The 144,179-nt window shown below is 39.9% G+C and overlaps 2 protein-coding genes across 3 annotated transcripts; one reads left to right on the forward strand and one right to left on the reverse strand.

The window, feature by feature from the left end:
* The first annotated feature begins 294 nt into the window (after positions 1-294).
* Positions 295-33,057, forward strand: tyms (thymidylate synthetase). Its single transcript, XM_073043594.1, has 7 exons — positions 295-501; positions 12,362-12,435; positions 18,843-19,017; positions 19,125-19,226; positions 21,459-21,634; positions 27,726-27,797; positions 32,224-33,057. Exons 1-7 carry the CDS (start codon positions 366-368, stop codon positions 32,359-32,361), a joined length of 873 nt encoding a protein of 290 aa, XP_072899695.1. The 5' UTR covers positions 295-365; the 3' UTR covers positions 32,362-33,057.
* A 13,272-nt stretch (positions 33,058-46,329) lies between these two features.
* Positions 46,330-117,952, reverse strand: yes1 (YES proto-oncogene 1, Src family tyrosine kinase). 2 transcript variants are annotated; one of them, XM_073043608.1, is made up of 13 exons: positions 117,617-117,952; positions 116,251-116,330; positions 89,543-89,815; positions 80,498-80,597; positions 78,564-78,662; positions 77,247-77,350; positions 71,438-71,587; positions 70,907-71,062; positions 67,598-67,777; positions 62,410-62,486; positions 61,629-61,782; positions 60,684-60,815; positions 46,330-49,921 (listed from the first exon to the last, which is right to left on the reverse strand). In XM_073043608.1, the coding sequence occupies exons 3-13, from the start codon at positions 89,805-89,807 to the stop codon at positions 49,713-49,715; spliced, it is 1,626 nt and encodes a 541-aa protein (XP_072899709.1). In that variant the 5' UTR covers positions 89,808-89,815; positions 116,251-116,330; positions 117,617-117,952; the 3' UTR covers positions 46,330-49,712. The 2 variants fall into 2 exon arrangements, with proteins under 2 accessions (XP_072899709.1, XP_072899700.1); XM_073043599.1 differs by lacking the exon at positions 116,251-116,330 and having other exon boundaries at positions 117,617-117,951.
* Between the last annotated feature and the right edge of the window lie 26,227 nt (positions 117,953-144,179).

Genomic DNA, 144,179 nt, shown 5'->3' on the forward strand with positions numbered 1-144,179 from the left:
CGCGAAGTTGCCAGACAGAACTCGCCGATTGGAAAACTAACCCAGTCAGAGGGAGGGCGGTGTAATCGGATTGGAGCGGTAACCGGGCTGGGGGCGGGAAGGGGCGGGCGGTGGCAGCGGATTGGAGCAGTAACCGGGCTGGGGGCGGGAAGGGGCGGGCGGTGGCAGCGGATTGGAGCAGTAACCGGGCTGGGGGCGCGCGGTGGCAGCGGATTGGAGCAATAACCGGGCTGGGGGCGGGCGGTGGCAGCGGATTGGATCCCGCCGGAAACAAGGAGAAAGGCGCGAGTTTCATTTCTGAAAGAGAGGGACCGAGGAAAAGTTGTGGTGTTAAGAGTTTGGAGTGAGACAGCATTGGTATAGAAATGCAGGATTTGAATGATGAGCGCCAGTACTTGCAGCATGTCAAATATATTCTAGAAAGAGGTATACACAAAGAAGACCGGACTGGCACTGGCACTCTCTCAGTCTTTGGGCTGCAGGCGAGGTACAGTCTGAGGGGTAAGTGGTCTGGGATGTATTAGCTTCGTCAATCGTGCTTTTTATATTCTGGGGAACCAATATCCTGACCGCGAGGTTTGCTAATGCTATTAGGGAGTTTAAACTAGTTTTGCAGGAAGCTGGGATCGGGAGACCCAGTTCAAAGATCGGGCCAGAAGGTAGATGTCAGGGAAGGCTTTGAAAAGCAAAATCGAATTAACAGGTATGATGGATTGGATACAAAACACAAAGTACTCCGCAGATACTGTGGTTAAATCAACACGTACAACACGCTGGTGTCAACGTTTCGGGGTGAGACCCTTCGTCAGGACTGAAGAGGGAGGGGGCAGGGGGCCTATAAAGAAGGTGGGGGAGGGTGGGAAGGAGAAGGCTGGTGGGTGCCAGGTTAAGAACCAATCAGAGGAAAGATCAAGGGGTGGGGGAGGGGAAAGGCAGGAAAGGTGAAGAAGGAATGTAAGGGGAAAGCACTATGGGTTGTAGAAGAAGGCAGAATCATGAGTGAGGTGATAGGCAGCTGGAAGAGGAGGCAGTGAAAGTGGGATGGGGGTAGGGAGATGGAGGGAATTACCAGAAGTTGGAGAATTCAATGTTCATACCAAGGGGCTTGAGACTACCCAGACAGTATATGAAGTGTTGTTCCTCCAACCTGAGTTTGGCCTCATCATGGCAGTAGAGGAGGCCACATATGGACATATCTGAATGGGAATGTGAAGCAGAGTTGAAGTGGGTGGCAACCAGGAGATTCTGTCTGTTGTGACAGACAGAGCGGAGGTGCTGACCTCAGTGGTTGGGAGGATGTTGGAGTCAATTGTTAAGGATGAACTCACAGGAAGTAGAGACACTCGTATGCATATTTCATTATTGTATCAGTTGGTTGCGCTCCAAGATGCTGATTTCTAGAACCTGCTTACTTTTTCCACTGTTAACCCTGCAATGAGTAAACACAAAGTACACTGCAGATGCTGTGGTCAAATCAACACGTACAAACAAGCTGGAGGAACTCAGCAGGTCGGGCAGCATCCGTTGAAACGAGCAGTCAACGTTTCAGGCCGAGACCCTTCGTCAGGACTGAAGGAGGGGGCAGGGGCCCTATAAAGAAGGTGGGGGGAGGGTGGAAAACCAATCAGAGGAAAGATCAAGGGGTGGTGGAGGGGAAGCAGGGTGGGGATAGGCAGGAAAGGTGAAGAAGGAATGTAAGGGGAAAGCACTATGGGTAGTAGAAGAAGGCAAAATCATGAGAGAGGTGATAGGCAGCTGGAGGAGGAGGCAGAGTGAAACTGGGATGGGTGAAGGGAGAGGGAGGGAATTACCAGAAGTTCATGTCAAGGGACTGGTAGATGAGGTGTTGATCCTCCAATCTGAGTTTGGCCTCATCATGGCAATAGAGGAGGCCATGTATGGACATATCTGAATAGGAATGTGAAGCAGAGTTGAAGTGGGTGGCAACTGGGAGATCCTGTCTGTTGTGGCGGACGGAGTGGAGGTGCTCGACGAAGCAGTCTCCCAATCTGCATCGGGTCTCGCCGATGTAGAGGAGTCCTACCTGGACTCCATTTTGTCACCCATAGTTCAGTCCCTCCCCACCTGCATCCAGGATACATCCTATGCCTTCCACCTCTTCAATATCTTCCAATTCCCCAGTCCCGACCACTTCATTTTCACTGTGGATGTCCAATCCTTATACACTTCAATTACCCATCAAGAAGGCCTCAAAGCCTTCTGCGACTTTCTTGAAAATAGACCTCACCAGTTCCCCAACATCACCACAATCCTTCAGTTGGCGGAACTGGTACTCACACTTAATAACTTCTCTTTTGGCTCTTCCCACTTTCTTCAGACCAAGGGTGTAGCTATGGGCACTCACATGGGCCCCTGCTATGCCTACCTCTTCGTTGGTTATGTGGAACAGTCTATTCTCCAAATCTAAACGGGTACTGCTCCCCAACTTTTCCTTCGCTACATTGACGACTACATTGGTGCTGCTTCCTGCACCCATGTTGAGCTCGTCAATTTCATCGACTTTGCCTCTAACTTCCACCCAGCCCTCAAATTTACTTGGTCCATCTCGGACACTTCTCTCCCCTTTCTCGATCTCTCGGTCTCCATCTCTGGAGACAGACTGTCCACTGACATCATCTATAAACCCTCTGACTCTCATAACTACCTCGACTATACCTCTTCCCACCCTGCCAAATACAAAAATGCTATTCCCTATTCCCAGTTCTTCCGTCTCCGCCGAATCTGCTCTCAGGATGAGGCTTTCAGTTCAAGGACATCTCAAATGTCCTCTTTCTTTAAGGACCGTGGTTTTCCTTCTGCCATCATCAATGATGCCCTCACCCGCATCTCCTCCACCACCCGCACTTCGGCCCTCACCCCATCCTCCCGTCACCACAACAGCGACCGTGTTCCCCTTGTCCTCACCTATCACCCCACCAGCCTCTGGATCCAGCATATTATCCTCCACAACTTCCAACACCTTCAACAGAACCCCACTGCTAAGCACATCTTTCCCTCTCTATCCCTCTCCACTTTCCGCAGCGATCGTTCCCTCTGCGACTCCCTGGTCCACACGTCCCTCCCCACAGATCTCCCACCTGGCACTTATCCTTGCAAGTGTAATTGCTACACCTCCTCTTACCACCATTCAGGGCCCCAAACAGTCCTTCCAGGTGAGGCAACACTTCACTGGTGAGTCTGTTGGGGTCATCTATTGCATCCGGTGCTCCCAGTGCGGCCTCCTCTATATCAGTGAGACCCGACGCAGATTGGGGAACTGCTTCGTCGAGCACCTCCGCTCCATCCGCCACAACAGACAGGATCTCCTGGTTGCCACCCACTTCAACTCTGCTTCACATTCCCATTTGGATATGTCCATACATGGCCTCCTCTACTGCGATGATGAGGCCAAACTCAGGCTGGAGGATCGACACCTCATATACTGTCTGGGTAGTCTCCAGCCCCTTGGCATGAACATTGAATTCTCCAACTTCTGGTAATTCCCTCCCTCTCCCTTCACCCATCCCAGTTTCACTCTGCCTCCTCCTCCAGCTGCCCAACACCTCTCTCATGATTCTGCCTCTTCCTACTACACAGTGCTTTCCCCTTACATTACTTCTTCACCTTTCCTGCCTTTCCCCTCCCCCGCCCCCACCCCTTGATCTTTCCTCTGATTGGTTCTTAACCTGGCACCCACCAGCCTTCTTCCCACCCGCCCCCCCACCTTCTTTATAGGGCCCCTGCCCCCTCCCTCTTCAGTCCTGACGAAGGTTGACTGAAAAGTTGATTGTTGGTTTCCACGGATGCTGCCCGACCTGCTGAGTTCCTCCAGCGTGTTGTAAATGATGATGGGTTGGATAGTTTGAAGTGTGTATATTTTAATGCTAGGAGTATTATGGGTAAGGGTGATGAATTTGGAGCGTGGATCAGTACATAAAACTACGATGTTGTAGCCTTTACTGAAACTTGGTTGTAAAAGGGCATGAATAGCATGAACGGCAGCGATGCTTCACTAGCAGATGAACTCAACGCTTCCTATGCCTACTTTGAAAAGGAGAACATTACTACAGCTGTGAAGATCCTGATGTCCCTGTGATCTTTGTCCCAGAGGCCAATGTTAGGCTGCCTTTAAAGAGAGTGAGCCTTCGTAAGGCGAAAGGTCCCAATGGAGTACCTGGTAAGGCTCTCAAAACCTGTGCCAACCAACTGGTGGGAGTATTCAAGGACATTTTCAACCTCTGACTGCTACAGGTGGAAATTCCCACTTGCTTCAAAAAGGCAACAATTATACCAGGGCCTAAGAAGAATAACGTGGGCTGCCTTAATGACTATTGCCCGGTAGCACTCACATTGACAATGATGAAATGCTTTGAGAGGTTGATCATGACTAGACTGAACTCCTGCCTCAGCAAGGACCTGGACCCACTGCAGTTTGCCTATCAGCACAATAGGACAATCTCAATGGCTCTCCACATGGCTTTAGACCACTTGGACAACACAGACACCTACATCAGGATGCTGTTCATAGATGCTAGCTCAACATTTGAAACCAGCAGTCCTACAATCCTGATTGAGAAGTTGCAGAACCTAGGCCTCTGTACCACCTTCTGCAATTGGATCCTCGACTTCCTAACCAGAAGACCAGAATCTGTGTGGATTGGTGATAACATATCCTTCTCACTGACGATCAATACTGGCGCACCTCGGGTGTGTGCTTAGCCCACTGTTCTACTCTCTGTATACACGTGACTGTGTGGCTAGGCATAGCTCAAATATCATCTATAAATTTGCTGATGATACAACCATTGTTGGTAGGATCTCAGATGGTGACAAGAGGGCATAGAAGAGTGAGATATGCCAACTGGTGGAGTGGTGTCGCAGTAACAAACTGGCAGTCAGTGTAAGCATGATGAAAGAGCTGATTGCAGACTTCCGGAAGGGTAAGACGAAGGAACACATACCAATCCTCATAGAGGGATCAGAAGTGGAGAGAGTGAGCAGTTTCAAGTTCCTGGGTGTCAAGATCTCCAAGGATTTAACCTGGTCCCAACATATCGATGTAGTCATAAAGAAGGCAAGACTACGGCTATACTTTATCCCTGGATCACTAGTCACATCAAAGGCCTCCTAAACCAGAAGAAGAGGGCCTTTAAAGATGGTGATCGGTTGGAGCTTAAAAGAGTTCAGAAGGAACTCAGTACAGATAAGGGGGGCAAAGGAGCAGTATAGGAGAAAGTTAGAACAAAAGCTGCAAAAAAAAAGCATGAAGGAGGTGTGGGATGGGATGAAGATCATCACCGGATGTGGTGCAAAGCGGGGGGCAAACATAAGTGGAGATGTGGAGAAAGCGAACCAGCTGAACAACTTCTTCAATAGGTTCGACAGCACAATCTCACCCTCACTGCAGAACTCCACACCAGGCTTACTTCCCTCACAGGAAAATAGCCACTCACAGGAGACCTGGCCCACGCCCAGGTTTACGGCTGCACAGGTGGAAGGTCAACTGAGGAAGATCTGTACCAGCAAGGCGGCTGGACCGGATGGAGTTTCCCCACGATTACTGAGGGCCTGTGCGACTGAACTGGGAGAACCACTACAGCGCATCTTCAACATGAGTCTAGATCAGAGAAGAGTACCCAGACAGTGGAAAACATCCTGTATTGTCCCGGTACCGAAGAAACCACAACCAAAGGAGTTGAATGACTTCAGACCTGTTGCCTTGACGTCGCACGTGATGAAGACCATGGAGCGGCTGATAATACAGAATCTGAGGCCACAAACCAGGCACGCCCGGGATCCGCTTCAGTTTGCGTATAAGGAGAAGGTGGGAGTGGAGGATGCTATCACGTATTTGCTGCACAAATCACTCTCTCACCTAGATGGGGTCAGTTGTGCTGTGAGGATTACATTCCTTGACTTCTCTAGTGCCTTTAACACCATCCAGCCCAAGATCTTAAAGCACAAACTAACGGAGATGGGAGTAGACTCTCACATGGTGGATTGGATAGTGGACTACTTGACAGATAGACCTCAGTATGTGCGGTTGGGAGACTGTAGGTCTGACACGGTGGTCAGCAGCACAGGAGCGCCACAGGGAACCGTACAGCAGGTTAAGACCTACAAGTATCTGGGAGTACAGTTGGACGAGAAGCTAGACTGGACTGCCAACACAGATGCCTTGTGCAGGAAGGCAGAGTCGACTGTACTTCCTTAGAAGGTTGGCGTCATTCAATGTCTGCAGTGAGATGCTGAAGATGTTCTATAGGTCAGTTGTTGAGAGCGCCCTCTTCTTTGTGGTGGCGTGTTGGGGAGGAAGCATTAAGAAGAAGGACGCCTCACGTCTTAATAAGCTGATAAGGAAGGCGGGCTCTGTCGTGGGCAAAGTACTGGAGAGTTTAACATCGGTAGCTGAGCGAAGGGCGCTGAGTAGGCTACGGTCAATTATGGAAAACCCTGAACATCCTCTACATAGCACCATCCAGAGACAGAGAAGCAGTTTCAGCGACAGGTTACTGTCGATGCAATGCTCCTCAGACAGGATGAAGAGGTCAATACTCCCCAATGCCATTAGGCTTTACAATTCAACTGCCAGGACTTAAGAACTTTTTTTTTTAAAAGCTATTATTAATGCTTTTTGAGTTAGTGATTTAGATGCATATTATATTATTACTGAGTTAAGTATTGTATGTAATGAGTTTTTGCTACAACAAGTGTATGGGACATTGGAAAAAATGTTGAATTTCCCCATGGGGATGAATAAAGTATCTATCTATCTATTAGGAGTTTGAGGAGATTTGGAATGTCACCAAATACACTCCAAAACTTCTATAGATATACCACAGAGAGCATTTTGACAGGTTGCATCAGCGTCTGGTAGGGAGGGGCTACTGCACAGGACTGAAAGAAGCTGCAGAAGGTTGTAAATCTCGTCAGCTCCATCTTGGGTACTAGCCTACAAAGCACTCAGGACATCTTTAGGAAGCGGTGTCTCAGAAAGGCAGTGTCCATTACTAATGACCTCCAGCACCCAGGGCATGCCCTTTTCTCACTGTTATCATCAGGTAGGAGATACAGAAGCCTGAAGGCACACACTCAGTGGTTCAGGAACAGTTTTTTCCCCTCTGCCATCCAATTTCTAAATGGACATTGAACCCTTGGACACTACCTCACTTTTTCAATATATAGTATTTCTGCTTTTTGTACTTCTTAAAATCTATTCAATATACATATACTGTAATTGATTTACTTATTGTTTTTTTCTCTTCTATATTATGTATTGCATTGAACTGCTGTTAATAAGTTAACAAATTTCACGTCACATGCTGGAGATAATAAACTTGATTCTGAAGAGGGGCAAGAATGGGTGATTAATGTAGCAGGTTTTCAAAGATTGAGAAATGATGGAGGAGATAAAAGAGGGAGTGGAGTTGCACTACTAGTCAGGGACAAAATCATAGCTGTCCTCAGAGGAAGAAGACATAATGGAGGGACCAGGCTCTGAGTCCATTTGGGTGGAACTCAGGAATAGAAAGAGTGCAGTCCCATTGATGGGATTGTATTACAGAACGCCCCCCCCCCCCCCCCCCATAGCCACTGGGAAATTGAGGAACAGATATGTAATCAGATTAAGGAAATGTGTAAGAAGGGTTGTTTTTATGGGGGATTTCAACTTTCCTAATATAAACTGGTGTAGGGGCAGAAATTGCTAAGTGTATCCAGGAAGGTTTCTTAAATCAATACGTGGACAGTCCCGTGTGAGAAGAAGCCACCTGGCCAGGTGACTGACCTTTCAGTGGATGAACAGTCAGGGAACAGTGACCACAACTCCTTCACTTTCAGGATAGCTCATGGTATGGATAGGTATAGCCCTTGTGGAGAGTTTTAAATGGGAGTAGGGCAAATTAGGAGGGTGTTAGGCAAGAATTAAGAAGCATTAATTTGGATAACTTTTACTCTGGCTAGTCTACATCAGACATGTGGAGGGTGTTTAAAGATCAATTGCACATAGTGCAGGAAAGGTATGTTCCCGTTAGAATAAAGGGCTGGCATGGAAAGATAGGAGAACCTTGGATGTCCAGAGAGGTAATGAATTTAGTCAAGAAGGAAAAGTATGTAAGATTTCCGAAGTTGGGATCAAACGAAGCTTGTGAAGAGTATAAAAAAAGCCAGAAAAGAACTGAAGAAGGGAATTAGGAAAGCCAGACGGGACCATGAAAAATCCTTGACAAATAGGATTAAGGTGAATCCCAAGGCATTCTATACATACAATAAGAGGATAACTAGGATGAGGGTGGGACTACTCAAGGGATAAAGTGGGTAACATTTGCTTGGATGCAGAGAATGTGAATGTTTGCTTCAGTATTTACCAAAGAAAATGATGAGGAGGACCAGGAGATCAGTGCTGCGTGTATAACTGTTGGGGCATTTAGAAGTCAAGGAGGAGGAAGTGTGCTTCCTAATGAGTATCAAGGTGGACAAGACCCTAGGGCCTGATGGGACTTACCCCAGGTTGTTGAAAGAGACAAGAGCTGAGATTGCTGGGTCCTTGACCAGTATCCTCTTCAGGTGCAGAGACTTGAAGTGATGAGAGAGATCGATGAGGAGTGGGCAGTGGATATTGTCAACATGGATTTCAGTAAGGCGCCGGACAAAGTCTCTCATGGGAGGCTAATCCAGAAGATTAAGGTGCATGGGATCCACAGTGAATTGCCTGTTTGGATTCAGAACTGGCTTGCACATAGCAGACAGAGTAGTGGCTGAAAGGACATATTCAAGCTGGATGTCTGTAATTAGTGGAGATCTACAGTGGTGTGTTGGGACCTCTGCTGCTTGTAATGTATATAAATGACATGGATGAAAATGTAGATGGGAGGGTTGTTAAGTTTGTGGATGATACTAAGATTGGTGGAGTTGTGGATAATGTGGAAGACTGGCAAAGAATACGGCACAACATAGATCGGTTGCAGATGTGGGCTGGGAAATTGCAGGTGGAGTTTAACCCAGATAAATGTGAGGTGTTGCAGCTCAGTAAGGCAAATGCAAGGAAACAGTACACTGTTAAAAGCAAGGTCCTTAACAGTGTTGCTGAGCAGAGAGATCTTGGGATCCAAGTTGATACTCCTTGAAAGTGGCTACACCGATCAAAAGGGGGTTAATGAACTTATGGAATGCTTGCTTCTATTAGTTGAGGCATTGAGTTCAAAAGTCAGGAGGTTATGTTACAGTTTATAAAATTCTAGTCAGGCCACATTTGGGGTATTTTGTACAGCTCTGGTCGCTCCACTATAGGAAGGATGTTGAGGCTTTGGAGAGGTGCAGAAGAGTTTTACCAGCATGCTGCCTGGTTTAGAGGGCTGGACAAACTTGGGCTGTTTTCTCTGGAGCATTGGAGGCTGAGGGGGGATCTGTTAGAGGTTTGCAAGATTATGAGAGGCATAGCTAGAGAAGATAGAGAGATTCTGTTTTCCAGAGTAGAAATGTCTAATACCAGAGGGCATACATTGAAGGTGAGAAGGGGTAGTAAGTTGTTTTTTTTTACTCGGAGTGTTTGAGTGTTTTTGATTTGTTTAGCTGGTTTGGCACAACATTGTGGGCCAAATGGCCTGCTTGTGTGCTGTGCTGTTCTATGATCTATGTTTTAACTATTTAAATAACAAAAAATAGACTATAAAGAAATACACCGATTTGGGCCGTGATACTCCGTGGAAGGTGCGTACATCAGGATCCTCCTTATTGACAACAACTCAACATTCAATATTGTCACCCTCTCAAAAATAATCATTAGACTTTAAGCCCTTGGCCTGAATACCTCCTTGTGCAACTGAATCCTCTATTTCCTCACTTGTCAGTTTGGACTGGCAACAAAATCTCATCCACAATCTCCATGAGCACAAGTGCTCTACAAGACTCTGTGCTTAGTCCCCTGCTCTACTCACTTTACACTTATGACTGTGAAGCCAGGCACAGCTCCAATGTGAAATTCAAGTTTGCAGATGACACCACTGTTGTTGGCCAAATCGTCAGCATGTATGAGAGAGATTGAAAATCTGGCTGAGTGGTGCCACAACAGCAACCTCTTATTCAATATCTGCAGGACCAAGGAGCTAATTATTGACTTTAGGAGGAGGAAACGAGGTCTATGAGCTAGCCCTTATTGGAGGACCTGTCCTGGGCCCAGTACATAAGTACAATTATGAAGAAAGCACAGCAGTGCCTCTATTTCTTTAGGAGTTTAAAAAGATTGACATCTAAAGTATGACATCTAAAATTTTGATAGTCTTCTATAGATGTGTATATTGACCGGCTGCATCATTGCCTGGTATGGAAGCACTAATGCCCTTGAACAGAAAATCCTACAAAAAGTACCCCTGTCCATTAGGGGTAAAGCCCTCCTTACCATTGAATACACTTATGTGAAGCGTTGTTGTAGGAAGGCAGAATCCACTACCCAGGTCATGCTCTCATCTAACTGCTGCCATCAGGAAGAAGGTACAGGAGTCTCAGGACTCACGCTAGCAAGTTCAGGAATGGTTGCTATCCCTCAACCATCAGGCTCTTGAATCAAAGGGATAACTACACTTGCCCCATTAATGAAATGTTCCCACACCTATGGACTCAGTTTCAAGGACTCATCTCATGTTCTTGATATTTATTATTATTATTATTATTTCTTTTTGTATTTGCAGTTTGTTTTCTTTGCACACTGGTTGAATGCCGAAGCTCGTGCAGTCAAGAATGGTGTTCTTTGAGAAATATTAATTACAAATTTTCCTCTTACTCCAGCCACTGAATTGTATTAGACTGTGGTTCCACAAGAAACAGCCGTTTATTACTACCGTAGATTCCGGATTATAAGCCGCTACTTTTTTCCCACATTTTGAACAGCTTTGAACTCTGCGGCCTTTAATCCAGAGCGGCTAATACATGGTTTTTTTTCATGCCGCCTCGTAAACATTTTGCCTCGTAACAGTAGACCAATAAAATTGATGAGTAGTTCACAGAGGTCCAATGAAATTGTACGATAAATCAAGCGCACTTTCACAATTAAATTATTGTAAATCAGTCATTTGTACTCACCCTCATCAACATGGAAAACACTCGAAGAAAAGCAAGACCCGAGCGCGTCAGACCCGATTAGACCCGATCGCGTTACGCGAGCGCGTCAGACCCGATTAGACCCGATCGCGTTACGCGAGCGCGTCAGACCCGAGCGAAAACGCTGCTTTTAAGTTAAAGGCGATCAATAACTTTTCCTGGTAGGCTGCAGTATATATATTTTTACCAGTCGCTAGGAGATATTGGAATGTTGTTCGTGCTGTTCAGTAAAAAAGTATATGCAACGTAATTTGTGTTACCGATACGTATGTATATTTAAAAGTAGCGGTGCGGCCTAAAATCCGGTGCAGCCTTTACAATTAAAAAATTTATTTTATTTCTAAAATTAGAGCCAGCGGCTTTTAATCAGGTGCGCTCTGTAGTCCGGAATCTACGGTATATACAAGTGAAATTTATTTGCGACTGAGTTCTTGTGGTGTGTCTCTAGGCTGTTCTGAGAGCAGAATTTGGTGAATCCTGACCCTGTTAATCTGCAAGTAATAAGTTTGGAGTTTTGGGTAAATTTATTTTTGTCCTTTCCTTGTTTCTGGGGCAGAAGACCCAATGTAAAGGTGATGGCCTATTTTGGTGCCAATTGGAGATAAAATTTTAAGAAAATAAAAGAAGAGCAGGACCTCCTCTGCTATCCAATAAGATTGTGCCTGATCAGAGTTTGGATAAAGCTCTACTTTTCTGCTTGTAATGTGTTTCAAAAGCAAACACGAGGAAATCTGCAGATGCTGGAAATTAAAGCAACACACACAAAATGCTGGTGGAACACAGCAGGCCAGGCAGCATCTATAGGGAGAACCTCTGTTGACGCTTTGGGCCGAGACCCTTCGTCTCACAAAGTCCTGACGAAGGGTCTCCGCCCGAAACGTCGACAGTGCTTCTTCCTTTCAATGCTGCCTGGCCTGCTGCGTTCCACCAGCATTTTGTGTGTGTTACAAAAATTGTGTGCTGTTTGTAATTCTGCCTATACTGATATGAATGCTCTGAGTAATTAGCTCTTTATCACACTTTGCTAGAAGTTATGATGAAATGAATCATGTATGTTTAGGCTCAAGCAGATAAAGTACAATGGTCTGCCCTTGCTGCTGGATTATTGTTTTTTCTTTCCTTTTTGAAAAATAGAACATTTGTCTTTCGGGGCTTTTACTAATTAGGTGATTATGGAAATGTATTTGCTATTTCATTCTAAGTCAATGAAATTCACTCACATGATCCTCAGTGCTCCTCCTAAAGTTATAAATATTTTGTCTTCCAGATTCTTTTCCCCTCCTTACTACTAAACGAGTATTCTGGAAAGGAGTTCTGCAAGAGCTGTTGTGGTTCATCAAAGTAAGTGTTATGGTTTCGTCTAAGGATCTTAGAAGTTTTGTGATCATTTTAGTAGAATAATTTTCTTGTAATAGTCTTTAATCGGTTAGGTTTATCAAAACAGTGTGTGTTCAAGGCCATCTTCAATCTGCACTGCTGCAACCTGTGGTTCCCACCTGCTTCAAAATGGTGATAATTATAGCCCAAGGAGAGCAGGCTGAGCTGTGTTAACAAATATCATCTACTTGCATTCATATCTGCTGTGATGGATTGCATTGAGAGGTTGGTCAAGGCCAGAATCAACTCCTGGCTAACCAAGGACCTGGACCCGCTATGGTTTGCATATCTCCGCAATAGCTGTATAGTGCATGCAATCTCACTGGTTCTCCACTCATCCTTGGATCACTTCGACAATAGCAATATATATGTCAGGCTGCTTTCTGATGATTACAGCTCAACACCATCATATCTTTAGTACTAATCAACAAGCTCCAAAACATGAGCCTCTGCACCTCCCTCTGCAACTGGATCCTTGACTTTGTCATCAGGAGACCAAAGCCAGTGCACATTGGAAATAACATCTGCTCCTCTCTGACCATCAACACTGGCGCACCTCAAGGATGCATGCTTAGCCCGCTGCTTTACTCTCTTTACACCTATGACTATGTGGCCAGGCACAGTTCGAACACCATCTATAAATTTATTGATGACACAGCTATTGTTGGGAGAATTTCAGATGGTGATATTTAGTGAGATAGATTAATTGACTGAATGATGTCAGAACAACAACCTTGCACTCAAACACCATTTGGTCCAAAGTTTGATTGTGGACTTCAGAAAAGGGAAGTCAAATGAACACACACAGTCTTCATGGAGGAATTAGCAGTGGAAAGGGTGAACAGTTTTAAGTTCTTGGATGTCAACATCTCAAGAGCTATCCTGGGCCAATATATTGATGCAATTACGAAGAAGGCGTGACTGGGTATATTTCATAAGGAGTCACCAAAGACGAGCACATTTTTACAGATGGGCCGTGGAGAGCATTCTAACTGGCTGCATCATCATCTGGTATGGAGGGGGCCGCTGCACAGGATCGGAAAAAGCCGCAGAAGGTTGTGAACTCAGCCAGCTCCATAATGGGCACCAGCCTCCCCACCATCCAGGACATCTTCAAAAGGCTTTGCCTCAAAAAGGTGGCATCATCATTAAGGACCCTCACCACCCACAACGTGCCCTGTTCTCAATGCCACTGTCAAAGAAAAGGTGCAGGAGCCTGAATATACACATAGCTTTTAGAAACAGTTACTTCCCCTCTGCCAATAGATTTCTGAACGGACAATGAATCCAATGAAATCTCACTATTACTTTTTATATATATATATATATATATATATATATATTTATTTATTTATTATTGTAATTTGTTTTTAGTATGTATTGCTTTAGTACTGTTGGAGAACTACAAATTTCACACTATATGCCTGTGATATTCCAATTTATGAAATGGACTGGTATTTCTGAATATTTCGTATGTAATAAAATAATGGATTGTATTTCATAATCATATAGATAGATAGATAGATACTTTATTCATCCCCATGGGGAAATTCAACTTTTTTTCCAATGTCCCATACACTTGTTGTAGCAAAACTAATTACGTACAATACTTAACTCAGTAAAAAATATGATAAGCATCTAAATCACTATCTCAAAAAGCATTAATAATAGCTTTTAAAAAGTTCTTAAGTCCTGGCGGTAGAATTGTAAAGCCTAATGGCATTGGGGAGTATTGACCTCTTCATCCTGTCTGAGGAGCATTGCATCTCAGTATCGATGCATCGATAGTAACCTGTCGCTGAAACTGCTTCTCTGTCTCTGGATGGTGCTATGTAGAGGATGTTCAGAGTTATCCATAATTGACCGTAGCCTACTCAGCGCCCTTCGCTCAGCTACCGATGTTAAACACTCCAGTACTTTGCCCACGACAGAGCCCGCCTTCCTTACCAGCTTATTAAGACGTGAGGCGTCCCTCTTCTTAATGCTTCCTCCCCAACATGCCACCACAAAGAAGAGGGCGCTCTCCACAACTGACCTATAGAACATCTTCAGCATCTCACTACAGACATTGAATGACGCCAACCTTCTTAGGAAGTACAGTCGACTCTGTGCCTTCCTGCACAAGGCATCTGTGTTGGCAGTCCAGTCTAGCTTCTCGTCTAACTGTACTCCCAGATACTTGTAGGTCTTAACCTGCTCCACACATTCTCCATTAATGATCACTGGCTCCATATGAGGCCTAGATCTCCTAAAGTCCACCACCATCTCCTTGGTCTTGGTGATATTGAGACGCAGGTAGTTAGAGTTGCACCATATCACAAAGTCCTGTATCAGTTTCCTATACTCCTCCTCCTGTCCATTCCTGACACACCCCACTATGGCCGTGTCATCAGCGAACTTCTGCACATGGCAGGACTCCGAGTTATATTGGAAGTCTGATGTGTACAGGGTGAACAGGACCGGAGAGAGTACGGTTCCCTGTGGCGCTCCTGTGCTGCTGACCACCGTGTCAGACCTACAGTCTTAATTGTGTAAGTAGAAATTATTTTTTTAAAACAACACTAAATGATGAATTGGAACAAAACGTATATTTTTGTGCGAGGCACTTTATGAACATAATCAAATACAAGCTGATGCCAGCTCACAAGGTGGTATTGGGACAATGGTTAAGTTTGGGTAGACAGTTAGGTTTGAAGGTGTAGGTTGGGGGAGGGAATTTCAAAGCCAAGGATCATAGATTGGTGAGGATGTTGCTGACAGAGACCAGAATTGGAAGAATATGTGGATCCTGGAAACTGAGGCCTGGAAGAGGATGCAGCCAGATATATAATCAGAGAGAGACAGCGCAAAAACAGGCCCAGCTGGTCCATGCTGACCAGTAATTCATTTTACACTAACCCCCACATCGATCACATTGTATCAATCCACTACACCCACTCCCACCCACCAATTCTACTGATCGTCTATAAATTAGGAGCTATTTGCCAAATAACATGTTGTTTGGATGTGGGAAGGAACTGGAGTACCTGCGGGATACCAAGGTTGGAATGAAGCCTGGACTTCTGATGCGGTCAGACAGTGTCACTGTGAAGGTTAAAATCTCAGTTTTATTTCTGAAGCCAATGCAGACCAGAAAGAGTGGATGATAGGTGAATAGAACTTGATGCAAGCTAGTAAAATTGGAAACAAGAGAAAATCTGCAGATGCTGGAAATCCGAGCAACACACACAAAATACTGGAGGAACTCAGCGGGCCGGGCAGCATCTATGCGGAAAAAAAAGAGTACAGTTGATGTTTCGGGTACTTTTTTCCATAGATGCTGCCTGGCCTGCTGAGTTCCTCCAACATTTTGTGGGTGTTGCTTAGAAAAATTGGAATAGGTATATGTAAAGTGAAGGGGACAATGTTGGCAAGGAGATTTTTGGAACTGCCCAGAGTACATGTAACAAAGGGATTAATGTGGATTTTACAACAGATGTGTAGAGGCAGGGGAAGGGTTGAACATTGTTGCAGGAATCGTGGTAAGGGAGTAGATTTATGGTCAGTATTTCATCTCCCACTGTTAAGCCAAAAAAATCTGATTCATTTTTGCCACAACTCCCACAGAGAGGGATTCAAGCAATGATTAGGGAATGGAGTTTGTGGTAAGACTTCAGTCCTTTTAATATTCATTTCAATATGTTTCTGCTCAGCCATTCCTGAATCAGACTAGAAAGTGGTTAAATCAGTGGCACTCGGAGCCAATGAAGGAAATAGTACTGGGAAGTGGTAAAAGAGGTGCCTTTGGAGTATGTGTATGTATTTTCTTTACTGATTACGTTGTCAAGGAGCATTGTGTAGCTGAGAAATGGGAGGGGTAAAACAGATCTTTGGGAAAACTCCAGAGGTTACTGGAGGAGTGAGAAAGTAAAACTGTTATTGTGGTCCCCTGTTGGTTGAGGTGAGCCATGGATGTTGCATCCTAGGTATCTATGTTGTTGGTGCAGTGCTGTCTGTAGTTGAGGAGACCAATGCAAGAGTGGCAGTTTCTTTTGCAAAGGTTGCATCTGTAAGTGGTTGCATCAGTAAGTGGTCTCAGCCCTGCTGGAGTTGCTGTGTTCCTTTCGATGGGCCTGTTTGTCTTCAGCTGCTTTCAGGAATTTTTCTTTGCCTGACCTAAGGTGTTGCTTCAGGATGTTTCTCTGCCTGGTGCAGTGGCTCCCAGGACTCAAGTGTAGATGTCCATCGCTTTCATGTTCCATTTGCAGACATTCAGTTGTCTTACCTGAAGCCAACTCACCATAGAGGATCGTGTGGACGTGACAGATGTGGTCCAGCCAGCACAGCCTACACTGTCTGAGCGTGGTCTACACAAGAGGGATGCTGGCATGAGAGGGAACCTCAGCATTAGGTGCTCTGACCCTCCAGGAGTTGCCCAAGGTGTGACGAAGGCACCTTAAGTGGAAGATATAGAGACTTTTCTCCTGCTTAGAATAGTCTGTCCAGGTCTTGCTGCAGCAAATCAGTGTGCTAGTGACACCAGCATTGTGCACTGCCATCTTTGTTTTGACTGAGAGTTTAGAGTTCTCCCAGACTTGCCTGGTGAGACAGGCAGCCTTATTTGCAGCCTTCCCAGTGTGCTTGTCGACTCAGAGCCCTTTGACATAAGCTTTTTAACCTTGTCCACCCAAGAGCCAAAACCAAGCTGTGCGAGGCTATGATCAGATGCATGCTACTTGCTGATGATGCAGCAGTCGCAACCCACACACTGCAGGACCTCCAGAGCTAGATGCACTGCTCCTCTCAGGCCTGCAAGGAAATTAGTCTATCAGTCTGAAAAAGACAAATGTCTTGGGACCACCCAGTCATTACTGTTGAAAACTTAGACGAGTTATTAAAGTGGATAGCAGTTGAAATCAAACATCTGGATGGTTTTGAAGGAGGTCAGTATGATCAATTAGAGAAAGGAGAGGATGGGAATGTTGAGAAGTGGTTATTGTTATTTATGATCTCATTTGTGAATTGACATGGGCTATTTCAGTCCTGTAGCAGAATCCAGACTGGAGAAATTCTGTATGAATTTGAGAAAGAGTACCATAGATTTATGTGGTAGCATGTTCAAAGACTTTAGATGCTCGATAAGGGGTGGTAGTGTTTTTGAAGACATGGGATGGCAATTTTGATGAATAGGTGCACAGGACCTAATTTGGTAGTATAGTTAATATTGTTAACATTACGAACTGTAAGGACAGCTATATCATTGGTAATTTGGCAGGACTAAAGTGGAGGAAATGGGAAGTAACTTCATAGATGAGGTCTAATACTAGAAATGCACGAGAGTTCAGGGCTATAGCAAGGAGTACGTTTTTAAATTAAAAAAACTATCTGTTGTTTAGTGCAAGACAGTTGGGGAGTTTGAAAATGTAATTGCAAATTACTTGTGCAAGTGTTTTCCTCCTGACAGCAAAGTTTCAAATGGGTTTGGGAAGGACATACAAGAAAATGATCAGAAATTGACTTTGCGTTGTTATTTTTTATTGCATAATTCACAGAAATGTCAGAAGGTTTGGCTAATAGGATGATTCAGAAATTTATTTTTGAATTTTATATAGTAAAAGAAGAAAATAAGTTCAGATTAATGAAATTCAGTGCAGAAAAGTCGCATTGTAGAGGGAGAAGACAACAAAAGGCCAGCTGAGTGGAGAGTGGGAAATGAGACATTTTGATAGATATCGTACCTTCTTGTTTGTATGCAAGGGAAATATAAAGTGCTTCATTCACTGGCTAAGTCGAGAGCACAGGTGGTTGGTAAGGTTATCATCTAGGAGTGTCCTAAAGTATGATGAATTGCGAACCAAGGGTGGCAGGGAAATAAGCCCAGGAGATGGCCCTCATCTAAGATATAAAGACTTCTAGTGCCCCTTTGAGTGCTTGTTTATCCTTGGTCCCTCGGGTGTTCATTGCTCATATATGAGCCAAAATTCTGGCATCTGACCATCAAGAACATTAAGGCAAGTCACATGCTCATTAAGCCAGAATCTTAAGATTGAGAAATAAACATGGGATCTTCCTATCCGTCTAGTGCATTCACTACTATACTATTTCAGATCATTGCAACAGTATTCTAAGGAACACTGGAACAGAAAGGAAAGACTTGGAAATACTGAGGGAGGAGGACCCTGCTGATTAGCTACCAGTAATCCCCTTTGGAAAAAAATGTGTTTGTATTGTTTGGTCAAATCAAAACATGACCTAGAGTGGTTTAATAGTTCTAACTTTTAAATATTGTGTATGATTTGGTCATTTAGAGGGTTAAAATTGCAGAATGGCCACTTGGAAAAATGTGAGAAGATAATGTATGTAATCCCTTCATACTTTATTGCCTTTTTTAGGGTTCTACCAATTCCAGCGAGTTGTCCTCAAAAGGAGTTAAAATATGGGATGCCAATGGATCTCGGGAATTTTTAGACAAACAAGGATTCACATCCCGAGAGGAATGTGATTTGGGTCCAGTTTATGGCTTCCAGTGGAGGCACTTTGGGGCTAAATATAAGAACATGCATACAGGTAAGGAAGTAATATCCTTATAACTGAGATTTTGTAGTGACATTATTTGTTATTCACTTAACATTCTTGATTTTCTTTTTGTTCTCCTACCAACCTGATAATTGTAGATTACACTGGACAAGGAGTTGATCAGCTTCAGAATGTAATTGATACTATCAAAAATAATCCAGAGGATCGTAGGATCATAATCTGTGCATGGAACCCTCAAGGTAAGCAGAAATTATGTTAGCAAGCAGAGCCTCTAACGGATCAATCAATGATGTCTGTATTTGGGGCAATCCAGATATGAGTGTGGTTCCTTTCAAGTCAGCCTGCCTCTCTCTTTAACCACTGATGAAGTTCCCAAAGACAGCAAGGCCTCCAATGTTGTTCTGTTGTTTAAGAAACAAGGGCAGTCAGGAACACAGGATCGTCAACCTGACATCAGGAGTAGAGAAGCTACTGCAAGGAATTCTGAGGGACTGGATCTACCAGCAATTGGATAGGCCGAATCTGATTAGGAGGAATTGGTCACAAAATGCTGGAGGAACCCAGCAGGCCAGGCAGCATCTATGGAAAAGAATCAACAGTCGACTGTTGACTCTTTTCCCATAGATGCTGCCTGGCCTGCTGAGTTCCTCCAGCATTTTGTGCGTGTGTGTTGCTTGGATTTCCAGCATCTGCAGATTTTCTCTTGTTTGTACGAGGAATCGGTGTGGCTTTGTGTATAGGAAATCATGGTTGATGAACTTTTTAAAGAGTTCTTTGAAGAAGTAGCCAAAAAGGAATATGAGGGTAGGACAGTGGATATTGGCTTTTTGGACTATAGTAAGGCCTTCTCCAAGTCCTACATGATAGGTAGGTATGAAAAGTTAGGTCTTGTGGAATTCAGGGGGAATTAGTTTGGTGGATTCAAGTTGGCTCGAAGATGGGAAGCAGAGGGTAGTAGCTGAAGGTTATTTCTCAGAATGGAGGCCAGTAACTAGTGGTGTGCCAGTGTTAGGATCTTTGTGATTTACATGAATGATTTGGATGCAAATGCACAAGGCTTGATCAGTAAGTTTGCTGATGACATGAGATTTGGAGGTGTGTTTGATAGGTTATCTCAGATTACAGGGAGATCTTGATCAGTTTGATAAGTAGGCCAAGCAGTGGCAAACGGGTTTCACTACAGACAAGTGTGAGGTGATGTATTTTGTAAAGTCATGGGATTTATCATATGAACGGTGGGGCACTAGGGATTGTAGTGGAACAGAGGAACTTAGGAGCACAACTGTATAATTCATTGAAAGTGACGTTGCAAGTAGACAATTGTTTTTTTAAAAAACGGACATTTAGCACACTGGTTTTCATTTGTGAGGACACTAACTATAGGAGCTGGGGCATTATGTTGCAGTTGTACACTTGGAGTACTGTGTTCAGATTTGGTCACCTAGTTATAGAAAGTCATGTTAAACTGGAAATGGTATAGAAAAAAAATTAAGAGGTTACCAGGACTAGAGAGCCTGAGTTGTAGGGAGAGTTTGGCCAGGCTAGGTACTTATTCCTTGCAATGGGGGAGAATAAAGGATGACTTCATAGAAATGTTTAAAATTATGACTGGCATAGAAATGGAGGGGCAGGGCTTAAGAAGTATATGGCTGAACACAGGAAATTGAGACCAGCTGGGTGGTCATTGTTGGTAGTTTGAACTTGTCGGGCCGAAGGGCCTGTACCGTCTATATTGCTCTATGACTCACCACTTCCTTTCTTGCCATCACTTGTTCATGGTCACTCCTGAAGAACGAGCACTCTGGTTAGTTTGCCCAAGGATACCATCAGCAGCAGACAATCTTTTCAGTGAGGAAAAATTGGAAAACATTGGGGAACCAGTTAAGGCTCATAGAAATAGTAAAATATGATGTCTCTCTTAGTTTTGATTTAATCAGAGGCTTTTCCATGTTTCTCGGGGAGGTGGCAAAATGCATATAAAATTTGATCAGTTGTTAAGAATTTTAAAATAATGGAATAACTAAAAACCTGCTTTTAACTATTTAAATGAAATGGCAACTTGTAGCTTTCACAACAGTGGATACTAGCTTGGATGTACGTAAGAGACCTTTGAGCAACTGCAGAATTTAAAGAGATACTGGCAAATACTCAAAGAAACATTCGCAAATGTTCATAGATCTATGGGACCCCTGGAGAGCCCATAGAAATGTAGTTCTGCTTACTAGCTGTCTTTTGTGCTTAACCAGCTTCTCTGGAGCTGCCAAATGCAATGAAGGTAGAGGTGAGGTGGTGCAGTATTGAAACATGGCATCTAACTACTGTAAATGAGCTTCATTGGAAATGAGCACTGAAAATAAGACTCTAATATGAATTTAATGGTATACTTTAGTTTTAAACCAGTTTATACATCTCAGATGAGTTTTTAAAGTAAATTTTGCATATCTCCTAATGGTTGACTTTTCTTAATGCAGACCTTCCACAAATGGCGCTACCTCCTTGCCATGCTCTTTGCCAGTTCTATGTGGCCAATGGAGAGCTATCCAGTCAGCTGTATCAGAGATCAGGGGATATGGGTCTTGGTGTTCCATTCAATATTGCCAGCTATGCATTACTTACATATATGATTGCGCACATCACTGGATTAAAGGTACTTGAAAATCATATCTTCAACACTAAATATCTTGGTGCTGAATATTGCCTTTGAAGTGCCATCAGTTGCATAGACAGACGTGTATCAAGGTGCTTTAAACAGCAAGTAAGATATATGATCACTGATTATGTTATGCCCAACAGAATTTCTTTTTGATATCTCAGCCAAATTTTAAGCAAGCGGATGATGGAGCACTCCAAATGATTACCTGCTTTATCCATTCCTTTTGACTTTATCAAAGTGATACTTGGTGGCAGTGGGTCTTTGAGTAAATACGATGATGGTAACAAAGTTGAAATTTTTTTCCTGTGGTGTCATAATGGGCATGTCCTATCATGGCTGGGTTTGGCTTTAAGCGCCATCTAGACCATTGTTCGTGCACTTTTTTGAACATGTCAAATCAGTGGCAGCTATGATCAGGGAACTCTTCACTATTAATCCTGCAAGAGAAAATTCTGTTCTAATAATGAAGGATTTGATTTAATAACACAACTCTTTAAAAAGCATAAAAGGATTTTGTAGAGTCAACATGAGATTATTAAATAGAAATTGTACAACTAATCTGTCAACTCTTTGAGGAATTTTCTGACTAGAAAAGGTGGAACTATGGATACGGTGTACGTGGGTTTCTGGAAGGTTGACAATAAGATGCCACACAGGAGGTTGTTTAAGAAGGGTACAGTGCATTGATTTGGAAGCACGGTACTGATATGGAGTGAGAAATGGTAATTGGACAGAAGCAATGGATCAGAATAAATAGATTGTCAAGCTATGATTGGTGGGATGTGGCAGGAAAAGGTATTTGAGTTCCAGCTATTCACAATCTGAGAAGAGGAAATGTCGTATTTCCAAGTTTGCTGATGATACTAAACTTAGTAATTATGAGTACAGAGGAGAATGTAAAGAAACTTACAGGGATGCGGACAAGCTGAGTGAGTAGACGAGGGGATGTACAAAGCAGAATGGGAGCTGGGGAAAAATGAGATCTCCACTTTTGTGCATATAACAAGGGAAGTCAGAAACAGCATAAAAGTAAAAGAGAGGGCATATAATATGGCAAAGAATTAGTGGGAAGTTAGAGCATCAGGGAGCTCTCAAAAACTAATAGAGGGCAACTAAGAATGCTGTAAAGAAATAAAAGATGAAATGTGAAGGTAAGTTAGCCTAAAATATCTAAGAAGATGCCAGAAGTTTTTTTTTCAGATATAAAGAGTAAAAGAGAGAAGAGAGTGGATTTGGGATCATTGGAAAATGACACTAGAGAGGTACTAATGAGGGAACAAAGAAATGGTGGACGAACTTAAGTATTTTGCATCAGTCTTCACTGTGGAAGACGCGAGCAGTATGCTGGAAGTTCAAGAGCATCAGGGGGCAGAAGTGCGTGAAGTTGCCATTATGAGGGAGAAAGTGCTTGAGAAGCTGAAAGGTCTGTAGGTAGCTATGTCACCTGGACCCGATGGGTTACATCTCTAGGTTCTGAAAGAGGTAGCTGAAGAGATTGTGGAGGCATTAAGAATGACCTTTCAAGGATCACCAAATTCTGGAATGGTTCAGGAGGACTGGAAAATTGCAAATGTCTGACCATGTCACTCTGCTCTTTAAGGAGTGAGTGAGGCAGAAGAAAGGAAATTATAGGCCAGTTAGTCTGACCATGGTTGGGAAGATGTTGGAGTCGATTGTTAAAGATGTGGTTTCAGGGTATTTGGAGATGCATGATAAAATAGGCCAAAGTCAGCACAGGTTTTTTTTAAAGGGGAAATCCTGCCTGACAAATCTGTTGGGATCCTTTTTAGGAAATAACGAGCAGGATAGACAACAGAGATGTTGTTTATTTGGATTTTCAGAAGGCCTTTGACAAGGTGACACACATGACGCTGCTTAATAAGAGCCTAAGGTTTTGCAGGGGTTAATAGCAAGCATAGAAAATTGGCTGATAGGTAAAAGGCAAAGTGTTGGAATAAAGCTGGCCTATTCTGGATGGATGTCAGTGACTAGTGGTGTCCCATAGGTGTCAGCATTGGGACCACTTTTCATGTTAAAGGCCAATGATTTGGATGATGGATTTGATGACTTTGTGGCCAAGTTAGCAGATGGTACAAAGCTAGGTGGAGGGGCAGATAGGAGGTTGAAGAAGCAGGGAATCTGCAGAAAGACTCAGACAGATTGTCAGAATGGGCAAAAAAGTGGTAGGTGTAATATAATGTCAGAAAGTGCATGATGATGCACTTTGGTAGAAGGAATAAAGGTGTAGACTATTTTCTAAATGGGGAGAAAATTCAAAAATCTCAGGTGCAAAAGGACTTGTGTGTCCTTGTGCAGGATTCCCTAAAGGTTAATTTGCAGGTTGAGTCAGTGGTGAGGAAGGCGAATCGAACGTTAACATTAATTTAAAGAGGACTAGAGTTTGCTGAGGCCTTTGTAACAATTTTCAGTCAAAAGTGCAGAGTAGATGATCTAGCTCGGCCTCCTCCAGAAGTCCTCAGCATCCCAGAAGGCAGTATGCAGCCAATCTGATTCACTCCACATGATATCAAGAAATGGCTGAAAGCCATATATTGCGATGGCTATGGGCCCAGACAAAAACCCGGCAACAGTCCTGAAGACTTGGGCTCCAGAATGTGCCGTGCCACTAGCCAAGCTGTTCCAGTACAGCTACCACACCGGCATCTACCCAGCAATGTGGAAAATTGTTCAGATATGTCCTGTACGCAAGAAACAGGAAATCCAACCCAGCCAATTACTACCCTGTCAGCCTACTCTCAATCATCAGTAAAGTAACGGAAGAGATTATCAACAGTGCTATCTTGCAGCACTTACTCAGCAATAACTTGCTTATGGATGCTCAGTTTGGGTTTGTTATGAGTGATGGACAGACCTGACGGACAATGGGGTGCAGAGTTAACCATTCCCAACCCCCCTCCTGAGAACTACGAACTATTGCTGTTGCTATGCTGCTCATGAGAGAGAGAGAGAGAGAGAGAGAGATAAAGCCCAGGCAAGAACATTTGCTACAGATAAGAGGGGGAGAGAGACTGTTGACTTACTGTATTATGACTCTTCCTGGATTATTCATCTTCCACTACAAGGACTTTACTTTGCTCGTTAACATTCCTCAGGAGATAGCAGGAGTGGCCTGATTTGATGGACACGGTCATTCAGAGTTGATGGATAGCTGAGACCCCATGAGGGGGGATAAAAGACAGGTCTGGAGAGACACCCTTCAGAAACACCAGTGGACACTGACTGAGTGTTGGAACCCACAGAAAGGTGGGGGCTTCGGAGACCGAACCAGGAGATCGGTCAGTAAAACTCAGTGTTACAGCAGGGCCTGTGGGGACTTATGTGTGTGTCCACTCATGCCAGAGTGATGAGTCCACCACAGAAGAACGGTCTAGCTGAAGAAGAGGGGTCATAACTGAATGGCCACAACAACATGACGGATTAAGAAAGCCAAAAAAGGTTTGCCTGCTGCAGCTGTTGCTGTTACATCTCGCTTGCTCTGTCTCTCCAACGATTACAACACAACAACCATAACCACCTCAGCATTTATGAACTGAACTCTATACTTTCCTATGACAATTCATTTACCCCTAGACATCGATAGAGCTTGTTTATTATTGATTATTATTATTATTATTCCTACACTTTTAGGCTTATTACTGCTAACTTGTTTTATATGTATATTTGCATTTTTGATATTGTATTGTGTAGTTTACTAATAAACACCTTTAGTTTGGTACCACCAGACTCCAACGGATTCTTCTTTCTCTGCTGGTCAGACACCCAGTTACGCGGTACGTAACAGGTTCCATCAAGGCCACTCAGCTCCTGACCTCATTACCTCCTTGGTCCAAACAAGGACCAAAGAGCTAAATACCAGAGGTGAGGTGAGAGTGATAGCCCTCCACATCAAGGCAACATTTGACTGAGTATGGCATCAAGGTGTCCTAGCTAAAATGGAGTCAATGGGAATTAGGGGGAAACCCCTCTGCTGACTGGAATCATACCTGACACAAAGGAAGATGGTTGTGGTGGTTTGGTGGTCAATCATCTCATTCTTAGGACATCACTGTAGGAGTTCCTCAGGGAAATGTCCTAAGATCAACCATTTTCAGCTGCTTCCCCGATGACCTTCCTTCTGGCATAATGTCAGAAGTGAGGATGTTCGCAGATGATTACACAATGTTCTACACAATTCGTGACTCCTTAGATAGTGAAGCAGTTCAAACCTAATTGCAGCAGGACCTGGACAATATCCAGGCTTGGACTGACAAGTGGCAAGCAACATTCGAGTCCCACAAGTGCCAGGCAATGACCATCTCCAACAAGAGAGGTTCTAACCATCATTCTCTGATATTCAGTAGCATCACTATCACTGAATCCCCTACTATCAAATCTTAGGGGTTACTATTGACAGGAAACTGAACTGGTCTAGCCATATAAACACCATGGCTACCAGAGCAGGTCAAAAGGCTAGGAATCTTGCAGTGTGTAACTCACCTCCAGCCTCCCCAAAGCCTGTCCACCATCTATGAGCCTCAGGTCAAGAGTGTAATGGAATACTCACCACTTGCCTGGATGAGTGCAGCTCTATCAACACTCAAGAAGCTTGACACCATCCAGTACAAGGCAGCCCATTTGATTGGTACCCCTTCCACAAGTATCCAATCATTGATGAACAGTTGCAGCAGTGTGTACCATCTACAAGATGCACTGCAACAACACACCAAAATTCCTAAGGCAACACCTTACAGACCCATGACCACTACCATCTGCAGTGGTTCAAGAAGGCAGCTTATCACCACCTTCTCAAGGGCAACTAGGGATGGGTAATAAATGCTGGCTTAGTTGGTGATGCCCACATCCTGTAAATGAATAATAAAAAATATATATAGAAGTAAGGCTGCATAAGGCATTGTTGAAGTCTCACTTGGAGTATTGTGAGCAGTTTTGTGCTCCTTATCGAAGAAAAAATGCTGGCATTGGAAAGGGTCAACAGGAGGTTCATGAGAATGATTCTGGGAATGAAAGGGTTAATGTATGAGAAGCATTTGATGGCTCTGGGCCTGTACTGTGTTTAGAAGAATGATGGGAGATCCTATCAAAATCTATCAAATATTGTAAGTCCAAGATAGAGAGGATGTTTCCTATACTGGGTGAGTCTCGGGCCAGAGGGCACAGCCTCAGAATAGAGGGATGTTCATATAGAACAGATGAGAAGAAATTTCTATAGCCAGCAGGTGGTGAATCAATGGAATTCATTGTCAGGGATGGCTGTGGAGGCCAAGTCGTTGAGAATATTTAAAGTAGAGGTTGATTGCTTCTTGGTTAGTCAGGATGTCAAAGGCTATGGGGAGAAGGCAGGAGAATGGTTGAGAGGGATATCAGCCATGCAGGAATGGTGCAGCAGACTTGATGGGCCTATTAGCCTAATTCTGCTCCTATGTCTTGTGGTCTTAGAACAAACTGTGTGTTAGTAAAATGGTGAGTGAGTGGGTAATGTTGATGTTCAAAAGGATTGAGGTGTACTGGTACACAAGTTAGTGAACAGCAATGTGTAGGTACAGCAAGTGATGGAAGGCAATTGTTAACTTTTATCTACAGATTTAGCTACCAGAATAAGGAAGTATCATTGCAGTTCTCTCAGATTTTGACCCCACAAATGCAGTATGGTGTATAGTTTTGGTGTCTAACTGAAGTGGTGTACTTGTCATGGAGGGAGTGGAGTGGGATTTAATAGATTGGTTTCAAGAATGTGGATTGAGTGAGTAAACTAATAAAGGTTATTCAGAATTCACAGAAGGTAAGCAGATGTCACTGAAATTTATAACATTTTTACAGGGTGTGGCAGGCTAGATTGAGGGAGGATACTCCCCTTGACTGGGGAGTCTAGGATCTTATTTCTTATGTTTGTTTCTCACCTTGCTCATTTTCTGACAACTGAGGAAAGGATGAAGTAAAAGTTTTAGTTGTTTTTAGATCTCAATTTCCCATTGTATTTATCAAACACACTACAATTCCATCACTAGATAATTTGCAGTGACAAATGCTGGATGTTCTCTTAATAATATTTTTGTTATCTCTTCAGCCTGGTGATTTTGTACATACATTAGGTGATGCTCATGTTTACAAGAACCACATTGAGGCATTAAAGATTCAGGTAAATGTTGAATTTTCAACCACAAAGTAAATGTATTTTTGTTAACTGTGATAAGAATGCATTTGGAGATGAGGAAATGTTTTATCTGTTACACGCAAAGGTATACGTTTGTACAAAATGTGATAGAAAGTAATATGGATTTTTGCATCCATTTTCACACGCAACCTAACAAGGTAAATGATTATTCCAGCAATTGCAAATGTTTTATCAACAGACTGGATTGTGTAGATCTAGCATTAAAAATTTAAAAGTTACAAATATTTAACCTCTAACTTGGATCCCTGGAGCTTTAGAATCTTGTAAGTAATTGTTCTCTTGCAGTCAGTGTATTTCTGATTAACAAAATAAAAGGAAACTTTTTTTACTTTCCAGGCAGATAAGATGTACTGTTTCAGTTCACTATTCAAGACAAGAATTCAACCAATCAAATACAAAATATTCTGAGTTGTGCAATCTTGTAATTATGAATTCAACCAAAAGCAGGTTTATTGAAAAAAATAAGCATTTTTAATAATACTGCCCTCTTAATAGTAGCCAGGTTGTGGGGTATAAATTACAATAGGAGATTAAAAAGACCATGTAAAAAGGGCAATGTTATGAAGCCATGGGGGATTTCAGATTGCAGGTAAATTGGGAAAATCAGGTTGGTGCTGGATTCCAAGAGAAGGGATTTGTAGAGTTCTTGTGAGATGACTTTTTCCAGCAGCTTGTGGTCAAGCACAATATGGAAAAGGCAATTTTGGATTGGGTGTTGTGTAATGAACCAGATTTGATTAGGGAGCGTAATGTAAATGAATCCTTGGGAGGCAGTGATCATATGATAGAATTCATCTTGCAGTTTGAGATGGAGAAGCTAAAATCGGACATATCAGTATAACTGTTGACTAAAGGCAACTCCAGAGGCACGAATGAGGTGCTGGCCAAAGTTGATTGGAAGGGGACACTAGCAGCAGGAATGACAATCGAGCAGCAATGGCTGGAGTTTCTGGGAGTTGCAGGATTGGTTTATCCCAAAGAAGAAGTCTAAAGTGTGGATGAGATAATCATTGCTGATAAAGGAAGTCAAGGACAGCATAAAAGCAAAAGAGATGGCATACAATATAACATGAATTACCGGGAAGCTTTTATTTTAAAAAAAATCAACAAATTAACTAAAAAAGCAATGAGAGAAATTATTAAATATGAAGGTAAGCTAGACAATCATATAAAAGAGGATATCAGAAGGTTTTTTTTGATATATACAGAGTTAAGAGTGGAGATCAGACCACTGGAAAATGATGCTGAAGAGGTAATAATGGGAAACAAAGAAATGGCAGATGAACTGAATAAATAGCTTGTGCCATCTTCCACTGTGAAAGGCACTAGCAGCATACTAGAAATTTGTGAGTGTCGGGACAGAAGTGAGTGCAGTCATTATAACTAAGGAGAAGGCTGCTTGGAAAACCGAAAGGTCTGAAGGTAGGTAAGTCACCTGGACCAGATAAACTACATCCCGGGTTCTGAAAGAGTCCTGGGTTCTAAAGAGTTTGTGGAGGCATTAGTAGTTACTTTTTAAGAATCACTAGATTCTAGAAAGCTTCCAGACGACTGGAAAGTCACAAAGGTCACTCCACATTTTAAGAAGGGAATGAGGAAAAAGGTCAGTTATAGGACAGTTAGCCTGAATTTAGTGGTTAGCTATACGTTGCAGTCTTTTTATTAAGGATGAGGCTATGGGATACTCAGAGGCACATGATAAAATAGGTCAAAGACAGCATAGTTTCCTGGGAAGGGGAGAATCTTGTCTGACAAACTGTTGGAATTCTTTGAAGAAATAACAAGCAGGATAGACAAAGGAGAGTTAGTGGATGTTGTTTATTTGGGTTTTCAAAAGGCCTTTAACAACGTGTGGTACATGAGGCTGTTAAACAAGGTAAGAGCCCATAATATTAGAGGAAAGATACTAACATGGACGGAAGATTGAATGGCAGCAGGCGAAATGTGGAAATAAAGGGGGCCTTTTCTAGTTTGCCAGTGACTAGTGGTATCCACAGAGGACAGTGTTGTGTCTGTAACTTTTAATGTTATATGTTAATGACCTGGATGATAGATTGATGGCTTGGTGGCCAGGTTTGCAGATGCTACAAAGATTGGTTTGAAGAACAGGTAGTACTGAGGAAGGTAGGGAGTCTGCGGAAGGACTTGGACAGATTAAGAGAATGGGCAACAAAATGGCAGATGGAATATAGTGTTGGGAGGTATATGGTCATGAACTTTGGTGAAGGAATAAAGGCTTAGACTATTCTCTTATTTGGTGCAAATTCAGAATCAGGTGCAAAAGGACTTGAGAATCCTAGAACAGGATTCCCTAAAAGTAACTTGCAGGTTGAGTTGGCAGTAAGGAAATGCAATGTTAGCATTTATTTTGAGAGGACTAGAATATAAAAGCAAAAATGTAATGCTGGGCTTTATAAGGTGTTGATCAGACTACATTTGGAGTATTGTGAGTAGTTTTTGTTCCTTATCTAAGAAAGTATGTGCTGGCATTGGAGAGAGAACTTACAAGTATGATCCTGGGAATGAAGGGGTTAACATATAGGAACATTTGATGGCTCTAGGCCTGTACTTGCTGGAGTTTAGAAGACTGAGAGGGGTCTTATTGAAACCTACCAACTATTGAAAGGCCTAGGTAAAGTGGACATGGAGAGGATGTTTCCAATTGTGGGAGAACCTAAGGCCAGAGAGCACAGCCTCAAAATAGAAAAATGTCCCTTTAGAACAGATAAGGAGGAATTTCTTTATCCAGACAGTGGAGAGTCTGTGGAATTCATTGCCACAGAGGCCAGTGGAGGCCAGGCTATTGGGTATACTTAATGTGGGGCGGGGTTTGATAAATTATTGATGTTTAATGTGCAATGTTTAAAAAAAGCCAGGAGATGATGTTGGAGTCCATTATTAAGGATGAGGTTTATGGGCAGGTGATAAAATGGGCCAAAGTCAGCATGGTTTCCTTGAAAGGAAATCTTGCTTGACAAATTTGCTATTTTTTGAGGAAATACCAAGCAGGATAGACAAAGGAGAGTCAGTGGATGTAATTCACTTCAATTTTCAAAAGGTCTTTGACAAGATGTTGCACTTGAGGCTGCTAACAAGGGCCTTTGGTATTACAGGAAAGATACTAGCATGGATAGAAGATTGGCTGAATGCCAGGAGGCAAAGAGTGGGAATAAAGGGGGACTATTCTGGTTGGTTGGTTGCAAGTGACTAGTGGTGCTCCACAGGGTTCTGTGTTTATGTCAATGATGGATTTGATGGCTTTGTGGCCATATTTGCAGATGGTACAAAGATAGGTGTAGGAGCATGTAGTGTTCAGAAAGCAAGGAGTCTAGAAAGACTTGGATTGAGAGAATGGGCAAAGAAGCAATAGATGTAATATAGTGTAGGGAGGTGTATGGACATGAACTTTGGTAGAAGGAAAGGGACTTGCGAGTCATTGTGCAGGGTTCCATGAAGGTTAACTTGCAGGTTGTCAGTGGGAAGGAAGGCAAACGCAATGTTAGCATTTATGTCAAGAGGACTAGAATATAAGAACAAGAATGTGATGCTGAGACTTTATAAGGCATTGGTCAGACCGCACTTGGAGTATTGTGAGCAGTTTCGGGCTCTTTATCCAAGAAAAGCTGTGCTAGCATTGGAGACGGTCCAGAACAGGTTCAATAGAATAATTCTGCGGATGAAAGGATTAACATATCAAGTGATTGATGGCTCTGAGTCTGTACTCGCTGGAGTTTAGAAAAATGAGGGGGAGTTTTCATTGAAGCCTATTGAATATTAAAAGGTCTAGATAGGGTGGATGTGGAGAGGATGTTTCATATAGTAGGGGAGTCTAGGACCAGAGGCCACAGCCTCAAAATAGGTGGACTTCCATTTAGACCAGAGATGAGGAGGAATTTCTTTAGCCAGAAGGTAGTGAATCTGTGGAATTCATTGCCATGGATGGCTGTGGAGGCCAAAGCATTGAGCATATTTAAAAGAGGTTGATAGGTTCTTGATTAGTCAGGGCATCAGAACTGGAGAACGACGGAAGCAAAATTTCAGAGAAATTTGTTATTAATATTACTTCTGTTTTTCCCAGTTCTGGTGAAGGTTTGAAATATTGACACCATTTCACTTTACATGGAGGAGCCTGACCACTCAGTACTTCCAGCACTTTCTGTTTTTATTTCCAGAATTCCTTTTGATAATGACATTCATATGAAATACAGAAGCCAGCATTAACCTTATTTGAATGTGTGCAAAACTAATTTCTTCCCCAATTACTTTTTAAAATGCTACCTTATTTTTTATAATAGGATTTGGTTGAGGATGCCAAGTATATAGTATGAATAGTTCAGAGATATTGCAAGTATATTACAAAATACTGATACATTTGTTTATTTTGCTACAGCTTTCGCGTGAACCCAGACCTTTCCCAAAATTGAAGATATTACGCAAGGTGGAAAATATTGATGACTTCCATGCAGAAGATTTTAAATTAGAGGATTACAACCCACATCCTGCTATCAAAATGGAGATGTCTTTGTAATACAAAAGATCGTTGGTGATGGAGGACAGTGGGGAAGAGAACATTATACTGTTAGTTCTTACTAATAAATTATAATAAAAGAGCTTGTTCCTTTGATCTTGTGAGGAGAGCTGCAAATCTGTAGAATAATGGCATTTGGCCTGTTCTGCTTTTGCCAATTCCATTCCTCTTTCATTGCTTAACAGCTCCCACATACCCTTCTCCACACATCTAATCTGCTAATGGAAAATTCACTTGCTTCAACTAATACATTTCTCATTCTAATCATGAAAGTTTATTTTTGGTGTTGTCTTTTTTTTGCCAGTCACCTTTTAAATATATCAATCTTGATTTGTAGTGTCGTGAACAGTTTCTCTTCATTTGCTCTTGCATTACTCTGAATCTTCCTTTCTTCATATGTCTGCTTTTTGAGCAACTCCAGCTTTTCCCTATAAGGCAAAGCATTTCAAACTGGATTAATAGTGTCTGAATCCTTTAAGTGTTCACATTCTTCCAAAAGGCTGAGTAGAAATAGTGTTTAAGGACTGGTTGTGAACTAGTGTGTGTAGTACAAAAAGTTCATTAAACTTGTATGCACCTCTTCAAATATTTATATTTTAAAATCATATATACACCTAGGTTTTTTTCATTACTCTTTTGGAAATGTATATTCTATCCTTAGAAACCCTAATACAAATGTTTGTACGTAAAAATCCATTTGCTGTGTATGCCTATCATTTTTCTGTTTTTCGATACAGGTGTCCCCTGATTTTCAAATGTTCACTTTCCAACACCTCATTGTTACGAAAGACCTACATTAGTTACCTGTTTTTGCTAACAGAAGGTGTTTTCACTGTTAACAAAAAAGGCAGCGCGTGCCCTGAGCAGCCAAGCTCCCCCCTCCCCAGAAATGCATTTAGCCACCATTGCTTAAACACGTGCCTGTGAGCATCTGTGCTTTATCTCGATTTACTTTGTGCATCCATTAGCAAGATGAGTTCTAAGGTACCTGTATCAGAAAAGCGTAAAAGAGCTTGTATAGGTGTTACACTTAGCATAAAACTAGACATAATTAAGCGTTTCAATCGTGGTGAACGAAGTAAGGACATTGTCCGTGTGTTGAACTTGCCTATGTCCACCATTTGCACTATTTATACGCAGAGAGGAAGAATTTTGAAAGCTGCCGATGTTACTGTTGGTTCTGCTCGTAGCAAAGTGGTCTCTCTTAGTTGGCATCCAATTATTACTTGAGTGGATTGATGGGTGTACAAAGCGTGGTGTTCCATTCAGTTATCTTATACTTAAGGAGAAATCAGTCAGTCTTTCTAATAAGCTGAAACAGAAAGCACTGGACGATGGTGATGAAAGTGTTGTGAAAGTGGAATTTAAAGGTAGTTATGGGTGGTTTGATCAGTTTCTGAGGTGAGGGCAGCTTCATAGTTTAACATTTACTGGAGAGAGTGCTTCGGCTGATACTGATGCTGCCGAAAAGTTCCCGGCAGAACTGAAGGAAATAATTACAGAAGGTGGTTATTCATATAAGCAAGTGTTTAACTGTGACAAAACTGCAATTTATTGGAAAAATTGCTGAACAAGATTTGTTTTGATATAAGAAAAGCAGGCTAAGGGGCACAAGGCATTGAAGGACAGGTTTACCCTAATTCCTATTATTAATGCCACTGGTGATGCTGTCCTTAAGCCTCTACTAGTGTACCATTCAGAAAATCTGAGAGCACTTAAAGGCATTGATAAGAAAACACTTCCCGTTGTGTTCCGTTCACATCCAAGTGGTTGGAATAGCCAAGTGCTTTTTTCTGAGTACATGAGTGGATACATTAGTCCTTTTGCTGAAAAATAGTGTAGAGAAAATAACCTTGATAATAGGTGCCTTGTGATTGTCGATAATTGTGCTGCTCATCCACCTGGCATTACCAAGTATGGCGGTAACAGTCGTGTTGTGTTCTTACCACCGAATACGACATCGTTGCTGCAGCCGTGTGACCAAGGCCTAATAGCCACAATTACGGCTTACTATACGCAAAATGTGATGCGTTTTATTGTAAGTTCCATTGACAGAGAGGGCAACTCGGAAACATCTTTGCGAGAGATCTGGAAAGAGTACAAATAAAACTGGCAATCGCCAACATTGGAGATGCTCTCGATAGACTAACAGTCTCGATGAGAAATGGCGTTTGGAGGAAACTATGTCCTGAAACAGTGAACAACTTTAAAGGCTTCGAGCCATCAACAATAAATACAGCAATAGTGAGTTTGGCTAAGGAGGATGGGTTTGTAGAAATTGACAAAGATGATGTTGAGATTTTGGCATTCCATGACCAAGAACTGACAGATGAAAAGCTGATACAATTGCAAGAGGAAAGGATAACAATCGAAACCGAACGCAGTAGCAAACGGCCCAAAATTGCCCTGATGGAAACAGACGACGAGATGACACCCCAGTCTCCCACCACCCCAACCTCCTAACTCAGCCTAACACACCATCAGTGTGCTTGCTGTTTTCCCGATTCCTGTAAGTGAAACTACACAACATACATTATTTCTACTTTATATAGGCTGTGTATTTTTATGTGTTATTTGGTTTGATTTGGCAGCTTCATAGCTTAAAGGTTACTGGCGAGAGTGTTTCTGCCGAGAGTGCTTGCGTGAGATTTTCGCTTCAGTGGACAGTGCTGCAATGATTGCAGAAAAGTATTTCTACATTATATAGGCTGTGTATTTATCATATCATTCCTGCTTTTAATATATGTTACTGTTATTATAGGTTTTATGTGTTATTTGGCATGATTTGGTAGGTTATTTTTTGGATGTGCGAATGCTCACAAATTTTTCCCATATAAATAAATGATAATTGCTTCTTCACTTTATGACATTCCAGCATACGAAACATTTCACAGGAATGCTCTAACTTTGGATAGCGGGGGAGACCTGTATTAAAATTGTCCTCTGCACATCCAGTCAAAAAAATCAATATTTTCAGCACCTATTCTGGGGGAAACATTAGTTTTCTCTCAAGATTTGCTAATGACCTCCAGATATTTGGTATATACAGTGTGGCTGACTATTGGAGCATGAAGTTAAATCGTATATAGAAAATTCATTAACCACTCACAGTGAACCATGTTTCTACAGCATTCCATTCATCCTGGTTGTGGCTTCAGAGCAGGTTGGAGCCTGCTGCACAATCACCGACTCTGGTTAAGGTGCACTGTTGCTTGCCTCATTCTTATCCCTTCACAATGGGATTTTCTGTGCTGTAAGATGAGCAGAAACAAAGACTCACCAGCATCTTGAAGGGCAAGGATAGCTTGTCTGCAGACAGCCAGAGTATGCAGTATTGTGGAGATTAAATTTCTAACTTGTTTGGGTTGTTGAACTTTGATTACAAGTATCTGATTTTGTTAATATCAACACATTGCTGTTACGTCAACACGCATGTGGTTATTATTTCTATAGTTATGTGTCTTGATCACTGTTGAAAATGGAGACCTCAGGAAATGACTAAAATCAAATCTATTCCCATTACTTTCAAGAATCATGACAGCAGAAATTAGACAGTTGCTGCACTTAAATAATTATGCAAACAAGAAACCATTTTAGTGATTTTTCACATTAAAAGCATTCCAGTTTAACTCATGTCTTGCAGCTGCATTTATCTCTTCTGAAATAAAGTTTTTCTGAAATTGTTTAAATCTGAAAAGAATTGTGATGTTTGATAATGTGTGTTACCATATATAGAACATAGAACAATACAGCACAGTGCAGGCCCTTCAGCCCACAATGTTGTGCTGACCCTTAAACCCTGCCTCCCATATAACACTCCACCTTAAATTCCTCCATATACCTGTCTAGTAGTCTCTTAAATTTTACGGGTATATCTGCCTCCACCACTGACTCAGGCAGTGCATTCCACGCACCAACCACTCTGAGTAAAAAACCTTCCTTTAATATCCCCCTTGAACTTTCCACCCCTTACCTTAAAGCCATGTCCTCTTGTATTGAGCAGTGATGCCCTGGGGAAGAGGTGCTGGCTGTCCACTCTTTTAAAATTTCTTTTAATATTGTATACCTTCCTCTTGTATACCTCCATCATGTCTCCTCTCATCCTCCTCCTCTCCAGAGAGTAAATCCCTAGCTCCCTTAATCTCTGATCATAATGCATACTCTCTAAACCAGGCAGCATCCTAGTAAATCTCCTCTGTACCCTTTCCAATGCTTCCACATCCTTCCTATGGTGAGGCGACCAGAATGGGACACAGTACTCCAAGTGTGGCCAAACCAGAGTTTTATAGAGCTGCATCATTACCTCACGACTCTTAAACTCTATCCCTTGACTTATGAAAGCTAACACCCCATAAGCTTTCTTAACTACCCTATCTACCTGTGAGGCAACTTTCAGGGATCTGTGGACATGTACCCCCAGATCCCTCTGCTCCTCCACACTCCCAAATATCCTGTCATTTACTTTGTACTCCGTCTTGGAGTATGCCCTTCCAAAGTGTACCACCTGACTGTTCTCTGGGTTGAACTCCATCTGCCACTTCTCAGCCCACTTCTGCATCCTATAATGTCTCTCTGCAATCAGACAGTCCTCTACACTATCTACAACACCACCAACCTTTGTGTCGTCTGCAAACTTGCCAACCCACCCTTCTACCTCACATCCAGGTCGTTAATAAAAATCACGAAAAGTAGAGGTCCCAGAACCGATCCTTGTGGGACACCGCTAGTCACAACCCTCCAATCTGAATGTACTCCCTCCACCACCACCCTCTGCTTTCTGCAAGCAAGCCAATTCTGAATCCTGGCCAAACTTCCCTGGATCCCATGCCTTCTGACTTTCTGAATAAGCCTACCGCGTGGTACCTTGTCAAATGCCTTACTAAAATCCATGTAGATCACATCCACTGCACTACCTTCATCTATATGCTTGGTCACCTCCTCAAAGAACTCTTATTAGGCTTGTTAGACACAATCTGCCGTTCAAAGCCATGCTGACTGTCCCTGATCAGACCATGATTCTCTAAATGCCCATAGATTCTATCTTTAAGAATCTTTTCCAACAGCTTTCCCACCACAGATGTAAGGCTCACTGGTCTATAAGGTCAATCATATACGAAATATGATTGGCGTGAAGTGTTGTCAGTCTTTGCCTACTGCATGCCAGTAATTCAGAACCACTTAGTAACGGGGTAAATCTGAGATAACTCACATTTTTGTATATATACCAATTATGGCCAATTCCATCAATCTGCAGATGATAAATATGAAAAGTAACATTTTTGAGCCATTTTCTAACTTCACATTTACAATGGGCAGTTTCAGTAATTAAAGCTACTTTGGATTCTTGGTAATGCTTTTCAATTCCTAATTAAGGGTTGCAGTTGTCAAAGTTTCCAGTTGGTACTATGGGTAGTTGAGGCACAACCAAAAGCACACTAAGACCAATTAGTATTGTGTTATTCCATTTCCATCTCACAAGTTTTACAACTCATTCAACCCATAATGTTTATCTAGTTTCCCTATTACTTTACGTTGTAATTAATGGCTTACAGATCAAATAGAATAATCCCAGTGCAAACGAAGGCCACTCCTCTGATTGGTCCCTTTTCAAGCGTACTTTTTAACCGGGAATGCATCACTTCAGTGACAACTGCTGATGAAAAAATAAATGCCAGTAAAACTGTTTTGAATTTGTGCTGCTTTATGTGTAACTAACATCTGCTTTAAATTAGAATATTATTATTGTTACAAGCTGGTGTGGACAGAATGCTGGAGGGTACACAATGTTTTTCAAAATTACCTAAATTCATTGAAGAAAGACTATCCACTAGTAACAACACATGAATCCTTGCTGCTATTTTACTTTTCGTATTTTGTCATAGAAGGCCCTTGGGGCGAGCAAACTTATACCAGCTTATACACATAAATATGTGACTGGAAACTACAGCTGTCAAGTATCTGTAAAATACTCAAATGCGATGTTAATAGTTATATAGGATGTTAACTGTAATCTGATTACAGTTTGTCTAATGCATTTGAAAGCAGTCACAGATGTCATTGTGTACCATTTTGATTTTGAAACGAACTCTGAACAATTAAGAGACTGGATTTCCAAATATGGCTTGGAGCATTAGGGACAAAACAGATACAATTTAACTACCAGTGAGTTCAGTTTTACCATTAATGTCAGAAATAGATAGCTAAACGAGGCTCCTATACTATATGTTTTGAAATGCATTTATAGTCATATTACAGTACAGCAGCATAATCATTGTTTATCACTTAATAAATGTAATAAAGAGTTGTATTTCTACAAAGCTTCATATCCTTGGATTGCCCCAATGCACTGCCATAACGTCACTGTCATAATATGTCCTCAAACAGCAAAATCCCAGGAAGAGTAAAATGATAAATCAGTAGTTTGTATTTATGACAATGATTGAAGGATAAATGCTGACCAATGTAATGGGGACAACTTTGTTCTTCAAAACAGTGCCATGATTTCTTCTACAAGCCCACCTAAGAGAGAGAAAGCCATAAGTCTAATAACTCCTTTTGCACTGCAGCACTTCTGTGTCAGCTGAGATTGTGTTCAAATCTCTGGTGTGGGTGAGATTTGATCTCGGATCCTTTTGACGCATCGGCAAGAAGTAACCAACATTTTATCTTTCACTCAATTATCCCAAAGCTTATTATGTCATTCACTGCAGCAATCATATTTTAAAACATTTAATTCACTGAGAATGTTTTGGAATACAAATACTATCAACAGTTTAAGGTTTAACTGTTCAGAGGCTAAAGACATGTATCAATATTAGAAGCTAAAATCAGATGCATCAATATTACAGCGGAGTAAAGGGAATTACAGAGGCATGACAGAGGAGTTGGCCAGAATTGATTGGAAAAGAATACTGGCAGAGATGATGTCAGAACAGCAATGGCTGAAATTTCTGGAAGCAATTTGGAAGGCACAGGATATATACGTATCTAAGACGAAGAAGTATTCTAAAGGCAAGCTGACACTTACCGTGGCTAATGAGAAGTCAAAGCCAACATAAAAGCCAAAGGGCATATAATAGAGCAAAAATTTGTGGCAAACTTTTAAAAACCAACAGAAGGCAACAAGAAAAAGTAATTAAGGAAGAGATGGGATACAAAGGTAATCTAGCTAATAATATTGAGGATACTAAAAGTTTCTTCAGATACATAGTGTAAGTGAGATATTGGATCTCTGGAAAATGATGGAGAGGTAGTAAAGTGGGACAAGGAAATGGTGGACGAACTGAACAAGTATTTAGCATCAGTCTTCACTGTGGAAGACACTATGATTGAAGTTCCAGTGTCAAGGGTCATGAAGTGTATGAAGTTATCACTACCAGGGAGAAGGTTCTTGGGAAACTGAAAGGTCTGAAGGTAGGTAAATCACCTGGACCAGATTATGTCCACTCCAAGAGGTGGTTGAAATGATTGTTGAGGCATTAGTAATGATCTTTCAAGAATCATTAGATTCTGGAATGGTTCAGAAAGACTGAAAAATTGCAAATGTCACTCCACTCATCGAGAGAGAGAGGTAAAAGAAAGGAAATACTTGGGAGTATTATGCTTAGGCCAGTTAGTCTGACCTCAGTGGTTGGGAACATGGAGCCGATTGTTAAAGATGTCATTTCAGGGTACTTGGAGGCATATGATAAAATAAGCCATAGTCAGCATTGTTTCCTCAAAGTAAAATCTTGCCTGACAATTCTTTGAAGAAATTACAAGCAGGATAAACAAAGAACAATCTGTTGATGTTGTGTACTTGGATTTTCAGAAGGTCTTTGACAAGGTGCCACATGAGGCTGCTAAACAAGCTACGAGCCCATGTTATTACGGGAATGATTCTAGCATGGATAAAGTAGTGGCTGATTGGCAGGAAACAAAGAGTGGGAATAACAGGAGTCTTTTCTGGTTGGCTGCCGGAGACCAGTGATTTTCCACAGGGTCTGTGTTGGGACCGATTCTTTTTATATGTTAATAATTTGGATGATGGAATTTCACCATCTCTGCTTTATTCAACTGAAATGATGACATTGTATCAGAAGCACATCAAGAACTTGACCAAGCCACAACTCAGGAATTTACGCCAAATATTACACATAAAGTAGCAAGAGAGGGTTCCAGATGTGGACGTGCTCAAACGTGCTGGGACAGCCAGCGCAGAATCGCTCATTACAGCTTCTCAGCTGTGTTGAACTGGTCATGTCACAAAAATGAGTGATGATCATTTATCCAAAGTTGTTTCTGTGGCGAGCTACATGAAGGAAAGAGGAAGCTTGGTGGTCAGAAGCTGCACTACAAAGTTGTGTTCAAGTGCCATATGAAGAACACTGACATGATTGTCAACACCTGGGAGAAAGACGCTTTGGACAGAAGTTGGCGCTGCATTGTCAAGTCAATCCCAGCTATCGAGGAGAAAAGGCAGAAGAAATATGAAGCGGGTCATGAACGCAGACATTCGGTGCTAGACCAGTCAAATCACAAATGTGGGAGACAGTGCCAATCCAGTGCTGGTCCTCTGGCCCATAAATGTGCCTGCAGAGTCTAAACTCTCAGCACAGTCAACATCAAGATTGATGGACAGCCGAAGAAGAAGAAGAAGAAAGATGATGGAATTGATGGCTTTGCAAAGTTTGTAGACAATACAAAGACAGGTGTAAAACCAGGTAGTTTTGAGGAAGTAGAGTGGCTACATAAGTATTTAGACAGATTAGGAGAATGGGCAAAGAAGCGGCAGATGGAATACAATGTTGGGAAGTGTATGGTCATGCACTTTGGTAGAAGAAATGAGAGGGTTGACTATTTTCTCAATGGAGAGAAACTACAAAATATGAAGCATAAAGAGACTTGGGAGTCCTTGTGCAGGATTCCTTAGAGGTTACCTTGCGGGTTGAGTCTGTGGTGAGTAAGGCAAATGAAATGTTTGCATTAATTTCAAGAGCAGTAGAATATAAGGGCAAGGATGTAAAAGCAAAAATATAAAGAGCATGAATATAATGCTGAGACTTTATAAAGTTCTGGTGAGAACTCACTTGGAGTATTGTGAATAGTTTTGGGTCTCTTAGAAAGGATGTGCTGAAACTGGAGAAGGTTGGACCTGAACCTGAGAGGGGCCAATATCCTTGCAGAGAAGTTGTTAGAGCTGTTGGGAAGGGTTTAAAACAAATTTGGCAGCAGGGTGGGAACTGGAATGAAGGGACTCAGGATAAGATGGATGGTTGAAAAAATAATGTGCAGTCAGACTGTCAGAAAGGGCAGCCAAGATGATAGGACAAAATTGCGGCCAGCAGGGTAAGTATCAGTGCATTAGGGATGTAAAATCAAAAAGGGTAGCTCATATGGCACTCCAAAGTGTTATATCTCAAGGCATGGAGTATAAGGTGGGTGATCTTCTTGCACTATTACAGATTGTCAGGTATGATGATGTGGCCATCACCGAATCATGGCTGAAGGATGGTTGTAGCTGGAAGCTGAATGTCCAAGGTTACAAGATGTATTGGAGGGATAGGTAGGGGGGCAGACGGATTGGCGTGGCTCTGCTGGTAAAGAATGGCATCAAGTCAGTAGAAAAATGTAACATAGGATCAGAAGATGTTGAATCCTTGTGGATTGAGTTAAGAAACTATAGAGGCAAAAGGACCCTGATGGCAGTTATATACAGGTTTCTCAATGGTAGCTGAAACGTGGGCCACAGATTACAACAGGAAATAGAAAAGGTGTGCCAAAAGGACACTGTTATGATGGTCATGAGAGATTTTAACATGTAGGTCGATTGAGAAAATCAGGTTGGTAATGGATCTTATGAGTGAGTCTGTTGACCTGTGAGATGGCTTTTTAGAGCAGTTTGTCATTGAGCCTACTAGACTCACTAGTAGATTGGGTGTTATGTAATGGACCAATGAATTAGGGAGCTTTAGGTAAAAGAGCCCTTAGGAGCTAGTGATCACAATATATTTGAGTTCAAATTGAAATTTGATAGAGAGAAAGTCTGCTGTAGAAGTATTTCAGTGTTTCACGACACATGTCGGTGATAAATCTGATTGAGTAAAGGAAATTACAGTGTTATGAGGAGGAATTGGCCAAAGTAAACTGGAAGGAAATGTTGGCAGGGATGACAGCAGAGGAACAATGGTGTGAGTTTCTGGGAAAAATAAGGAAGGTGCAGGACAGATGTATTCCAAAGACAAAGAAATACTCAAATGGCAAAATAGTACAACCGTGGCTTACAAGGCAAGTCAAAGCTAATGTAAAAACAAAAGAGCGGGCATACAATAAAGCAAAAATTAGCAGGAAGATAGAGGATTGGGAAGTTTTTAAAAATCTGCAGAGCAATTAAAAGAACCATTAGAAGGGAAATGATGAAATATGAAACCAAGCTAACACACAATATCAAAGTGGATAGTAAAAGCTTTTTCAAGTATGTAAAAAATAAAATGGGAGATGAGTAGATATTGGACTGCTAGAAAATGAGGCCAGAGAAATAATAATGGGGGATAAGGAGATAGCAGATGAACTAAATGAGTATTTTGCATCAGCCTTCACTGTGGAATAGCAGTGTGCCAAATGTTGTAGTGTGTGAAGGAAGAGAAGTGGGTGCAGTTACTATTACAAGGGAGAAGGTGCTCAAAAGCTAGAAGAACTAAGGGTACACAAATCACCCGGACCAGATGAATTGCACCCTAACGAGATGGTGTTAGGAATTGTGGAGGCATTAGCAATGATCTTTCAAAAATCATTGGATTCTGGCATGGTGAGAGATGACTGGAAAATTGCAAATGTCACTCCTCCCTCTAAGAAGGGAGGAAGGCAGCAGAAATTATAGACCGGTTATCCTGACCTCAGTGGTTGGGAAGATGTTGGGTCAATTATTAAGGATGAGGTTATGGAGTACTTAGTGACACAGGACAAGATAGTACAAAGTCAGCATGGTTTCCTTAAGGAAAAATCTTGCCTGACGAATCTGTTGGAATTCTTTTGAGAAAATTATATGTAATATAGATAAAGGGCATGCAGTGGATGTTGTATCAGACTGCACTACCCTTCTCTCAAAGGGTGCCCCAACGGGTCACCCCATTGTCTAGTGGCTTTATAAATTTGTCAGAGTATCAGACATCTATTAAGCTGCTTAGAAAATATCAACTAAAGTTATAAGGAATAATTAGAAACATCAAAACAAGATATTAAATGACATACCTTTTTCTGTCTTATTTCTGTGCTAACTCTGGTTGCCAATTCCAATGATGTTTGTTGAATCTCAGCCTGTTAGTCACCTGGCCTCTTTCTGGAGAACAGGGTGTGGCAATTAGTGAGGGCTATGTACCTAAATGATTTCAAAAACACTTAACTGAGTAGAATTTTTTTTTCAGTGGATAGATCAGGTGGCTTTGGTGAGTCATCTTAATCAATTTGAAAGTGTGGCCTACAGTGATATTCAACCAGGAAACATTAGTATGCACTTTATGAATTAGATATCACCAAACTGGTCAACAGCAAGCGGAAAAAAAAACTCTGGGCAAGATTCTGGCAAAAGTTAAGGCAGCGCAGATTAGTTTCAGAATGTGATCACTCGTGCTTACCTTCTTTGAAAATGATGATGGCTGTATCTCTAAATAAATAAATAACAACCAATCACCATGCATGATTAATTTCTCTTTAAGTGTAGTAATTGGGATTTTCCAGGCACTTAGGGTTCACAGCTTAATTAATTTTTCAGCACCCTGCATATGCAAATTCAGGTCTTGCTCACAACTTTATAACCCTTATGCAACCAACAAAATTGGTAGTGCATGGACTAATTTCCCTGCGATCTGTTTGATGTACTACGTTACTGAACCCCTGTGAAGTGTTTCTACATTCTTTTCCCAGCTCATACTGCCACCTGGCTTTGCAGGAAATTAAGGTTCTTGAGTTACATGAGTAAGTTTTTCAATGGTTGGCACACTTTGACTTACAAATAACGCATAGAAGACCTTAATTTCATAACTTGTCATCTTATAATTTGAATCTCTGGGATTTATCATCAACAACTATTCATGTTTAGTGGGTATCCTTATTAGTTGTAATATGATCCATTATTATCCTGGACAATGGTATAGGTACTATCACTTGGATATCAATATGAAAAATGTTCATATTGAACATTCATCAACAGGGCTAGGTGAGGAAATTTACTACACAACTCTTAATTAAAGCTTGTATTTCATTGTCTGCATAGAAACAACAATGTACTATGTTGACCCCAGGCCAACAACTTAAAACATTTATTCTACTGTTCCCTTTGTACCAATACTTACTCAGACCACTTTTCCAATTTATACCGAAATAGAGAAACTCCTGTTGGCCTGACGATCATTTTTTTTCTTCTCCTGGTATGGCAGTTCTTTCTCGCGATGGTGAATCTCTGAAGATATCGCTACCTTGTATTCAGAACATGTTTTTATATTCATTCCTTACCAGTTCAAAATGTTGCATTTCAGTGTTATTGGCTTTGGGTCAGTGGATGAGTCCAAGGGCTATACAACTTCATGCCTTAGGTGACTTTTTTTGTTCCCTTCGATTCTGCTTCAAACCAGTCAAACAAGGTCACTCAGACAATGGGCCAACAGAACAAGATTACTTTTGCGAACCTGCCATTGTACACAGCTTATCTGAGAATGATCTAAGGTTTAGCAGGTCCATTACAAACTCCTTGTGTCCATGTTCAATTGTTCTTATTAAATTATCACAGAGCAAGAAGCAGTGGTTCAAACAGTTCTTAAAAGGAGGTTACAGAACAGCTTAAAAAAAAAATGGCAGGCGCCATCTCCTTCAAGCACGTTAAGAACAAAGACAATTAGTTTGTCTACTCCCACTGACCTTGAACCATTCGAGTTTGACGTTTTCTTCCATATTTTAATTGCTCTATGGCCAACAAAACAACTAATATTTACTTAGCTACATCAGAGTAAAATACCTGCCCTTATTAAAAAGGCACAAGGGTATTCAATCAGGTCCATACCAATTGCCATGCCAGCAATCCTATCAGTCCCTTTACACCTCGCACCAACTTATCCTCTCTGACACACCCATCAACGCCCTTTATTTTCTCCACTTACTGATACTAAGGGACAACTTTGTGATCAATTAACATGCAAGCATCTTTAGAATGTGGGAGCAAATCAGAGTACACTGTTACAGAGAGAAACAACACATAAACTCCATCTGGACTGCACCCGAGTGCAGGATCAAACCGAAGTGCTGAGGAGGCAACGCTCCCTATTATGTCAAAATTCCCATGACGTATTTTAGAAAGATGAATGAAAAGAGTAAAGACCATTTGCTGCCCTGTAAAATTTAGGATATGGATTGTCAAAGATTAGCACAGAATTACAGAAATGGGGATTGTGGCCATGCAGACTTTTAAAGATACCAGTTACCCCTAAGTTATTATGGGGCAAGGAGCGGGATTAAATTACTAACTGCCGATAGCAATTTTTCATAACGTAAACCCCTGTTTTAAGTTGAGATGTGTTTCTACTAGATTTTCCCTCCTGAATTTTGAAACTGGGAAACTTGCTACCAGCTCAGAGGCAAGTTTAACCAAATGAATGGGAAGCTTATATTTCTGTCCTGATGGAGGGTCTCAGCCCAAAATACTGACTGTACTATTTTCCATAGATACTGCCTGGCCTGTTAAGTTCCTCCAGCATTTTGTGTGTGTTGCTTGGATTTCCAGTATCTGCTGATTATCTCCTGCTTAGATTTCAATGTATATTTTAAACAAAGTAGCAGTTTGTCTGATTGAAGTAATCTCCAGCCAGGGAATCAACTGAATTGTTTCAATTTACAGTATTAAAATTTATTTTTTTCTGCAAAATACATCCTACTCCCTTGGCAAGTTCTAAGAGAAAATGTGGGAGATTATTGAAACCAAGAATAAGAGAAAGATCCAAATTTCTGATTGGATGTTTATAACAAGCTGACTGGAATGATGTTCTTTAAACACAAGACTTACCTAGATACATAAACCAAAACACAACAGTTCTTAAAATCAGATCTGTTGAATTAAAAATTGCAGACAATTGAGTGATACTGGTTTAAAACACACTAATTAGGGTTCACATCTTCATTTGCAAGCAATTACCAAAAGCCCTTTAAAATTTCCTCCACAATTGAAATCAGTATTCTTCACAATTCTCAATATCTTCAATCTATCTTTTCATGAAAGCTAAAAAGATGCAACCTTATCCAATAGTCAAGCTAAGCAGTTTGAACAGTTCACCGCGAAACCAAATCAAATGCAAGCAGAAGGGTTGTTTTAGTTAATAGGAAAGATTGTTTTGTCAGTTTCTGAATCAAGTCTCTTAAATGGCTCTCTGGGTGAACGGGTAGCTGTGATATTTAGACAATAGCTGGGAGGTTACAAGTATACAATTTGTGTTTATGTTTCCCCTACATGAATTCCATAATAGTGAATTTCTATTCCATATCTCAGATAATTTGTGAATTCCATGAGGGTGTATCTCCATTACCCAAATTGTCGTAACCCAATGGTGGGGTGGTTTGTGTGCATGTGTGGGGGTGCAGAGTAGTGCAGGTCAATGAGAAAGAGCCATGGTGGTGCTACAGCATTGAAAGTCAATGTTTGCTGTGAGAGACTATTTTGGCTTTAGGATCAAATTGAAAACAAAACTGCACACATGTAGCTCAAATTGAATATAAGTAACAAGATAATGTCAATGCAACAGTATTGTAGTTTTTTTTTGGTAAGTCCCTACTTTAGAGCTTCAGAAATTTAAGAAACATCATAGATTAAATATTGGCACCATCGTGTGTGGTATTCTCCAAGATTGAGACATAGGATTATATTGTTACTCCTTTCATTACTGGGCTGAAATCCTGTAACACTTTACATGTGGGTGCTTCTTCAACAGAAGGTCAGCAGCAATCCAAGGCACTGGCTTGCCACCATCACCACCTCGTGAGAAGTAATAGCTGATCCAGCAATAGAAGAATAATCTGTGCCAAGCACAGACTCCTGGTTACATTTATACATTATAACCATTTATATCTTGAAATCAAGTACTAGGATTGAGTAACATGCAGTTCAATCTGGCAGTAAAATTGGTTATTGCAATCCCATGTCATCTCTTTGTTACATATTGAAACTAAAGAAAATTAATGTAATGCTTGGCAAAGAAAACATCGACTATCACTTTAAGATCAATTACTAGATTCAGATTGTTTCATTGTTTTTAACATGCTTTATCTTTCAACTCTCTGGAGCATACATTGTCTGTGTGACAGTATTTCACAAACTATCATTTTCCTTTGTGGTTAGTTAGAGATAACTGTGCCATACAGCCACTCTTACTAAGGTATCTTTCACCTGAACAGTCTAACATGAGGAGCTAATACCCAAACTACCATCAACACACAATCATGTTGAATGTTAGCAAAAGTCTACATTTTTACAAAAGCTTCAACTCAAGTCTACCCTGTAAAAAAAACCCAGAACTGATTAATTTGCGAGGACAAATTTCAAAACAAAAACATGGTTTTCTTAAATATTGCAAAAAGGTGGATTTACATGATTTTAAGCAATGCATGAAAATATACCTTTTACATTATACCAGAGTGGTTATGGAATTGATTTTATGATTCCATTTTGTTTTCCCTCTTCACAATATTTTGTTTTATGAATATTATGATTCCATTTTGTTTTCCCAGCTGCACAACTCCCATCATTTGATGGCAATACTTCAAAACCTAGTAAGTACCGGTAATATGTATTCATGCACAGAAAATTATGAGTATGGCAGTTTCAGAGAAATCCTTTGAGCATATTTTCCCCACAAATTTGGAAATTGCTTTAAGAGATGGAAAATCAATTAAGCAGATTTTACAAGTGCACACTATAAATGAAACAGAACAGAAAATCATGTATTGCATTATATTTTGTTTGAGGGTACAGGAAGTCAAAAAGATAAAGTGAAAACAAGCCATTTTTCCTCTTTTAGCAAAGTGGTAACACAAATTTGTGTTTATTTACTGAACAATTGTTGTTACAGGAATGATTCTGTCCATTAATGAAAATAATCACTAGAAAGCTTTCTGGCAAAGGAGATCTGAAATTAGTACAGAAAACAAACACCCAGGCTTGGCTATTTTCAAAAAGGTTATGAACAAAAATTAGAGATTCTATGATTTCATACAGATTTAAAACTATCACAAAATATATTGAAGGAAAAAATGTACTATTGATGGCACTAATTAAGAAGATATGCTCTGTAGAAAAAAACTTCCATGGATGGAACAAGTTCTGTAAACATTTGGAAATTAGACTACGCAGAAAATGCTATTGCCCACCTTGAGGGAATTGTGCTTCAGTGCTGATAAGGTCATGACTAAATTTCAGCATTCCTCCCACAGTATATATTAACCTTACTGAAATGCTATGTAGTTCTAGCATTTTTTAATTTATCCTTAATAAACTTAGTGTTGCTGTTCACACATGATAGACATTTCTACCTTGGTCAATATCACATTGCAGCAATAACACTGCGTCAATTATTGCTCGATATGTTTGAATGTCTGAAGCTTCAAGTTACGCTTATTTTCTTTGCTTATGCTTTCTAATTTTCTTTAGCAAAATAGCGATATCATAAATACCAAGCCTTTTACAGTCACTAAAGGAAATTTGTTCCTTAGAAACCAACTTTTGCCAAAAATCAAAAAGCACCCCAAACCTATTTCGAAGCTAATATTACATGATTTCAAGTTTAAAAGATTGTAGTTTAGTTCATAAAGTACAAAATGTGTTCATTATTTTCCTGCATTTCTGAATTAAACTCAAACTATGTATAAAATTTAAAATCTCATGCTGTATTTCCAGTTACATCAGTAGAAGTATTGAACACAGTGCAATACTCATGCTTACAGTCATCTGATTACTGAGGTCTGCCAAACTAGATCAACTCCTGCACGCACCCTATATTTAAAAAAAATCCTGGGCAAACTTAACCCAAAGAGGCTTATCAGACATTGAAAATTTACTCCTTTTCAAAAATAGTGGATTTTAGTTAATATTTAGATTAGTGTTTTACATGATTATATCTCTTCACATTTAAAAACATGGGCTAAAAACAACTAGTGTTCATAAAAAACTCCTTAGTACCCTGAAGTGAAATGGCAAATGATGATACATGTTCAAGAAACAAAAAGTGGTTCTGTGCAACTGCATAGTGGCATTCCAAATGGGCTATAGTGTTGATTGTGTCAAGAAGCAAGACACCTACAATCTTGGCAGACCAACAGCCTACTGCAGTTGACTTGGCTTATAGATTATCTCCAGGTTGATACTGGGGCTCTGTAGCAGTAAAGTAATCTTCTAGGAAGGATTGTATGTATTCAAACGTTGGTCTTTCATCAGGATCTTTCTTCCAACACTGTTTCATGAGCTCGTGCAGAGACTCTGGACATCCCTGAGGACAAGGCATTCTGTAGCCCCGTTCCACCTGCTCCAAAACTTCCCTGTTCACCATACCTGAAAATGAGAAGAGTAATAATTCAATCAGATCTATTTATTGAATTAAAAGCATTTACAATCTGTTACTCAGATTAGAAATAGGCAAATAGCTCTGAGTGTCCCGTAACCATCACAAACCTGTACATTGAAACTGAACAGAAACTAAAAGCAGGCTGTACAGATTTTAGTAGTACATTCAAAAGATTTCAGAAATCGATTTTGAATATATAGATTGCATTTTAAATTCTGAAAACTACTTTTCATTATCATGAAAGTTTATGCAAGACTAAAGTGATTGTAATTTCAATCAGTGGAACTGAATTATTTTTCCTCACATATTTCCAGTCTACATTTTGGTGCCAAGTTGCAAAACAGTACTTTTAGCCAATTGCCTCAACTAGTTTCTGAAAACACTTAATGATCATTTCCATAACAGTGAACACAAAATATTCAATTCCTAAAAATGTGAAACTAGTGCACATTTCACTACATAACTCTGCTGAGACCTATGAATTTCCCTTGTAGTTCTGAAGTAGTACCACACTACTATAAGTGTAACTTTTTGAATATTTCTCTGAAGCTCCAGAGGGAAATACCAAAATTGAAAGCAATTGTCTAATAGCAGTCTGTACAATTTAGTTTTTTTAAATAATATTTTCATTTTTTTTATTGATTTGTGGGATGTAGGTTCAGTTATTAGGGCAACTATTTATTTGTACTGTTAGGGACATGTCTATGAGTTGCCCACCTAACCTCTGCAAGTTTTGTGGCAATGAAATTGTAACACCAAGTTAGGTTTGTGAATTTGGTAATGATGTCAAAATAGTCTTGGTGATTTGCTGCAGTGCCACTTATAGAGCATGCACACACGCTGGAGACATGATGCACTGCTAGTATAAACAGAAAACACTTAAGTTATGGAAGAACTGTCAATTAAGTAGGTTGCTTTGTCCTGGGTGACCATGAAGTTCAATCATTGCTGAAACTGCATTCAAACAGACAAGTGCAGGGTCTTCCATTACATTCCAGCCATGCCTTACAGATGCCGTTGTTCCGTTGTTTAAAAACGGCTCTAGAAGTAATCCAAGAAATTATAGGCCGGTAAATTACTGGAAGGAGTACTAAGAGATAGGATCTACAAGTATTTAGATAGACAGGGACTTATTAGGGACAGTCAACACAGCTATGTGTGTGGTAGGTCATGTTTAACAAATCTATTAGAGTTTTTCGAGGAGGTTACAAGGAAAGTGGATGAAGGGAAGGCAGTGGATGTTGTCTACGTGGACTTCAGTAAGGCCTTTGACAAGGTCCTGCCTGGGAGGTTAGTTAGGAAGATTCAGTCACTAAGTATACATGATGAGACAGTAAATTGGATTAGACATTGGCTCAATGGGAGAAGCCAGAGAGTGGAAGTGGAGGATTGCTACTCTGATTGGAGGCCTGTGACTAGTGGTGTGCCACAGGGATCAGTGCTGGGTCCATTGTTATTTGCCATCTATATCAATGATCTGGATGATAATGTGGTAAATTGGATCAGCAAATTTGCTGATGATACAAAGATTGGAAGTATAGTGGACAGTGAGGAAAGGTTTTCAAAGCTTGCAGAGGGATCTGGACCAGCTGGAAATATGGGCCGAGAAATGGCAGATGGAGTTTAATACAGACAAGTGTGAGGTATTGCACTTTGGAAGGAAAAACCAAGGTAGAACATACAAGGTAAATGGTAGGGCACTGAGGAGTGCAGTAGAACAGAGGGATCTAGGAATACAGATACAAAATTCCTTAAAGGTGGCGTCACAGGTAGATAGGGTAGTAAAGAGAGCTTTTGGCACGTAGCCCTTTATAAATCAAAGTATTGAGTATAAGAGTTGCAATGTTATGGTGAGGTTGTATAAGGCACTGGTGAGGCTGAATTTGGAGTATTGTATTGAGTTTTGGACACCGAATTACAGGAAGGGTATTAGTAAGGTTGAAAGCGTGCACAGAAGGTTTACAAGAATGTTGCTGGGACTTGAGAAACTGAGTTACAGAGAAAGGTTGAATAGGTTAGGACTTTATTCGGGGGAGTCTCAAGATGGCGCTCATGGAGTAAACCGCATCTAGGCTTTGCTCCAAACCTTTTACGTTTTTTTAACCTACAAACACCCCTTAAACTTATTCTAAAGGGGTCTAAACATATAGAATTTTTCTTTTTAAACTATTTGAATTATTCTCAACTTGCTGAAATGTCTAAAGCAAAAGAACCGAAACAGACGAAAGAACCGATAACTTTAGAAGTAGTTGTGAAGTTTATAGAAGCTAAATTTGAAGATCTGGAGAAAAAATTATTCGCAAGATTTTCACAGTATGACGAACGTTTGAAATCACTCGAAGAAAAGTTCCTGACCCTTTCACTGGAATCACAAAAACAACAAGCAAGCATTTTGGTTCTTGAAGAAGCCGCTCGTAAGAAGGATCGTATAATCGAAAAAATACAAGAAGAGCAAACTTCGACGTTCCAACAGATGGATCGTTATAAAGTTAAAATTACTGATTTGGAAAATCGCTCTCGAAGACAAAATCTTCGGTTAATTGGGATCCCGGAAAAATTTGAAAGCGGTGATCTGACCGTTTTCTTCTCTAAATTTCTAGTGGATGTCCTGGGCGCAGAGGTCCTGGATAACCCCCCGATAATCGATCGGGCACATCGGGTATCACGATTTCAGGCAGATTCAAGTCTGAAATCACGACACGTAATCCTCAGAATCCATTATCCTCATATCAAAGAACGTCTGATTCGTGCGGCTCGTAAAAAAGGCATGATAACCTATCAAAACTTCAATTTTCGCATTCTGGAGGACTATAGCCCGGAGGTATTACGGGCTAGGCTGGCTTTTAGATCGGTTATGTTGAATTTTCACCAGAAAGGCTACAAGCAAGCGTTGCTATTTCCAGCACACCTGAAAGTCACCCTCCAAGATGGAACTATTCGGCTGTTTAAATCGCCAGCGGATGCTCAAGGTTTCCTGGAACAATGACATTTTATCGGGCTGACCAATGTAATTTAGCCTATAGATTCGGATCTGTTATAGATTGACGTTTGGGTTTTTTTTTTGATACGGTTTACATGTATTTCTTACATACGGTTAAAGCTCTCTCTTTTTTTGCTGGGCTTATTCTGACTTTATATTTTTTCATATTATTAATCTATTAGCGTTGAAAATGACCTATTAGGGTTTTTTTCTTCTTTTTTGTTTTTCTTTTTTTTTAAATCGATATACGCTCTTTTTTACACTTTTAACATTTGAATATTAAGATTGGGAAAAAATAAAATGGCGTTTCTTCTTCCCGACAGACTCCAGTGTTTGCAGCGTCATAACTGTTTTGATGTGTTTGAAAGTTTTAAACTTTCATTTATTGTTTTAATTTTTTTAACCCTTTTGTTTATATACATTTATAACACTAATTTTATATTTTAACTTTTGTTATATCAACCCTTTTTTATAATGTGGGTTGTTTGTATTTTTTTTAACTTTGTTACGTTCGAGTTGCCGTCTTGAGACAAGGGGGTAATTTTAGTATTAGATCGCTCGCTTGCCTCTTTTTGGCTTTTTTCCTGGGGTTTTGAGGGTGGTGGGAGGGGGATTTTTCTTTTTTCTCTTTTTTTCGCTTGCTTTTTGCTTAGTTTTATTTCATGGGCTTATATGAAACTACAAAAATGGCTGCAGTGCTGTGACTTCCGGTTTCCCCTTGAACTTCCTTCCTTCTTCCGGGTTCATGAGTTCACTTTTCTTTCAAACTTATGTGTTAACTGTAATATATATTGTCAATATGGATAAGACTATTAACTTTGTTTCTTGGAATACTAATGGTTTAAATCATCTGATCAAACGGAAAAAAGTATTCAAAGTATTCCACAGAATGAATGCTAATGTTATTTTTGTACAAGAGACTCATGTAAGGAAGGTGGATAGTCAGCGGTTGTTTAGGTTTTGGAAGGGCCAACAGTATCACTCAAATTCGCAAGCCAAAGTGAGAGGTGTTTCTATTTTTATAGATTCATCAACTGCTTTTATACATCATGAAACAATTTCAGATCCGCAAGGTAGATTTTTGCTTATTACTGGTTTACTTTTTAATCAAAAAGTTGTTTTAGTTAATGTTTATGCTCCAAATACTGACTGTCCTGAATTTTTTAAATGCTTATTTACATCCTTTCCTAATCTGAATCAATATAGATTGATAATGGGCGGGGATTTTAATTGTTGTCTAAACCCTTTGATGGATAGATCCAAGCCCACTCAAACTTTTCCGAACAAATCGGCTTCTCTTATTAATTCTTTTATGATTGATTCAGCTATTTGTGAAATTTGGCGTTTTCTACACCCTAATGACAAAGAGTTCTCATACTTTTCCCATGTGCATCATAATTACTCAAGAATTGATTACTTTTTCATTGATCAGCATTTACTTATTGATGTTATGGATTGCAAATATGACAATTGCTATATCTGATCATGCACCTTTGAAGTTATCTATTAAGGTGACGGATTCATATATTAGTACTAAAGGTTGGAGGTTTAATCCTGTTTTACTGCAGGACTCTGACTTTGTTAACTTTATTAAACAGCAAATTGATTTGTTTTTCTCAATAAATTCTACAGCAGAGATCTCTAGTGGAATTTTGTGGGATACTTTTAAGGCATATATTCGTGGACAGATTATTTCATATTCTGCCGGAGTTAGGAAACAAACTAATTCTAAAATATTAACATTAGTTGATAAAATTAAGGCAATTGACAAGATCTACTCATTGACCCCTAGTAAAGAACTTTATAAAGAAAGGGTGGAACTTCAAATGGAGCATAGTTTATTATTAACCTCCTCGATTGAAAGTCAGTTAATTAAATCGAAAGCTCAATTCTATACATATGGAGATAAGTCTGGTAAACTACTAGCTAACCAATTGAAAATTGTTTCGGATAAGCGACAAATGACTAAGATTCGTAAACAAGATGGTACTTTGACGATTGATCATAAAGAGATAAATAAAGCCTTCCAAGATTTTTATAATTCTTTATATCAATCAGAAAGTACTAAGGACTCTTCTATAATGAATGAATTCTTAAGGAAATTGAATATTCCAAAAGTAACTGTTGAGGATAGTGTATTTTTGGACACACCTATTACGGAGTCTGAAATAGAAAAGGCTATTTTCTCAATGAACTCGGGTAAAGCTTCGGGTCCAGATGGTTTTTCTGCAGAATTTTTTAAATCCTTTTCTTCTATACTTTCTCCTTGGCTTTGTAAAATTTTTAAAGATGCATTAAGTATAGGTAAACTACCACAATCTTTTTATGAAGCTTCTATTTCCTTAATTCTTAAAAAAGATAGAAAGACCCCACTGAATGTGCATCCTATCGGCCTATATCTTTGCTGAATACGGATTTTAAGATTTTTAGTAAAATTTTGGCTATTAGATTAGAAAATATATTGCCTCGGATTATTTCTGAGGATCAGACTGGATTTATTAAAAATCGCTATTCATCTTTTAACATTAGAAAATTAATTAATATTGTTTATACCTCTTCATCTAAAATCCCAGAATGTGTCATTTCTTTAGATGCCGAAAAAGCATTTGATAGAGTCGAATGGTCATATTTATTTAATACTTTGCAACATTTTAATTTTAGTTCAAAATTTATATCATGGATTAAATTAATATATCAGAAACCTTTAGCTTCGGTCTTCACCAATAATCAAAGATCCCCTTTTTTTCAGTTATTTCGGGGCACAAGGCAAGGTTGTCCTTTAAGCCCTTTATTATTTGATATTGCTTTAGAACCCTTGGCTATAGCTATTCGTGAATCACCCAATATTTTGGGTATTACCCGTGGGGAGACGATGTATAAGGTATCATTATATGCGGATGATTTGTTATTATATATATCTGACCCTGAAAGATCTATTCCTGCTATTTCTTCTTTGCTTGCTCAATTTAGTAATTTTTCTGGATATAAATTGAATTTTAATAAGAATGAACTTTTTCCATTAAATATGCATACTTCAATTTATAATCAGGTACCATATAGAATTGTTACAGACTATTTTACTTATTTAGGTATTAAAATTACTAAAAAACATAAAGATTTATTTAAAACTAATTTTTTGCCTTTAATAGATCAAATTAAGCAACTTGCTAATAGGTGGTCCCCACTATCTTTGTCTTTGGTAGGTAGAATTAATGCCATTAAGATGATGATACTACCTAAATTTCTATATCTATTTCAAGCATTACCAATTTTTATTCCTAAATCTTTTTTTGATATAGTTGACTCTAAAATATCTTCGTATTTGTGGCAGAACAAAAATCCTAGGCTAGGTAAAAAATATTTACAGAAGCCTAAGAAGGAGGGCGGCTTGGCTCTACCAAATTTAAGATTTTACTATTGGGCAGTTAATATACGGTATTTGATATTTTGGACACAAGAATCGACTACAGTTGCTGGCCCACAATGGGTAAATTTGGAATGTAAATCTGTGCAAGATTTCTCATTGATCTCAATCTTAGGATCTTCACTTCCTTTTTCGTTATTCAAAACGAATAAACAGATAACTAATCCTATAGTCAAGTATACATTACGAATCTGGTTTCAATTTCGTAAATTTTTTGGTTTGAATAAGTTTATGCTGTCAAGTCCTATAATATCTAACTACTTTTTCCGACCATCATCTATAGATCAAGCTTTTCTTTTATGGAAAACAAAAGGTATAACATGTTTTCGTGATCTGTTTTTGGATGATAACATTATGTCCTTTGAACAGTTATCTAATAAATATAATTTATCTAAAACCCATTTTTTTAGATATTTACAAGTTAGAAATTTTTTATATAATGAACTAAAGTCTTTTTCGAAAGAATGTCTATTGGACATTACAGAAAGAATTTTAGCTCTTAATCCTTGTCAAAAGGGCTTAGTAGCTATCATTTATAATATGATTATGAATGTACAACCAGATATATCAGAAAAAATTAAGAAGGAATGGCAGGAAGAATTGCATTGCCCTATATCTACTGAGCAATGGGAAAAAATTTTATCATTGGTAAACTCATCCTCTATCTGTGCTAAACATGCTCTAATACAATTTAAGGTTGTACATAGAGCTCACATGTCTAAAGATAAACTTGCTCGATTTTATTCTTATGTTAATCCAACCTGTGATAGATGTCATTCTGATATTGCTTCGTTGACCCATATGTTTTGGTCTTGTCCTTGTTTACAAAACTATTGGAAAGATATTTTTAATATTATTTCAAGAGTCTTAAATATTAATCTCCAACTACATCCTTTTACCGCAATTTTTGGTCTACCAATGATAGATAAGAAGCGTTTATCCGCTTCATCTCAACGAATGATTGCATTTGTTACACTAATGGCTAGAAGATCTATTTTACTGAATTGGAAAGAAATTAACCCTCCAACTGTATTTCAGTGGTTTTCTCAAACTATTTCCTGTTTGAGTTTAGAAAAAATTAGAAGTGTGGTTTTTGATTCTTCAGTTAAATTTGAGGAAACTTGGAGACCATTTATTCAACATTTTCATATGAATTAAATGGTCTGATCCTGAACCTTATTGTTACTATCCTGAATTGTGTGGATGGAGGTTGGGAGTCATTGGCACTACTGTATGTATTTAACATTATGCAATTGCCCATGTTGGTTAGTTTTTTTTTTAGTTTTTGTTTAGTTGTTTTTTTTTCTTGGGGGGGGGTTTCTTTTCTTTTTTTTCTTAATTCCTTTACATTATACTATGAGTTTGGGAGACTTTATGTAGTGATTAATACATATTTGATTGTTAATTAATCTATTATGTACTCTCAAATGTTTTGTACTTATATTTTTCTTATGTTTTTCTTAAAAATTAATAAAAAGATTTGAAAAGAAAGAAAAGAAAGGACTTTATACCCTGGAGTGTAGAAGAATGAGGGGAGATTTGATAGAGGTATATAAAATTATGATGAGTATAGATAGAGTGAATGCAAGCAGGCTTTTTCCACTGAGGCTAGGGGAGAAAAAAAAAGAGGACATGGGTTAAGGGCGAAGGGGGAGAAGTTTAAAGGAAACATTGGGGGAGTTTCTTAACTCAGAGGGTGGTGGGAGTGTAGAATGAGCTGCCAGATGAAGTGGTAAATGTGGGCTCACTTTTAACATTTAAGAAAATCTTGGACAGGTACATGGATGAGAGGTGTATGGAGGGATATGGGCCAGGTTGCGGTCAGTGGGCCTAGGCAGAGAAATGGTTTGGCACAGCCAAGAAGAGCCAAAAGGCCTGTTTCTGTGCTGTAATGTTCTATGGTTCTATGCCAGGATGGTTTGTTACACCGGGAAATGAGTCACTTGCTGCAAACCACTTGTTCCCTGCCAGTTCTTAAAGTCAAAGTATTTTGTACAGTTTCTCCAATAAAATAGCAATTACAGGATTTTGGTAGTGGAAGATTTAATTATGTCAATTACACTGAACATCAAGGGAAGGTGATCAGACTTCCCTTGGAGTTTCTATTGCCTCATATGTTGATATCTATGTATGACCTTGAGAATAAATGTTGCCCAGGCTTTGCCACAGAAGGGCAATGACTGCTTGTAATCTGATGAGTTGCCAATTTAAACGTGCACTCAGTCAACAGCACACTTTCAATTTTGTGACAGCAAGCGGCTCAGTGATGAAGTAAATGAAAAACTGAAAGCAGATGTGCATAAGAAATGCCACTGATGAGCACACGTAATGATATCTTGGCTATTCCCTCAACAACCATAACCACATTTATGCTAGGTATGATTCCAGCTAGAAGATTTTACTTGGTCCATTGATTTAAATGAAGATTCTTTAAACTATTTACAGTGACCAAACCAAGATACTTTATCTGTGAAGAAACAGGTGATTCAAAGGCTTTGCAAGGTGGTACATGAACTCATTTTTTTCTACCATTTAAATTTTATTTGTGGGTCTAGTCTGAGTGAGTGGCAATGAATATTACTGGACCATCAATCACACTTATACTATAAATCAATCTGTTAAGTCAAATAATACTCTTTCATCAAATAGAAAACTACATGTTCTGATTGTGCCTTTAATGGCACATTTATAGAATCATTATAGAACAGGAAAGTGTATGAGTCTATATTAGTTTTCTGTGTAGCAGCCCCAATTATTCTACCCCCTTGTTCTTCCTCTAAAAACTTGCACTTTTAGTTCAAGTGTTCATCAAGCCCCTTTAGAAAATCCTTACTGACTTTTTCCACCAACCTAATAGGCACTGAATTGTAGATCATAACTATCTCTGACATAGGGTTTTCTAAAAACTCTACTATTGTATTTCAAATTCATGTCCCTTCACCATAGATAACCGTTGATGGAAACAACTTATATTTTATCTAAACCCACTATGGCCTTTCATGTTTCTATGAACTTTCCTCTCAATATTTTTTTTAATCCAAGGAGAACATCATCATTTTTTCCACTCTAATCTTCCACTTGAAAACCCTCATCCTTGGAACCAGAAACTTTTACTGCATGCACCCTTTCTGGGATCTAGGCAACCTTCTCAGTAGTAGTTGGAATTGTTCAAAATACTCCTCTTGTCGACTGACCAACATTTAACTAATTCTGACAGGTACTAATTCAGTAGCTGGATTTAAAATTGAATCAATCAGTTAGAACAGTGATTCCCACATATCAGAAAGATTTTGGGATCTTCTCTTGATCCAAATTCCAGAATGGGTAATAAATCCATTTCTGAACACTCGTAACAAGGAACTAACAAGAAAGCTGGAAGAACTGCTCTCACTACAAAATAAGTTTGAGCTGAAGCCAAGGTTAAAAAAAAATCGTAACAAGACCTTTGTTTGCAGAAAGAAATCTCTGAACGATATCCTGCACTGTGGAAAAAGGTCGATATGTTATTAGCTTTCTAACATTATACTTAGTGGAGTACGGTTTCAGTGCAGTCACATAACTTCTTTCAAAGCAACAAAACAGTCTGCAAATTACTGAATACCAGGATCTGAGCAACCTGAGTAACATTCAGCCTGATGTAGAGAAGCTTTTATCACTGCACTAAGCCCATCCATCTCACTGAAAGGTGAAAAAGCAATGAGGTAGTGAATAGTTGGACTATTAATGTACACTCTAAAATAGTTTTTTACTGAAATTAAATGAAATGATTTTATTTGTAGCTTTAAATAGATTGTATATTTTTTGCAATGATTTGTCACTGCTTTGAATTTGCAGCTCCTATTTTCTTTCACTGTGCATTGTAAATCAAAATTCTTTATAGTGTTTATGTAATGGCTGGAAAGGGGGGGCTGCTAGGGATGTGGACTGGGAGGCAAGGTAAAGGTAACCCCAAAAATTTGGGAACCACTGAATTAGAATGAGTTAATCTAAGGCAATTGTTTCTGCAGATGTAGGAGATGGTATTGAGTTTTCTGAGTATGGCACCTATTTTCACAGTCAGAAGTGCTTGCAATTGCATCATTTTAGAAACTTTCTAATATTCATTCACTCTTATCTATAGCTTTCTGGTGACACCTTTGGGACTGTAAAAAGCCTAGGGTATAAAGTAGCAAGCACTTCTGGTCCTTAAATGAAGTCTAGAAAGAAAAAGGTGTGGCATTAAAGAGTCTGCAAATGCATTCTTCCAGAATGAACATTCCTTTATAAAAATTAAATATTAATCGAATTGTTTACTCAGCACTTTTGTTTACAAAAAGCAGTGATCAAGAATGTTGCCTTTATTTACCTGGATATGGTACTCTTCCCTTTGTAACCAGCTCTATCAGCAGAATTCCAAACGACCACACATCAGATTTGATAGTAAACCGTCCATATAAAGCAGCCTCTGGAGCTGTCCATTTGATAGGAAATTTAGCTCCTATACAAGAAGCACATTAGTTTTTATTGGAGCAGTGTGACCAGACAAATTGTACTTATTTCTAATATAAGTAATTGACTTAAGTTAATCTCCAAACCAAGGTAAAGGCCTGTAACCTTTGCGTTTTCTACAGGACCAACATTCACTTCATTAGTTCTTTAAATATTCATAGAACTCCCTTTCTGCTTTTACACTTAGTGTCACAGGGTTATACATGCCCTTGGGCTCAACTCATCCATACCATCTGTATTGCCCATTGAGCTAGTACAATCTGTCCACTGTTAGGGATTATTGCATAATTATGGATTGACAAGTGCAAAGGATATAATTCTGTTGGAAGCTATTCGGAGACTATTTACTAGAAATGGGTCTGTTGATTTATGAGGAAAGGTTGGACAAATTAGACTTGTACCCAGTGGAATTTACAAGCATGAGAGGGGACGACTGAAACGTAGGATCCCGAGCCGTTTTGACAGAGGAGATGTGGAGAGGGCATTTTCTTAAGAAAATATTTCAAATTAGCACCTACTGATTAAAAATAAGGTGTTTCCCATTAAGGGAACATAAAATGATTTTTTTTCCCCTTAGCTCTTAAGAATCTTGAGTCTTTGAATATTTTTTAAGGCAGAACTAGATAGGTAGTTGATAAGCAAGGAGGCAAACAGTTTCTCTGGATTAATGGAAAACTGGTTTTGAAGTTAAAATCAAATTAGCCATGATCTTGTTGAATGGCAGAGTAAACTCAAGAGCTAGTGGCATACTTCAGTTCCAAATTTGTATGCAGAAATGTTCGTATATAGAACTAAGTTTTACCTTGTCTTGCTGTATATTCATTGTCTTCAATCAACCGTGCTAAGCCAAAGTCTGCTATTTTACATACAAGATTGTCACCCACAAGGATGTTGGCTGCTCTTAGGTCTCTGTGGATGTAGTTCATTCGTTCAATATACGCCATGCCATCAGCAATCTTATTAAACATAAAAGTTTTACACATTTAAGAAAATATTTTTTATGATCTTCACCAATTAAGAAAAATCAATGTGCTTCATTTCAGTAAAGCTCAAAATACATTAATGAATATCTGCTACTTATAAACTATACAAAGTACCATGAGCATAAAGATTAATTACATGGTAACTTGAAAAAAACTATGAAAGTCGAAATTCACACTTAATTTACCACATTTAGAACAAGCGCAACACAAACAATAATATGCATCTTGTGAAAGTATGGCCATCCATGTTAGAATCACAGGTTTTCCTGATATTCAAAATAGGTGTCAGAATTGCAAAATCTAAAATTACACTGATTACTATCTGTAGGATAAAGCAAAACTAACAGAAAATCTCAAATTATATATACTATTGTAACTGATGCACATCAAAATCAACATCTTACTTACTCGAAGAAGTTCAATTTAAATAACAATGGATTCTGACTTGCAGACTGAAAATATTTTCAGATGACTTGCAATCATTCTGCATGGTCAGGGTGTTCTGTTACTTAACAAGAATCCATTTAACAGAAAACTATCATTAGCACCAACAGTCATGTGTTATCTCAATTATGTGCTCTACATTTTTTAAAAACTTACTTGTGCAGCCATATCAACAAGTTGTGGAAGTTTCAGGGACTTTCCATCGCCTTCCTTTACAAAATCCAATAAACTCCCTGTAGCAGGAAAATTAATATTGTTCATTTGTAGCATTATATTATTTTTTAATAATTAGAGCAAGACTGATTCTTTAATCTCCAGCACTACTCAATGAAACTCCCTGCCAAAACAACTATTTCCTTCTTTGAGGACGATAAACCAACTTTTGATCTGCTCTGGCATCTTCCTACAAGGCTCAATGAATTTTGCTTTATAACACTCATGTGAAATGCCTCAGAAAATGTGCCGTATTAAAGGTGCTATGTGCAAGCTATTGATAACAAGAGACAATATAATGATCATAACCTCATGGACACAATTAGGACAGAACAGTACTTTAGAAGCAATGATGTTAGCAGCTTTGCTGGAATTGCAGAAAACATACACAATCAGACACATTGGGTAAGCTACATTCCACATGCAGATGACTAAATACAAATGCTTCAAATCTATTACTTTAGTTATTAGCATAAACCACCCCCTACAATGTTAGGCATCACTGGACAACAAAATAGAAAGGCTAGAAATGCTTGAAGTAAAAAGAACTCAACAAGTTTAAAAGGGGTGCAGTCTAATAAAATGAGATAGTGGTTGGTGGTTTCAGAATGAAATGTCAATATCTTACAATCCTCTTCAGATAGAGGGGAAAATTAGAAAATAGTTGTTGCCGCACCTCACTTCATTTAAAAAAAGAGGTCAAGGACATGCCAATCAACTGCTGGGCAGTCAGATTGCCCCTAACTTTAGGAAAGCTTTGGAAATAAAATGGGACATACAAGTAGGTGCTTAGAGAAGTTTTATTTGATGAAGGAAAGCCATCATGGATCTGTTAAAAATCACATTAAACTACCGTAGATTCCGGATTATAAGCCGCTACTTTTTTCCCACATTTTGAACAGCTTTGAACTCTGCGGCCTTTAATCCAGAGCGGCTAATACATGGTTTTTTTTCATGCCGCCTCGTAAACATTTTGCCTCGTAACAGTAGACCAATAAAATTGATGAGTAGTTCACAGAGGTCCAATGAAATTGTACGATAAATCAAGCGCACTTTCACAATTAAATTATTGTAAATCAGTCATTTGTACTCACCCTCATCAACATGGAAAATACTCGAAGAAAAGCAAGACCCGAGCGCGTCAGACCCGAGCGCATCAGACCCGATCGCGTTACGCAAGCGCGTCAGACCCGATTAGACCCGATCGCGTTACGCAAGCGCGTCAGACCCGATTAGACCCGATCGCGTTACGCAAGCGCGTCAGACCCGATTAGACCCGATCGCGTTACGCAAGCGCGTCAGACCCGAGCGCGTCAGACCCGATTAGACCCGATCGCGTTACGCAAGCGCGTCAGACCCGAGCGAAAACGCTGCTTTTAAGTTAAAGGCGATCAATAACTTTTCCTGGTAGGCTGCAGTCTATATATTTTTACCAGTCGCTAGGAGATATTGGAATGTTGTTCGTGCTGTTCAGTAAAAAAGTATATGCAACGTAATTTGTGTTACCGATATGTATGTATATTTAAAAGTAGCGGTGCAGCCTAAAATCCGGTGCGGCCTTTACAATTAAAAAATTGATTTTATTTCTAAAATTAGAGCCAGCGGCTTTTAATCAGGTGCGCTCTGTAGTCCGGAATCTACGGTACTCTAATTGTTTTTCCTTTGTTGAGGTACACATTAATGAAGGCAATACAATGGATTTCAGAAGAGGTTAGATATAATCCCACATAAAAACTCATTGGCAAATCTGAGAAAGTAAGGAGTCAGTGGCAACAGTGAAAAGAAATCTGATTTAAAGGGAAAATATAGCAAGCAGGCAAATATAGTTGTCAGTGGAGGGACAGTCTTTTCTTAAATTATTTTAATAACATAGTAATGAACATGTAAGGTAAAATTTCCAAATCTGTACGGGACACAAACTTCACATAAAGAACAAGTAACAGGATGCCAGAAGACAGATAACTGGGTTGACTGGGCAAGCAAGAGGCAAGTGATAACTAAAACACAGAGTGTGAAGTGCTATACTTTAGCAGAACAAGTAGGAGACAATCCAGTCTAGTAGGCACATGTCTGAAGGGTGTACAGGACAGAAGGGAATTAGTATTTTTAAATACTTCTCAGGGGCAGAGCACATCAAGAGAGTAGTTAGGAAACCATAACAACTCACAAACAGTACAGGAACAAGGAGATTACATTGCACCTACTCAAAACACAGCTTGACCGCAATGTTCACCTCTGTTTACAGGATATTAAGAGAATAGGAAGGAGATGTTTTCACTAAAGGCAAGCTGAAGAAGTGGGTTGTTCTCTTTGGAAGCACAAAATATTGAGGAGAGATTTAACAAGAACATGACTGATTTGAATACAAAAATTATTTCCATTATTAGATGTTAGAATAGAAGGAACTCCCATTAGAATAGAGATGAGGAGGAATTTCTTAAGCCAGAGGGTGATTGAATCTGTGGAATTCATTGCTATAGAAAACAAGTAGTAAATCATTGCTGTGGAAGCCAAGTCATTGGATATATTTAAAGAGGAGGTGATAAGTTCTTGATTAGTAAGGATATCAAAGGTTATGGGAACAAGGCAAGAAAATGGGGTTGAAAGAGATAATAACTCAATCATGATAGAATAGTGCAGCAATCTCAATGGGCCAAATGTCGTAACTCTGCCCCTATGTCTTATGGTTGCATGGTCTTGTGTTTTAAGAATTAATGGCATTGATATAAAATTTAAAATGATGTATGTAATATAAAACAGATTGTGAGAAAACACACTGAAATTCACAGTCTCTAGGGATGATGGAAACATAACCAATCAATAGGTGTTTCAAATCGGAACTGGATGGGAGAAAAATTAATTTATAGCCCCATGGGTAAAAGAATGGTGGAATTGAATTGCTCTTCTCAGAGCCAGTACAGATTCAGTGGGCTGCTTCTTGTACTGTAACGATTCTAACATTAAAACAAATTTTCACACTGTACTGCAAAGTAGTGTCACGTATGCTGGGTGTTAAAATAAATTTTCAACTTATCATAATAGGAACATGCTACTGATTGTTGAATTAGGTAAAATGAACACTGAAGCACTATTAACAGGTACATTATAAGGGAATGGAAGTTATGCTGAACTTCTCTAAAAGCAAGGGAATTCATAGCCATACAGAAAATGATCATCCTCCACTGACTACTCTGTCTAGAATCAAGAATCAACTTTATTAGCCGTATACTATACATTTACATGTATTAGGAACTTGCTGTGGTGTGTTGGTCAGGCTGCGACATGCAACACAAAACATCAATTATAAAGAATAAAGAATTATATAAAAAATCAAGTTAGAGGTTAAAGTACGAATATGGAATAGAATGTGCATAAATACCAGCATGTATTTACAATGTAGTTCTGTGACAAGGATAGATGGATAGAGAGGGTGGGGGTGCTAACTCAAAAGGTCAATCAGATTAACTACCTCAGGGAAAATTTTTTGAGATGAAGTTTCTCTTTTAATAACCCTTGTCTAGGGATGAAGGAGATCAGCAGGATGATATCAATTAATTCAAAAAACATAACCAGCAATAAAGCAGCAACACTTACAAAATGCTGGAGGAACTCAGCAGGCCAGGTAGCATCTATGAGAAAGAGTAAACAGTTGACATTTCAGGCAGAGACCCTCCATCAGGACTGGAGAAAAATGATGAGGTCACAGTAAGAGGTGGAGGGAGGGGAGGAAGAAATACATGGCAGTAGGTGATAGGTGAAATGGGGGACAGGAGAAGGAAAAAGCTGTGGTCGATTGGTTAAAGAAATAAAGGGCTGGAGAAGGGGGAATCTGATAAGAGAGGACAGAAGGCCATGGAAGAAAGGGCAGGAGGAGCACCAGAGGGAGGTGATGGGCAGTTAAGGAGCTAAGGTGAGAGAGGGAAATGGGAATAGGGAACGGTGAAGGAGCGGGGATCCTCCTTTCCTTTCTTCCATGGCTTTCTATCCTCTCCTATCAGATTCCCTCTTCTCCAGCCCTGTATCTCTTTTACCAGTCGACCTCAGCTCTTTACTTCACCCCTCCCCCGTTTCACCTATCACTGTGTATTTCTTCCTCCTCTCCCCCAACCTTCTCACTCTGACCTCATCTATTTTCTTTAGTCCTGGTGAACTGTCTCGGCCCTAAACATTGACTATTTACTCTTTTCTATCGGTGCTGAGTTTCTCCACCATCTTGTGTGCATTGTTTGGATTTCCAGCATCTGCAGATTTTCTCTTGTATGCAACACACAAACAGCTAAGATGAATTCTTACATCTTTTATATAATCTGAAATCCAGGAATCATGCCAATGGCAGTTATGATGAAGGCACCTCAACTTGAAACACCAACTCCTTTTTTCTTTCCACAGATGTTGCCTCACCTGCTGAATTTTTCTAGAATTTCAGATTTATAGCAATTTCAATTTTTTGAATAATATAAATCTTACATTTGAAATGAAAAGTAACACTCCAAATCATAACATGCATACGTGTGCATATATATATCAGCACTTTAATATCAGGAATAATTAAACTAACAAAATAGGCGTTTTCTCTAAAATCTAATTTTGAGCAGGTTTATTCTGTGCAACACATTTGAATGAAAAGAAAACTTTTATAATTTTTCTTTATTTCATGACCTTTTTGTCACTCCCTCTACTTTGATGCATTACTGATTTGACAACTCAACTCTTGCAAGGTTCTACTTATTAAGCTCTTGCTCCAGTGAAAAGAATGCTACCAAAAGTAGGTTATTCAACATACACTATTACAACGAACCTTTCCTATAAATAAAAGTTCTTCCTTTAACCTCTGATGTCCGTTACAAACTTAGTAACTTGTCTTGTTTGCTAGTCAAAAAATGTTTTTGTCCAGAAATACTGTTTTTGTCGAATTCAGATTCTATTCGTCCTCAAATAATTTTTCTTTACTAGCTGACAGGAAAACTTCAATTAAACATTAAAAAACTGTAACTATGTAAAACCTTTTAAAAAAAAGACCTGCACAAGGAATTAAAGTGCTCAACTGGGTCTCAAAAGCATCAAGTACATAGGACATGTACAGTATAGTTGCCACAGATATTTTACAAGAGAATTGGTTTTCTAAACTAACCTTTAGCCATGTACTCTGTTACAATATAAATTGGCTCTTCTGAAACAACAGCATACAATGGTACGAGCTTATCATGACGTAACTTCTTCATAATTTGAGCTTCCTGCAAAAATGCTTCTGGAGACATAGTACCAGGTTTTAGTGTTTTAATTGCCACTTTTGTGGTACCATTCCAAGTTCCTGAAAAGAAAGATACTATGTTGGAATCATCTTCATAATTCTGTTGCAATTTTTAAAAACTTCTCCAACCTTACCATATCTTTAATTGATAACCATAAGCTAATATTTCTGTTGAAGATTTAGCAATGCTGCATACACATTTACACATTTTCTAAAGCATGTTTTTGAATTAAGATAACATTTTTACTGAACAGTTCTCTGAAGAAAAATTAAAATGAAATCACAGGAAAACAAAATATTTTGTGGTATTTTTGCAAAAACCTACTGGGAGATCTAAATCACTTGCATGATAAACAATATAAAATATATAAAACCACAGACATTAGCAAAGTTTGAATTGCCTTCAATGTATTGTATTCTTTTACAACTTGAAACAGTGCAGTCAGTTGTAAAGGGATTGCATTGGAAATATCACTGAATCCTGATGAGTTTCTCTTGGATCTGTTACTTAAATGAGATCAATGCAAGTAACACGAGAATGAGGAACTGTGGAAACTTGTTAAGTTTGATTGCAGTATAATAGGATTTTATAAAGGTAGAACACGATCTCACTTCTAAATTCATGTAGCCAGTTAATCACATGCCTTCCAAACACATATTATGTACTAGTGATTCCACTTTCAATATTCTCTGCACACAATGCTCTCCCTCCAGTCAGCTTGTGAACAGGGTGGAGAACGTCTGATTCAACTAAAGGCTTTTCTTTCTTAAAACCTGCTGTTATCCCTGATTTTCATACACTTCAAGGGAAGCATGTATGAACAGGAAACAAGGTTGCCCTTTTCAGTGGCAAATTCTCTCCCTCAGCCTGCTGGTATCTTTCTTTTGTTTTCGTGGGTGGACCAGTTTTATTTTTAAAAAGAGGAATTTTATTAAATAAAGGTGGCCTGAATTTCACTATTCTCAGAGACAAAACTGAGCTTCGCCAGTTACTGAGTCTCAAACCCATCACTCAATCAGGAATCTGTGGTTTATACGACAAAATGTTTTTCTCTCCCAGATGCTCTCAATCTTTGAAGGGTTGCCCTTGAATGTATCAAAATACTAGCATAGTCTGTTATGAAAGCTCTCCTTTTTTTGGGGAGGGGGGCTCTAATTATTCATCTAATTGAAACTGAAAATTCTTCACACATCTATTGGTGAATCTAAATATAATGGTTTAGTTACTATGAGAAGGAAAAATGTATTCAATGATAAGTTTCTTTGGAATTTTTTTTACCCTGAAGGTCTGTGGATGCTGATTCAAGTGCTAGTTAAGTGATGTCAACAGATTTCTGTATGCCAAATAAATTAAGAGATTCACAGTACTGTGCAAAAGTCTTAGGCACCCTATGTTTTTGATATAAATTTTGTTTTACATGTTTATTTTTTATGTCTTCTGCAAGAGTGTGTCAGAAGAAAAGAGCACATTTTAGATTTCCAAACATTCATTTTCCAAAAAAATGAAATGTTTAGGGAAATTTTGGGATTTCATTAAAGGCAGCAACTTATTAAGTAACAGAATTTATTTCAAATAAAAACTTGATTACTTTGTAGGTATATAGCCCAGTGCATGATTAAACAAAGATAACAAACAGGTGCTAACAATTGAGAAACAGGTGTAGAAGGAATCAAACGGGGTGAAGGGCAACCAAACTAAAAGGTGAGGGTGTGACAAATACGACAGTCTAACCTTCAAAATCATCAATTCTTACATCATGGCAAGTGTGAGCATAGCAACAAAACACAAGTTGGTCATCCTGCATCAGAAAGGTCTCTCCCATGCAAGAATTTCATGGCAGACAGGAGCTTCAAGAAGTGCTGTCCAAGTTCTTCCGAAGAAGCACAAAGAAGCAGGCAAGGTTCAGGAAGGACCAGAACCGCAGAGTTCAGCCACAGAAATTGAGTGAATAGATGAGAGATACTTCAGACTGATACCCCTGTTAAAACGGCAGAAGTCCAGCACTGCTGTCATCTCTGAGCTCACAGAAATCACTGGAACCTAAGTATACCTCTCTACAGTCCAGAGAAATCTTGTCAGAAGTGGTCTTCATATAAGATTTGCTGGCAAAAACCCATATCTTCAAAGTGGAAACAAAGCCAAGAGACTCAGCTACGCACTAAACTACGAGGGTGTTGAACTCGAACAGTTCAGTTCTCTGAACTGACGAGTCAAAATTTGAAAATTTTGGCTCAAACAGGAGGAAGTGTGTCAAGTAGAAGAACTGGAGGGTGCTACATGGATGAATGGCTGCAGCCAACAGTGAACCACAACGGAGGCCTGGGGCTGCAATTCTGCAAAAGGAATTGGTGATCTGGTCAGAATTAATAGAATTCTCAATGCTCAGAAGTACAAGCATATACTCATTCATAATGCTATATAATCAGGAACATTGTCTGATTGGTCCCAACTTCATTCTACAGGATAATGACCCCACACGTCCAAGGTCAAAACAGAAACATGTTCAGCAAAATGAAAAACAAGGAGTTCCACAACAGATAGTATGACTTCCACAGAGTCCTGATCTCAATGTTATCGAGGCTGTCTGGGATTACCTGGAGAGACAAGCAATGAGACAGCCAAAGTCTGCAGAACTGTGGCCAGTTCTCCAACATGCTTGCAACAACCTAACAGCCAATTTTCTTATAAAACTGCTTGACACTGTATCTAAGAATTGATGCAGTTTTAAAAGGAAAAAAGATGGTCACACCAAATATTGATTTCATTTAGTGCTCTTTACAGTAATTATTTAGATATTTAGAAACTATTTTTGAAAACATTTTTGCTTTGCAGAATATTTTTACACATGCCTAAGCCTTATGCACTGTATTGTAGGTATAGTGAGGAAGTGTGTTGATCTTATTGAACGGGCTTAAGACCAGTGTGAACTACTGGTGCAACTATTTTTTTCTGTTTATACACACACACATATATATCTGTTACTCAGGGACGGGGATTCCAGGCATTTGGTATTGATTAAGAGGATATTAGACTTTGTTGAGATTCTGTTTCAATTATCAATAATGACTATTGAGACTTGGACATGTTTAAAATAAAGATAACTGATGTGTATCCTGACAGAACCTGTAATTTACAGATTTCACTAATTTAAAAACCCCTTTGCTTCCCTCTTCTCCATATAAACTTACCCATCCAAACTTCACCAAAACAACCTTGTCCAAGTTTAACTTCCAGACGCAAGGAATCCCGAGGAATTTCCCATGCATCTTTAGCTAGTCCCTGGGTTTGTGGTTTCACAGTAGGGCACACAGTAGTTAATCTATGGCATAAGCCATCTGCATGATCTGAAGAAATTGAGAATTTAACAAATTTACGGAAGAGTCAACAAACTGAAGTGTGAAAGACATTAAAAACATGGAATAAAAAATACTTCACAATGTTACAATCCATAAAATCTTTCAAAATAGTGAATTTGATTGAACATTAATTGCTGTCTGTCAATTTTTCATAATGCAGCATCGCATGGCTACAATAGGAAATCAGATTAAAATAGCTTCTTTCTTCCTAGCTAATTTTAGGATTATGAGTTCCCCATTTAAACAACTACCAATTTTTTATATATACCATGATATAAGCCAATGATATTAAACATCATTCTGATTTTTCAAACAAGGTATATATTTCTGAAATTCTGATTATCTGATTCTTTTAGAAAGTACCTGTGTAGTGTTTCACCAGCTTCTGTAGTGACTCGAACTGTGCTCTTGTTGTAATATAATAACCGCCACTGTCGAGTTTTCTGATCTTGTAGTGTTTGACGTTATCAGCTTTTACTTCATCCCAATCCCTTATTGAAAGGGAATATGCACCTGAAAGTAATTTAAACCATTTGGAAATGTATCATTTTTATAAGCTAGTGTTTTCTATTTGTTAATCAGCTAGATAAATATTTTGAACTTTCCTTCAAATGGTTCCTTTCTAATGTCAACACCAATTCAAAAGTGCACAAGAACATAGAAAAATCTGAATTTAATGCAACAGCATTATATATATATTTCTTTGCAATTATTCATCTTCCTATCCTGCTGCCAGAGCATTGCTTTGAACAATCTGAGATTTATTTTCAGGCATGCTGTTAACTGCACCACAAGCCTTCACTTTGTTCATCGTTGTTCTCATCATCGATTGCATCTTGTTAACAGTGTTTACACAGTACAAATTCAAATTTTGTGATAACATTGCTCAGTTCAAAAAAAGTCAAAATATTACATGGATACATATTATTAGTGCAAATTGGGAACCTCTTGTACTCATTTTATATTTGTTGTTGTTTCCCATCACCTTTTTCCAAAAAGTGTTTGCAAGGCTAAGAAATTATATGCTGAAATAATATTTAAAGATTGTTACAGGGAATATTTTATGAAGCCAGAAATGACCTTCATAAGCTTAGAAAATCCCTACTTCTGTCAAGATACATCTCAAATATGGGATGAGATTACAGAGTACCTGGAGGAACGTGACAAGATAGGCCAAAGCCAGCATTGTTTCCTGAAAGGAAAATCCCACCTGACTAACCTACTGCAATTTTTTGAGGAAATTTCAAGCAGAGTAGACAAAGCAGATGCAGTAGATGTGGTGTATTTCGATTTTCAGAAGGCCTTTGACAAGATGCTGCACATGAAGGTCCTTAGCAAGAGCCTATGGAATTACAGGGAAGCTACTAGCATGGATGGAGGATTGACTGATCAGCAGAACAGAGACTGGGAATAAAGGGATCCTACTCTGGCTGGCTGCCGGTTACCAGTGGAGTTCCACAGGGCAGGGGAGTGGAGATGACTGGAAGAATTGGATCAGTCCATAATTGAATAGCAGAGCACCCTCGATGGGCCAAATGACCTACTTCTGCTGCTATATCTTATGGTTTAAACGTGTAGGCCTTCGTTACTCTTGATAGACTCCGTCACTCCTGATAGACCATGGATTTGCACCTTGTAAAGTTTCCAGGGCGCAAGCCTGGTCAAGGTTTTTTGTTGTGGAAGACCAGCAGTTGCCCAAGCTGCAAGTGTTCCCTCTCCACGCCACCGATATTGTCCAAGGGAAGGGCATTAGGATCCATACAGCTTGGCATCGGTGTCGTCGCACAACAATATGTGGTTAAGTGCCTTGCTCAAGGACACACACGCAGCCTCAGCCAAGGTTCGAACTAGACGAATGCCTTAACAACTTGGCCACGCGCCAACACAATGGTTTAAATATGGAGAAAGAGAACAGTAACAGATTCAAATGTTGGACTTCAGTGATAAATCAACCGAAAGGACAAGAAGACTGCTAACTGAATGCAAAAACACATTTCTAAATTTATTTACCGTAAATTCCGGTGTATAAGCCGAGAATTTGGCCCTAAATTTTGATCCTAAAATTTGGAGGTCGGCTTATACAGAGGGTGCCAACTTTGGAAAAACGAATGATTTGTTTAAACGCACATCTAGTGGCTGGAGCACGGAGATCAAACCACCGGGGATGACTGCAATGTCTGTATTTTCAGCTTTCAATGCTGCTTTTGTCTCACCTGACAAGTGCGCTTTGAACACATCCCAGACAAGTAGCAACTTTTCCTTCCCGAAACCTTCGGGACGTGGACACCACACCTCTTTAACCCACTTCAAGCAACCATCAGCGATCTTGAACGTAAACAACACCCTGTGGGAATTTTCTGAGCAATCTTTTTTGTCTCAACACAAGATCATGTTTATTCATAAATCGGGTGCACCAACTTCGCGTAGCTTTGAAATTTTCGCTGAGCTCACAGTGTTTTTCGGCCCATTTCAATGCTTGAACTCAAATCATTTCTCTGGTAACAATGTATCCAGACAATCGCTGGTGATTCACCCACTCTAAAACTTTTTCTTCCAGTTCTGGCCACTGGCATGCTTTCCTGCAGTTTGCACATTTCGCCTTTGGCATTTCCCTCAGCGTCTCCTCTGCCTAGCTCCACTCTCTCACTTATTTCTCGTTTACACTAAACTTCTTAGCAGCTGCAGAATTATTCGTTCCTTTAGCAAAATCGACAACCTTCAGCTTGAAGCCAGCATCATATTGCATTCGTTTTAATCTTTTGTACATGGCCGTCGCAAACTCAATACTGAGTACACGTACTGATCCCGCTATCCCGTGTTATGTTTTAACGAGATTACGATGGGCACTAAATGGTTTTGCAGGGGTTACATGTCAGAGGATTCTTTACCATTGGAGACCTAATCCAAAATTTCCCACCCCGATTTATTTATTAAGAATTCGCTTATAACGCTCTACAATGTGTAGGCCTGTTTTCTTAGTAAGTTCTGGTTCACAAAATTTCCCGGTTCCGCATCTGGCAAAGCTGAGTACCGGCATGTGAGATCTTGTGGTCTTTTCTGGTTAAGTCAAAAACGTCTACAAAAGGGGTCGGCTTATACAAAGGTAACGTGAAAAAGTCACTTTTTTAACCTTGAAAATGGGGGGGGGGGGGTCGGCTTACACTCCAGGTCGGCTTATACTCTGGAACATACGGTAAACACGTATTTTACTCCATTTTCAAAAGAAATAGATTTAAAAGGAAAACCAGGATTCAAACTGCAAATTTTGCAAGTTTGTAATTTAAAATACATCATTCACAGTAACACTATGATCTGCTATCCGACTGTTTGGAAATCATCTCTTCCCACACTCACTTTGGACTTAGTGAGGTCCCATTTCTGCACTCTTTGAACTCTTGTAGCTCACTGAAAATTTACTAAACTATTGGAAGGCTGTCTGCACATTGTTGAGTATTACATAGCAACAAGGAAAATCCCCGAGTACAACACCAAAGTCCTGTCGGTGCCAAATTATCATAATTTTACTGTACTTTTATCCCTCAGTTCATTATCACACAATTCTTATTTTTATCTGACCATTTATTTGACCGTACAAGAGAGATGAACTGGCACAAGGTACATTAATTCTGCCCTTTTGTTCAATGAGTTCATTGCAGAACTTCAAAAAGCCTGTTTTTAGCCCCATCTGTACATAGTAGAAGCACCAGTGGGCAAATAAACGTAGCAGTCTACGTAAACAGTCAATATAATGACATGGACACTGTATAGAATGTAATCATACCTCGTTGGAATGGTGACTGATAAATTGATAAAATTGGACAACACATGGCAAAAGTTATATTACAGTTATAAAAGCTTTGATTGATCATACTTGAGTGGTGTGACAAGCTCTGTGCACCAAACCATAGGAAAGATATCTGCTTTCTTAAGAGTGCGGCATAAATTCAGCAGAATTCAGAAAATGGCTGTTAAAAATGCTGACAAAAAAGGACAAGATTGGAAGTGTGCATTTTCATTCATTGCCCAGGATCTGGGCACTGTATATTCTAAATCCCCTTGAATTGACCAGTGTGTTCAACCATGGTGGAACACAATGGTGCACCTGGAGTCACACACAGGCAGACTAGATAAATTTCTTTTTCTAAAGGACATCAGTGAATCAGAGGTCTAATCCAGTGCCTTTAAGTTTTCATTACTACTCAACAATTTTCTTTAAATTTCACATTAAATGAACTTAAATTAGTATTTAAAATCATGAAATTACTCTTTTTGACAGAAAGAATAAGGCAATAAAAGAACTTAAAAGATAGTAAAGTAAATATTAAATGAGTAAAGGTTTCTTATCTGCAAATCTGAAGCTCAATAAACAGTAGCGGGGGAGGGAGAAGGGGGGAATGTTATCAGATCTTTCAACCCAAGGACATTGAATCACGATAGAGAAAGTCTTGCGTCATCAGTTATATAAGGTTTAGGCAGGATGTACTTGAAGAACTGGGTACAACTGTGGCTTACGGGAGGGCATTTGCCTAAGAAGTGGGTACATCAAAGTTGTACTTAATACGATACAGACTGTTTGTTTATCCTGTTAAACAAACTAAGGTCTATTAACAGGAATTTAAATGGTGACGGTGACTTGATCAAAATTTACAAATATTTAAACTATTAAGGGAACTAAAAGATATAAAGTATTTATGCTAACTGGGGAGATCTCTGTGCTCTCCATTAGCTAAACTCTGTGGAACTTTTCTGGCTAAATTCCGCCATCCAACTTGAAACACTTATTTCTACTATTTCCTTACATTTGTTTTATAAACTTAATTAAGTTCGTAACTCCCATTAGACCCCAATTCCTTACAGTGAGGACAGTTGCAAATTATTTAACATTTCTTCAATTTCCCTTAATTATAATTTCTTTTGTCTCTGCTTCTATCTTTGCTAATTTCTTCATATTTGTAGGAACTCTTAATCATCTTCTTTATTTAGTCACATATCCTACTTTTCCATCAATTTTCTGGTTATTTTGTGCTAATTTTTAAAGCTCACGATCATAGGGCTTCCTTATAGAGTCCACACAGAAACAGGTCTTTCAACCCATTTAGTCTATACTGACTTGATCTTCTGCCTAGAATCTACCTGCACCCAAATCATATCTCTCCAAACCCTTCCCATCTTAAATGTTACAACTGAATGCACATCTACCATCTCTGCTGGCAGCTCATCCCACACTGATACTATCCTCTGAGTGAAGAAGTTCCCCCTCGGATTTCCCTTCAGTACCTCACCTCTCACCCAAACCTATGACTTCTAGTCTCGCCCAACCTGAGGGGCATAAGCCTGCATGCATTCACCCTATCTACATCCCTCAATTTTGTATATTTCTAGATTATTTTGTAAATACTGTGAAGTTCTTTCAAAAACAGGTAACTTACGTAGTTAGCTACTTCTGGCAGAATTAGGGAGAAGTACATCTTTTAAAGTAAGTTTATTACTGAAAATTGTGAATTATCTAAATGTTTGCCATTGGTTCCTTAAATCCACCTTTTAATCTAATTTTTCATTCTACTTCAGATACATACCATGCCTCCCTATCTGACACAGACCTATCCCATTCCTTTCAAGTTCAATATGACATTCTTTCAATATTGATACTTTCCACTAATATAAACTTTTGTGCTATTCCCCAGTTGCTTTCCACTGTGTCAATTAGCTTGGGATAACTTGGCTCCATTTCATGAATTTGAAACTACATTTGCCAATTACGTTTCCCAACAGAATTTAGCAGTCTCATTATTACTGGCATCTCTTATGACCCAATTTATTCACTAATTGTTTTGCTAAAGCTCCTGCATAATTATTAGGACCTCTGAATTATTTAGTGTCTTATTGGAGCAAAGTATGGGGGGGGGGGGGGGGAGTGGGGATGTCAGAGGTAATTTCTTTAGACAGAGAATGGTAGATGTGAGGAACAAGCTGCTAGGAGTGGTGGTAGAGGCAAATATATTAGGGACATTTAAGAAACTCTTAGATAGACGCATGGATGACAGAAAAATGGAGGGCTCTGTGGGAGGGTAGGGTTAGGTTGATCTTAGAGTAGGTTAAAAGTTAGGCAACACATCGTGGGCTGAATGATATGTAATGTGCTGTCGTGTTCTATGTTCTAAATTGTTCCTACCTTTCGTGGTTTCACTCTCACGAACCAAGAATGTTCCACGTGGATTTCCTGCATGTAATAGCAATCGCTCAGCATCCTTACGGCCCATTTTACCAAAATACCATCTATAAACATATCAGGAATAAAGAACATCACTGATTTAACACTGTCGACATAAAGTGTATACATCCTTTAACCCAACAGGAAATTAATGTTGCAGATATAAAATAGATGACACAAAAATATGCTATTGTTAAGCTTTTTATGAAAAAGACTTTGCAGTGTCGCTTGAAAGAGTGAATTGTTCATTTGAGGGCTAACATTGATAGTAACATTTTCTGCTTAGGTAGCTTACAACTCAACTGGCATAAATATTGGGTTCTCCTAATTCAGCTAACTCGCATGCAGTTTTCCTTTCCCTAGTTCCACCTACTCATCATTCCCCAACCTCTCATAGTTCCACCCTCACCTAGTTCCTATCCTACCCAACCCCTATACCTATATACTGACCAACTATCCCTTTCCTTCCACACCTTCCCCCAACATTCCTGGTGCAGGATTTCAACACAAAATGCCAGCACACTGCTTTTGCCTACACAGATACTGCCTGACCTATTAAATTTTTGTGGTTTTTTTTTGCCTACACCTCAGTGTCACCAAGACAAAGGAGATAGTTATCGACTTCAGGAGAACTTGCACCACTCACGTCCCTCTTTACATCAATGGCAGAGCAGAGTAAACTACAAGCACATTGTGCGTAACCTCTCACTTTCCCAGAACACACAATATACACAATCAGGAAAGCTCACAAATACCTCTACTTTCAGAAGTCTGAAGACAGCTGGACTAAGCACATCTATGCAGTAAGGCTGATCACCACCTTCACTCCCCGAACCACCAATTTATCACTTCCTTTCAGTCAACTTATGCATTCTTGTGCCTAGCGTCACTTTATGGACATACAGACAATCCATGTATATAAGCTATATTATGTAATTATACACATTGTATTTTTTCTATTATTATTGTTTTTTTTTATCTCATTGTGTTTTATTTTGTGTTTTACTTAAGAAATAACTTTGGGCTATGACTCAGGACTTTACTGCACTTGACTTCAGGAATCTAAACAAAATTATAGAACAACTTAGGTTACCTTCCTGGTATGCTCCAAGTTGGATATTAGAAGGCCCAGCAAGCACTCTGGGACAAGGCAGGCAAAAGTGAATTATTAAATAATAATATGAGGTACATTAGCAAGATGTATTGTGTCAGGAAGAAGGTGAAACTTCAGACAGCTGTATCAACTTCCTGTAAGACTCGAAACATAAAAGCACTTACTCTTCTGCTTGGATGGAGTCAGCAGGAGCCACATAATTACTAGGAATGTAGCCTTTCTTTCCTGTAGTGATAGATCGGGCTTCCCACCAGTCACCTTCTCTGTAGGTCAGAAAAGCAGTAAGTATTCTGAATTATTAAACTTGCTTACAGTTGCGCATATAGGGAAACATTTTACATAAAACTAAAAGGAACAATTAAAACTGGATTTTTAAACAATGCTAAAAAATTGACAAGCAAAGCAACATGGATTTAAATAATACTTTTCATTCAAACCAGTGATTGCAAGAAATAGAGCACCAATTTATACTTGTGGGTAAACACAAAGTGCACTGCAGATGCTGGGGTCAAAGCAACACATACAAACAAGCTGGAGGAACTCAGCAGATCGGGCAGCATCCGTGGAAACGAGCAGTCAACGTTTCGGGCCAAGACCCTTCGTCGGGACTGAAGAGGGAGGGGGCAGGGGCCCTATAAAGAAGGTGGGGGGAGGGTGGGAAGGAGAAGGCTGGTAGGTGCCAGGTGAAAAAGCAATCAGAAGAAAGATCCAGGGGTGGGGGAGGGGAAGCAGGGAAGGGATAGGCAGGAAAGGTGAATAAGGAATGTAGGGGGAAAGCACTGTGTAGTAGAAGGAGGCAGAATCATGAGAGAGGTGATAGGCAGCTGGAGGAGGAGGCAGAGTGAAACTGGGATGGGTGAAGGGAGAGGGAGGGAATTACTAGAAGTTGGAGAATTCAATGTTCATGCCAAGGAATGACTTATACTTGTGGGTGTTTGTTGCCAAGGAAACAGGTTTTGTTCCTTCAAATAATTCTGCAAATCAGTCTAAAGTCCCTGACCATAGCTCATTCCAGACGCCAAGGACTTGAATTGTCAGGCACAATTCATACTTGCAGCTAAAGGCATGCCACTAGGATGGACTTTAGCATGTTATTGTAACCATCAACAATCCCCAGTGTTAGAATTTTTAGGTAATCATATTCAAAGTCCAAACTGCTAGCATTCAAGCAAGATTTGTTGTGTAATTCTTTATATCTTCAAAATAACCAAATATACAGTATATCTGATAGTCCTGATGCATGGTTTCAAGTTCAAGTTGGTTTCAACATTCTCTTCACTCCACTACCATTATAAAATAGCCAAGATGTCCTCTTTTCTTTCAGAAAATAGCATTTCCCGTGAAGCACTAGTGATGCTATCCTAATCAGCACCCCTCCATTTCCTGCACGTCTGCTCTCAGCCCTAGCCCCTCCCGGGATATAAAAGGGATAGGGTTCCTCTTGTCCTACCACCCTATGAGCCTCTGTCTCTGTAACTTCCATCATCTCCAATAGAATTCTACTATCAGGCACATCCTTCCTTTCCCACACCCCCACTTTCTGCAGGGATCGCTCTCCTACCTCCCGGCATTTATCCCTGCAACTGTGATAATTGCTGCACCTACACTTCCTCCCCCACCATTGTCAGGAACCTAGATGTTGCAGAACTACTGAGTTTCTCCATCATTTTGTGTGTGTTGCTCATGATTTCCAGCATCATTCAACACATTATTTCAAATTTCATGTTGATTAATTGACCTCCACTCATTTGCTATATTTTCCATGTAAAGACTACAAATCTGCATCTAAACTTAACTAATAGTATTAGGTAACGTAAGTACTTAGACGTAAAGAGGACACAGCAGGGTGCGACCATAAGAAATCCTCACAGAATTTAGAGCCTTTCATTGCATCAACATGATCAATTTTTCAAACTATATAATGGGAACCAATCATGTTGACACTTATCAGTTTCTGTGCACTGGAGCAATCTCAGAAAAATCATTTCAGTTTGACTGTCCTAACTTGTAAAAAGAAAACCTTTATGTACAGGAAAAGAACATAATAAAAAAAACTACAGAAAGCTTTTAAAAATCACTATTTTTCAAAAGTACTCACGTGTTGTTTATGATCTGAAATCTTTCACCCTTTTTGAAAGACAGATCTTCTGTTGTTCTTGCTTCATAATCATACAAAGCGACAAATATTGTTACACCACCTTCAATAAAACATATACTAGAGTTACTACCTTCACTAAGTTCCAATTTTCGTTAATAATTGATAGAACTAAAATTCTTGGTATCTTTTTGAAAAATTAAATAATTTGATTTGAAGAATATCCCAATTTATAGAAAAAAAGTCTCAAGAGGAAGAACCACGAATTACTACTTTGTATAATGACGTGCAAGCAAAATACAGAACGTCTCTGGGTTACGGATGGGATCCATTTTAAAAAATGTTCATAATTTGATTTTGTCCTGTTGGAAAATACACAAAATCATTCAGTATGGTAACTGTATCTCCACAGTATTAACTGCTGTTGATGAGGATCAATTAATATTAACATTTATTTATTAACTACCCCTGCCAAGTTACAATTATATAGAATCAGCATGCCCCACATTCAATGGTTGATTTTGATGGACATAAAGTACCAGTTCATGTTACATTGTGTAATATAGTATCGTTGCAAAGTTCAAAGTAAATTTTATTATCGAAGTACATATATATCACCGTATACAACCCCGAGATGTGGGCACACTCAATAAATCTAAAAGATAATAACCATAAGAGAATCAATGAAAAACCACTCAACCAGGGTGCTCAACCAGTGTGCAGAAAACAACCAACTGTGCAAATACAAAAATAAAATAATTATAATAAATAACTGAGCAATAAATAGAGAACATGAGATGAAGAATTATTGAAAGTGAGTCCACTGGTTGTCGAACATTTCAATGATGGGGCAAAAGGAGTTGAGTGAAGTTATTCCCTTTGGTTCAAGAACCCTTTGGTTGAGGGGTAATAACTGTTCCTGAATCTGGTGGAGAGTCCTGAGGCAGTACTGAGAAGAGAGCATGTCCTGGGTGGTGGGGAACTCTGATGATGGACACTGCTTTCCTGTGACAGCGCTCCATATGGATGTGCTCAATGATTAGGAGGGATTTGCCTATGATGGATGGGACTGTATCCACTTCTTTTAGTAGGACTTCCTGTTCAAAATTATGTTTCCAGGCTGTGACGCAGCCAGTCAATATAATCTCCACTATACATCTGTTTCTTAGAACTTTAAAATCATGTTGGATCTCCACAAAATCCTAAGGAAGTAGAAGCACTGCCATGTTTTCTTTGTTATTGTACTTACATGCTGGGCCCAGGTCAGGTTCTCCAAAATAACAACACTTTGGAACTTAAAATTGTTAAACCTCCTCAACACCTCTGGTCCTCCGACGAGAACTGGCTCATAGACCTCTGGTTTCCTTCTCTTAAAGTCTATAATCAGCTCCTTGGTCTTGCTGACATTGAGCAAATGGTATGACACCACTCAGCCAGATTTTCAATCTCCCACCTAAATGCTGCTTTATCACCACCTTTAATCTGGCCTACAATGCTGGTGCTATCAGCACATTTGAATGTGGCATTGGAGCTGTACTTAGCCACACAGTCATAAGTGTAGAGAGCAGAGCAGGGGACTAAGCACACAGCCTTGTGGTGTACCTGTGCTGATGGATATTGTAGAGGAGATGATGTTGCCAATCTGAACTGATTGGGGTCTGTAATTGAGGAAATCCACAATCCAAATGCATAAGGAGGATTTGAGGCCAAGGTCTTGAAGCTTATTAATTTTGAGGGGATAACGGAATTGAATGCTGAGCTGTAGTTTACGAAGAGCATCGTGATATATGCATCTTTTATTTCCACATGTTCCAGGGTTCAGTGAAGAGCCGATGAGATGGCATCATCTGTGGTCCTGTTGCTCCGGTAGGCAAATTAGATTGTATCTTGTTTTCTTATGCAGGAGTTGATATGTTTCATCACCAGCCTCTCAAAAACTTCATCACTATGAATGTAAGTGCTACTGGGCGATAGTTATTGAAGCAGGTCACTACGCTCTTGGGCATCAATATAACTGAAACCTGCTTGAAGAAAGGTGGTACTGCTGAAGCAAGAAGTTAAAGATCTTAGTGAACACACTAGCCAGTTGATGAGCATAGGTCTTTAGTACTTGGCCAGGTACCCCATCTGGGACAGATGCTTTCCATGGGTTCACCCAGCTCGCCACTGTAAAAGAAGGTTGCTCACACATTGGCTTCAGAGTCTGAAATCACAGGATGTACAACTTCGTGATGGTTCCTCCATGTTTTGCTGGTCAGAGTGAGCATAGAAGGCATTGAGCTTACCTGGAAGTGAAGCCCTGCTGTCTCCTATGTTGTTTAACTATAAGAGGTGATAGTATTTAAGGATTGCTTGAATGGTCCAGAATTGCCACTTCACCTTTGGAGTAACTTTCTGGAGATTGTACCTGAACCTCTTGTAACTTTCTTAGCCATCAGATTTGAATGTCTCTGACTTGGCTCTCAGCAGATTGCAAATCTCATGGTTCAGAGGGCTGCTGATCATAGAAAACTTCGACCGACACAGTTGGGACACACTCATCTACAGTTATTTTAATAAAGTCTTTTACAATGGCGTGTATTCATTCAGACCCCTAAATGAGTCTTTGAATACAGTCCAGTCCACTGACTCGAAGCAATCCTGCAGCCGCTCCTTTGCCTCCTGTAACCACCTCTTTTTGTCCTAATCTCTGGAATTTTGCTGTTTGGCTTCTGCCTGTATTCAGGTAGGAGAAGGACATCCAAGTGATCAGATTTCCTAAGATGTGGTCTGGGCATGGAATGGTAGGTGTTCCTATTCTTAGTGGTCTAGTATGCTGGAACCTCTGGCGCTACAGATTTTGTGCTGATGGTTTTTTGCAGGGATTTCTTCAAACAAGCCTGGTTGAAATGTGTTGGGATGGACTGTTTCTTGTTTGGAGACAGCATCATGCAGTATCGCGAGTGCATGATTATAATTGGCCACTGGTGGTATGTAAACTATGATCAGAATAATGGATGAGAACTCCATAGGTAAATAGCATTTGACCCTGAGTTTATCATGAAGTATCAATAAAAGTGATTGTTCATCAATTTCTAGGCCAACATTCTTAAATGGCCTCCTGAAGTGAAGCTAGCTGCTTGGATTCCTAACGGGCAATGGTATCTGATTACGGCTAGTGGCACAATGGAATCAGCGCCCGACTCCAGAGCGAAGGTTCCCGAGTTTGAATCCAAGTCAGGCCACCCCGAGCACGCTTTCCATCTGTGTCGGGTTGAATGTCGAGCTAGACACTCGGCCTCGTTAAAAAAAAAGTGGTTGAGTCAGGAACATTCATATCGTGACCAGGTTAATCCGAAAGGAGACCAATCCTGGCACCACGCGCCAGACAAGAATGGTTGACTGTATGGTGCGACACACTAAAAAAAATCTGATTATAGGCCACCTTACCACCCAGCCTAGCCACACCAAGGATTGTTTCTTGTTTAAATTTCATAATATTTGTGGAGGCCTGTTCTTATGTATGGGCGTCTGTAACCCAGGGAAGATCTGTACATTGCTTTGACAAAGAAAAAGATAATTCATTTACTTAAAAGTATTAGATTTTGCTCATGCTGATACTGATGATTATCAAGAGCATAGAACAAGAGAAAAAAAAGGCACATTTGAAAAAAACAACCTTGAAAGAGCAGCAGGGCAGCTTGATAAATACTGTGATTCTGGCCCAGAAATTTCTGCATCTTCTTCTTTCTATTTACTCTTCTAAGCTACCAATTTCAGCTCCATCAATTTTTGGCAGGATATTCTAAAATTAAATCCTATTCCTATTTTAATCCATTGAAAGGTGCAATTGTTGCCCAATCATCTACTTCAGCATTGTTAATAAAATTGTGTTCCCTATTTTTCAAACTCTGTATCAAACAAAACTGTTCAAGTGCAGTCATAAAGGAGCACAAGCTTCCTCCTCCTTGGAGGATATTTCTATCTTGTATAATGATCATTGCAAATTTAAAACCAAAACTGAATACACAACCCCCGATGCAGCTCTCTAAGAAGGGGTGCATTTTCAAGATTGACTTGTAATTTGAAAATGACACCCTTAGAAAAAGAATCCATGTATTTGCTTGCTTTCTCACCTCTTGTGAGCATTGACTGCTGTTTTAAAGACCTACGCATCATCTAATGTCTGACATCATATTTGTTTTGTTCTGCCTACCATTATTTATCTCATTGGGTTTGCCTGTGTATATTAAAATATCAATTTTTAATAGCAACAGCCCTACCACTGACATGGGAATGGTGACCACTTCTGATCTGCACTTCACACTTGTGATTCTAGCCTAAAACTCTGCCATTTTTGCACGGAATAGAATCTAAAGGTTAAGCACTTTGTTTATGATAGATCAAGAAAACGTATGAAATCTAAATGGGCAACATTCACATGATCCTTAATCGTTTGCAACATTAATTACTCAAAAATAAATTACTCCACTAAATTGTAGCCCTATTAGAACTCATCCTAAGTTAGTGCTGGCCTTCCATAAGACCTAGAAATTGATGTGGCTCCCAAAAGGCAAGAACACACCTGTTACAGTAGGAATAGTTCCATTCCTGTGAACCCTGGATGTCTGCTGAGAATATACTCTTGAAAATGCAGGTAGTCTGTTTGGTTGACAAGCCTATCGGTGAATATCTGAACAGGAAAGGAGCTGGAAATCCCACCCTTACACTTCCTGTGAATACTCAAGAATATAGGAGAAAAAAAGACAAAATTGGATAGACAATAAGGTTTTAAAGTGGGAGATGCAAAATGCAGTTCTCTACCCTGAGTTGTAAGCTAAAATAATATTTTTTGCCATAAGCAGTTGTACAAAAATACCACAACATCAGTTGGCATGTAGAGTATCATTTACTACATTGTTCTGCATGTGTTCAGAGATTAAGTGAATACAGTGGAATGTGCCTTCACCAATTTGTACATTCACTTACAACACAATGAAGCAAACTATTTACATCGGGCCTTGACTCAGTTATATTTTGAAATCTACACAATGAACGTTTGAAAAAGATGACAAACAGTATTATCTGCAGTTCAAATTACATTCCTGCACAATGTAATCACCAAAATTATTAGTCATTAAAAACAGTCAATAAAGTATTTTTTCTCTAACAGCATTCCACTTTACTGCTTCAATTTATGCCATTCACCATTTTAAAATAAGCTTATTAAATTAGGCAAAGGTAATTTTCTTATCTGAACATATACCAACAATAATTAAGGAACAATGGTGACCAGAAACAGCAGCAATTTCTTGAAAGAACAGGGGCCTAGAACTTCTATTGCACCCAAACTACAAACCCCATTTCCAGAAAAGTTGGGATATTTTCCAAAATGCAATAAAAACAAAAATCTGTGATATGTTAATTCACGTGAACCTTTATTTAACTGACAAAAGTACAAAGAAAAGATTTTCAATAGTTTTACTGACTAATTTAATTGTATTTTGTAAATATACACAAATTTAGAACTAACTACCATTAGAATGAGAAAATGAATTCAATTTTATTTTGTTGTTTCTATCATTAAAAAAATTGTCTTGGCAATGGCATTGTTAAAAAGGGAAAGGTATATAAATTCCACTAAAAGTGACACTCTAGATGTCCTCTAAAGATAGCTCCTATTTGCACTGAATTGTGAAGCCACTTTAGCAGTCTTTTAAAGTCAGCAAAATACAGCACAACTAACGTAAAGTGCAACTTTGAATATGAAAGTATGGTTTCTAGGTGATTTTGGGTTCTAACACGTCATAAAATGCAAGAAATGTTAGCAAATGAAGATCGATTGTCCAAAAGACTGGTTGTTATAATTTTCTTTATTCCATTCAAATGGTTCACAATTTTGTTTTGTTACTCTCGTTTTAAGTATTAGTATTAAATGTTAAAAGCTCACTTCTGCAACAATGCATGCTTTATAATCTGACTCTATAAGTCATAGAATCATAAAGCACTAGAACACAGAAACAGGCTCTTCGGCCCATCTAGTCTGTGCCAAAATAAAATTCTGCCTAGTACTATTGACCTGTACCTAGGCCACAGACTTCCATATCTCTCGCATTCATCTAAGAACTAATGCAAGTATTTCTTAAATGTTGAAATCGAACCCATATCCACTACTTACAATGGCAGCTTGTTCTACGCACTTGTGGAAGTTGTGGTAAGGCAAGTTCACTATAAATCTCATGTTTAACATTACCTGGCTCATGTGGCCCACTTGTGACTGGTAACTTTTAGTTTGAACAGCACAGTTGTTTGGATAATACTATTCTAAATGTATGGGTTTTAGAGTTCTTTGATCCAACAAACATGAAAGTGGGATGATGGAATCAGTAGGGGTAAACATGGTGATGCCCACAAGGGGTATATTTTTGTTTTCTGACAGCCTGGCCACTGGGCTCAAAGATGTCCTTGGGTCAAGGCAATTTTGATAACAGTTTCTCAGTCTTCACCACTACCAGAACCATAGAATACACAGTTTACTTTAAATAATACATTCCTGAACTGTACTTAAGAATTTGTATGATCTTTATTCTGCCTGTTGTAAAATGCCACCCAACATAAGCATGCATGTAATTTTTTCTCCATTGAAGACCTTTCCTCCCGATCTGACACTGAAAAAAAATTAGTGGAATATTTTGGTGGATATGCGGTGTGTGCATATCATGTAACAGCTGAGGTGGCACAGCTACCTTCCCTCTGGTTCTGCTCTCACAGCTGAACCTTTTGCCTTAACAAAAGCCTGCATCCTTGTTGCCAATGTACTGAATCTTGTTATGCCTTAGGACTAGCACATGACAATGCACAATTATGAAAATTATGTGGGTTTTCCACTGCTTCAGAACTCCAATAAAACATGCTTAACCTTTTAACTATGAACCTTTTCCTGCTTTAAATACTTACTGCAATTGCTGTTATAAACTATGTACCGTAGATTCCGGATTTTAAGCCGCTATTTTTTTCCCACATTTTGAACAGCTTTGAACTCTGCGGCCTTTAATACAGTGCGGCTAATGCATTATTTTTTTTCATGCCGCCAAAAACATTTTGCCTCGTAACAGTAGACCAATAAAATTGATGAGTAGTTCACAGAGGTCCAATGAAATTGTACGATAAATCAAGCGCACTTTCACAATTAAATTATTGTAAATCAGTCATTTGTACTCACCCTCATCAACATGGAAAACACTCGAAGAAAAGCATTGTGCTGCCTTTATGGCAGTTATTTAGTTTATAATATTTTCGCTTAGTAATTCATTTGTTAGTTAAAGTTAGAACTGTTTTAACTATATTTGTTTTCTGTACTACATCGCGGGATGCTATGACGTCACACCCGGTTTCGCCGCGTCTTGTGGGATACCGGTTTGAGATAAACGGGAAGGAGGGGGGCGAGCGGCGGAGCGAAAACGCTGCTTTTAAGTTAAAGGCGATCAATAACTTTTCCTGGTAGGCTGCAGTATATATATTTTTTACCAGTCGTTAGGAGATATTGGAATGTTGTTCAGTAAAGAAGTATACGCAACGTATATTTAAAAGTAGCCGCGTTACAGGCACGGTTCGAAAAAAAGCATTTGCAATATGTATTTGTTTATGTTACCATATGGATTTAATTAAAAGTTAAAAAATCCTCACGTGTAATATCTTTCTGTGTAAATATCTCATATTACAACGTGGGACACCTGCGGCCAAAAATCCGGTGCAGCCTGTACAAGTAAAAAATTGATTTTATTTCTAAAATTAGAGCCAGCGGCTTTTAATCAGGTGCGCTCTGTAGTCCGGAATCTACGGTAGCTCATACTACAGGAAGGATGAAACAACTAGAGTGGTATATGGCCCATGCTGTTCTCCTTGTGCGCAAGTAAAATAAATAGAATGCTGGATTTGTAAGTGTGTGAGAGATCGGTGACGACACCCTTACCACCCTCTGAGTGAAAAAGCTCCCCCTCATGTTCCTCTTAAACATTTCACCTTCAACTCTTAACTTATTACCTCCAGTTCTGGTTTTAGTTAACTTCAGCGGAAAAAGTCTGCTTACATAAACCTATCTATACCCCTCATAATTTTGCACACCTCTATCAAGTCTCCACTCTTTCTCCTGCACTCAATTCCAGGAAATGAAGTCCTAACCTATTCAACCTTTCCTATAACTTATGTCTTGGCAACATCCTTGTAATTTTTTTTCTGTACTCTTTCAATTTTACTGATATCATTCCTGTATGTAGGTTACCAAAACTGCACATAATACTCTAAACTAGGTCTCACCAACATCTTGTATAACTTCAGTGTAACATTCTAACTCCTGTACACAATAAGTACTGCTGTACTTTGACTTATGAAGGCCCTGTCTACTGGTGACGCTACTTTCAAGGAATAATGGATGTGTATTCCCAGATCCCTCTGTTCTATTGAACTCCTAGATGCCCTATCATCACTGTGCAAGTCGTACTCTGGTTTGTCCACCCAAAATGCCACATCTCACACCTACCTGCATTAAATTCCACCTGCCATTTCAGTCCATTTTTCAAGCTGAACAAATCCCTCTGCAAGCTTTGACAGCTTTCCTCGCTCCCCACTACACCCCCAATCTTGGCGTCATCTGCAAATTTACATTATCATCCACAGTTTTCATGATCATCCAGGTCACTGGTATGAATGACAAATAACAATGAAGCCAACACCGATCCTTGCGACATGCCACTCATCACAGGTCTCCAGAGAGGCAACCATCTACGATTTACGACCACTCTCGGCTTCCCCTGCAAGCCAACATCTAACTCAATTTACTACCTCATCCTGAATGCCAAGTGACTGATCCTTCTTAGCCAACATCTCATATAAGACTTTGCCAAAGTGATATATCCCAAGGTAATAATATATATATATATATATATGTAGAACTTTGGAAGATAGATTTAAAAAGTTAGGTCTTAAATTATTCCTACAATGTAAAGATCCACAATAGCTGGACATTTAGTATAAATACAGAAGAACTCTGAGGCTGGTGCCGCTACTCACCTGTAACACCACTTGCGTACTGGGTGGGAACAACAGTAAATGATGAAGAAGCACCTCCAAATGGTGCCATTCCAGCTGATCCACCAAACGGTGTTATGGAATGTTTGTTGAAGTTCCCAGATTGTCCTTTTAATGCTGGCGATTGTGTCATTTGGGTGGGATCAGGACCATACTGAGTAATATTTGCAGCAACAGTTCCAGCAGTGTCACCTGGTTTATACTTCATAGCTGGCTCTTTGTCCTCCTTGCTCTTTATGCAACCCATAACTGAAGCTGTAAACAGGAGAAAACTGTAAGTACATCCTGCAAAAATTAAAATGGCTTTAAACATGAAATAAAACAAAACAAAACATATAACAGCAGGGTATAAACATTGCATCTGTGCTCATACATGGTTACAAAAACAGAATGGTATCCTTTGATGAGATTAATTGGATTTGGGCTAAAGAGTTATGGTATCATAGCTGTACATCAAACAAAAGGAATTATTTGTCATGCTTTTCTCCCACTTACCCCCTCATGCCCCCCACTAACCCTGAAGCTGGAAAAACAAAGGATCAACTTTTAAAATGAAGTCATCAAGCATGGACCCAAGTAATCTTCAAAAAAAGCACCAATGATAGCCATAACAAGAGTGAACAACAGCGAGAATACAGCTGGTGACTGAGGTTTAGGTCAACAAGTTGAACAACAGGCTCAGTACAGCATAATCACCTGGCCAAATTTTGAAGAATTTTTGTGTACAGATATGTAAAGGAATGTGTTTTTAGTGTTATGAATTTTTTTGAACAAGTCTTGTGCTTTTGCAGGGTAGTGGAGAATCCGCACGTGAAGTACTTTTCTTCATATGAAAATTTAAATTAGAAAAATCAAATGGTATTACACGTGTCCCCCGCTTTACGAATGCTCGCTTTACACCACTTCGCTTTTAGAAAAGACCTACATTAGTAACACACACACAAAATGCTGGTAGAATGCAGCAGGCCAGGCAGCATCTATAGGAAGTACAGTCAATGTTTTGGGTCGAGACCCTTCATCAGGACTAACGGAAAAAAGAGAAGAGATTTGAAAGTGGGAGGGGGAGGGGGAGACCCGAAATGATAGGCCAGGCAGCATCTATAGGAAGAAGCACAGTCGATGTTTTGGGTCGAGACCCTTCATCAGGACTAACGGAAAAAAGAGATAGTAAGAGATTTGAAAGTGGGAGGGGGAGGGATGAAACTAAGAGCTGGAAAATTGATTGGCAAAAGGGCTACAAGGCTAGAGAAGGGGGAGTATGATAGGATGGAAGGCCTGGAAGGATGAAAGGGGGAGCAAAGCACTGGAGGAAGATGGAGAACAGGCAAATAAAACTAAAGAAATCTCTTGCAATGGATTTCAATATTTCCCCAACCCATTCCCAGGAATCTTGATTCATCTTTAGAAACCTAACAGACCCAAACTGCATGCTAATTCAGATGCATTTCAGGATGTAACACTTTATAGCAAATTCAATGAAAGAACTTGGATTACAAAAGAAACAAAACAATCTGCTGGCAGATCTCAACACAAGGCAAGTAGCATTTGTGGGGTGGGGTGAGAGTTTAGGGTGGAGTGGTGGTGTGAAAGAAATTGTAAATGTTTCAGGTGAAAACCTTATACATAAAATATTTAAACCATTTTGAAAGAATGAATGCATGATTATCAAAATCAAAATGGCTCTAATGGCAAATCACAATGGGGTGAGCCTGGTGGTCTATTAGCTGTTATAGCTGTTCTGTGCTTTGACAGCCCCTATTCTGCACTCAGTTATAATGCTTTGAGTAATTAGTAATTGTGGTGAACTACATATACCTGTCTGGACATGCTCCCTGCTGACTGCTCCTGTGGCCCCTCCCACTGACCGTGGCTCCTCCCATAGACCCGGTATAAAGGCGATTGAGGCCTGAGCCCGGCCCTCAGTCTCCAGGATGTAGTATGGTGGTTAACTACTGCTTGTTCTTCTTCTAGTCAATAAAAGCTGATATCTCGCCTTCATGTCTCAGAGAGAGTTATTGATGGTGCATCAGTAATGAAACTTTATTGCCTGCCATTTGTTTTGCATCTTACCTGTCAGATTTATGCTTGCATCTGCATGTAGGCATGGACTGCTTCACTAAGAGCAATTGTGAATGCAATAGAACACTGCCCAGACACAGTCACTTTCCTGCAGTTATAACAGAAGGTTGTTGATGGAGATGGTTGGGATAATGGACACCATCCTGAGAAATTATTATAGTGGCACCTGGGTTGAGATGATTGGTTCACACTTCCCTTCACTTTACAACTACAGAAAATACTAGAAAAACTCAGCAGTTCAGCTAAAAATTAAATTCCAGGTCTGTGACCCCCTTTTCATCAGTACTAATTTAAATTGTTTTTCATTTACTTTCATCTTATTTTGTGCTATGTACTGTATTTGAAATATTACACAAATAGATGGATTATGAGCAAAAGCAGACAACTTGACTGCTCCAGACTGTACCATCATTTAATAAGGTTATGAATGATCTTAAGCGCAACCTCAATTTTGCATTCCTGTACATACAGCAACCTTTCAATTCCTCCTTGAAAGATTCCTTTTTAAAAGATTCTGCTTCTACGACCCTTTAAGGGTAGTTCCAAAGACTCAGATAAAATGAATGTCATTTCAATATAACCAGGGGTCACTAGTCTAAATTCTCTCAAGGAAAAAAACATTCTCACATCCACGCAATAAAGGCGACACAGAATTTTTTGTTTCCCACAAGGCCCAGCTCACTCTTCCACACACACCAGAGAACAGCCTCACCTCTCCAATCTTTTCCTAGTCAGATCAAAGATCTATGTTAGGTATTTGTTGAAAAAAGTTTCTCTGAAATGTTTCCAATGCATTAGTATCTTGCCCTAAATAAACATTTACAATACTTGAGATGTGGTCTCACTTATGCCCTACATAATGAAGCAAAATCTCCCTTGTTTTGCATTCAGTTTCCCTACCAACCAACATGAAATCAGATTGTATTAGTTTTCCTAACTGATTTCCATAACTGAATAATGAACTTTTGCAAATCACACATCAGAATTCAATATTTTCTCATTTAGTTAAAAGGCTTCTGTAACTTTTCAAATTATAACTTCTAGCATTGTCCTTATGAGAAATCAAAGTTTTCTCCTAAATGACCATTAACCTTTGTTTTATTGAGTCTCTTGGTACCGCACTTGGTTCAATCCTGTTTCCTGACAAAACTGACAAGTTCACATTTTCCCACATAATACCCAATTTGACACAACTTTTCTCACTCAATTTATGTACAATCTTCATGGCTTCACAATGTATGTTCTTACCTATCCTTTTGTCATCAGCAAATTTAGCAACTATATCTTTGGCACCTTTATCAGCCATTTACAAATGCCGTAGAGGCTCCAGCACCAATCCCTATTAACACACCACTTAAAACATAGAATCCAGAAGTTGTTAACAGTTTGTCAACCAGAAAAAGACCCATTAATGTTCACCGTTTCCTATTTGCCCCATCCAACTTTCTATCACAAATATGTTACTGCCTGATGAAAGGCTTAGTATATCCAATGGCTTCTCTTTATTCACAGCACATCACTGTTTCAAAGTACACAATAAATTAGAAAAACATAATTTCTCTTCAACAAAATCATGACAACCTAACTTAGTTATATTGAATTTTCTAAGGTATTGCTAGAACTTCTCTACTTATAAATGCTGTTTTGATGATAGGGGCAGCCTTCTTCAAACCTAGAATTCAGCTTTTGGTCATTGTTACATAGTGAGGCAACAGATCCTTTAGCTCAACTCATCCATGCCTGATTCTTCCAAATGAGTCAAATTACAGCTCCAGCCATGTGATGCATTGGTTAAGAGCTGATCCTGGACATACTTCCCACAGGTAGAGTAGCAGGGACACAGGATGTTTCCCTTTACTCGTAAACACTGCAGGAGCAGCATTTGACTATTCTAATTGTCATCTCAAAACCTCCAACACTACAGGGGAGAGTAGAAAACCTTAACTTCCACTACTCAGCTTCCTTGTTGAAGCCTCTTGAGACAGAAGTTCAGCTTTTTATCTTTCAAAAACAGCACCTTAATCTCAACACAATGACCGCTCCAAAATGGTCACTCTTCCCTACTTCTGCTTCTCGTTAATTCTAATTTTGGACAAAGACTAATGAGGCTAAGGAACAATTCACTCTGATGGAACCACTGCTGAACAGGTTATTAATATATGCCACTTGACAGCAGACAAGACCACCAACCCTTACTCTGCTGATAACTGAGAGCAGATTAATGGGTGACAATTGCATACATCTTACTTTCTGTTAGCAGATCATAATTGGAGATATTTCAATACACGAGCCTGATGACAGTTTGTAACTGTATGGAGCAGTTCAGCATTATAATTAGAATATTTTCAAGACATACACTACTGCGTCAAAGTCTTGGCCACATGTTAAAAAAATTCTGTTAAGTGACGATGCTTCTAAAAATGAAAAGTTTCTAAATATTAAAACATTACTATAAATAGCAGTAAATGGTAAAAAACCAAATCAAATCAATATTTGGTGTGACAACTCTTTGACTTTAAAACTGCATCAATTCTCTTAGGTATACCTTTATGCAGTTTTATGAGAAAATCAGCTGGGTTGTTCCAAGCACCTTGGAGAACTTGCCACAGTTCTTCTGCAGACTTCAGCTGTCTCATTTGCTTGTCTCTCCAGGTAATCCCTGACAGCCTTGATAATGTTGAGATCAGGACTCTGTGGAGGTCATACCATCTGTTGCGGAACTCCTTGGTCTTTCTTTCACTGAACATGTTTCTTTATGACGCTGGATGTTGTTTGGGGTCATTGTCCTCCTGCAAAATGAAGTTAGGACCAATTGGATGCCTCCCTGATTGTATAGTGTGATGGATGAGTATCTACTTGTACTCTTAGCATTGAGGATTCCATTAATTCTGACCAGATCACCAACTCCCTTGGCAGAAATACAGCCCAAAATCTTTGTCGAGCTTCACTGCTGGCTGCAGGCAGGCGTTCATCCATGTAGCACTGTCCAGCTCTTATATCGACAAACTGCCTCCTGCTTGAGCAAAAAATTTCAAATTTTGTCCCGTCATTCCAGAGCATTTGATGCCATTGTTCAGCACCCTATCCCTTTGTGCTTTCAATGTTTAAAATAAATATTATCAAAGTACATATATATATATATATATATATATATATATATAAAACCACATACAACCCTGAGACTCATTTTCTTATAGGCATACTCAATCTAGAATAAGAGCTATAACAGACTGCCAAACTAAGGCTTTCAACAGAGTGCAGAAGAAGACAAATTGTGCAAATACAAAATGAAAATACAGTAATAAAAATAAATAAGCAATAAGTGTCAAGAACATGAAATGAAGAGTCTGTGAAAGTGAGTCCACTGGTTGTGGGAACATTTCAATGATGGGGCACAAGTGAAGCAGAGTGAGGTTATCCCCTTTGTTCAAGAGCCTGGTTGAGGGGTGATAACTGTTCCTAAAACTGGTGGTGCAAGTCCCGAGGCTCTTGTACCTTCTTCCTGATGGCAGCAGTGACAACAGAACATGCTCCGGATGGTGGGGGTCCTTGATGATGGATTTCTGTGACAGCATTTCATGTAGATGTGTTCGATGATTGGGAAGGCTTTACCCATGTTGGTCAGGGATGTAACCACTTCTTTTAGTAGGATTTTCCATTCAAGGGCATTGGTATTTCCAACCCATAAGACATAGGAGCAGAATTAGGCCATTCAGCCCATTGAGTCTGCTCCATCATTCCATCATGGCTGATCCCGTAACCCACTCAACCCATACACCTGCTTTCCAGCCATATCCTCTAAGACCATAAGACCTCAGAGCAGAATTATGCCATTAAGTTACTCCCGAGTTGTCTAAATGTTCCAGGGTTGAGTGAAGAGTAAATGAGATGGCATCTGTTGGGGTCTGCAGTGGACCTGTTGCTACTGCAGGTAAATTGGAACAGATCCAAGTTGCTTCTTAGGCAGGAGTTGATATGTTTTATTATCAACCTCTCAAAAGACTTCTTGAGGACAAGGTCTTAGATATTAATTAATTTTGCAGGGATGATATTGAAAGCTGAACTGTAGTTGATAAAGAAAAATCCAGATTTATCCACTGTGGAGGCAAGTGCTATTGGGCGATAGTCATCGAGGTAGGTGACCAGGCTTTTTGGGCACTGGTATAATTGAAGCCTGCTTGAAGCAGGTGGGTACCACACACTGTTGAAGCGAGCAGTTAACGACCTCAGTGAACACATCAGCCAGTTGATCAACGTAGGTCTTTAGTACGTGGTCAGGTAACCCATCTGGGCCGGATACTTTTCATGGGTTCATCCTCCTGAAGGCAGCTCACACGTTGGCTTCAGAGACTGAAATCAGAGGATCATCAAAGGATGTGGGAGTTCATGTTGGTTCCACAACACTTTGACAGTCAAAATGAACATAGAAGGCATTAAGCTCATCTGGAAGCGAAGCCTTGCTGTCTCCCATGTCACTTGATTTAACTTTAAAACAGAGGTGATATTATTCAAGCCACAACACAATTGTCGAGCATCCTTTGTTGATTCAAGTTTGGTCTGGAATTTCCACTTTGGCCATGAGATGGCTTTCCAGAGATCATTCCTGGACCTCTTGTAACTTTCTTGGTCACCAGACTTGAATACCTCTGATTTGGTTCTCAGTTTTCGAAATCCATGGTTCATCCAGGGCTTGATTGGATACGACTCTGAATGATTCAGTGGGGACACACTTGTCAAAGCTGTATTATTGAAGTCCATTACAACCATGGTGTATTCATTCAGATCGCTAGATGATCCTTGAACATGGCCCAGGCCAATGACTGGAAGCAAACCCATAGCCACTCCTCTGCATCTCATGACCACCTCTGGAGCTTTGCTCTTTAGCCTGTGCCTGTATGCAGGTAAGAGGACAGCCAAGAGATCCAATTTACCAAAATGCAGTCTGGGTAAGGAACAATGAGACATTCCTGATTTTTAGTATAACAATGGTCTTTTATGTTGGGACCTCTGGTGCAACAGGTTAAATGCTGATAGTAATTTGACAGAATTTTCTTCAAACAAACTTGGTTGTAGTGTCCGACTATGAATTGAAATGCGTCGGGATGGGCTGTTTCTTGTTTGGAGATGGCATCATGCAGTATCAGAGCGCTTGATTGTAGTTGGCTGCTGGTGGTATGCAAACTGCGGTCAGGATAATGGAGAACTCCCTAGGTAAATAGACTAGACAGCATTTGACCATTAGGTGTTTGAGATCGGGGAGCATGAGTTTGACAAAATTGCCACATTGGAGTACCAAACAAGGGTTTATCATAAAACACACACCTCCTCCTTTTGCCTTTCCCAACTCAGTAGTTCAGTCCATTTGGTAAATCAAGAAGCCTTTGGGTTTGATCGCTGTATCCGGCATGCCTGGAGAAAGCCACGTTTCAATCAAGCATATAATAGACAACAGACTCTCAGTTCTCCTCAATACAGCAGTCTTGTCCCAAGGTCCTTAATTTTGTTCTCCAGCAACTGCACATTTGCCAACAAGATGCTGGGTAGAGAAGGCCTCATCCTTCTGCATTTCAACCTGGCTTGGAGTTCCCTCTCCTCCCCAGCCTCGCTTTCGATCTCTTAAAGGTGCTGTGCCTGTCAAGTCCTTCAGTTGATTGTGAAATTCGAAGATTATTCACTTGATTTAGAAGTCTATCGCTTAAGGAGAGTTACATGCTGCAGATTGCTGTGAGTGTAGTTCAAAAGACATATATTTAAAAAATATTTTGGAAAATGGCTACAGAACATTAATGATAACCTCCGGTACCATCTTGAATATTTTGTGCGTAGCTGAGTCTCCTGGATTTGTTTCCACTTTGGAGGAATAGCTTTTTGGCAGCCACTCTTTACTGAAGACCACTTCTGACAAGACTTTTCTGGACTGTAGAGGGGTGTACTTTGGCTCAAGTGCTTTCTGTGAGATGATAGCAACGCTGGACTTCTTCGATTTAGAAGGGACATCAGTTTGATGCATCTCTCACCTGCTACACTCAGTTTCTGAGGCCAGCAACTGTGCTTCTAGTCTTCAACCTTGCCTGTTACTTTGCGCTTCTTTTGAAGAGCTTGGACAGCCCACCTTGAAACTCCTGTCTGCTGCAAAACTTTTGCTTGGGAGAGACCTGGATGATGCAGGATGACCACTTAATGTCTTGTTGCTATGCTCACTCTTGCCATGATGTAAGAATTGATGTTTTGAAGTTTAACCTGTCACATTTGCCACACCCTCCCCCTTCAGTTTGTTTGTCCTTTGTCTTTGCCCAGTTTGAATCCTTCCACACCTGTTTTTTTTTCAGTTATTCAGTTTAGTTCATCCACCTCATTATGTCACTGATCAATAGTACCTGTTTGTTATTTTGTTTTATCAGGCACTGAGCTATATACCTACAAAGTAATCAAGTTTTTATTGGAACTGTGGTCTATTACTTAATGTGTTACTTTGACGAAATACATAAAATTCTCTAACATTGAATTTTTTGGAAAATGAACATTTGGAAATCTAAAATTTTCTCTTTTCTATGATACATTAAAGCACAAGACTTTAAAAAAAAATACAAAACCCTTTCCCCTTATTTAATTATTCCCCACAGTGGAAAAGTTATGGAACATCTGTGTGCCTGTGGGTTTCATTTGTGGGCTCCGGTTTCCTCTCAAATTCCAAGGCATGCTACTGCTGGTAAGATGATTGACTTAACTGTCAAAGAGGAAGTAATTAATCATTTAGGGAAGGTGAACTTTTTGAAATGAATCAATATGGTTATATGAAAGGCAATCATATTTGTCAAATTTGCTTGAAACCTTTAAAGATGTGACAGAGAAAATTGATCAAAGAGAATTTACAGACCTAGTGTGTTTAGATTTCGAATAAGATTTGACAAGGTGTCACATGAGAGGATTGTTCATCCTCTCTGATCACAACTGTATATGAAAGAACCACCTTTGTTTGACCCAGTGGTTATGGGATTGCTTAGTTGCAAAATAGATACTGCTAACAGCATCAAATTCAACAGTTTTGACTCCTCAGTTTTAGATACATTTATTACTCTTCTTCAAATGCTCTTCAGATAACAAGCGTTGTTTCCCTGGCTCATTGGTATATTGAATATTGAATACGATACACCAGGAGGCTAGAGATTATGATGGAATACCAAAGTTGCTGTGGACGTAGCAGCGTATGTTGTCTTCAGCCCAGTTTACATTCTGTAACCTTGCTATTTTGATGTTTCTCTTCAACATTCAGAATAAAGAATTTTTCAGCTGTGGGCAAGTCAATGATGCTTATACTTGACATGATGCCACAAGAATCATGAGGGCTGGTGTCCATGTTGAGGACTGCCAGGTTTATATCCTCTAAATTAAATATCAAAGTTGTCACATGTTGACAGTGGATGGTTAGTTCTATTTCTTTTTACCAGAAGCCAACGATAAAGGAATAAATATATGGATATCTAAGAATTTTCAACAAAATGGAGTTTGGAATGTACAACCTGAAAGTGCAGCAAATACACATTACACATGCTGTAGAGAATTAGGCTATGATCCAATAGCAAGAAAATGAGATTAGATCAATTAATGTTATCTGAATAACACTGACAGAACGAAAACTCTGGACAGGATATAAAACTGGTTAGGCCACACTTGAATTACTACGTTCATTTCTGGTTGCCTCATTAGAGGGAAAGATGTGGAAGCTTTAGAGAGAGTGCAGAGGAGTTTTACCAAGATGCTGCCTGGATAGAGAACACCTCTTATGAGGAAAGGTTGAGCAAGCTCGGGCTTTCCTTTTTGTTTTAGATGATATGATGTACTATAGAGTGGATGGCCAGTGCTTGTTTTCCAGGGTGGTAAGACATACTTTCAAAGTGATTAGAATAATCACTTTAGGGAAATGTCATAGGTATTTTTTAAAAAAGTACTGTACACTGAGTGGTAAATACATGGAATTGCCAGAGATTGTGGTTGAGGTGGATACATTAGGGACATTTAAGATACTCAGGCACACGGGTGGAAGAAAAAAGAGCTATGGGGGAGGGAAAGGTTAGATTGATCTTAGAGTAGGTCAAAAGGTCAGCACAATCTTGTGGAGCAAAGAGCCTGTACTGTGTTGTACTGTTCTATACACCAAAGCACCTAACTGATTAAGATCCCTTTAAAATTCATTGTAACCCGCTTCACTATCAACAAGATCCGCTAATTTAGCATCAAACTTGGTAACAATGTCATCTACATTCATATCTAAATCATTTAAACAAATGATGAATAACAGAGGTCCCAACACTGACCCTCAGGGCACCCCACTATTGCTAGGCCTCCAGAAAAGAATCGACCTTCAACCATCACTCTCTGCTTCCTATCATTAAACCAATTCTGAACCCACTTCACTAGCTTCTCCTGAATCAAATGAAACCTAATCTTTGAAGTCAACCTGCCATGTAGGACTTTGTCAAAGGCCTTGCATGTAGACATAAACTGCCCTACCCTCATCTATCCCCTTAACTGCCTCTTTGAAAAACTTGGGAGTTATCAGATAGGATCGCCTGCACACAAAATCGTGCTGACTATTCCTAACCAGGCCTTGACAATCCAAGTGATGATGGTTGCTCTTGTCTCTCAGAATACCCTTCAAGACCTTTCCCTACAAATGAAGCCAGGCTCACCTGTCTTTGCTACCATTCTTGAATAATGGAGCATTAGCCTCTCTCCAGTCTTCTGGAAAATCACGAGGTTAACAGTAAAGCAAGTATCTTACAAGGTCCATGAGTGCACTTGGTCAGGATCTGGGGATTTTCCCACCTTAATGCACTTCAAGCTGCAAATATTTCCTTTCTCATAATATGCATATATTCCAAGACCTCACTCTTTGCTACCCTTTTTCTTCATCATCCATGATATTCCCCTTAGTAAAGACCAATGAGAAACTAACAATAAAAATCTCAGCCATCCCCCACATCAGCAGCTCTGATGGTCTTCAAGAGAATCTTGTCTCTTCCTAATCATCCTTTTATTGTTAATATAACTGAAGAGCTTCTTGGCATTATCTCTAACCCTGCATGCCAAAACCATCTCATGGCCTCTTTTTGCCCTCCTGATTTCCCTCTTAAAATTGGCTCTTAAACTTTTATATTCATATAAAAAGCTTTGAATATGAAAAAGGTATGTACTCAATCAACTTCATTCTTTGCTGCAGGAAGTTAGATGGTAAAAAAGAATTATGGCTCTATTTGACATCATTAATTGACGTGATTCTTTGCCATAAAAAGGATCATGTTAGGAGTTAAATTCTTTGCACTCTAGTATTTCCAATTCCACTTTCAGTTATGAAGAAAGTTTATAATAATACTTCAATGAATGTTATCTTTTCAAGGTGATCAGATGTATAATCTAAATTAACTTTTGTTACACATTCTCTAATGAATTGGGGAGGATCAGATGAGCACTTGAATAACTTTTGCCAGAAGGTATTGATAGCTATTAAGTATTAAGTTCCACCCAACAGTAATTTAGCTATTGATGTATACTTGTGCAAATGTGCACAAGTTTGTATTTTTTTTCCGATTATGACATTGTAATTTTTTCCCAAAGAAAAGCTTGAAGAAGCTAGATTACCTACAACAGCAGATATCAAGCTATCAAGGTGGCATGAACATTGACTTCTCTAACTTCCGTTAATGCCCCTCCTCCCCTTCTTACCCCATCCCTAACATATTTAGTTTGTTTCTGTTTCTCTCTCTCTCTCTCTCTGCCCATCACCCTGCCTGTTCTCCATCTCCCTCTGGTGCTCCCCCCTCCCACTTTCTTTCTCCCGAGGCCTCCCGTCCCATGATCCTTTCCCTTCTCCAGCTCTGTATCACTTTCACCAATCACCTTTCCAGCTCTTAGCTTCATCCCCCGTCTTCTCCTATCATTTCGCATTTCCCCCTCCCCCCACTACTTTCAAATCTCTTAGTATCTCTCCTTTCAGTTAGTCCTGACGAAGGGTCTCGGCCCGAAACGTCAACAGTGCTTCTCCCTATAGATGCTGCCTGGCCTGCCGTGTTCCACCAGCATTTTGTGTGTGCTGTTTGAATTTCCAGCATCTGCAGATTTCCTCATGTTTGCTAGATATCAAGCTAGGGACTTTTTGATCAGGGAAAATAAGAGAGTCTGCCAAAACCAGCTGTCAAGTTCAGAAAAGAAAGATGCTGACCCAGAAATAAGTAATGTTTAACATTTTATTTTAATCCATCCTTTGAATTCTGGAAAAAATACAGTAACAATTTCCAATGAACATCTTGTATTGTCTCACTACACATTACTGTGGCTACATAGTAAACACAAATCAACTACATACCAAGTTACTTACAAGGTCAGCTGACTCGTTCAAGAAGTTTATATACTGTACTTACAGAACTTAATAACATTTAAACAATTGAAATATTTACAGAATTTTACAAAGCTCACAAAGGTGTAGAATCCTATTATTCATCCAACTAATTCTAATAATTAAAGTTCAAGCATATATACTAGTTTTCCTTTTGAAAATGAAGACATCTCACCAAAACCTGTTAAACTGTACATAGATCATTTCAGCTTGGAAACTGCTTATAGGCCTGATTAATGCTTCCATCATTGCTTTGCATTGTTTATGGTGGAAACAACAAAAAGCAAACTATCTATTGGAAGCATTGGATGTTTCTCTCCAAATGACTTTAATGTTCTTTATTTCGTGGCTACCTGAAGAATACAAATTTCAGAGTTGTATAGGGACACATAATTTGATAATAAATGAACCTTTGAATTTGCCATTTCAGCTGTTTATAAGCAGGACAATAATACCCAGAAGTAACAGAGCACTATTGTGGGTCTTCAGGTATATGCTATAATGTATCAGAACGGTGATATAACTAGGCCAAATTTGATGATGAAAAATTGGGATCATCCTTTCAATTCAGAAAAACACATTTTTTACAACCTTAGCTTTCCAAAACATTTTACAACCACTTAGGTGGTATGAAGGTGTAGCACTTAGCACTGTTGCCTGTCAGCTTCAAGGACTTGAATTCAATCCTGTCCTTGTATGTTCTGTGTGAAGCCTGTAAATTCTCTGGGTGCTCCTGTTCCCTTCCATATACCAGAGACATGATAATAGGTTAATTGACCACAGTTACACGACTGCACAGTGTATATCAATGGTAAAAAAAATATCAAAAGCAAATTGCTGGGCATGAGAATAAATTGCAATGGAAATTAGGAAGAATAGTAGTAATATAGTGGTAATGGGGATATATGAACTTTGATAATAAATTTACTTTGTACTTGTTTTAAATACAGAGGATTCTGGTTAATTGGCACACATCGGGACCACTACATCTTAGGCCAATTAACGGTAGCCTCAATTAGCTGTCAGGTACGGGCTTAATCATGGTGGTGTGGTTCAGGCCCCAGAGCTGACCAAGAGCAAGAAACAACCCGATGTTTGGATAATTTAAGTGCCGGGCCAGATTGAAAAATCAGGGTACTGGGACTGGAGGCGAGGCAAGGGCTAGCTCTGTTTGCCGCTCTGTGATGTTTACTCAGCTCCGTGCTGAACTGAGGCTGTGGCTTGCTCTAGCTAAAGTGATGCCTGGCTTCTTGTCTTTTGTAAAGCTTCAGTTCTGAAACTATTTGCTTACTTTTATTGTTTGCACAATGTGTTTTGTTTCCGCTTTCTGCACGTGTTTAACGGTCTTCATTTTTTAAAAAAAAAGGGTTCTATTGGATTTGTTTTGTAGATGCCTGCAAGAAGATGAACCTCAAGGTTGTATGATGCATACATACTTTGATAATAGATGGACTTTGAATAAAGGTAAAGATTTACTGTGAGCTCCTCATTGTACATCTAAACAGAAGTGTTATGAACCACAGGGATCTTAAAAATTTCTAATCACTGATACTTAACCTCCCGAACAATGTCTCTCTACAATTTAACATTTTCAAATAAAAATCTGATTTCACTGGATAAACAAAACACTACCATTTGATACAATAATTGTAATTTGTTGTAATAATGATAGAACAAAAATAGTTGTCAATCTGAGATTTTGAAAAATTTATTTGCTTCAAATGCACCTAATACAAGCATCTAATGAGATTGCTTTATGTTAGTGAAATTCAGAATGGATTAAAGAATTCAATCAAATTACTGAAATAGAGCACCAATAAACTCCAAACTACAGCAACAATTTTGCACAACACCCAATTATAGTATCAGAGATGAGCAAAATAGATGTTCCTGATCTTTTGATACAGGATAATTAAAGATGTTGAGTCAGGCAGGATGACAGCACAATCACAGTGCTAGTGATCACCGAGCAGGGTTCAATTCCTGCTGCAGTCTATAAGGTGTTTGTACATTCTCTCTGTGATCATGTGGGCTTCCAAACACATTCCAAAGATGTAGAGATTAGGGTTAGTAAGTTGTGAGCATGCGATGATGGCGCAGAAAGCACTGCGAGACTTGTGGGCCACCCTCAGCACAATCCTCAGACTATGTTGGTCGCTGATGCAAAACACTTTAAATGCACATGTAATGAATGAATAAAGCTAATCTTAATTTTAACTTAAATTTAGTATTTACCAGTTTACATGCAATTCAATGGCAACAATTCCACGAACAGTTAATACAAATGGATATACAGCTTTTAACTTGCAAGAATATATTTGACATAGAACAGATTCAAAACTAGCAATTAATGGCCAGAATTATGATTAAGTATAATAGTAAAACATCACTTCATGGATTGATGTAACCCAGCACTTTACTCCAATTACTCTCAAGGTCAGTAATTTGCAATTTAAAAAAATCTTGAAGAATCTCAAAGTAACCCCTTCCTGACATAATTTCACCTCTTAATACACAAAACACCATAGGTTACCTTTTGAAAGAAGTTACAACACATTTGTCGATTATTACGTGCTCATGCATCTTCGTTAAAATTGATTATTATCATGATGCCATTATTCCCCATCTGAGTTAAGAAATTAGCACTTCCTCAACTGCATAGTTTTGAATTCCTGGAGCATGATCACTTTCTTTCTTGCACAAATTGTTTCCACTTAGTTTCTTGAACTCCAAGATGGTCAATGACATCCAAGTTTTGATCAGCAGTCGCTAACAAAGTTAGTATGCTACTTCCACCATTGTTTATGCTTTGGACTCAGGTCCTCAATATCATTGTAAAACCTCCTCCTTCCTTTTTAAGAGTTATAGACAGGCCTTAGGTCAAAGGGGATTTTTTTTCAATGAGGCATGAGAATAACCTTAAATCTTACCCTCCATTCATCCGGTAACAATTTCTCATGACAAAGCTTGGAATAGTGTCTGTTTTTTTTTATAAAAGAAGTTTGGCATTTGGCATGTGAATGATATGGCCTAACCACCAGAGCCCAATGAGTGCAATTTAGGCCTCCAATGCTGGGGATGTTGGCTTGGGAATAGGATACAGGCATCAATAGATTTTGTGGAGATAGTCTTGGTGGTATCGACAAGGCTTTGAGGTGCTGTTGCAAGTAGTCCACATTGTCGATATATGGAAGGAGACAGGAATCACTGCTGCCTGTTTGACCACAAGCTTTGTGCTGGATCTGACAACTTGATTTTCTAACATTCTTTTCTTCAGATTACTAAAGAGTCTCTTGGCATACCAGAAAGTGATGTGAATTTCGATATCCATGTTATTCATCATTGACGATTCCTCAGTTTTGATCCATGTATTGTTTCACAATAGTAAAATGTCATTCAGCTGATATCAACAATTTTGATGCTTCAATGAGAAATGGAATATTGTTGACATTACACCTTTGTTTAAGGGGAAAGAGCAAGAATCATGCTAGTTGGACAAAAATGGTGTTGAGTAAATAAAGGATAAATCAGCAGGGGTGAACTAGAGAAACGTTGTAGATAATCAACTTGAATGAACTGTGAGCTAGTAACAAGGCCACCGATGAAAGTAAAGTAGTATACTATAGTATATGTGCATTTTATCAAAATCCCATTTGGTTGATGCCTTCAGAATTTATAACACTATGTGTTACTAGAAGCAACAAGTTGGATAAAAAAAGGCTCGATGTAAGAAGACAATGTTAATACTTGATGCAATAGGGTTTGAAAGGTCTCAGTATAATATCCATTACCTTTGCCTGGTGTACAGAAATGATTCAAGATAACTGTAAGGGATCCAATTAATAAATTTGCCAATTATAGCAAAATTACCAGTGGTTGATAAAGAAAGAAATACTGGGGCACAACAGAATACCAATATACTGTCCTGGTGATCAGCAGGACATGGAACATCAGCAGGAAATGGAACTCAATCCAGAGAGGTGTGAGGCAATACAACTGGGAGGGCAAAAATGACAAATAAAGGGCAGAATAAGTAGAAATCTAGAGGTGCACTCTTGCAGAGATCTTTGAAAGTAGCATATCAGATGCATAATATAGTTAAAGTAAATGAGAGGCTTGTCACTGAAGTAAAGAATGCAAGAGTAAGGTAGACAAGCTAGAAATGCATAAACACAAGATATTCTGCAGATGTAAATCCAGTGCAACACACACAAAATACTGGAGGAATTCAGTAGGTCAAGCAGTATCAATGAAGAGGAACAGACAATCGTTTCTGGCCAAGACCCTTCATCTCAGCCTGAAATGTCTGTTTATTTCTCTCCATAGATGCTGCCTGACCTGATGAGTTCCTCTTGAAATACATAAAACACAAGTTAGTACAAAGCCAGAGTACTGTGTACTATTCTGATCATGACACTACTGGAAGTATGTGAAAACAAAAAGGAAATAGGGAAGATAAAGGGCATTGTGAGGACTACGAAATAGGGTTATGTGGAAGAGCTGGTTAGAGTAGTGTAACTTCCTTGACATAAAAGGACGATTTATTAAATTGATAACTAACATGGGAGGCCTAGACAGATAAAATTAAATGAACCTATTTTCCTTAGCAGAGTACGGACCCATGGATTTAAAGTAGGATTAGAGAGGAGGTGAACAAAATGTCCTTCATTCAACAAGTATCTGGGGCCTGGATCCCACCATTTGAAATAACAGAGAATGCAGAAGCCCTCACCTCATCTTAAACATTTAATAAGCACTTAGAATTAGATAAGCACTAGAAATTAGATTAACCAGAAGTCCACTTTTGTCCAACGTACACTGAACGAAACGTAATCTCTTCATTCTGACAAACATCTCCAAATCTGTGTTTTTAAATAGTATCAATGTTCAGACAAGCAGGCAACACTTTGCTATGTACGTATATGCCAACATTACTCCAGCATGTTTGAACATGTACATAGGCACACATATCAAATTCCACACAAACTAAAATTCCTACCTTATTAGTAGAGATGCCCAGTAATTTCTACAAAGTAACATCTAGAAATTTCAAACACTAACATTCAATAGTAATATTCCATGGGGTTACAAATGATTCATATTAGATATATTAAAATTTGCATTTATCCTTTGATTGAAATATTTAAAGCATATTACAATAAACCTTGGTCATAACGGTCAACTTAACTGGATGAGCTATATCAATAATCTGGTTTGATTGGTACACAAACTTCCCCCAAATGTTCATTCCTTTCATCAACTGCACTCAGTGACTTCTATTTCTATCAGGAACAAAACAGATTCCAGCAACTTGTCAAAGGATTATAAATGCCAAATTATTTTTCTCGTGGAGGGTATTTGGCATGTTGCAAGCACTTACTACCACCTACATGATCCTAGATAATACTCATTTTGCCCTGATTTTGGAAAAAACTATCTATGGGATAAGTTGGGATCCACTTGCTTCTACTTCAGTTCTTTTGCCACAGAAGGCGGTAAGGGTGGGTGGATGGTTGGCTGTTTGAGAGCTGGTGCATTCTATCCACATTAATACTGAACTTGTGTGTTCTTACTGCATGGACTTGAGGTTCCAAATGTTATCTTGCTCTATTCAGAGTGGTCATAGGCCAAGGATTCCCAAGAGCTAGCAGAGTTGTTACATTTTCTTCTAAGAGGTTCCACTTGGTAATCTTTTTCCACTTGGTAATTCCTTTGATAACAAATTTCAAAATAGAAAGCCTGTTTCAGAGTCGATTCTCAGGTGTGACCTCTCAAATTGTGCAAATTGAGTTCAATGTTGGGATTGTTGGTGTGAGAAGGACGTTAACATTAATTCATTTACCTGCTACTAAATGTGGAGGATTTTGCGTGGATAGCATCAATGTGATCCTCCAATCTTTTCAAGTGTGTGTAATCGGTTTGGCATAGGAGGGAGAGATTTGAGACTTTGATCTTCAAATACCCATTTTCTGCGAAAATCAAAGGTTGTGCTGAATTTCATCACTGATTCTGACTTCCTTCTGATATGGCTCTTAACCATATATAACCATATAACAATTACAGCACGGAAACAGGCCATCTCGGCCCTTCTAGTCCGTGCCAACGCTTACACTCACCTAGTCCCACCTACCTGCATTCAGCCCATAACCCTCCATTCCTTTCCTGTCCATATACCTATCCAATTTTACTTTAAATGACAATACCGAACCTGCCTCTACCACTTCTACTAGAAGCTCATTCCACACAGCTACCACTCTCTGAGTACAGAAATTCCCCCTCGTGTTACCCTTAAACTTTTGCCCCCTAACTCTCAAATCATGTCCTCTTGTTTGAATCTCCCCTACTCTCAATGGAAAAAGCCTATCCACATTAACTTGATCTATCCCCCTCATTATTTTAAATAACTCTATCAAGTCCCCCCTCAACCTTCTACACTCCAAAAAATAAAGACCTAACTTGTTCAGCCTTTCCCTGTAACTTAGGTGCTGAAACCCAGGTAACATTCTAGTAAATCTTCTCTGTACTCTCTCCATTTTGTTGATATCTTTCCTATAATTCGGTGACCAGAACTGTACACAATACTCGAAATTCAGCCTTACCAATGCCTTGTACAATTTTAACATTACATCCCAACTCCTATGCCCAATGCTCTGATTTATAAAGGCCAACATACCAAAAGCTTTCTTCACCACCCTATCCACATGAGATTCCACCTTCAGGGAACTATGCACCATTATTCCTAGATCACTCCGTTCTACTGCATTCCTCAATGCCCTACCATTTACTATGTATGTCCTATTTTGATTAGTCCTACCAAAATGAGGCACCTCACACTTATCAACATTAAACTCCATCTGCCATCTTTCAGCCCACTCTTCTAACTGGCCTAAACCTCTCTGCAAGCTTTGAAAACCTACTTCATTATCCACAACGCCACCTACCTTAGTATCATCTGCATACTTACTAATCCAATTTACCACCCCATCATCATTAAGAAATGAAGAATTAAGATTCTTCAGCTGTACAATGGAACACACATTAAAAAAGTAATTCCAAGGGAAGCAAAGATACACAGAAACAAAACAGCATCAAACCTTGTTGAAAAATTTCCTAATAAATATACTCTTGGACTTATATTCCTTCAAAGGCTATGGCAACACAATTTAAAGAAAAATTACACCCTTGTTCTAAAATATACAATGCACACAAAATTTCATTTTAACAAATTATCAGCTTCAAAACCATTCTTCATTAAAAGGTGACAATAATCCATTTCAATGCAAAACAGCAATTTGCTTACATATTAAATTCATATACAGGTTTCCCCCGCAATCCGAAGGTAGAGCGTTCCTATGAAAACCAAAATGTTGTAAAGTGAAGAAGCAATTACCATTAATTTATATGGGAAAAATTATTGAGTGTTTCCAGACCCAAAAAAAATAACCCACCAAATCAAACCAAATAACACATAAAACCTAAAATAACACTAACATATAGTAAAAGCAGGAATGATGTGATAAATATACACCCTATATAAAGTAGAAATATTGTATGTATGGTGTAGTTTCACTTATCAAAATCAGGAAGACAGTGAGCAAAAATCAATTTGGAGAAAAAAAATCGGCACGTACACGCAAACAACTGCCCGCACAAGGTTTCACAGCCATTGTAGTCTTTCTCGGGGTAACCACACGTATAAAGCGGGTGTCTTTTTTTTCGTAAAAACGAAAATCCTCTTTGGTTAGCAAAAACAGGTACTAATGTAGGTCTTTCGTAACAGCGAGTTGTCGTAAAGCGAACGTTCGAAAAACGGGACACGTGCAAATATCATTTTACACAGGGTCATGTAAGCAATACACACTGGTATCCGTTTCAGGCTTTAGGGTTTGTTGCTTACTTACAGCCAGCTATGGCTGTCATTTTTAAGTAGTTTGAGTGTCTGACATTTGGAACTACATCTGCATGATCCTCTTTCATTCTACTGTATAATCATAAAATACCAGAATGAAGAAATTTAACACTATCAATGAAACCAGAGCCGGAAATTCAAGACTTCCACAAATACATATGAACTTTAGCCAAGAAAACAGATATGAATGAAAAGTCTGCTTTATTTCACACATACTGCGCCTAGCAAACATTTTCTTACAATCTGGGCATGTGTCCTGAAGAAGTGCTAGTAAAAGAAAGCTCTTTGTCAGATTCTCCAATATATCACTGCTTAGAAAATTTCTATTTTGATAAAACTGCCCAATTCCTTTAAAAAAAAAGTACTATATTTTATTACAAAAAAAAGTTATTGGGGTTTCTGAGGTGGCTGATGAAGCCAATGAGAAGTGCACACTGTTTCAAAACGGACAGGTGATGGGTGAATAGTCGAGGAGGGGATGAGTTCCTCTTGCTACCTAGGCAGGGCTCTGTCAGCTCCCAGTATGTGGGTTCAAGGTTCTTAGCACCATCATAAAAGCTTCATTTCCACTTTAAGTTATGGGCTAAGAATTCACAAGAATCAGTGGGAACATTGCAATTTTTCCCACGTAGGCTTTGAGCACACTTTCTTTATCACTTATGTTTACTTGGCAATCTCTTGGCAGAGTAAAACCCGAAAGAGAGCGTTTTCCTGCATGTGAACAAGATGCAAGAGCCAAATGAGGGTAATCAGGGGCTAAAAAGCTGGGGGATGTTGGCTTGGATAAAACCCTGACATCAGTTGATGCATCCTGCCAAGTAATTTTTGGAAGTACCATCTAAATGCCTTGACATATCTTTTGTTAGTAGTCTAGATCCAAAACATATAAAAAAGAGGGAATATTTCTTCACAGTAAACCATGAGTTTTGTGTTAGATGAGGTTTACATCTTCTAATACTCTTTTACTCAAATAACCACAGGCTGTGGTAGGTTAATTGAAAGTTACTTTTACTTTCATCACCAATGGCAGTACTTGAGTTATGGGAAGTAGTCAGTGTTTCCCAGAGCTTCACAGTGAACATTTATTATTAGAAGCCAGGTCACTAGAGCACCCTTGTGCTTCAGATATTGACCGCAATGCTCACTTACCATATGCTTCTGTAAGTTTACATGATTTGAAACTTGGCCTATAAATGGATGCAAAGGAGAACCTCATCAGGATACAGTAGGCTGACTATTGAGCTTTGGCTGCCCTTGTTTCTTGTGTGTGGTTGCTGTAGGTTGAACAGTTTAGCATCAGTTCTGAGATTTAACTGCAACCCACAGGAACCTTTTTGGAAAACAAATACAACTTTGCAACATGAGACTGAGAAAAATGTCTGTGCAATAATGCAGCCTTGTTCCACACTGCATTCCACTGAGACTGGTTCAGTAGGTCTACCTGTTAGATTATGGCTTGCGTGCATCATGATGCAAATGTAAAATGGTGATGTTATGGGGAACACTGAATTTGAAAAGTATTCCATAGTCCCTCCTGATAACAGGTCAAGGGTTTCGGTGAGGTCGATAAAACTTCAGATAACATTTGGTGCTGCTACCTGCACGTCTCTTCGTCAACTGGTAAAGATCAAGTCTATAGCATCTTCAGATGAATAGAATTCACACTGGAATCAGTTCCTCAGCATCTGGGAGAGAATTGGCAATGACTTTCCCTATGGCAGACTCCAGGAAGACTCCCTTGTGGTTGCCATAATTGGATTTGAAGATGCCATGATCACACCATCTGAGATTCCCTGACGTATCTTCTTCTTCCCAAACATGGACAATGAGATTGTGAATTTGTGACTCTTCATCACTCAGTTTTTTTTAAAATAAATTTTTTTATTAGTTTTTCAAAACATTTTACAAAATTAAAAACCCCAAATCCCAATGAGGAGCATTAATACAGAGCAAGGTTAAGCATACAATATCAATATGCTACAGAGGAAGAGAATTTAACAAAAAAGCACCTAAATTAAAGACAAGTGAGCTTAGTGTCCTCCCCAAACCCCACAACACAAGAAAAAAAAACAATTCCAGACCAACCACCACACAATATAGAGAGTATAAGTCCGGACAATCAAACTCCCAGACTGTGAATACACTTAGCAACAGAGGATAATAATGCCTACTACCAGAAAAGAAAGGGAGCTGAAAGCAAGGGACCGAAGGGAAAAAAAAACCCTAGTCAAGAGGAAGGTTATGAAAGTAGTCGATAAAAGGCCCCCAGATCTTATGGAACTTTAAATCCAAATTGAGAACTGAATAATGAACGAATATGAGTTTCTTGGAGGAAAGCAATGTCAGCTTTGAGTTGTTTAATATGTGAGAATACCTTCCTCCTTTTAACAGGGTGGTTCAGTCCCTTTACATTCCAGCTCACAAATTTAAGTGCACTAACCATTATCAATTACTAATGCATAAAAGGCAGCAGGCATATAAAAAGTCAAGCAGTACAATAGCAGTCTGGGAGCAGAGATGTAAACATAGATTCGTAAGGTCAAAATATAAACATGTCCTAAACAATAAAGAAATGTTGGAACTGGAAAACCCACCCCACCCACACAACCCAAAACCAGACGGCTACCAAAACAAGTAGCTAGCTCTACCAAAGAAATTAACCCAAATACAACTTCCAGATCTGTGTCATTGACAGCAGTTCCGTATAAATGCTATAACAAACAGTAACTAGTTTATGCACTAGGAAACATAACTACAGATTAGAACACCTTCTGCCGAGATATACAACTTAATACAGAGAAAATCGGAAGAAAACCAAAACTAATCTACCCGCGAAATATTATAGAAGGATAAAGTAAGAGAAAGGGAAAAAAAAGGTAAGAAGGAAAAAGAAAAAAAAGAGGAAGGGGAAAATTGTAAATTCAAGATGAGTATTTATCAACCATTTACCGAGAAGGGAGAAAAAAACATTCAGAGAATGGAAAAAAAAGGGGGTGAAGAAAAGAAAAAGATAAAATAAATAAGTATTTAAAACAGAGGAAAAATAAATCAGCAGTTGAACTGTGAACCGACAAACAGGGAGGCCTTCACTAAAGACTTCGAACCTCCAAAACAAGTTAGATTTAGTTGTAGAACTCTGTAGGTAAAGTTATACAGAGGTGAAAATAGATTACACACACACCAAATCCCGGGAGAGATTGTCAACAGCTTTTAGAGTTTCAGTGAATAATGTCTGAGTGATTCAAGTGAATTCCGAGTCCAGAGAAGGTAATTTTACTACGAGGAGTACTTATCCACCATTTTAGGAAGTCCGATCAGATTCCGAAGATGACTGGATAGCCGGAAGACTTGCCACAAATGCTTTGGCTTCCCTCGCTGATTTGAACCACTTGAATTCCCCGGTATTAAACTTGATTCTTAGGTCAGCAAGATTACAAAAGGAAGGTTTGAAACCATGATCAAAAAGCACTTTCATTACGCCTTTATACTCAGCGCGCATCTTTAAAGTCTGGGGTGCAAAATCTTCCACAAAGCGAATGGTTGTATCCTGGAAAGAAAAAGAGCCTCTGCGACGTGCCTCCACAATCAGACTGCGTTTTACCTGGTATTGATAGAAACACAAGATTACTGGTCGCGGACGGGTGCCCAGAATTCCGGGGGGGGGGGACATTAACTCTGTGTGCCCGTTTGAGCTCGGGCGGGTTTGGAAGCAGATCCTTCCCGAATATCTCACAGAGAAACTCGGCGAAAAACTTCACGGTTGATCCCTTTTCAGTCGCCTCTGGTAATCCCAGAATTCTGATGTTACAGCGTCTGCTACGATTTTCGAGATCCACCATTTTGGAAAGAATTTTGTTAGATTTTTCCTCTAAGCTGGAACAGAGAGTCTCCAAGTATCAAACCCGACTTTCTAAAGCTTCAGAAGTCGAATCGATGCAAGATAAGTGTTCAGCATGTTTGTCCACTTTATCGTTGATCCGATCCAGTTTGTCTTCTAACTGTTTGAAAGCGGTTTTAATTTGCTTTAAGATTTCGTCTTGGAGATTTTCAAGCGCCTTCATCGTCACGCCCGACGAAGTCGTAGTTTCTTTTCTCCCGGATTTAGAGCTCTTGCTAGACATTGTAGGTTAGATATATTCACAGGCAAGTAAGAGATACCGAAAAAATTCCTATCTAAGCTTTATAAAATGGAGACATTTAGTGCAAAGGTAGCGACAGTAACGGAACAAAAGTTCGGAGCAGCTAAGCAATCGCCATGTTACCGGAAGTCTCATCACTCAGTTTTAAAACTTCAACTGAGGTGCTGTCATCTTTCAAGGCCTTGTTATTTTTTCTGGTTTAGATGGCCTTTGTGTTATTATCTGGAGGCAAAGCCCGAATTAAACACATGCATTTAAACAGAATCACATTTAGTATTGCTGGTGTATGTCATGAAATTTGTGGTTTTGTGGCTGCAGTACCTTACAATACATAATAAAAGTATATACAAATTGCAATAAGTATATATAAAAAAAATTAAATAAGTAGTGCAAGAAGCGAAGCGAAAAATAATGAAGATGTGTTCATGGATTCATTGCCCACCCATCCAGAAATCTGATTGTGGAGGATGGATGCCGCTTTTTTGAGGTATCACCATTTGAAGGTGGGGATGGTGGGATAGCAGGAGCAGGCCATTCAACTCCCCCAGTCATTATAGCTGATCTAATTGCAATCTCATCTCTACAATGCCACCTACACCTGGCAGCAGTTCATCATCTTACCAAGACCCAATCTATCTGCTTTAAAAACATTCAAAGACTCTGCTCTCTGGCTCACGACTCAGAAAAAAAACTCCAACTGTCATAAATGGTAACTGCTAGCTCTACATTCTCCCATAAAAGGAAATATATTTTCTACATCCTACTCTGCCTTGAGCTCCCATGTCCTTGCATACTTTATTCACAGCAACTCTCACTCACCAAAACTATAGCAGTTACCTATTCGACTTTTCTCCCCAAGAAAATCTGTTCATACCAGTTATTGGACAAGGAAGCCTTTTTTTGAACTGCTTTCAACATATTTATTTTCTTCCTTAAAGTGATTGTGAACTATACAATACTTCAGATAAGGTCTCACCAATGCCCTAAATGACATTACGTATAGCTTCCTTATCATATTCAATTCCCTAGCAATAAATGATAACATTTTGTTTGCTTCACTGATTAACTATTGAACCTGCAAAGAAGCCATTTGCCAATAATCCATTAGGGAAACCACAATTGAAAAATGAACTGCACAATCAAATAAAAAAAATCGCTGGAAATACTCAGATTTGGTAGCAACTGTGAGAGAAAAAGTAGAATATCAGTTGGATGACTTGTCATTGTAACCATTTTAAATACTTTTTACTTCAGATAATTTGTAGTACTTTGATTTGGCTGAAATATAAAAGTTTTACGTTGTGCTGCGTGAATTATTTACGGCTTTAAGAACTGGCACTTGCAATGCCCACAATAAATATGTGAGAAATTTAGAGTATGCACATGTGCAGTTACACTCAGAAGTCCAAAAGTTTCTACAGAGGGACTATGCTTGACTCACACTGCTCCAGGATGTGTGGATAGGCATGACTCTGACTGTGAGCAGCACACACAGAGGAACTCAGCAAGTTAGATAGTATCTATGAAGGGTCAACATTTTGTGCAGAGACCCTTCATCAGGACTCTGAATGTGATACACTTTAGTTCAAGTTCTGTCTAAATGGTTGAACTTTACTTTATTCTCACCAAACAATTGATACTAGAGAGTACAATTATCACAGTGATCTTTGATTCTGCGCTTTGTGCTTTTCAGGATACTTGCAAAGGTAAGCGAATTTAAAAATAAAACACTTATAAATTATTACTATAACATCTTAAATGCCTTTTCTTGGTTTTACTCTCAGGATGGACTGCCCAGTCCTTTTTTTTCCTTTTTGTTTGTGTTTGTAGATAATAGTGAGGTTTCTTTATAATAAACAATATTCAAAAAGTCTTTTTTTCTTTTTATGAATTGATAAGAGAATTAATTATCTTCTTCCTTATTATACATTCTATATCAAATTAATACTATGTATGATTTTGATTTTATTTCACCTTCTATACCCATTGTTAATGATATATATATATTTGAGATAATTATCCGCTTGCTTATATATATGCTCTTTTTAAATAAATAAAAAGATTGGTAAAGAAAGAAAGCAAAATAAATGCTGGACTAACACTAATGTGAACGGTCTCATTAACCCACATAATCCTGAGGTAGGGGGATCAGAGACATGTCCCTTCTTACCTGAATTACTGACATTCAGCAAATGACTCTAGGTAAAAGGTAGAGATTCCATATTCCTGTTGTCAGGATACTTGCTGGACCTGAGAGAGGGGAGGATGGATGTAAGTTGTGTTGCTAGTTCAATGATAATGTGGCATGAAGGGGGGAGAAAGCAGCACTACTTTCAATGCATTTCACAACTAAGAGCGTTTGTCATGAAACAATTAAGATGTTACTGGCCTTTTGGAAATCAAGGGCTTAAAAATTCAAATACAAAAATGACTGAGAAATATTACATATTCTGTTAGTCTCAATGACATCATCCAACATCATTAATTTTTTCTAACAGTTGCTACCAATTCTGCTAAATATTATTGAATTACTTCACCATGGCTATACATCAGCATTAAATATTAAAATTTAATACTTTGTGTAATTCAAACAGGTGAATATTAACCTGTTAAAACATGTAGGTTTCTATTGTACACTTATTAGCTATCAAATAAAAATGCTCAGAAAAAGAATGCAAAGAAAACTTACACTGCATGCCAGCAACAATTTTAAAACTTCAGGCAAGGTTGTACAAAGTTGCAGTACTTTAACAATGTTTCTACAGAATGTATGCAGAAAATTGGGTAGACAATAATTAATGCACATAATCCACACAATTAGGATGAAATTCCACCACAACAAATCTGATATTGCCTAAACTGGTATGTTGCACAAGATTCCAATAGGTTGATGCATCAAAATTAGGTTAGACTAACTACAGTCTCAAAATTGTTTTTAAGGACAGTTACACATTGTAACCTTTTAGAGCACATCAAAAGAAACAAAAATATCAGAACATTTAATATGTAACACCACTGATTTTGTATCAACATGTAATTTTGGAAGGGTTCACGAGGTGGAAATGGAATCGAAAAGACTCAACAACTGGAGGGGGCAACCAAAGTCTACTTAGGACTGGGGAGGGGAGGCATAGAACCGTGGGGAGGAATAAGTTTAAAAATAGTGGGCTGGTGGGGAAGGAAGGGTTGGAATTGTGAGAACTGGAAGGAAAGGCTGTGGTGGCATTATGGGAATCGGGATGGAAAAATGTGGGTAAAAGTTTGGATGGAAAAGTGTCGGAATGAGAGAGGGGAGGAAGGGTCAGGTGGTGTTGGAGGGCAGAAAGCCTCGGATGATGCTTGGCCGGGCGGGGAGCGCGCTGGGTTTCGGGAGGCAAGGTTGGGGAAACAATTTGAGTGGTGCTTTGAGGGGGCGGAGGAAAGGAGGTGGTGGGGAGAAGTTCACAGGACCCTTTCGATCCGAGCTCGTCCACTCGCCACCCTCATCGCTTCCCGGAACTGACCAGGCCCAGGGCCTACGCTCCGTTTCCTCTCACCTTCTCTCAGCTCGGGCGTTCGACGTCCGCTCACAGCCGCATTGCTTCAAGGGTGGCGGGCGGTCACCGAGGGCCAAGCGGGGACTCACCGGGGATCGGCGCCCGGCCAGGACGGGGGCGGACTCAGTGCGCGGCACCGGCAGGCATTGTTTTCCTCCTCGCCAACTCCACGCAGCGAGGTAGAGTCGTCACCTAGCCGAGGCCCCGAACTTGAATTACACTCCGAACTCCGGACCTCGAAACTACATCATTCTCGGACTGGCACCGCCCGGACCGTAAACGCCGCTTCCCCGCTCGGAAGATCCCAAGATGGCGTCACCTGAGAGGGCAAGGACAAGAAAACCGCCCTCTGCCGGCCAGGCACCGCAGTGACAGCGCTCCACATCGGCCCCTGCCGGCCAGGCACCGCAGTGACAGCGCTCCACATCGGCCCCTGCCGGCCAGGCACCGCAGTGACAGCGCTCCACATCGGCCCCTGCCGGCCAGGCACCGCAGTGACAGCGCTCCACATCGGCCCCTGCCGGCCAGGCACCGCAGTGACAGCGCTCCACATCGGCCCCTGCCGGCCAGGCACCGCAGTGACAGCGCTCCACATCGGCCCCTGCCGGCCAGGCACCGCAGTGACAGCGCTCCACATCGGCCCCTGCCGGCCAGGCACCGCAGTGACAGCGCTCCACATCGGCCCCTGCCGGCCAGGCACCGCAGTGACAGCGCTCCACATCGGCCTCTGCCGGCCAGGCACCGCAGTGACAGCGCTCCACATCGGCCTCTGCCGGCCAGGCACCGCAGTGACAGCGCTCCACATTGGCCCCTGCCGGCCAGGCACCGCAGTGACAGCGCTCCACATCGGCCTCTGCCGGCCAGGCACCGCAGTGACAGCGCTCCACATCGGCCCCTGCCGGCCAGGCACCGCAGTGACAGCGCTCCACATCGGCCCCTGCCGGCCAGGCACCGCAGTGACAGCGCTCCACATCGGCCCCTGCCGGCCAGGCACCGCAGTGACAGCGCTCCACATCGGCCCCTGCCGGCCAGGCACCGCAGTGACAGCGCTCCACATCGGCCTCTGCCGGCCAGGCACCGCAGTGACAGCGCTCTGCACTCCCTCTGCCGACGTGTGACAAAATCATCTTCTGAATGTTCAAAGTTTAAAGTAAAATTTATTATTGTAGTACATACATGTCACCACATAAAACCCTGAGGTTCTTTTTTTCTGCAGGCATAGCAAATCCATAGAACACTAACTGTAAACAGGATCAATGAACAACAAACCGTGAATACAAATATCAATAAATAATGACAGCATGCCACAAGATAAACGTCCTTAAAGAGAGACCATCGGTTGTGGGAACACCAGAAATAGAACGTATATTTATCCCCTTATGTTCAAGAGCCTGATGGTTGAGGGGTAGTCCATGGCCTCCTCTACTGTCGTAATGAGGCCACACTCAGGTTGGAGGAGCAACACCTTATATTTTTCCCCAGTAGCCTTCAACCCAATGGCATGATCATCACTTTCTTGAACTTCCAGTAATGCCCACCCCCTTCACCATTTCTCGTTCCTATTTCCCTCCCTTGCCTTATCTCCTTCCCTTTCTTACATGACCTTTTGTCTCACCTGTTCTCCAGCCCTTTATCTCTTTCACAAATTAAATTCCTAGCTCTTTACTTCATCTCCTCCAATGTTGTCACCTACTACCTTATTTTTCTTCCTCCCCTCCTCCACCTTCTTACTCTGACTTCTCATCTTTTTTCTCCAATCCTGATGAAGGGTCTCAGCCCAAAACATGACTGCTTACTCTTTTCCATAGATACTGCCTGGCTGGCTGAGTCCCTCCAGCATAGTGTGCATTGAGGGATAGTAACTGTTCTTGAACCTAGTGATGCGAGTCCTGAGGCACTTCTACCTTCTACCATGCAGGGGCTGATGGTAGCAGCGAGAAAAGAGCATGGCCTGGGTGGTGAGGATCTTTAATGTTGGATGCTGTTTTTCTACAGCATCATTACATGCAGATGTGTTCGATGGTTGGGAGGGCTCTACCCGTAATGTACTGGCCTGAGTCTGCTATCTTTTGTAGGATTTCCCACTCAAAGGCATCGGTGTTCCCATACCAGGCTGTAATGCAGCCGGTCAGCACACTTTCCACCGCACTTCTGTAGAAGTTTGCCAAGTTTTTTGATGACCTGCTGAATCTCCGCAGATTCCTGAAGGAGTAGAGGTGCTGTTGTGTTTTCTTTTGCAATTTTATTTATATGATGGGTGCTGGACATTTCTTCTGAGATAGTGACACCTAGGAATTTAAAGTTACTGACCCTCTCCACCTCTGATCCTCTGATGATTACTTTCCCTCTCCTGAAGTCTACAATCAGTTCCTTGGTCTTATCGACATGACTATGAGATTATTGTTATTACATCACTCAGTTAAGTTTTCCTTCTCCCTCCTGTATGCTGACTCATCACCCCCTATAGTGCTGTCATCAGCAAACTTGTATATAGTGTTGGAGCTGTACTTAGCCACACAGTCATAGGTGTAAAGCGAGTAGAGTGGGGATTAGGCAGTTGTGGTGCACCTGTGCTGATGTAGACTGTGGAGGAGATGTTTTTGCCGGTTCAAACTGACTGGGGTCTGCAAGTGAGGAAATCCAGGATCCAATCGCAAAAGGAAATCACTAAGGCCTAGGTTTTGGTGTTTACTGATTATTTTTGACAGGATGATGGTAATGAATGTTGAGCTGTAGTTAATAAAGAGAATCCTGATGTGTGCACCTTTGCTGTCCAGATGATCCAGGGTTGAGTGAAGAGCCAATGAGATGGGATCCACTGTAGTCTCATGTTGTCATTGGGACCCACACTGTTCCCTGCAATATGAGGATGCACTTACATCGTGCCAAGCCTCCTTGGACACCAAAATGCACCTGGACACAGTGGTTAGTATTGATATGCAGATGCAGCAAAAGTTGAAGAGGGCAAATACTTTGTTGCAGAATACAGGAGAAAATTTCAAAAAGTAAGTTTGTATGCAATTGTACAGGACTTTGTCAAGACCACACCTGGAGCTTTTGTCTCCTTACCTAAGAAAGGATATACTTGCCATTCAGGGATGGCACAAGACTGGTTGTATGGATGCCAAATTATAACAGATTGAATCAATTAAAATTGTCTTCTCTTGTTTAGAAGAATGGGAGGAGATCTCATTAAAATATACACAGAAAGCTAGACAAGCTGGATGCAAAGAAGGTGGTTCCACCAACCAGGGATTTAGTACCGGGGTGGGGGCACAATCAGAATAATAAGAAGCTGGTGAAAACTGAGATGAGGTGAAATTTCAGCAGTACATAGGCAATGAATCACAACGATTGAATCTCTGTCTGGAGAGGTGTGGAGACTCAGCTGTTGTGTTCACGTAGAATTCAGGTGGACGTACTTCCTGTCAATGAATAGAAATGGAGATGGTGCAGGAAAATGCCACTGAGGTAGAAGGCCAGCTAGATGGCCAACTCTTTCTCCTGTTTCCTATTTTATGCCACACAACACACAACACAAACTCCTACGTCTGGATGCTGTTCATCGACTATAACTCAGCATTTAATACCATCATTCCCACAATCCTGATTGAGAAGTTGCAGAACCTGGGCCTCTGTGCCTCACTCTGCAAATGGATCCTTGACTTCCTAACCTGAAGACCACAGTATGTGCGGATTGGTGATAACATCTCCTCCTTGCTGACAATCAACACTGGCGCACCTCAGGGGTGTGTGCTTAGCCTACTGCTCTACTCTCTCTATACCCATGACTGTGTGACTCGGTATAGCTCAAATACCATCTATAAATTTGCTGACAGTGCAACCATTGTTGGTAGAATCTCAGGTGGTGATGAGAGGGCGTACAGGAGTGAGATATGCCAACTAGTGGAGTGGTGGCGCAGAAACAACCTGGCACTCAATGTCAGTAAGAAGAAAGAGCTGAATGTGGACTTCAGGAAGGGTAACACATACCGATTCTCTTAGAGGGATCAGAAGTGGAGAGAGTGAGCAGTTTCAAGTTCCTGGGTGTCAAGATCTCTGAGGATCTAACCTGGTCCCAACATATTGATGTAGAGGCTATACTTTATTAAGAGTTTGAAGAGATTTGGCATGTCAACAAATACACTCAAAAACTTCTAAAGTTGTACCGTGGAGAGCATTCTGACAGGCTACTTCACTGTCTGGTTTGGAAAGGCTACTGCACAGGACCAAAAGAAGCTGCAGAAAGTTGTAAATCTAGTCAGCTCCATCTTGGGCACTAGCCTACAAAGTACCCAGGACATCTTTAGGAAGCGGTGTCTCAGAAAGGCAGCATCCATTATTAAAGACCTCCAGCACCCAGGGCATGCCCTTTTCTCATTGTTACCATCAGGTAGGAGGTACAGAAGCCTGAAGGCACACACTCAGCAATTCAGGAACAGCTTCTTCCCCTCTATCATTTGACTCCTGAATGGACTTTGAAGCTTTGGACACCACCTCACCTTTTTTAAAAATATACAGTGTTTCTGGTTTTGCACATTTTTAATCATCTATTTAATATATGTAATTGATTTACTTGTTTATTTTATTTTATTTATTATTAATTTTTCTCTCTCTCTCTGTGCTAGATTATGTATCGCATTGAACTGCTGTTGCTAAGTTAACAAATTTCACGTCACATGCCGGTGATAATAAACCTGATTCTGACTCTGATTCTGCACCATCTCTTGCTGTTCTGGACTTACAGTGACAATGTGAACCACATTGCCTCCTGCTCCCACAGCAACCCCTCCATCCCTGCACAGACATAAGACTTACATCAATGGGATGCTGTGATTACACACATTCCTCTGACAGTGTCCATTCACCGCCCACTACTGCCTGCAGAATTAAATCTTGCAGTGTAGTACCTCACTGCAAGTGACATACGTAACAGTCCTTCTGTCATAAGGTAATAATGTTTACTGATGATTGCACAGTGTTCAATTCTATTTGCATCTCCTCATGGAATGACATCTCCATGTAGAAAAAGATAGACAATATTTATGCATGGACGGATTTCTGGCAAGTGACAATTGTGTCAGAAATGCAGGGCCTTGTTACCTCCAAGAACAGCTCTAATAACCTATCCTTGATATTCAATGATATATTATCATTGCAAATATTCCTACCAATGATATCCAGGAGGTCAACATTGGCCAAATACAGGATCTGTCATAGATTGGTATCCTATGGCAGCTCTTTCCACCATCCGAGAGGCACAAATGAGTAAGATGCTCCATTTATCTAGATGAGTTCAGCTCCAAAACAAAGTTGCAAATTCAAAGTTTATTGTCAAAGTATGTCCATGTCACCATATACTACCCTGAGATTCATTTTCTTCAAACAATTCACAATGGAACAAATAAATACAGTAGAATCAAAATTACACACAAAGACTGACAACCATTGTGCAAAAGAAGACAAACTGTGCAAATGCAAAATAAATAAATACCGAGAACATGAGTTATAGAGTCCTTGAAAGTGAATCCATACGTTGTGGAATCAGTTTCCGTGCTGAGGTGAGTGAAATTACCTACAGTGATTCAGGAGCCTGATGGTTGAAGGGTAATAACTTTTCCTGAACATGGTTGTATGGGACCTAAGGCTCCCATACCTCCTTCTCGATGGCAGCAGTGAGCAAGGTGAGGATCATCAACAATGAATGCTGCTTTCTTGTGGCAGCACCCCTTGCAGATGCCAATGGTGGGGAGGGCTTTTCCTGTGATGGACTGGGCTGTATCCACTACTTTCCCATTCTTGGACATTGATGTTTCCATACCAGGCCGTGATGTAACCCGACAGCAAACTCTCCACTGTGCATCTATAGAAGTTTGTCAAAGTTTTAGATGACATGCTGATTCTGCACAGACTTCTCTGAAAGTAGAGGCATTGCCTTGCCTCCTTTGTAATAACAATTACATGCTGGTCTCAGGACAGATCAACTGAAATGATAACTCCAAGAAATTTAAAGTTAGTGACCCCCCTCCACCTCTGATCCCCTAATGAGGACTGACTCGTGCACCTCCAGTTTCCTCTTCCTTTAGTCAATAATCAGCTCTTTGGATTTGCTGACGTTGAGTGAGAGGTTGTTGTTCTGGAACCATTAAAACTACATTTTCAATCTCACTCCTACATGCAATCCAGATCAAAGTAGCTTCCTCAATTGGCATCTCATCCATGACACATTCATTCCATGCTGTGGCCACTGTATGTACAGTACATCGACCAAATTCAATGTAGTTACCTGCTCAGGTTACCTTCACGCCTTTTCCCAAATCCTTGACCTCTACTAAAGAGGGCAAATGCAGCAGGCACATGGATTTCACATGCATTTTACCCTCCGTGGCAAATACTGCACTCAACCCTTGCAATCTTCTACCCAGTACTATGGGAGTACTTTCACAAGAAGGACCTCATTATTCTGAGATGGCAAATGCAACGTGGGTTAAGGAATAAAGTTCAGCACTGTCAAAGGTGCTCACATTTCAGCTATAGGGCCAGGATCATGCCAGCAATGACTGAACACCAGAGTTAGGAAATCAGAATCAGAAATCAGGTTTAATTCACTAGCACATGTTGTGAAATGTGTCTTTGCGGCAGCAGTGCAGCACAATACATAATATAGAAGAAAAAAAATCAGTTACAGTATACAGATATTGAATAGATTAAAACAGAAATACAGTGTATTCAAAAAGTGAGGTAGTGTTCAAGCGTTCAATGTTCCTTTAGGAATTGGCAGAGGAGAAGAAGCTGTTCCTGAATCGCTGAGTGTGTACCTTCAGGCTTTTGTACCTCCTAGCTGATCATAACAATGAGAAAAGGGAATGCCCTGGGAGCTGGAGGTCCTTAATGGATGCTGCCTTTCTGAGACACTGCTCCTTGGAGATGTCCTGGGTACTTTGTAGGCTAGTACCCAAGATGGAGCCGACTAAATTTACAACCCTCTGCAGCTTCTGCAGTGATGCAGTCTGTCAGAATGCTCTCCACGGTACATCTATAGATGTTTTTGAGTGTATTTGTTGACATACCAAGTCTCTTCAAACTCCTAATGGAGTATAGTCACTGTCTTGCCTTCTTTATAACTGCATTGATATGTAGGGACCAGGTTAGAATTTGATACCAAAACACTTGAAGCTGCTCACTCTCTCCACTTCTGAGGACTGGTATGTGTTCCTTCATCTTACCTTTCTGGAAGTTCACAATCAGCTCTTTCGTCTTACTGACGTTGAGTGCCAGATTGTTGCTGTGACACCACTCCACTAGTTGGCATATCTCACTCCTGTACACCCTCTCGTCACCACCTGAGATTCTACCAACAATGGCTGCATTGTCAGCAAATTTATAGATGGTATTTGAGCTATACTGAGTCACACAGTCATGGGTATAGAGAGAGTAGAGCATTGGGCTAAGCACACACCCCTGAGGTGCACCAGTGTTGATCATCAGCAAGGAGGAGATGTTATCACAAATTTGCAGAGCTTTGGTCTTCAGGTTAGGAAGTCAAGGATCCAATTGCAGAGCGAGGCACAGAGGCCCAGGTTCTGCTACTTCTCAATCAGGATTGTGGGAATGAAGGTCTGAAATGCTGAGCTATAGTCGATGAACAGCATCCAGACATTCTGCCTTTTTGAGGTACTGCTCCTTGAACATGTCCTGGATACCACCGATGCTAGTACCCATGATGGAGCTGACTAAGTTAACGAGTTTCCGCAGCTCATTTCAATCCTGTGCAGTAGCACCCCTCCATACCAGACGGTGATGCAGCCAGTTAGAATGCTCTCCATGGCACATGTGCAGAAACAGAAACATAGAAAACCTACAGCACAATACAGGCTCTTTGGCTCACAATGCTGTGCCGAACATGTACGGTACTTGCTTTATAAATTAACTAGGGTTACCCATAGCCCTCTATTTTTCTGAGCTCCATGTACCTGTCCAGGAATCTCTTAAAAAACCCTATTGTATCCACCTCCACCACTGTTGCTGGCAGCCCATTACACACACTCACCACTTACCACAGAAAATTAAAAAAACTTACCCGACAACTCCTCTGTACGTACTCCCCAGCACCTTAAAACTGTGCCATCTAGTGTTAGTGATTTCAGCCCTGGGAAAAAGCTTCTGACTATCCACATGATCAATGCCTATCTTCATCTGTCCCATCATCTCTCATCCTCCGCCACTCCAAGGAGAAAAGGCTGAGTTCACTCAACCTATTCTCGTAAGGCATGGTCCCCAATGAAGGCAGCATCCTTGTAAATCTCCTCTGCACCGTTTCTATGGTTTCCACATCCTTCCTGTAGTGAAGCGACTGGAACTGAACGCAGTACTCCAAGTGGGGTCTAACCAGGGTCCTATATAGCTGTCAGTGTCTTTGGTGATGTATAAAATCTCCTCAAACTCCAAATGAAATATAGCCACTGTGTTGCCTTCTTTGTGGCTGCATTGATATTTTGGCTACAGGATATATCGTCACAGATATTGACACACAGAAACTTACAATTGCTCACTCTTTCCACTTTGGATCTCTCCATGAGGACTGATGTACATTTCCTTGTCTTACCCTTCTGGAGCTGAAGATGATGTCAGCATCACATACACTGCAGTATGTTTTAAAACCTTTTAGTGGCATAACAAAATATTAAATTGCCAATAACTTTGGTAAAGTTATCCAAGACTCTTGGAAAACATTTCAGTTTGGAGATGTGAGATACTCTGAGAGCCGATCAGGTGAGTAAGTACCAATCACAGATGTGGTAGATATCCAGAGTCTCGTTCCTTTGCTGGGGAATACAGAACGTAATTTCAAGGTGAGAGGGATGTAGATCTAAGGGGTAAGTTTTTCATACAATGAGAAGTTAATGCCTGGAATGTGCTATGAGGGTGATGGTGGAAGCAGGAAAAGGATGTGAAGCATATTTACATTACTTGAATAAGCAAGGAATACAGGGATGTGTGATTAATATAGACAAGTACTTTTAGTAAAGATGAGCAGAATTGTCAGCATAGACATAACCAGCCGAAGAGCCTATTCCTAGAGTACTATTTCTATGCTAGTGTTGTTTTACAAAGCACTTTTTAAACTCTCCAGTTACGTCTGAGTGAAAGGGGCATATCATATCTTCGGCATCCACACGGAGCGAAACTGTTTGGAATCTATAATTACCTCTCCGTGCACTGAAGTGCTTTAACAGAACATGATAGTGTCCAAGAGATATGAGTAGTCTCCTATGTCTCTTCTGGAAAAGCCTTTCATTAGCATAAACATTCTTTAGCAGAACACAATGTAGTGTGTGGAATCTGGACAACTTGGGAGTCTATACAAAGAGAAGGAGTTAGATACAGGCTTACTTCAACTCTGCTAATGCTTTTGTAGTAGTAGGACTTGAGTGTATGCTTCCTATGCACTAAAGTACAGACGGAAATTGTATTACAGAACCTGAAGGGCTTACAGGGGAGAATGCTTCTCTTTGCCATTTTCTATTGTATTCCTACATTAATTTTCTGCTTTCCCTTAAGATGCTATGATAAGACATACAATTTGTCTAGGTACCTAATATTGGATTTTCCAGTGAATCATCATGACCTGTTTAAATTCAGCTATTGGGTGATCGATCGATCCTTTGCAGTGACGCAGTTGTTGTTGCAATTTATCCTCCATGATCAGAAGTAACTTAATTCATCAGGGAAGCACAAAGATGTATTTTAGAATGACTCAGTGGATAAATAGGGGATGCATATTAGAAGTACAGAACTATTCCTCAGGGAGGAATTACTTGTTTTAATCACAACAATTCAAAATGTAGAGCAGGGTAAGAATATAATTTGCAGGAACACATACTTTGTAATAGAATATGTACATATTCTGATCAACGCAGGAGAAATATTGTGAAAAGTAATGGAAATCAAATCTGATCACAATGAAATCTCCCATAAATAGGAGAAAACATAATAATTAGCATTGAGGTCAGAAATAATTAACAAAGACAGATAACTTAATGGTTTGAAAGCTAGTTAAGGGTGGAAGATTGATGGATGTTGAAAACATGAACAGAGAAAGGAAAGAACAGGGAAAATTTAACCAGCTTTTGTTATGAGAAAATCAGCTTATCATCTGTACCTTTGCTTAGTTCAGTAGTGACCTTTCTTGCTCAGCATAAATAAATAATGGAAAGTTACGAAATTGAATTCCAGAAATTTGGTCGTATATGATCTAAATCACTGTAAAGGAGCATATGGAACACCATGAATCATTTCTTTCCTATTCAAGAACATACTCATTATCCCTTTTTTGTTTCCTACCACCTAATCAATCTTCTAACCAAGTCAATACCTTGTCTTCAATTATTTCTTCAGAAATTCAATTAGGTTCATTAGACTTGAACTACCTATGACAAATTTATCTTGGCTCGCTCTAATCAGTTCAGTCTTCCCTAAGTGTTTAGTCATTCTTTCCTTAATTTGAGGTTCTAACAACTTTTTATAACAGATGTAACACTGACAGATTTATAACTTCCTTATTTCCCTCCTCTATCTTACCTTTAATAAACAATAAAATTTTGAATTTGGACAATAGTTACTCTCTAATTTGAAGAGACAGTTCTCAAATTGTAAGAACAAATCTAGTTTGATCACCTGCAGTTTTCTTATCTCCTTGCTTTAAAGCCCTTAGGTAAAAACCATCATGTTGTGCAGATTTATCTGCGAACTTTTCTAATATTGTTTTCTTGTTTAGATTAACTTTGATGAAATTCTAATCATAATTCATTATTTTTTCTCCAGAACGCATGCCCCACTGCTGTGATGACTGAAACCAGATAGTGCAATTTCCTTTCATTTATGATATTTCCCACATTTGTTTTATAGGCCCACTTTGTCCTTCCTCATCTTTTTCCCCTATTATGATTTAAAAAAGAAACAAATTATCTGAATCAACCTGTTTGTATTTCTTTTTGAAATCCTTATAATCTTTTTTTTGGGTTTCCCTTTGTAGTCCCCTACTAATCTTTGAAGTATTAGTCTTTTCTCTTTTAAGGGAACTTTGCTTCCTCTTTTCTAAACTATCTCTTTATTTTACCAGTTAATTGTTTTTGTCACTTAGGGCAATATATTGGTTCTGTCTTAAACTAAGATTGTTTTTCCAAGGTTAACATGACATCATTACAGCTTGGAGCATTCCGGAGTTCAAAGTTCAATTTCAGCACCATCTGTAAGGAGAAGTCTAAACCCCTCTCCCCCAAGTACCTGCGATCATAACGACATCTTCAATCTAACTAGCCACATACACATTAGATGTTACTTCCCTTGTTTCCTCTAAAACCACGATAGTAAGGACCCATAATCAAATTGGTTTAGAAATCAAAATATAGTCTTCAGGAGTTGGAAACCTGAGAATGCCACAAGTATTGAACAGAATTACACAGACATTGTATGGAGAGAGGAACAAGAGTTAATGGTTCAAATCTCAAAAGTTCAAAGTGCATTTTTTATCAAAGTATGTATACATTGTACAATCTTGAGATTTGTCTCCTAACTGGCAGCCATGAAACGAAGAAACCCAAAAGAACCCATTAAAATAAGATTGTCAAACACCCAATGTGAAGAAAAAAACAAATCACGCAAACAGTAACTGCAAGTAAGTAGCATTCTGGACTAAAGTCCACAAAGCGAGTCCTCCCACGAGACCCTTAGTTCAGTGCAGAGTGGAGTAACAATCTGAACCAGCCTGTCAGCCGGCACCCTGACCTTTTCAATCTGGCCTGACGTCCAGACATTGGGTTCAGTCTCTTTGATACACTCTGGGGCCTGTACTCCGCCACTTCAATTCGACCTGTACCTGACCTTTCCAATTTGGCCCAGTACTCATCGAACATAATTGAACCTCAGCTCTTCCTTGTTCTCGGCGATGGGCCTGCTGCCTCGCCTCAGTTCTGCCACATCGAATTGCCTCCATATCCAAAGGGAAATTGCAGGCTATTGCTTGTGATGATCATTTACCAGAAAAAGAGTGATTAACAAAGCATTTAGTTGTTTTCCTTGTTTTATTGGCCAGCAGCCAAAAGCTGAGATTTCCCAGCGCCATCTGAAACCAGAAACTGTTTCTAGTAAAACCTCAATCTGTATTGTTTTTTCTAACTCCTAGGAGCTCAAATACTGTATTAACCTTTTGCATGTGCTTTGACTGCTTTCTTTGTGGAGATAAGTGTCACAGTCATTCCATGATTATTCCCAACACTGGTGGCTCACAAGTCTGTACCCTCAGCACCTGACTCTTCTCCCTGTACACTCATGACTGTATGGCCAGATCCTGGTCTTATTCCATTTACAAGTTTGTAGGTGGTACCATCATAGTGGGCCATCTATCAAATAATGATGAGTCAACGTGTGGGAGGGAGACACAGAGTCTAGAGACATGGCATCATGACAACAACCTTACCCTCAACAAAATTGACTTCAGGAAGCAGAGTGCTGTACAAATTTCTGTCTATTTCTGCAGTGCTAAGGTCATGAGGGTTTTAGAGCTTTAAGTTCCTAGGAGTAAACCAATAGCCTATCCTGGGCCAACAACATACATGCCACAGCCAAGAAAGTTCACCAGTGCCTCAATTTCCTCAGGAGGCTAAAGGAACTTGGCACGTCCTCTTTAACCTTCATAATCCACTGTAGAAAGCAACCTATCTGGACGCATCACAGCTTGGTACGGCAGCTGCTCTGCCCGCGAGAGAGTTGGGGACACAACTCAGCACATCACAGACACCAGCCTCTCTTCCATGGACTCTGTCTGTACTTGTTGTTGCCGTAGTAAAACAGCCGGCATAATCAGACCCCACACACTCCACGCTTTCCCTCTTCTCCCCCTTCCCACTCAGCAGAAGAGATGATAGCCTGAAGGTATGCACCACCAGGATCAAGGACAGGTTCTACCAAACTTTTATAAAAATAGCAAACAGTTCCCTCGTTCCCTCGACCTCACAACCTATCTATTGTGGCCTTGAACCTTACTGCCAGCCTGTGCTGCATGTTCTCTGAATTCTGTACTGTTTGAATACCTCGATGCACTCTGTAATAGATCGATCTGTATGAACAGTATGCAAGGCAAGCTTTTCACTCCATCTCAGTACACATGACAATAATAAACCAATTCCAAATTCCTGACTAAAGGATCACTACAGCCTGATCTGTGCTGGATTTCACAGTTTGCTGAAATGTTAAATTCAAGCTCTATATTTAAGTAACAGGGAGAATGGGGAAGGGTATTTGCTTGTCTTGTAAGCTACCCCTGTGTTTTGGCATCTAAAGCCTGCACTTAATTCCTTCCAGGGACACCGGTTTGTAGGACTACAAGATCTCTACAGCTTCCTCCGATATGCAGGCCGCTCCATCTCTCTGGGACACTATCCCATCAATGCAGCATCCGTTCTTTCCGAAGCAATACTTCTCTGAAACTTTGGGAGTGTCGCTTGTATTGTAGTTTGCCCCATAAGAGTTGACTACAAAGATTGCACCTGCTGAGTTAAATGTTCATATTGGTGAGATTTTGCAATTTGAATAGTGAATGCCAACCTGACACCAGCAAAGGCAGTTTTGGCACGGCATTACACTAGGAAACCCAACAATACTGACTGAGAACTCACTGATGAAGCTCTTTCTCATTATGTGACTCTCACAAACAGCATTATCCTGACCTTATACTGTTTAATGTAATTAAAATGCAGAAATACAATTTCCACTCCTATGTTTATCCTTTTCAAAAAAAACCAATGAATTTGCTGATGGATTACTGGTCCTTGAATAAATTGAATGCAGCTAAATATACTTTCTAATATGTTTTCAATAAAAGACTTCATAAAAAATAAAATTTGTCTTTAAAACAGCTTTGCTTTTGCTATAACTCCATTACCAAAGATGTCATTAACAAGGGAATAGATTTAAGATAATTGACGGAGAGATTATAGGAGAAATGAGGAAGGGTATTTTCCCACACAGAATATGGTGGGAGCCTGGAATTCACTGTCTAAAAGGCTGTTGAAGACAGATGACCTCAAAGCATTTTAAAAGGGACATGCACTTTAAATGATGGAACCTATATGGCTATGGACTGGGAGCTAGGATGTGGGAATGGATTCAATAAATCATTTTTAAAATCACCTAATAGGGATATAATAAACCAAATAGCTCCTTTCATATATAAATCCCAGGTTTCCTATATTGTACTGCTACTTTGCTAATGTGAGGTTGTACACACTGCTGCAATTGTAACCATGGAGGGTTTTCATTCTTTCATCTGGATCCCCTCTTACTAATGTTGTAGTGATCTCCTTCAACAGTAGATGTCACTCCTCCTCAATGTTCGGCTTCACAATTCTCTCGAATGACCTTTAAACCTGGAATACTTAATGCTCAATCACAACCAGTGAGTGACGCTATGCCATCCTTTCTAAATTCTGTCTGATCCTCACAACTGGTGTCCTTTACTCTTAAAGTTATTGCATGAAATACTTATTTGAAAAACAGATCCATAGCTGCCTTTTTACCGGGGTGATGTCTTTCTGGAATCAGTGAGCATTTTAAAGAAGTACCGGTATGTCTGCTATGGTCACGCTAATTAGCCTTGGATTCCCTTCATCAATAGTATCATTATCATTGCTACTGACTTAAACTCTGCTCACCACAACTGTCATGCTCTTTGTTTCCTGACTTATCATTTCAATTGGCTTTTGGTTTGATTGATAATACCAGGACTGTCATTTTTGAGGTTTTTTTAAATTAATTTAGCAACTGATTCCTGAAACTCAACAGGATACCCTCCCATTTCTTCCACATGCCTAGATATGGATTATAAGTTTTCCTCCCCATTTCCAATTTCTTCCCAGAAGTACCAATATGCAATATTTCTGATCCTCACAGTAGAGAGGCAAAATACTCTTTGGGACCTGCAGCCATAGACGGTGCCATTTATCTTATTTGTAACTAATAACTTAAACTTACTCTGTTTTTATTTTCCATCACATCCTCTTGCACAGTTTTCTGTTCCACTTTCTCTTTAACTTGGGCATTTTCAGCATCTGGACATTGTCAGCAAAACCAGCATTTATTGTCTTTCCATGACTGGCCTTAAGAGCGTGATCATGAGCAACCCTCCTGAACTGGTGCCGTTGATCTGGTGAATGTACTCACTGCACTGTGGGGAAGAGTCACAGGATCTCATCCCAGCCCTGATGAATGAATGGTGATATATTTTCCAAGTCGTGATGCTATGCCACTGAGGGGAAAGAAGCGCAGAATCTGCAATCATTATTTTTCATTGCTGGTGTGGTCAACTGATAGTCAGTTAAATTAATATTTCGTCAAATGGACAAGGGTTAATTTGCTCTTTTTTTGAGCTTCACGTGCACCTACTGCACAGATATAGCTAGTTATTGCCAGTTAGGCAATTACTACTTTTGAAAAATTAATTGAGAGTCAGCATATTCTAGACAATTGCAGCATTTAGTTTCCTTCAATCTGGTTTGATTTTGTTCTCACTCTTGTGGTGATAAAAGTGATCAACTTTGGACTTCCTGTCAGTTTTGACAGCAAATTTTGAGAAAAATAGTTGTATGCCCATACTTTTTCAATGCTTAGTAACAACGTTCTCTTTATGAGTGATGGTGCTGTATTCCACTCTGCATTGTGTATTGTAATTTAGCACAGCAGCTTACCATAAGTTTCTAATTAGATAGACCACTTGTCAATCGTCTGGGTTCACGTAATGCAAGGCCTGCTGAGCATTTTAAATGGACAGAACCGTGGATGCCAGAAATCTAAAATCAAAACAGAAAGTAGCAGGCATTAAAGACAAAAGAAACTTCTGGAAATAATCAGCAGGTGACCCTTTATCAAAGGAGAGGGAACAAAGTTAGTTTTTCAGGTTGGTGACTACGTTATTGCTCATGGATCTGAATTCATTGTACATTCCACTCATGCTGTTTGACTTAGCTTTTTTTTTAAACCAACCTTTGCACCATAAAATCTACCTGTTTTTATGTATTTAAATTAAAGAATGCTCTGTAATTTTGAGTAATTTTTATATAAATCTGCTATTAAGAATGAGGAAGTCATGACTAAGGTAGCTCCTGGTTAAAAATGATTCATTTTTGCAAGCTTTATCACTATCATTCATAAATATTTGCACATTTTATGGAGCAAATATAAAGCATAAAGATGCCAGTTAATAGTGAGCACGCAGAACAGCTGACATTTCCCAAACATGACTACAATAAAATTATTAGCTCTGAAAGGCTAATTTGGTTGTGAAATCCAAATTCTAAGCTCCAATATGAGAAACTCACTCACTTTCCTCCAGTAAACGTAGAGGATAAGCTCTGAATAAACCATAAGGAATTTTGCACAATATCATACCTTGTAACATAGCTTGTTTACTTTCCAGGAAATAGATTAATATCTGGGAAAAGACAATAAGCTCATAGAAACATAGAAACATAGAAAATAGGTGCAGGAGTAGGCCATTCAGCCCTTTGAGCCTGCACCGCCATTCAGTATGGTCATGGATGATCATCCAACTCAGAACCCTGTACCTGCTTTTTCTCCATACCCCCGATCCCTTTAGCCACAAGGGCCATATCTAACTTCCTCTTAAATATATCCGATGAACCAGCCTCAACTGTTTCCTGTGGCAGAGAATTCCACAGATTCACCACTCTCTGTGTGAAGAAGTTTTTCCTCATCTCGGTCCTAAAAGGCTTCCCCTTTATCCTTAAACTGTGACCCCTCATTCTGGACTTCCCCAACATCGGAAACAATCTTCCTGCATCTAGCCTGTCCAATCCCTTTAGAATTTTATGTTTCAATAAGATCCCCCCCAATCTTCTAAATTCCAGTGAGTATAAGCCTAGTCGATCCAGTCTTTCTTCATATGAAAGTCCTGCCATCCCAGGAATCAATCTGGTGAACCTTCTCTGTACTCCCTCTATGGCAAGAATGTCTTTCCTCATCTGTCTATCCTGCCCACCAATTTGATACTGTAACTCCAAAAGGCCACCAAGTGAATTGTGGAATTTATGTTATGAGCTTACTCAACATCTCATATTAATTAATAGATAAATGATCATCTTGATAGTTTAAGGAAAATTTTCATGCAGGTTTAAGTTGACCAATCTGTTCTGAACTGGTGGGAAAGTGCCAGTTTATGTGGTACAAGCAATTCAGATGAAAATAAAATACGGCATGTGCTGAAAATCTGAAATAAAAACAGAAGATGCTTTGATCTGGATGATGGGGTGGTAAACTGGATTAGTAAGTATGCAGATGATACTAAAATAGGTGGCATTGTGGATAATGAAGTAGGTTTTCAAAGCTTACAGAGAGATTTAGGTCAGTTAGAAGAGTGGGCTGAAAGATGGCAGATGGAGTTTAATGCTGATAAGTGTGAGGTGCCTCATTTTGTTAGGACTAATCAAAATAGGACATACATAGTAAATGGTAGGGCATTGAGGAATGCAGTAGAACAGAGTGATCTAGGAATAACGGTGCATAGTTCCCTGAAGGTGGAATCTCATGTGGATAGGGTGGTGAAGAAAGCTTTCAGTATGCTGGCCTTTATAAATCAGAGCATTGAGTATAGGAGTTGGGATGTAATGTTGAAATTGTACAAGGCATTGGTGAGGCCAAATTTGGAGTATTGTGTACAGTTCTGGTCACCAAATTATAGGAAAGATGCCAACAAAATAGAGAGAGTAAGAGGAGATTTACTAGAATGTTACCTGGGTTTCAGCACCTAAGTTACAGAGAAAGATTGAACAAGTTAGGTCTTTATTCTTTGGAGCATAGAAGGTTGAGGGGGGACTTGATGGAGGTATTTAAAATTATGAGGGGGATAGATATAGTTGATGTGGATAGACTTTTTCCATTGAGAATAGGGGAGATTCAAACAAGAGGACATGAGTTGAGAGTTAAGTGGCAAAAGTTTGGGTTAACACGAGGGGAGACTTCTTTACTCAGAGAGTGGTAACTGTGTAGAATGAGCTTCCAGTAGAAGTAGTAGAGGCAGGTTCAATTTTGTCATTTAAAAAAAATTGGATAGGTATATGGACAGGGAAGGAATGGAGGGTTATGGGCTGAGTGCAGGTAGGTGGGACTAGGTGAGAGTAAGCGTTCGGCACGGACTAGAAGGGCCGAGATGGCCTGTTTCCGTGCTGTAATTGTTATATGGCTATATGGTTATAAGATATTGTAAATGATCAGCAAGTCAGACTGGATTTGAAGACAGGATATTTTAAGTCCACTCTTTTGCAGCAACATTGGGAAAAACTAAGAGATAAGCAGACCTGTACGTGCACAGGGAGTAGGGAGAGCTGAAGAAAGCAAGAGTTTTGTAATGGGTAGGACAGCCAGATTAAATGCTGAAAATAAAAAGCAAAAGAAGATGGTAATATGGTACATTCCTGAGTGGACATTATCCACAGGTACATCCTAACAGTCTGCATCAATGAATCTACAATTATAGTAGAATTTTAAGAAACTCAATTTCTTTTCCACTTCATCTGCACACATGCAAAATTCCAAAGTGGTGGTAGATGCCAAATCTCAACTGTCTTCAATCTCCTGCATAATCAGATGCAGCGAGAAACATTTTATTCTTCCCATTAGTTATGTTCAGCTGACATTACATCAACTATGAGGACCCCACTGGTCTGTATGATCAGTCTGTTCTGTGGAAAGACCAATGAGCTATTGGGCAGATGTCATTTAAATGCAACCAAGCTTTAAGCATGTTATTAACAAAAGCTATATTAGTTTTAGCGTTACCAAACTTTCTCAATGATTCAGACATCCTTTGCTTGTATGTAACAACTATGCCTCAATTGACTCCTGTTTGTCTAGGGTAAACTGGCATGGACCCCGGCAACTCTGTGATCGCGTTGGTGTGGATACTGTGTGATGATCTCCGGTACACACCCACACCATAAAATAGCAGACAGTACACAACAGTTAACAAGTGTAAATGATTACACTTTATTGTTTTACAGGAACTAGGAGGTTAATAGTAAAACAAATACAAACACAAAAGGGAATAAAAATAAGGCAACACACTTATCAGAGTTTATCAGTTCATGCACAAATCGTTGGAGCTCAAGAAACAGGGTATCCTCTCCAAACTCCTTGACCCTCGGCCTGCGCCCAACCACGGTGGTCGACCAGAGAGCTTCCTGCACATCCTTCCTCTTCACCTCTCCGCACTAAAGATCCCGAACCCCACACAAACTAACAGCTTTAGACAGACAAGAAGGAATAACTTCTTTCCCATTGGATACAAGTCCCGCTATCACTAATCATAACCCAAACATGCTGCTACAGAAAACCCATCACCTCAGCAGTTAACATTACAGAGAAGCCATTTTATTAGCAGTTAACTGTTAACATTACAAGTAATAGTGCTAAGATCCCTACATTCTCCCCCCACCAAATTTAGTCATGCCCCGATGATGTTCAGATAATTTGCCAGCCCTCCCTGCAGAACACAAAGCCCAATCCAAGTGCAGAAAGCAGTGACATTGTTCCCCAAAACAGTGGAGATCACACCCTGTTCCCCAGTGCTACATAGGCCAACCTATCTGGGGGGTTCTTACTTCTCTTAGACCTGCGTACCCCCTCTTCTAACTCTTCCACCAATTGCTGTCACTTTCTCTTCCTCAGAACACTGCCACTTACCCAGCACCTGAGAGATGAGTTGTATCCAGGCCTCATAATCATCCTTCCCTTCGGGGGAGGGACTGAGAAAATTCTCAACTTTTGATGAGGACTTGCCGCCTTGTTCACCAGGGAGTTAAATGGCAGAGGCCAGCTCTGAGCCTTCACCCTTCCGTGGGCAATGGGGACTAAGTAAATCTGCCAAATCTGACCACTCCCTTCCTTCATAACCTCAGAAACGATTGGACCCCGATTTCTAAAATCTCTGTCACCAGCTTCAGGCAACTTCTCTGGTGTCCCAACAGACCCTTCCTCTGTGACAATGTGCACGCCCCATGGTCCCTCCTCACCAGGGTCACCGATAGATGGCGGCAGTCCCCCCGCTATGATGTCAGCATTAGTCTGACCTAACACAAAGCCTGGATCCGCCATTTTACCAAACTTTCTAGCTAGGACTTCAACCTTACCGATAGCTTTAATCATATTCAACCATCGAATTAACACTTCCTCCGGGGTACCATTCTAGATTGGGTATTGAGCAATGAGGAAGGGTTAGTTAGCAATCTTGTCGTGCGAGGTCCCTTGGGTAAGAGTGACCATAATATGGTGGAATTCTTCATTAAGATGGAGAGTGACATAGTTAATTCAGAAACAAAGGTTCTGAACTTAAAGAAGGGTAACTTTGAAGGTATGAGATGTGAATTAGCTAAGATAGACTGGCAAATGATATATTAAAGGGTTGACGGTGGATATGCAATGGCAAGCATTTAAAGATCGCATGGATGAACTACAACAATTGTTCATCCCAGTTTGGCAAAAGAATAAACCAGGGAAGGTAGTGCACCCATGGCTGACAAGGGAAATTAGGGATAGTATCAAGTCCAAAGAAGAAACATATAAATTAGCAAAAAAAAAGTGGCACGCCTGAGGACTGGGAGAAATTCAGAGACCAGCAGAGGAGGACAAAGGGCTTAATTAGGAAAAGGAAAAAAGATTATGAGAGAAAGCTGGCAGGGAACATAAAAACTGACTGTAAAAGCTTTTATAGATACGTGAAAAGAAAAAGATTGGTCAAGACAAATGTAGGTCCTTTACAGTCAGAAACAGGTGAATTGATCATAGGGAACAAACACATGGCAGACCAATTGAATAACTACTTTGGTTCTGTCTTCACTAAGGAGGACATAAATAATCTTCCAGAAATAGTAAGGGACCGAGGGTCTATTGAGATGGAGGAACTGAGGGAAATACGTGTTAGTAGGGAAGTGGTGTTAGGTAGATTGAAGGCAGATAAATCCCCAGGGCCAGATGGTCTGCATCCCAGAGTGCTTAAGGAAGTAGCCCAAGAAATAATGGATGCATTAGTGATAATTTTTCAAAACTCCTTAGATTCTGGATTAGTTCCTGAGGATTGGAGGGTGGCTAATGTAACCCCACTTTTTAAAAAAGGAGGGAGACAGAAACTGGGGAATTATAGACCGGTTAGTCTGACATCGGTGGTGGGGAAAATGCTAGAGTCGGTTATCAAAGATGTGATAACAGCACATTTGGAAAGAGATGAAATCATTGGACAAAGTCAGCATGGATTTGTGAAAGGAAAATCATGTCTGACGAATCCTATAGAATTTTTTGAAGATGTAACTAGTAGAGTGGATGGGGAGAGCCAGTGGATGTGGTATACTTAGATTTTCAAAAGGCTTTTGACAAGGTCCCACACAGGAGATCAGTGTGCAAACTTAAAGCACATGGTATTGGGGGTATGGTATTGATATGGATAGAGAATTGGTTGGCAGACAGGAAGCAAAGAGTGGGAGTAAACAGGACCTTTTCAGAATGGTAGGCAGTGACTAGTGGGGTACCGCAAGGCTCAGTGCTGGGACCCCAGTTGTTTACAATATATATTAATGATTTAGATGAGGGAATTAAATGCAGCATCTCCAAGTTTGCGCATGACACAAAGCTGGGCGGCGGTGTTAGCTGTGATGAGGATGCTAAGAGGATGCAGGGTGACTTGGATAGGTTAGGTGAGTGGGCAAATTCATGGCAGATGCAATTTAATGTGGATAAATGTGAGGTTATCCACTTTGGTTGCAAGAACAGGAAAACAGATTATTATCTGAACGGTGGCTGATTAGGAAAAGGGGAGATGCAACGAGATCTAGGTGTCATTGTACACCAGTCATTGAAGGTGGGCATGCAGGTACAGCAGGCGGTGAAAAAGGCAAATGGTATGTTGGCATTAATAGCAAAAGGATTTGAGTACAGGAGCAGGGAGGTTCTACTGCAGTTGTACAAGGCCTTGGTGAGACCGCACCTAGAATATTGTGTGCCGTTTTGGTACCCTAATCTGAGGAAAGACATTCTTGCCATAGAGGGAGTTCAGAGAAGGTTCACCAGATTGATTCCTGGGATGGCAGGACTTTCATATGAAGAAAGACTGGATCGACTAGGCTTATACTCGCTGGAATTTAGAAGATTGAGGGGGGATCTTATTGAAACATATAAAATTCTAAAGGGATTGGACAGACTAGATGCAGGAAGATTGTTCCCGATGTTGGGGAAGTCCAGAACGAGGGGTCACAGTTTAAGGATAAAGGGGAAGCCTTTTAGGACCGAGATGAGGAAAAAACTTCTTCACACAGAGAGTGGTGAATCTGTGGAATTCTCTGCCACAGGAAACAGTTGAGGCTGGTTCATTGGCTATACTTAAGAGGAAGTTAGATATGGTCCTTGTGGCTAAAGGGATCAGGGGGAATGGAGAGAAAGCAGGTACAGGGTTCTGAGTTGGATGATCAGCCATGATCATACTGAATGGCGGTGCAGGCTCGAAGGGCCGAATGGCCTACTCCTGCACCTATTTTCTATGTTTCTATGTTACGCATATCCACACCACATAATACACAGGCATGACTAACCGGCATGTCCTTGATCTCACATCAGTGTTCAATCTTATCCGAGTCCATCTACATTAATTTAAACCGGGCAAATTACACCAGTATCTGACAAAATTCAAATAGCGGACGAGCCCCCACAATGTAGTGACTATACCCCAATTGACTCCCGTTTGTCTAGGGTAAACTGGCATGGACCCCGGCAACTCTGTAATCGTGTTGGTGTGGATACTGCATGATGATTTCTGGTACACACCTATAACATAAAATAACAGACAGTACACAACATGCAAGTAAATGATTACACTTCATAGTTTTACTGGAACTAGTAGGTTAATACAAACACAAAAGGGAAAAAAAATAAGGCAGCACACTTATCAGAGTTTATCAGTTTGTGAACAGATCGCTGGAGCTCAAGAAACAAGGTATCCTCTCCACCATTCGATCTCCTCCAAACTCCTTGACCCTCGGCCTGCGACCAACCTAGCTGTATATTACTTCACTTACATAGAAACATAGAAAATCTACAGCACAATACAGGCCCTTCAACCCAGAAAGTTGTGCTGAACATGTCTCTACCTTAGAAATTACTAGGCTTACCTATAGCCCATTATATTACTAAGCTCCATGTACCTATCTAAAAGTCTCTTAAAAGACCCTATCGTATCTGCCTCCACCACCATTGCCGGCAGCCCATTCCACACACTCACCACTCTCTGAGTAAAAAACTTACCCCTGTCATCTCCTCTGTACCTACTCCCCAGCACCATTAACCTGTGTCCGCTTGTGGCAACCATTTCAGCCCTGGGAGAAAGCCTCTGACTATCCACACGATCAATGCCTCTCATCATCTTATACATCGCTATCAGGTCACCTCTCATCCTCCATCGCTCCAAGGAGAAGAGACAAGTTCACTCAATGTATTCTCATAAGGCCTGCTCTCCAATCCAGGCAACATCCTTGTAAATCTCCTCTGGTCCCTTTCTATGGTTTCCACATCCTTCCTGTAGTGAGACGACCAGAACTGAGCACAGTACTCCAAGTGGGGTCTGAACAGGGTCCTATAAAGCTGCAACGTTATCTCTCGGCTTCTAAATTCAATTCCACATTTGATGAAGGCCAATACACCATACACCTTCTTAACCACAGAGTCAACCTGCGCAGCTGCTTTGAGTGTCCTATGGACTCAGACCCCAAGATCCCTCTGATCCTCCACACTGCCAAGAGTCTTACCATTAATACTATATTCTGCCACCATTTTTGTTCATCTTAGTTCATCTGCTATATCATTGCACTGGTGCTCCCTCTGCTTTTGGGAACACACGTGCTTCCTTTATGAATGCCATCAAAATGCATGGCGTTTCAAGAATGATTTTGTTTAATTTCTGATTTCCAGCATCTGCAGTGCTTTATAATTTTCCAGTGAACTGTTCTTAATAAAATCAATGACTTTCTGTTTGTAAGTCATGATGTTGTGCTGACCTTTTAACCTACTCCAAAATCAATCTAAACCTTCTCTTCCATATAGCCCTCCATTTTTCTTTTAATCATTTACGTATCTGTCTTTTAAATATCCCTAATGTATCTGCCTCTACCACTAGCCCTTGCCATGCATTCCATGCACTTACCACTCTGTGTAAAAAAAATCCTACCCTTAATACCCCTTATAGTTTCCTCCAATAGTGAACATCCACTCACATTAGCCTTTGTCACCCTGGGGAAAAAGGCATTGTCTGTCCACTCTGGCTTGCCTCTTGTCATCTTATACATCTCTCTCAAGTCACCCATCTTCCTCCTCACTCCAAAGAAAAAATCTCTAGCTTTCTCACCCTTACAAAGCCTCATCATGCTTTTATTTCCACTCTTATGAGTTAGTACCAGTTTCAGAAGTAGAGGTCATGTGACCTATATTATCACATTGTCATCAGCAGTATCAGCAATGGTTAATTGTTGGTGCAGAGGCAAGAAAGAACATGAGGCAAAATTGAACGAATTGTGGATTATTCCTCAAACATCACTTTCCTGCCTCACCTTCATGATTTTTTGATTCCTTTAATATCCTTTAATATATTATTCCTTAAATAATAAAAGTCTTTGTCTTGAAGGTAATTAGCAACTGAGTTATCACTGCCTTCCAGGGTAGATAATTCTAAAGACGTATGACTCTTTATATAAGTATCTCCTTATTTCATGTCTACCCCTAAGTTCTTGATCTATGATCCTTAATTCTGAACTCACTAGCTAGGGGAAGAATAATCCTTATATCTAGATTAGTAGTCCTTTATAAATGGACGCTGCCCTGCTGATGTTTGATAGGGCAGATGGGGCATTTTAACGTTTCTTCTGAAAGGTAGCACCTTGGCCAGGTACTTGGTGCACTAAGAACCCAAAACACGTTTTAGAAAAATAGACAGAGTAAATGAAATGAATAGAATAGAGCCTGTTGGGGAGCAACATGGTTTTCTCTGAGCAGAGAACAATGGTGTGGATATGATTCTCAAGAATTCTTCTATCCCTGCATTACCAAAAGAACACAATATGGACATTGTAGCTGTGTAGGATTAGTGTGAAATATTTGATGAGATAACACAAAAAGAGAGGAAATTAATCACTTTGCATTGGTTTAATAGATTCTAGCATCTTAAGAGATGCAGTCTTCCTTGGCTACCAGAAATTGAAAGAAAGCAAAGGTGATAAATGTATTTAAGAAGAGCTTGAATAAATAATCAAAGACCACCCTAACTTTGGTGGTGGGCAAATTAATGGAGACGGTTGTGAGGGACAGTATAATCCATCTTTTAGAAGGGCACAGTTTAAACAGTAATGCTTTAGAAAGATAAATTTCTTAAAGAAAGAATAATTGAATTTTGATAAAATAACAAATAGGTCAGTAAGAACAGTATGCGTGATATGTAGTATAATACTGAGAAATGGAAGGGTACAAAAGTGGATCTGTATCTGTAGATATTTATGGAGTGCATAGCAAGTAGATGAGGTGGCAAGGAAGACATACGAAACATTTGCCTTTACTGGCAGGGGCATAGAGTGTAAGAACAAGAAGACTGTACTTGAACTGTGTGAAACACTATTTATGCCACAACTAGAATACTGCAAACTGTTTCCTTCCTTACATTACATTACAACTTTGAATCAAACGCATGCCTTTAGCAACCTTATTAAATGAGGGAATCACCAGAAGCTACAACACCATGGTGACTTAGCTTTAGATATAAAGAGATCCTATGAGTTCATTAAGAAAAGCAAATGAAATGCAACATGTATTGTGAATAATACTTACAATTAAAGTGGATTCAAGTGGTAGGGAACATTAAGGGAAACTACAGGTTGAGCAGGATCTGGGGTGGGGGGGGGGGGGGGGGGACAGGAACTGTCATTGTTTTGGGCTGAGATCCGGCAACAGGAAACATATAATACTTCATTTTAGATTCATAACTGAATCATTGGTGCTTCATGGATTGTTGCTTGCTATGGCAATCTTAGTAGAATTGCTCCTGCAGTTGTTCCTTTGTTGATATGGCTTCTTGCTGGGGCCCTTCTTCGATTTCCTTTACCCACTTCTAACATTGTCTGTTTTCAATCTCTGTAACCTGTTGCACTCTGAGAAGAATGGCTTCTAAAGGTCCTATTTGGGTTTTGCAGGAAATACTAAGTTTACATTTAAAAAATCTACCACTTAAATTCAGGCAGCATTCTAAGAAGGTTATTGTGAATATACTGCAATCATTATACTTCAGGTGTATCTCTGCTAAACTCTTGTTTAAGTTGAGCCAGGTAGAGTGCAGCAACAATAGAACAAATCTCACCAGGTTCAATGTTTTCTAAATTCTCCAAGCACACTTGCTCCACCAAGTACTGGTTCTGAACCACTCACGTAGAGAAATATCAAGTCTGAGTGTAATGTACTAAGATGGGCATTGTAC

The sequence above is a fragment of the Hemitrygon akajei genome, chromosome 1 (genome assembly GCF_048418815.1).
Source record: "Hemitrygon akajei chromosome 1, sHemAka1.3, whole genome shotgun sequence".
Lineage (NCBI taxonomy): Eukaryota > Metazoa > Chordata > Chondrichthyes > Myliobatiformes > Dasyatidae > Hemitrygon > Hemitrygon akajei.

Coding starts and splice junctions, on each gene's coding strand:
- tyms (XM_073043594.1), top strand. CDS start 366: ATGCAGGATTTGAATGATGAGCGCCAGTACTTGCAGCATGTCAAATAT. Junction 19,018..19,124: donor ATATAAGAACATGCATACAG/GTAAGGAAGTAA, acceptor TGATAATTGTAG/ATTACACTGGACAAGGAGTT. Junction 21,635..27,725: donor CGCACATCACTGGATTAAAG/GTACTTGAAAAT, acceptor TTATCTCTTCAG/CCTGGTGATTTTGTACATAC.
- yes1 (XM_073043608.1), bottom strand. CDS start 89,807: ATGGGTTGCATAAAGAGCAAGGAGGACAAAGAGCCAGCTATGAAGTAT. Junction 78,663..80,497: donor TTTCAGATCATAAACAACAC/GTGAGTACTTTT, acceptor TCTGACCTACAG/AGAAGGTGACTGGTGGGAAG. Junction 77,351..78,563: donor GACTCCATCCAAGCAGAAGA/GTAAGTGCTTTT, acceptor ATATGTTTATAG/ATGGTATTTTGGTAAAATGG.